This window comes from Lactuca saligna, chromosome 1, assembly GCF_052625555.1.
Source record: "Lactuca saligna cultivar CGN05327 chromosome 1, ASM5262555v1, whole genome shotgun sequence".
NCBI lineage: Eukaryota > Viridiplantae > Streptophyta > Magnoliopsida > Asterales > Asteraceae > Lactuca > Lactuca saligna.
The window spans coordinates 143,367,783-143,511,961 of record NC_136417.1 but is presented as its reverse complement, the minus strand read 5'-3'; positions in this window follow the sequence as shown (position 1 = coordinate 143,511,961).

Here is a 144,179-nt window from a genome sequence, read left to right as displayed (position 1 = left end):
AGTCAAACTTCTTTAACTCGATGAGATGAGAGGAGCAATTCCTCATTTAGTGTCCAGTTTCTTCCACAATAGAAAGAATACTAATCATATGGTCCTTTCTTGATTTATGGGTTTATGTTGTATTTCCCTTAACTGAACTATAAGTCTATATGAGTACACAATCTCTTAGACTTCCTTCATTTAATGCCTGAATAGACTTGAAGCTATTTCTAGTGTTTTGATTGAATATCTGCTTTACCTGATGAGACATTTGATATGTTTCATAATTATCCAAGACTTTCTGTAAGTTATGGTTAATTTCTTCAGTATGATGTGAGACACATCATCACAATAATACTTCTACCAAAGTATCATGATTAGACTAATTGGTTGCAGAGGTTATTTAGGTATGAGATCTTTCAGTATATATAATTTCTATTTATCTTAAAGGTAGAACATCAAGATATTATACCAGTTATAGAAATTATATCCACCAAACGTTATTGTCTCTTGAAACTCAACAAAAGAGAGGTTTTTCAAGGCATAAAATTATTAACAATTATGAATTGAATTTAACAAAGTTTCATTTAGTATTTTCAATATTTATTCTTTAAAAATTAATACCTTTTATTGTTTCTTAAAACATTAATTTATTAAATTCTAGGATCCAGGTAACGAAACAAGTAAATGGTTAGGTGACTTTTATCCCATAAACTTAATCAAACTCGGTAGGTAGCGATTAACAATTGCATACGATATGTAATTCCTATATTATGGGATCCTAAACAACTATTGCTTAGCTTGGCATGTTTATCCCATCTATGCCTCAGACCTTTCATGCTTAGGTGACCTTTATCACATAATATTACAATGAAGTCATCCTATTTGAAACAACTTGTAGCATTGTAACTAACCATTAACAAGGTGACCCTTTAGAAACCAGAAACTATAAAACTACCCTGAATATCAAAATCCAATCCTAGGCCCAAGTGCCCTGTGAAACTAAAACCCTCAAATGATAACGAGTGTTCCTCAAATGGACGACAATGACTTGCATTTTCAGAAAAGGTTTTATGTATGTTTTACAATTATAGTTTATAAAAACATGGTCTCATGAGTATTGTATGCATCCAACAATTCATGTACATTTTTGTAAAATTCATATCACTTGTTATGAGGTTCTTTTGGTGTCAAATAAAACTTCATTTTATGTGTCATTACCCGCGATCAATTATAAACTAAAATCCGATATTTTAAAGTTTAGTCGTAGATTGGCTTTAAGAACCGGTAATAGTCTTAATAAAACTTTATTTTATACTTAAGACTTGGAGTTTTAGATGAGTTATAAAATCACTATTTTAAATCACTTTTTAACAATCAAAAACTTATGAATTCATGAATTTATATATTAAACTCATTTTATTTTATAAACTCAATTTTATGCATCTTATGATAAAAGTCATATTTTGATAAAAAAAAAATTGTATGATGATACTTATGTTTTAAATCTCATTTAGCTTGTATAAAACATAATATCAATATGTTGCATTATCAACATGTTATATTATGTTTAAAACACCAATATCATATATTAAGTTTTGACGCAAAAGTAATCACTAATTTTATTATTTGTCATTATAACGCTATAAACCGATTTTAGTCTTTTTAATAAACAAAATCCTTATTTATTATAAAGAAATGAAGTTTATATAATGTTTAAAATATTTTAAACCATCTCAAATATTTTAAAGGCGGATATTTATAATTTTTATAATAAAACTATTTTCAACAAAAAATTAAGTTTTAATCGGTAACCGTTAAAACGTTTTTATAAATATTCATTTATAAACATATTATGTTATCTTTTAAATATTTTTTACTCAAAATCCAAGTGATATTATCTTATGAAAAATGTTATTTGACATGTAAAAACCATTTTTATACATAAAACACAACATATATTTAACATAAAATAAACATCACAAGCATGCATTATAATGTGTATAAACCAAGTTATGTCTAGTAATAATTTTTGTGAGTCATCACAAGAATTATTAAGTCTTTCCTAAAGGACTTAAGGAACATTTCAAAAAGGTCTTCAAGCACCCACTTGCCAAGTCAACTCTTGCTTGCAAAAAGGACTTCAAATCTTCATGTTGTGAAAGTCGCAACACTTAAACCATTAAAACTATAATTAAGCCCAACACCAAAAGTGGAAGCTTGTGGTTGGGATTATGGTCTTAAATGGTTAAGTCATCTTCAAGGTGGTCATTTCTTCATCATATTACATTTAAAAAAAATACAACTAGTCTAACTAATTTATTAAAAAAATCAACAAATGAAAAAAAATATCTATTTATCTATTACATCTTATGAATAAATAAATATCAACCAAACACAACACAAATGTCCAAATGACTTGTTTATACACAACAACATATCAAATATTACAACAATCAACTCTTTATTTTTTCTAAGGCAACTTTTATATAACCAAAATGCATGAAAAATGGTTATATACAAAAATAAACAATTTTAACCAAGAAGTTGCCAAAGAAGACAGATATGGATTTTTCTTAACCAAAAGAAATACATTATTGTTTTCCAAAAACCAAATATTATCAAACAGAAAAAATCATTCTAACATATAAAACCTAACTCTAATACCATTGTTGGGTTTTGATACGAAATATAAGTTTTTTTCCACAAAAACCGGCAACGGGAGACTTAAAAAATAACAACTTTCTTTTTAGTTCATAGAAAACCAAACCATCATGGATCCGTTTATAGAGGTTAGAATGAAATAAAAACAACCATAGGATGTTTTAGAGATAACCTTTGAAGCCTTTGAACCTGCTTGGTTTTCGGGTGTTGATGAAGATGTAAAGATCAAAGAGCATGATCTTTTCTACAAGTATCCACCATCAAGATTAAGGCACTTGGAATGTTAGTTCCTTTGTGACAACTAACAATTTTGAGTCAAACAAAGTCAACCAAGTCAACTCGACTAGTATTAGGATTTTAAGATAAGAACAATATTTCCTAATGTTCCTAATGTACAACTTACAAATATGAATACAAAGTACCTCTCTAGATTCGCCAATTATCAATGATAAACCCTAATTAGGGTTAGTACCGTAACAAATCGATAATGCAACTATATATTATTTGGGAATAAATAAAACTCAAAACTAGAAAAAAGAGGCCACATTCAGAATTCACTATTCACCTTCTGAGTCACTATTCATATTTGGAGTCTACTATTTCGGATCTACTCATTTCAGAACTTTTTCAGCCATTTCGGATCCGCTAGCCTCAGATCTTCTTGCCTCGGAACCTAGCTATCTCGGAGTCCCCTCATGTATTGGACCCTCCTAAGTCTCGAACCTGCTCATCCTGGATTTAGCCACTTCAGAACATCTTTCTGACTTCGGACGCTTCTAACTTTAGAGCCTTCTGACTCCGGACCACCTTCCAACTTTGGACTTCACTCCGGATTTTGGGCAGTTTCAGACTTTTCTCATGTTTCGGATTTTTGATCTTAGAATTTCCATCAAAATCGGATTTTTTGCATCTCAGACCTTCTAACCTCGTATTTGATACTCATCTCGAAACACTTATTCAATTAAAAACATCATCATTTTTTTTATAAAAATGCCATGTTATAAAGGTTTGACTTTTTTATACATAAAAAGTTACTAGTCACAAAATGTTCCCCCATCATAATACAAGCCTCCTTTATTTCATTTCACTAACTCTACACTAGTACACCATTTGTTTAATCCTTGTCGCCTCATAACTCACCCTAACCTCCCCTTCTGCCTTCTTTCCTCATCTCTTTATAATTACCACCAAAAGGCCTTTTATTCACCATCATCTTCATCATTTTTCATCTTTCTCTCCAAGAAAAGCTCTCATCATCTGTAGAAAAAATCTTCCAAGTTCTTCTTGAGTTTTTTGCTAAGTACTTCCTCCTTAATCTAGTGATTCTACACCCTTATAAATTGGTTTCAATACATTTACACACATTATCATGTGTTGCTATTCATAGGATCTTCAAATCTTCAAAGTGTTCTTCAAGTGTTCTTGACTTGAAACTTTTCATCTACAACCTCTCATTCATCAAGAAAACATACATAACGTGAGTTCATACCCTTTCATTTTTGACTTTTCCAAGTTTTAGAGGGGGGGGGGGGGGGTGGTGGAATACAAGTAAACAAATCCTATTTGGATGATTTAAAGGATTTGAAAACTAAAAATACAAGTTATGTCACTAAAACATATCTAAGCTTGAAAACCAGCTTTTAGAAAAGTTGTGGTATGTTCACGGACTGTTTTACCCTTCTTAAACTCAATAGATTTCAAAAAGGTATAATATGCAAATATTTCAAGTCTATACCTTTTTAAGTACTACTCGCACGCGTTCATATGATTTTTCTATAATTTATGGTGATTTTTACAAAACTGCCTATCATTATAGAACATTTTCGATCCAGTCTGTAAAATTGAACATTTTCAATCTGGTTAGGAAGCACTTAAGGTTAGGAAAAAAATAAAAGACAAAGCAGACTCAGGCCCCGTTTGATAGTTGGTGACTAAGAAAGTGATGATTAGGAAAGGTTTATCTGGATAAGAAATCCTGACTGAGCATGAAACTCTGCTGTTTGATTGTACATCTGACTGAATGTGCTTACTGATGAAAAATGACAATTTTACCCTCCTACTCTATACATTGTTTTTCAGCAATTCAAACAATTCATTCATTGAATAGATTCACATTTATTAATCAATTTAAGCAATTGATGGATGAAATTGAAGAATCAAGAACAGGGGAAACATGAATGGATGAAATCAGGTGCTCCACATTTGAATACAAGGTCAAAAGTTAAAACTAAACAGGAGCATGCATTTTATAAAGAAGGTATGAAGATGAGGAAAAACTAACAATTTTCAATAAGAAATTACAATTAACATGAAAGTTTTTTCATCACATTAAACAATAAAAATGCCAAAACATTGTATAGTGTATGTTCTGTTTAAGTGAGGAAATAAGTAGTACATACAGTTGTGTATGTAGCCTTATCATAAATTTTTTGAAGAGTCCTATGACATATGAATGTAGACCTGCCTGCCACCAGATGCATAAATTAACAATTTTTGTTAAATCTGATTTCATAATCAATTTCTTAACTTATTTCCATTGTATGAACATACATAAATTGGTTTTGAGATCAAATCCCAACAAATTGAACAGATGCCTTGAAATGTAGTATCCATTTTTTTGCAATCAATCAATGAAAACCATGGTTGAAGATCATTCAATAATAATCGGTGGATAAGTAAGCAAATAACAACCTTAACAATTAAATTACCATAAAATCAGAATACACATACATAAATGTGGCAATTCCTCAATAATCAGAATACACAGAAGAAAGGCGATTATACACAATTTTTTTCCTGATTTCATAATGCATTACACACATTTGATAATCTGATTTCATAATGATTTCATAACTGATTTCAATTTTATTAACATACCCCATTAAAAGAAGAAGGGATTTACCTGGAAATTTTATGTACAATCGTTTGGAGAGATGGGGTGGGTGAGATGGTGGCAACCGACGATGACGTGCCTTTGGTGAGATGGCAGCGATCGGGTTACTGATGAGAAAATGTGCAGCTGCATTTTTTTGGTATGCCCTCTCTGTGTTTTTAGTTCACGTTGGAATGGGAGGAAAGAAGAATGAAGAGGGAAGGTAGACGTGTCATATTTCCCTATCAGCGATGTGTATTATGCTGATCGGGTAAGCAATTTAAGATAACTATTTTACTGAGAAAGCCATAAATCAAACAAACAATGTCTGACCGAGTCAGTCCAATTTGGTGACTCGACCCAGTCAGACGGGTTTCAAACACACCATCATTGTCTAAGGTCTGAGTGTTTACGGATCCAAATTTCAACTTACAATGATTTTTCTACAATTTTTCTTAAAACATGGACAAATTTGTACCATTTTTGTAAGATTTGACCTAAAACATATTATTTTAAACATAATAAGGCTGGTTTGACTTAATATCCAAAAAAAGGTAAAATTGAACTTTACAAGGTTTACAACTACATTTTAACCAGACAGTAACGTTAAAAAAACCAAATACCAGAAAATTTGACTTTATCATACTAAATATTTCATACTTGTGTTAGATGTAAAATTTTATGATATGATCTTTTAAAACATCTAAACAGGTTAACTTATATATATATATATATATATATATATATATATATATATATATATATATATATATATATATATATATATATAGACTCAACCAAAACATTTTATAATAAACTATAATTGGTATAGTTTATGGGACAATAATATTATCGTAACCTTTTGAACAAAGATGATAATTATATATATATATATATATATATATATATATATATATATATATATATATATATATATATATATATATATATATTTATATATATATAATTATTTTACACTATTTGTTATCATGGAACTTTTATATTTAAACATACAATGGTTTTCAATATGATAAACTATAATTGGTGTAGTTTATGGGTCATTAACAGTATTTTACCATTTTTGGGGCAAATAAATAATTATTTAAATGTATAATTATTTTACACTATGTAATCATTATGGGAAGGTAATATCTCCACTTACAAAAGGGTTTTCAATACACTATACGTAAACCTATTAATACAAATTTGTGAGACATAGTCTTCACCGTACTTGCACACCCCCAAACCAGAACGGCGGAAACGTACGGAGGTGGTGACATCATTGTGCAGTATCATAACAATTGAATATAAATGAAACATAACAAATCCAAACATCATACAATAAGATAACAAACTTACATTGTTTTTACATCATGTATTTGTTCTCAAATTACACAAAAGAGACATTAGTAAGTAAATTTTCAATTATAGAAAAATATCCAGAATCCGCGAATCAACAAACTTGCTTACTGATTTCCTGAGAATATAAGTCATTTGAAAAGCTTCAACATAAAATATGTTGGTGAGTCCATAAGAATTTCTACATATAAGTTGTGATGGTTTAAAAACCCAGAAATTCCAATATTTTCTTATCAAAGCAGTTGTAAGTCTTGTTTCCAATCAAGTATAGTTGCATGTGTGCTTAGGTTTATTATCTTTCGATTTTGCATAAAATCGTTTTCCCCAGAAAATCCTATATTTTCCGATGTACAAAGTAGTATTCTTAAAACCCTAAGACTTGTGTGGTAAAAATTTCGTTTGAGGTATCCCACAAATAGTTTATTATAACAAAATGTGTAACTTGCGTAAAATTCTAAATAATTTTGTTATATTCTAAGTGTGTCGTTATAACCATACTAATATGAGAGAGTGCCTGTGTAGACGTTCTTTAGGCGTTGGTTTTGTTGAAGACATTTGTCACCCTAGACTGGTCTGTCTAGTTGTAGCGAATAGCGAAGGTGCGGAGTGTTATCCCCATATAGATCTATACACAAATTCTCGCTCTCCCTTCAGGAGACTCTGGTTATAACTCTTACAGGACTTTAAGCGTACACTAGTATATAGGTACGGTGAAGATGTGTCTGACTATAATACTAACCGATATTTACACAAATAGTTGAAACCCGTTATTTATTTAATAAATAACAATAGTTGTACTCGTTGACTAGATATTTCATTTATGTTTTGTAACATTACTTGTGCTTGTTGACTAGGTGTTTAATTTCGTTTTGTTTATTGAAAATAATCCACTCTAAATCATATTTATCAAAAATGACCCAATATTATCGATGTTGGCAAAAATGGTCCTTATCTTTATAAGTTATCAATTAAGACCCACATTTGTCAAAAAGTATCATGAGTGATCCAAAACTATGATAATTGTCGAAAATGTCCCCTTTTCTTCTAAAATGCTCATTTTAGACTTATATTTAAGAAAGTGTTCAAAATGGCCCTTATTTATCAAATAATTCCATTTTTGGTCCATTTTAAATCGAAATGTTCAATAAGCACCCAAATATATCCAATGTTCCAAAATAACCCTTATATATATTTTTGGCCGAAAATGGTCCAAGATATTAATATTTTCATAATTTAGCATCTTCAAAATATTATGTCCAACAACTTGCTTAATTAGTTTCTTTGAACAATTCCTTGTGATTCTTGACATGAGGTTTTATGTATTATAGTTCATATAAACACTAGTTTTTACTTGTAACCCCTAAATAATATGTGAGATATAATCCAAACTCTTGAGACTTAACCCAAAATCTCGAGTTTTTGGACCGCTTATAAGGAGTTTCATAACCTTAAACATATACATCATAACATACAAGTATAGACAAGCAATTATACCAAGATTTCACAAGACTTTTGACTTGTATTCTCCCCTAAAACCGAAAATCAAAATAGGGTATGAAGCTCACCTTGGGTAGGAGAAGTGTGGTTGAAGAAATGAGGTGAGAAATTGGAGCCTAGAACACTTGAAGTGTTGGATAAATCCCTTGGGGATATTTATATCCTAATGTTGTTAACACATGCAGTTATGTGTGATGTAGAAGGATTTTAACAGTTAAATGTATGGAATATCTTGCTAGGCACGAATTACTTACAAAATATTAGAAGGAATTATGAAGAAATGGCTTCTGTACTTGGCTTGAATTCTTAAGAGTGTTTACGGAGTTCTTTAGAAGTCGAAATGAGTTTTTGAAATGTAAAATGGGGTTTACACTCCTTCATATGGGAATGAGAAGTTGATAGGATGTTTGCTTCGATTACTGATGGGTAATATCTATTACTAGAGGTTAATTCATAAGTTACTGGGATTTGCATTGGGAATTAGCCAATTACACTCCAAGGGGGTCTCTAAGGGGTTTACGGCCAAATGGTGGTCCCTTATGGGGTTTTGCGACCTAAAGGTTGCCTAGGATGATGTTCATGGTCATTCTTGTTCCTTAAATGGTGTTCACAACCAATCTTTGAGGGTTTAAGGTGGTTCACGGCCAAAGTGGCTCCTTGGGAGTTGTTTACAGCCAATCATGTCCCATAAGAAGTAGTTCACGGTCTTGGTTAGTTTCTAGTGAATAGTTCATGGTCCTAAAATGTATGAACTCCAATATGTTGGCTTTATTGTTTGTGTGATTTATATTTTATGTAAGTTCAACATCACACTTAATTGCATAGCTCATCAGAGTTTTAGGGTAGTATAATTCCCATAAATTATACATCACACATATCATAATAGTAATATAACTATAACTATTACATATACGAGACTCCTTTGGCTTGGTTTTTAGACTTGAAATTTCTAGTTGTGACAGTACTTACCAAAGTACCTACAACCATCATGTATTATAACCAGAATCTCCCATAAGAGAGCGTGGTACTTGTGTATAGATCTATATGGGACTGACAATCCTGCACCTAAGTTGCTTACAACATCTAGACTGACAGGTCTAGGGTGACAAATGCCATAACATTCTGACGCCTGAAGAACATCGTAACAGGCCATCTATGTCTTTAGCACGGTTATAATAACTCACATGGGGTATAACACATTTGGTTTACATGGCTAACATATATTCATATGGTTTTATATTAGAATAAAACCACATAACAGTGCTTTTGAGTACAACAATTCTTATAAATTTTTAGTCTTAAGGTTTTAAGACTACAACTCATTTTTAAGAAAATAATAGATTTTCAGGAAACATACATTCAAATGGTTTTATATAGATTAAAACTACATATTACTACTTTAAGTATAGAAATACTTATTGTTCTTAAGGTTTCTAAGACTACAACTCATTTTTAAGATCAACAATACATTTAGTTTACAAGGAAACATACATTCAAATGGTTTTATATAAATTAAAATTGCATATTATTATTTTAAGTATGGAAAATACTTGTACATTTTGGTCTTACGATTCTAAGACTACAATTCATTTGAAGAAAAATATTGGATTTTCTGGAAACGAACACTATCATTTCACAAGGTAAGGCTTACGATTCCTCATACAAACTCTTAAGAACTCACTAACTTAATTGTTGACACTTTTTCAAACTACTAGTATTCTTAGGGAATCGTTAAACAAGGTAATTACAAAGTTGTGAGGATAGACGTTACATCATCACACTATAGTATTTCAAAACTACTTAAACAGGTAACAACAAGATTTTAAAGATGAGACGCTAAGACGTCAATCAAGTTTTATATCATCATATTGTAATTGATTTTTGAAACATGTAACACATACAATCCATGTAACTTTATCAATTGTATTTATGATGGTTGTATTTGCTTTGATATATATTATTCAATTGTTATGATACTATACATGACGTTATTCCCCCCGAACATTTTCACCGTCTCCTCGATTCGGGGTGTGACACATCATCCCCACATTAGAGGGAATTTCATCCCGATGTTTGCATCTTAAACAGGTTCTTGCATCTAGAGGAAAACTTGTGGGTATTTCTATTTCGTTTGATCTTCGCGCTCCCACGTGAATTCAGGTCCTCGCTTGGCGTTCCAACGGACCATCACTATTGGTATATGAATTTGTTTTGTCCTTTTGACTTCCCTGTCCATGATTTCCACAGGTTCCTCCATGAAGTGTAGACTCTCCTTTACCTCGATCTCTTCAAGTGGGACTAGAAAAGTCTCGTCGGACAGATAGTTCTTCGGGTTGGACACATGGAAGACGAGATGTATGTTGCTGAGTTCCTGTGGTAGCCAATTCTAGCAAGGATCTCGAATGGCCCGATATACCTTGGATTTAGCTTCCCACATTTTACAAAACGTATCATTCCCTTCTAGGGCAATACTTTCAACAGTATGCGGTCACCGACCTGGAACTCCAAGGGTTTTCGTCGCTTATCAGCATAGCTCTTTTACTGTCACACCCCGAAACCCAGGGCGGAAACGTTCCGGGGCGGAGGTGACTTCATGTGAATATCATAACCAATGTACATAGTAAGAGAAGTAAACACAAAACATTACATTACATAGATTTCATTACATCAGTTTGAAAGTAAAGTGATACAAGTTTCATAGATACATAAGTTTAAACAAAAGAAAGACGTGACTTCCATACGCTCCGTCTTCTGCAAAAGAACGCATGATATCTGTCTAAGGAGAACCTGAGAATACAAGCATTTTAAAAATCAACATAAAGCTGGTGAGTTCATAAGCGGTTTGTTTTATGAAAATGAACAAGATTCCTTTTGTTTTCTGAAAAAGTGGTTATCCAAGAAAATCCCATATTTTCTTAAAAGTAATGTTTAGTTTTCCGTTATGTTACACAATTCTGGTTATGAATAGTTATTACCCTAGGAAAATCCTATATTTTCCTAAAAGTTGGTTACCAATCCGAAATGTAATGTAAAATATGTATACTGAAAACCTAATTATCCTTGTGAAGTGTGTGTTAGTTTACCAACCAAAAATGTAATGTAAAAGATGTATACTGAAAACCTGATTATCCTTGTGAAGTGTGTGTTAGTTACCAACCCAAAATGTAATGTAAAAGATGTATACTGAAAACCTGATTATCCTTGTGAAGTGTGTGTTCGTTTACCAACCCAAAATGTAATGTAAAAGATGTATACTGAAAACCTGATTATCCTTGTGAAGTGTGCGTTAGTTTTAACACGTATATAAAACTATCAACATAGTAAACTAATTCTTAAGGTTATTAATTTACTATATCCATTATTACTAAAAAGTAAATCTCTGTTATCCATATTGCAAGTTCTATAACCATACTATAGACTAGATATGGCAAAGGAAGGCCAGTATCATTTATGAATTTTGTCACCCTTGAACCTTTTGGTTCGGCTGTAGCTAGCAGCCAGGTGCGAGGTAGTCAGCCCCATATAGATCTATACACTCAAGTCACGCTCCCTATCTAATAGATTCTGGTTACAGGGCGGTCTTCCACTTGTGTATCTCTGTGGAGTGTTCTCCGAGGACGTGTCTCCAATTTATAGGAATAACAAATCTACAAGTAATAATGCGGTATATCCTGTTTAAGTTCTATTTACAAACACGATCCTCCACTCGCGTATCTCTGTGGAGTGTTACCGAGGACAAAACAATGTACTAATCTACTGCTTTTAATAATAATGTTAAGGAAAAACCATTTGTGAAAATATAAAATGCAACAATTTATAATGTTTTTCACAAATAATACGATAATGTGATCTGCAAGTTCAAACGGTTATCTGTTATGATTTTCAGTGTTAAAAGCATATGAAATATGAAACACAACACATATAAAACAAGTTTTGAGTACAAGTATTACTTGTACTTTTCTTGTATTCCCCCCTAAAAACAGAGAAAAACATTGGAAAAGGGTAGGGGTATGAACTCACCGGACGAGGAAATGTGTCGACTAGGATGCAAAACATCGGATCGAGGCTTGAAAACATGCGATATTCCTATGTAATATTAAATGATACACAAATGCATCTACATAGATTTTAAATCACTAATTAGTTGAGGATATACACTTCTAGTCGCGAAGACACTTCATTTCAAGTGTTTGGAGTGACCCGGGTGACATTTATGGACACATATGGCTTAGGTATGGAGTTTACTCTTTAAGAGTAAACTCTTAGAAGATTTTTCGGCCCTAAACACCACATCCTCATGAGTTTACAGCCGTAAACTCATGAGTGGTGTTCTTAAGTGCTAATTGGTCTTATATCATATGAGGGGTGATGCTAGGTTTGGTTCTAGGGCATTAGTAAGGGATTAAATCAATCATAAGGACCATTTGATGAGTTTACGGCCGTAAACTCTCACCCACTAAATTATTATGTGCTTTGATGGTCATAGGTTAATCATAACTGATTTTACTCAATTTTACAAGCTAAGGGGTGAATTTAGGGGACCATATAACCCATTTATAGGAGTTTACAGCCCAAGAACCCATTCTTGGAGGGTTTACGGACGTGAACACCTAAGGGAAGGGTTTTCATCAAGTTTAAGGCTTCTAATTCGATTGTGGTTGCTTCTAGTTATTAGTTCAAGGCTTAGGAGGTGTGTAAATGGCATTTTAACACGTAAAAAGGAGTTTACTACCCATGAAAGGGTGTTTACGGCCCAAGCATGTTCTTGGGCAGTAAACTCATTTTTAATCCATAAATGATGAGTTTAAGGTCTTCTAAGTCCAATCCAATAAGTCCTTAAGCCATATCTAAGCTCCAATGGTGGTTTGGAAGGGTTTTAAGGCTCAAAACCCCCTTTTATATGTGTTCATGGACCAAGAGTGTTCCAGGGCTGTAAACACATGTTTATGGTCCTGAATCATGATTCAAACACGAAAAATGAAGGCTAAGGATGTTATACTAGAAGCTAGGATAGTTACCTTGGTGATTTGAAGCTTGAAATGAGTGATTTTTGGACCTAGATCTTGGGTTGAGGAGAGAGGTTAGAGAGAGAGAGAGAGTGTGTGAAATAGGCTTTAAATGAGGCTTAAACAACTTTAAATATGGTTTAGATTTGACACATAGTGGAATTCTACCCGATACTGATGTTAACCGAGGCTTTTGGTTGCACCCGATTAATTTGTCGGAACCCGATATGGTCGAGACTAAAATTTTTCTAATTACTAGTTCGGGGCGTTTTCATGTGTTTCTAACATGTTTGGTTACTTAAAAGGTCAAAATAAAAGTCTTAACTTAATTGAGCTAATACAAAAACAAAATCGGAATAATTCGCTTAAGACGAGTTTTACGGACGGAACGGGTTACAACGATGGAACAACTTCGGGTTGTCACATTATCCCCCCGTTAGAGGGAATTTCGTCCCGAAATTAAAAGATTAAGATACAAGTTATGGAAAGAGGTGCGGATATATCTGCTTCATCGAATCCTTCACATTCCCAAGTGATCTCAGGTTCCCGCATGACACTCCAGCGAACCTTCACTGTCGGAATGTGGCTTGCTTTCGAATGTTTGATCTCTCAGTCTATGACCTTAATTTGTTCGTCTAGGAAGTTTAGGTATTTCGTTGTTCTCGGTCACATCAGGATGGATTTCTATGCTTTTATCAGATAGGTATTCATTAAGGGTAGAAGTGCAAAATACAGGATGAACGTTGCTAAGTTCTGAAGGTACTCAGAGTTTGAAGGCTACAGGATCGATCCTAATCAGGATCTCGAAGGGTCTAATGTACCACAAGTTAGGTTTTCCGTTCTTTCCAAAGTGTATGATGCCTTTCCAGGGAGAGACCATTAACAGGACACGATCTCCAGCCTGGAGTTCCAGAGGTTTCCATTGTATATCAGCGTAATTCTTCTATTGATCTAGTGAAGCTTTCAATCGTTCTCGGATCTGGATGGTCTTCTCGATGATTTCGCGGATGATTTCAGAACCAGTGAGGGTACTACCGAGGAATTGACTCTTGGCTAGCTGCGTGTCTCCTACCTTGGCCTAACACAAGGGAATCTGTTTATGTCTTTCTGATCGAAGATATGTTGTTGTCTCTTATGGTCGGTGAAATTCGTGTACTTGGTTCCATTGAGATCATGTCTCTCATTCTTCAGTGCAGGGGCTGCTGCTCCAAATTCCAAGTCGTGAGTTGTATATTTAACTTCTTGTGCTTCTTGTTTGTCTTAAAGCGTGAACGACAACTTTTCCTTCTTGCTTAAGAACATAATCTAAAATCTGATTGGACATACTGCAAGGGACAATGAAGTCCTCTGTTTCTTCTGGAAGGGGCATGTTAGGTGTAACTGCAAGGGACAATGAAGTTCCCACATTTCAGTCGGTGCTAAGTAGTATGGGGATTTGGCTACGAGTGTGGCTCCCGGAAGCAAGTCGATTCTAAACTCGTCTTTAGCGTATAGTTGGTATTCCCGGAAGGTCTTCTGCGAATACAACGCGAAAGTTACAAATTTCTAGAATATTCCTGGATGTCCTTCACTTTCTTATTCATATTCCTATCGTGGCCTAAGGAAGAGCATGGTACCTCTTTCCTAGGTATTTCTGACACTTTCATAGGTTTGTGTCGGATTTGTCATTATAGATAACAAGGGTTATTTGGTAAGTTTGTAGCATATGATATTGGTATGATAAGGATTTAACCAAACATGTAAATGGTTGCATCGTAGTTTCCTATTGTCACCAGTATTAGGTCGGTTTAGAAGGAATGTTTACTTAGAGTTAGTGTGCATCCTAGGTATGTGTTGTGGGCGGTTTCAGTTCTTCCCCTAGCTATCTCCACCAGAAATATTTTCATGAATGTTTGGGGTTTTTGTTTGAACATGTATTTATACCTTGTGACTCACTAGTCTCCTCCCCACATACTTATTCTTATTGTAAAGTATGCATGCATATGAGTTACTCGAGGAGAAACATACCAGTAATCATAGTGGGGTTCCTTGTCGCTTCCTCAGTTCTCGTGGTTGAAACTCTTAACATGCCTCCAACATTGTTGTTATTAGATTTTGGGCACTTCTTCTTGAAACGCCCTATTCTCCACATCTGTAACAAGTCTGAACCATCCTAGCATTTGAGGCTCGGGAGGTTTATTGTGCTGGCGCCTTATAGCAAGGGGCGATATGCCATTTTCTGTTGCAATTATTGCAGTGCAACTCTCGGCATATCCCAAAGTGATAGAAGTTACACCTACTGCACTTTGGCAGGTTCCCAGCGTATGGTTCTGTCGACACTGAGGCAGTAGGGACAACAGTGGTGGTATGGGTTGCCACAGTTTGTTGTCTCTTGGTAGGTCCTTTAGTTGAACGAACCCTTTTCTTGTTCCATAACTTTCGTTTCTTGGGTAGTACTTGTCACACCCCGAAAATCAAAGGCGGAAACATTTCCGGGGTGGACTCCACGTTGTGTATCAAATCCAATGTACATAGTAATCACAGTAAACAACCATTACATTACATATGTATGAAAGTTTACATTTGTTTCAAAAGTAAATTGTACAAAAGTTATACATATATCATATAGACAAAAATTGAGACGAGTCTTCTGAGCACTCCGACTTCACCAAAAGATATCATTGGGTACCTGTCTAACTTGGACCTGAGAATACAAGCGGTTTGAAAGTCAGCATAAAGCTGGTGAGTTCATAAGCGGTTTTGTTTTGTGAAAAGAACGAGTTCCTTTGATTTCCTGAAAAGCGGTTAACCAAGAAAATCCCATATTTTCTTATGTAAAGTTAGTTTAGTTATCATTTGTTACCAATTCGTTTACGTGTTGTATTTTACCCCAGGAAAATCCCATATTTTCCTAAATGCAAGATTTAACATAGAGTATAGTTTAATACACAAAACTATATATTGAAAATCATGGGATCACTATCCCGAACGAGATATAAGATAGTTCGATGCATATGAAAATACAGATTTAAGACCATGGGACTACCATCCCGGACTAATCACAAGATAATTTGATATATATGAAAATATAGATTGGGAACCATGGGATTACTATCCCGGAAAAGATATAGATTTAAAAACCATGGGGCAAACGTCCCGTACAAGTTATAGATCCAAAACCATGGGATTACTATCCCGTATAAGATATAGTTAAAACCATGGGGCAAACATCCCGTAAAAAGTAGACACGGAATCGAGACAAAGTCAAAACGATACTGTAAATAGACTTATATTAATACATGTTGTGAGTCGGGTAACCATGCTAATACGACAACGAGACCTCCTTGATGCTTGTCAGACGTCGAATGATATCCAGAAATTTGTCACCCCAGGCGTGCCCGCCTATCTGTAGCTAGCAGTTAAGGTGTGGGATTATCAGTCCCGAATAGATCTATTCACAAATTCCTTGCTCTCCCTCCAGGAGACTCTGGTTACACTTCCGGGGAGGATTTACTGATCATCCGTAAAGGGTAGTGACTATCTCACAAACTAGTACTAAACTATTCACAGGGTTCTCATACGATATCGACATACAAAAGATTATGAAACGTAATACCGCGAATATAGATACATACAATGAAACTATCTGGCAATACATTCAAATACTTTATATACATATTAGTAAGTGATAAAACGAACAATAAAGAACCCCAAATTATTCCCATAATAATTTGATTAGTTTGGTTATTTTCTTAACTAAAATCCATTTAGTTGTAATTGATAAATCGTTCGTTATGCTCAGGATAATACATAATGAGTAAAAGTATTTATAAGTTTTCCATATATTATTTGAAACATATCAATGTTATGATTTGAAAACAGTTATAGTTTGCTTGTATTCCCCCTGAAAACATTGAAAAACACGGAAAAGGGGCGTAGGGGTATGAACTCACCGAACGAGAAATGTGACGATTTCGGATGCTAAACGTTGGTCCGGGGCTTGCAAACGTACGAGGTTCCTAAGTATAATGTAAAGATACACATTTGTATCTAATTAGGACTTAGATTGATTATTTGTTAGGGACAATTACTTCTAGTCGCGAAAACACCCCGATACAAGTGTTTGGAGGGACCCGGGTGGCGTTTAAGGATGTGTAATGATGCGAGGGACTTAGGAAATGAGTTTACTCCCCAAGAGTAAACTTCTTAATGGTGTTTACGGCCTAAACACCCATTCCCCATGAGTTTACGGCTGTAAACTCATGGTGGGTGGTTTATGGTGCAAATTGGACTTCAAACACTTAGGGGAAGTTTTCTAGGTTTGGTTCAAAGTCTTGGAATGGGTTTTTAACATCAAAATGACATTTATGGGAGTTTACGGCCTAGCATGGTCTGCTGGCAGTAAAATCCTAAATACCCATGAAAAATTGTGTTTTTGGATTCCAAACAAATCACATGTGATTGCTAAATTTATTTCAAGGCCTTTCATGAATTTTTATGGGACTTTTGAGGGGTTTTTGGAGTTTACGGCCATGGGGCACCTTCTATGGCCGTAAACTCTTAAATGAAGGGTTTTGATGTGTTTAAGGCCCTTAAACTATTTTTGGTTGGTCCTATGATTTATTCCAAGGCTTTTGGTGGTGTTGGATGGCTTTCTAACACCTTGAAATTGATTTTACACCATATTTTATGGAGTTTACGGCCCAAGCACAAGCCTTGGCCGCAAAATCATATAAATCCCTCAAAAATTATGTTTAAAGTGTTCCAAGGCCAAAGCAATTATTCTAGAAGTCATATCCATGTCTTGTTGAGGCTTTGGAAGGGTTTAAGGTCATAAAAACCCCTTATACTTGAGTTTACGGCCCAAGCATGTGCCTTGGCCGTAAACTCCTTCAAATGTCTCAAAATCCATGATTTAAATGTTATAAGTCCATTCCATGAAGCCATCTAGCCATATCTAAGGTCCAATTGTGTTTAGGAAAGGTTTTTGTGCTCCAAAACACATTTTATATGAGTTTACGGCCTAGGATGGCTACATGTCCGTAAACTAATGAATGTTGTCCTAATCCATGCTTTGAACTCGAATTTGAAGGCTAGGGATGTTGTATAACAAGCTAGGGAAAGTACCTTAGAGATTTGAGGCCTTAAATTTGAGTTTTGGACCCTTAAACTTGGATTTAGGAGAGAGGTTAGAGAGAGAGAGTAGATGGAGGAAGAAAAAGCTTCAAATGGGTGTTTAAACACGTTTATATAGGTCCTAAAACATGGACACGGTGGAATTCTACCCGATACTGGCCTTAAACGGGGCTTTTGGTCGCACCCGATTAAGTTACCGTAACCCGGCGGGGACGTTTCTAAACTTTTTGAAATAAACACTTTTGGGTTAATTTCATGAATTCCAAATGGGTTTGGACACTCATTTAATTATAATAAACATATAAGTTTAAATAATTTCACCCAAAGTGAAAATGGAACGAATTTGATAACGGCGAATTTTTCGGGTAGAACGGGTTTTGGCGATGAACAACTTCGGGTTGTTACAGTACTCCTCTATTTCTATGACAACTCGAAATTTCCATTCGTCGTTACAACCATATCCAGTCAATAGAAGTTAGAATAGTTACAGTAAATTTCCAAACTTTTGGGTAAAAGTTTGAGTATTTCAGATTTGCACTTAAGGAGATATTAGGAGAGTGTATGCACTTGGGTTTTGTGCAACTCCATTATTCCAAAGCTCGTTGATATTAGAATTCATTTCGGGAATAAAATATTTTCTGCCAAAAATCTCAGGACTATATATATAGTCATCTGAACCATATTTATTCATTAGCTACATTTCCAACTAGAGAAAAACTGTTTTCTCTCTCGCAGATCTTCGGGTTTTCATCCCAATTCATGAGTACTTCTATCTAGTTGTATTATATAGCTTAGATTGTGTTTAATAACATCAAAATAATATCAAGACAGCAAGATTTGAGAGTTTACCGCCCCAGAACACCTTGGGGAGTAAACTCTTTTATAAGGGCCAAAGTGTGCCCAATGTCCCTCCAAGCCTTGGAACTCAACCTAGAAACTACAATGAGATGTTTAGACCACAAAATCATTAAGAAACAAAGGCTAGAAGTGAGTTCACGGCCAAGGATGTTCTTGGGCCGTGAACTCCATTTTTAGGTGCCAAAACACCCTAAAAGCCTTCCTTAAGCCAAGAGACTAGTTTAGACATGTACCCTAATGTGTTTAGGACTAGAAAACACCCTTAGAACACCAAGAGTAAGGTGTTCATAGCCCAAGAAGTTCCAGGGCCGTGAACTCCAAACAATAGTGCCAAATGGTGCTATAAACTCTTCTAAAGCCTTGTACAATAGCCTAGTTTAGTTGCTAGTTAAATTAGGGACTTGAAAACACCACAAACACCCTTCCAAGGGAGATTACGGCCGTAATCTCCATGGGATTTGGTCCCAGGGATGTGAACTCCTAAAAGGAGTTATATAATGCCCTAAACTCTTCCATAGACCAAGCCATTAAGTAGAAATTCTTCTTAGGGTCTTATAGAGCATCAAACAACAAAATTGTCACTTAAGTATGAGCTTACGGCCGTAAACGCATTTGGTAGTGTCTTTAGGTCCGTGAACTTCATGATGGAGTTTTCCTTGAGCCCTACACACAATAGCTTCCCCTACAAACAATTAGATACAATCCTAGAGGCTAATAACACTTGATAAAGGTGTTTAGCATGTCCGAGGGTGTCTTAAATTGTTTATTAGTTGTTTATAGACTAATTTGTTACAAATATGTGATATTATATGTTAACTAGGATCATAGAGTGTGTTCAAGACTTCACTTGACACCTAGTAGTCCTACCTCTTCAGTTCATCCGAGGACCCACAATAGGTGAGTTGATACCCCCTAATCAACGTTTTAAATGTTTTTAAATAATTTATGGGGGGGGATACAAGTAGAATCGTGCTACTTATTATATCAACCACATGTGATTAATAAGCAGCATTCAAATGATTTACTACTCATTAGCTGTTTTACTAAACAGTTTCCTTCAAATGATTTTCATAAACATTTTATATGATTAAAACTCCTTATTAAGTTGTAAATTTTACTCTGTACGCTTCATTTCAAACTCATTTACAATTGTGTTTCAAACAAATGTTCCTTTATACTTAAATTGTTTTATCAAACCCATTCTTTCAAACCGTTTTATAGATTGACATCCAGTCGATCTTTTCTTAGATAATAATTATGTTCAAAGGTTTACAAAACTTATTTTATTTTTTTATATTATCAATTGCATGCCTATATATGTATAGTTATATAAGAAATGTTTAAAAGACTTAGGAAGTCTATCCACCCTATTTCCTTTTCATGCTTGAGATGTGGTCTGGTGGGATATCGGGTATCCGTATGAAGGTTGTTTAAATATTAGTTATATATTATGTGTACATATATAGTCATAAAAATTCTCCTAGTTCATTCCGTACCCTTGGGTAGCAAGGGTATACTTCCATGTTCATACGTGCCAATTACATTACCAGTAAGCTACCATATGGGTAGTTTAGGAAGATACTAGAACTATTACTTGAACACGATATCATACAATGAGTCAGTTAATTCATGAGTCAATACTTGCTAGATAGAGAGAGATCACACATCACAGCTAGTACACACAATACATTACTATACTATTACATAGATATGTTTACATGATTACATTTACATGAGTACATTTACATGAGTACACTTACATGAGTACATTTACATAGATACATCTACATGAGCACATTTACATGAGTACACTTACATGGGTACACTTACATGAGTACGTTTACATAGATAACATATGATGAATTAATAGTACATTTTATATGTATAGATTTTGTTATATAATCCTCATTCTTATCTTCACTTTGTGATACAATCACATAATCGGCGAGATAGATTGGATTTAATATCCTAGTACCAAAGGATACGTTACGGGATTAACCATTCCTAGAATCACTGTTAGCTACAGAGGTAAAAGCACATCCACGGATGTCAATGGTTGATACCATTACATGTATAATTTAAGGGACTAACTATTCCTACACCCAACTGTTAGCAACAGAGGTAAATGTACATCTACGGATGTCTTCAGTTGACACTGTTAGTTATCTTAGTACAAAGGATAACACTTAGGTTATTTATATTATTACCTCTACCTTGTGACTCATTCACATAACTGATGGGGTGAATTATTTGAGTATCCTAGTACCAAAGGATACAATTTTCTTATAATAATAATAATAGTAGCACAGTTGGGTCTTGGTAGAAGACTACATTTAGAACAGTTGGGTCTTGGTAGAAGACTAAATTTAGAACAGTTAGGTCTTGGTAGAAGACTCCCTTTTAGAATAGTAGGAATCATAGGGATTTCTAGGGTTTTTCAAACATTTATAGTTGTTTTACAAACATTTTTATACTTACACGAACATTCTTTCAAAACATTTTCAAGTCTTTCATTACATATTATGCAAATACTTACATACAAATTAAGACACATTAATACTTATGATCTCACCAGCTTTAAAGCTGATACTCTCTTTCAAAATAACTTGTATCCTCAGGTCATCGTTAGACAGGTACCGATGCAAGGTTTAGAGAAGATGGAGCTCGTTCAAGAGTTATCTTTCATTTTGATTACTTTAGTGTCTATTATAATTTGACAGAACACACTTGTATTAAAATTATATTATTAATGCAGTGGATGATGTTGTTGCTTGTTTACTACTTTTCATTGTTGTGATACTGTACATGACGTCCTCCGCCCCAGAACGTTTCCGCCGTTCTTGGTTTTGGGTTGTGACAGATTGGTATCAGAGCATTGTTTATAGTGAATTAAGTATATCAACCCATAAAAGATATACTAACTATAAATACATAGGGATTAAAAATACTTTGACTGAGAGTTATACTTTATATAGTAAAATACTCTGACAAAAGAATTATGATTGTTGGGCAACACAGGTGGACTTAAAGACATATGGTCAAAACTGGGAAGATATAGCCTAATCACCTATATTATCCGAGGGTTGACTAGCATGTGCCTAAGTGTAGTTGTGTGGTTTCAACAAGTCTAAAATCTTACCAACAATACCACAATGAGAACAGTAGAACATAATATTAAACTTAAAATACTATAGGAGTATCTTTATACATGAGAACTAAAATGGGATCTTCATTACTAAGTTGATAGTTGCTAAGTGGATACACTAAGGCTGTATGTAATTAGGATGTTATAGACTTAGAATCTGTGAAAATTTTACTTTACCCCTATTCTGTGTGAATTTGGAGTTAAGATCACTTATTCGAAGGCCTATCCTGTTCGATAACATATAACTGGTATGCACTTCACAAATAGCGATGTAACTAATGAAGATTTTCTAAATAATTATCTAGATTGTTTGTCTAATAGTTATTTTCTTACCCCAATTCTCGCGTAGATAACATGGCTGGACTCCATCCCCACGACAACCAGTACCTTCCAAACGAAGTCATTGCTGGATGGTTTGGAGAAGAACTAGAGAATGATTATCCGATTCCTTTGAATGATCACCACGATGAAGACCTCACAGATGATGGTAACTCCGAACCTGAGGTTGAGAACCTACCCCAGGCAGCTCCCATTCCAATTCCTAACCCTCGTTCGGCTTTTCATGGCCTAACGCCTCCATGGGTCGAATGTTTGGAAGCATGGAGCGAATATCAAGATCAACCTATGCCGTTTAACGGAGACTGAAGCTTCTACAACATAAATGAAGGGAGCACAACAGATAGAGTTTTACCAATCCTGATCCGTAGAGTTGCCCGAAACGAAATTCAGGGCAGGATAACTCTACATCGTATCGCGGAAGTTGACACCAATGGAGGGATGCATATCCTTCGCACAAACAGCCTTCAACATGCTCGTGAGAGATCTGAGAGAGACCACGAAACCCTGCTACAAGCACTAGTTGAAACCCGAGCCAAAGTCATAGAGCTCCGAGTACGTCAGAGGGTATACGAAAGATACCTGCTTGATATGGAACGTTAACTGGCTGAACTGAGAGTTCAATAGAGGGATGACCGTCGCCAGTAGTAGATGCTTTACTTTAATTTTCCTTGTAAAAAAGGAATCGTTTTTTTTTTCTGTCTATGCCCGATGTGGCATTTCCTATGAAACTATCTTGTACTATAAGTACTTTTGGTTAGGTCTTTATGCTGTCATGAAATATCTTCTCTGGATATGATGTAAGACCTTTTACAAGCTCATTTTCCCGAACTTTTACGTCAGGAATATCAAAGATATTGACAGTCGGCTAACTTCTGTGTTGTTTTCCTTATTCAAATACTCTCATCATACTTTCATGTGAGTATACTTGAAACATGCTTTAGTCAAGTCATTGGACTATAGTAATTTAACTTCGGAGACATTTCCAAGTCTCGTTTAGTAGTTGGATCATGTTATTCACCAACCATCGATACCTCGGCTTGAACGAAAAACGTCTTGAGAGCATTTTACGAACTTACTCTCACTCAGTACTAGGACTGCATCATAGGGATGTAGGTCAAACTCACGAGAACATACTTCTATTATTTTCATAAATAGTCGAACTACGTCTAGGTTCAACCATGCTCTCTCACAAATTCATTTTCTTTCCGTGAAACAAAATCATGTCGCCAAAGAAAAACGATCAACCCATCAACCAAGCACCGACCCTTCAGATTGATGCGGCTACCTTTCAAGCTGCAGTTTCGGCTGCCGTGTAAGCTATTCTGACCCACCTTCATGCTAACAACATGAATGTTAGCGGAGTTGTTAACAATAATTCCAATCCAGGTGTCACACCCCGCTAAAGCGGAAACGCAAGGTATGACAGCGATAACGGTTTCATTGCAAAAGATAAAGATACATCACCATAGCAGTATTTAAAAGTTTACAACCCATAGCTTCAAAAGAACAAAATACAAGTTTTTCAAAATAACATTGTTCAAAATATAGCTTCATAATAGCTTCAACACGATGCAGCATGCTCTATGATGATGAATCTTTACATCCACTTACTAATTATTTCCTGAAAAAGCATGTAAAACGAGCGTCAACTATGAAAATAGTTGGTGAGTATCACAAGTTTATAAAATCGAGCGTACAATAAGGCTTTTCGTAAATACAAGTACATTGCTTCAATGATAAACAAGTTGATTGCTATTAATGAATACAAGTTTATTGCTATAACGAGAAACGCGTTTGTATGTGTATGAGCAAACAATGAGTCTCAACCAAACCTATGACTGAAGCCCTATCGAGATCTATGCTTATCGTTCCATAGATGAATATGGTATCATGCACTCCAGCGATTCGGGCGAGTGAGGAGTTGTCAATTCCTAATAGCGCTATCCATAACGACCATTGGCTCAAAGAGTTAATGGTTAGAGATAAGGGAAGGGCCTTTGTACGATAAGTTCTCATGTTCCGTGTTGCATAGACATACATAAAGAAACATAGCAATACAATAGCAATCATGTTTGATACAATTCAATTTAAGTACAACATGCAAACAATAGTTTTTCTGGACATGCTTTTCCACCCCAAAACATAAAAAACGAAAATAGGGGAGTGCGTGAATACTCACGATGTTTTGTGTAGACACAAGCGGTACTTCGGGATGCACCAACGTTTTACTACCGGGATCCTACGACACCAAACACACGCACTAGTGAGTTTCCATGTCGATATCTAATGCTAATATACTAAACTCTACATATAGGGAAATGCCAATTTACATTTTAGTATTGGATTTATATCATTTTGTTACACTTTTTCTGATGTATTGAAATTTTACAAGTCGTGCGATTAATTACAACCTTGGAAGGTTAATTTTCCAAATTTTAAGTCTCAATAACAACATAAATTCACGAAAAATAGCATTCGAGGGATAAAAATTCTCAAACTTTTTATTTAACTGTTATTACACAATACTAAGCTGGGAAAATTATAAAAATGGATTTCCAAGCTGTTTAATTATATTTTATAATTTTTGAGCATTTATTTCAATAAAAATTGAAATAAATAGAAAACAGTTTCCAAAATTACCCAAACTTTTTATTTAATTGTTATTATACATAAATAGGCTGGGAAAAATATAAAATATATTTTTCAGTGGTTATTTGTATTTTTCCTTGTTTTATTCCTTTAAATAGTCATTAATTAAAGAAATATTATTAAACAGTTAAAATAAATTACCATAAATTTTTGTAACATCATTTACAGCATAAATATCTTGGGAAAAATATCAAAAGTGGTTTTCATAATGTATAAACTGGTTTTGGGTATTTATGTATATTTAAGTGAATTTTAGTGCAATTAACTTTAGAAAATAAGAGAAAAATAGTTTACAGTGGAGAAAAATATTCAAAATTTTTATGTAACCTCCTACTATATAATATGATATCCTGGCAAATTTTCATGAATTTTGGATAATCAGAACTATTTTTCCCATTTTTAGACCATTATAATTACCAAAAACTGGGAAAAATAGCTAGACATGATGAAAAATCTTGAAATTATTTTCTTGAGTCACCCATAACAGGTAAGGTATGCGAAAATTGTTAGATACAATTTTCACATCCTAAAAAGTGGTTTTGTAATTTATCATGTTCTAATTAAAAGAAAATTAGAAATCGTATTAAACAGTAACAAAAATTACTGAAATTTGGTGAGGGGTCATTATTCCCCATAAGTATCATCCATGAATTTATTTAGGATTTATTGACCTCTGGAAGTATTTTATATGATTTATGCCCTTGGTTTTAGCAATAATTCTAATAAATCAAATAAATAACAAAAGCTCTTGAAATTTTCCAGATTATCTCATGCATGCAAGGGCTTTCAAAAGTAAAAATGTTAAGAATATATTCAGACGAGAAATGAGGGTAATGATTCCAAACAATTTAAGAAAAGTTGCATGCAATAATGCATGAAGTGTAGATGTGGCTGAGGTTCATGAATTTTTGTAGCCCATTCAGTGAGGTTTTAAGCCACGAAATTTCAACCATAACTCACTAGATATGTTAAGTTTCTAAGGTATTTTTCCTAAGATTTATGGTTGGGTTTAAGACCATTGTTTAAGCAAGATAAAAATAGTGATCACAGAAAAAGAGCTGTATGCGCAACCTTTTTGTAAAATCTGCTAAAAATCGGATATTTAATATTTTACAGTGAGACCAATTGGGTTAGAAAGCTAACTCGTGGAACTAACCAATACAAAAAGAATATCATGATTTGGTTAAGAAATGACTGAGTTATGACTGTTCAAAGTCGAACAAAGTAATCTGGCAGATTGCATGTTTGCTTGTGTGCATTATTAGGGTATTTCAACAAGAACATCATGCATGTCTTTGGTAAGATCCGATTTCTAACACATGCATGGAATGAATGAGGATTCAATATGTACTAGAAATGGTTTAAATGCTTTTGGTCATGCATGAACATAAAAGAGATGGAGAAGAACATGAAATATTAGATTTTGATGTCACATGATCATATGTGCATCTTTTTCACTCCTTGCATGGGTTTGATCCCGGATTTTCACCATTTCAAACACATGCATTGTGTTATGGTGAGAATCTACAAACCACAAGGGGAGAATAAAGATTTCTAGCCATGGAAAGGCATAGAATCCTAAAAGAAGAGAAAACTAAGAAGGAAAAGAAGTAGAATTATCAAACTATGGAAGAAGATGATGTTGTTTACCTTGGTTATGATCTTGAGAGAAGTAAGAACACTTCAAGGTCTTCAAAGTCTTGAAATTTGGCAGAGAAATGAGAGAAATTTCGTGAGTTTAGAGAGAGAGAGGAAGAGGGTGAAGTGTGTGAAGAGAGTGAAGTGAGAAGAGTGAAGAGAGAAGAGGTGGAGTGTGGGTTTGAGTTTAATCATGAGTTTTGGGAAGAGAGTGCATGGGGAGAGGGGAGATGGCCAGATTTTTGAGGCATTAAAGCCTCCTCTCTCCTAAATTCAAATTTTTATAAAAAATCCCTCCTTAATTTTTATAAAAATCTAATTTTTATAAAAATCTAATTTTTATAAAAGTGATTCTTTAAGCAATTTTTGATTTATTTAAAAATCTTGTTTTTAACTAATAAATTATGATTAATACTTGTAATTTATATTTCTATTTCATTGGTATAATCCATAATTTGATTAATAAAATTTGATATTAGAAAGTTTATAGCCAAATTTTATAAAGTTTTTAAGCTTTAAGATTTATAAATTTGGATTTTTGGCTGTTTAGAGTTTTTGGAACATTGATTGATATTCAACAACATGTTGAAGTATAATTAGAGTGTTTTAATTTATTTTTAGAGTTTTATACCCTATTTCAATTATAACAAAGTTTGAAGCTTATTCTAATTATAGTATTGGCATTTCCTATTGTAGCTAAGCAACTTACTAGAATTGTAAGTATCAAGTATATTAGTCCTAGACCTTAGTTGGATCCTAGTTTATGCAAGATTTTTGACCTAATTTATACTACTAGGTCATGGCATGTTGTGCATGAATGGTTATTATAAATATGCATGAGTCCAAGAATGACCTGAATTGACAGTTGTCACAGTATCCCCCACTTAAAAAGAATTTCGTCCCGAAATTCATTCTATATCATCGCTTGTCATCGTATGGGAATAGTTGCGGATACTTTTCCTTTATGTAATCCTCGCGCTCCCAGGTGTACTCCGGCCCGCGTTTTGAGTTCCATCGAACTTTCACAATCGGGATCTTACTCCGCTTAAGTTGTTTTACCTCCCTGTCAAGGATTTCTATCGGCTCCTCAACGAAGCTCAGCTTATCATTGATCTTAATTTCCTCCAGGGGTACTATCAATGTTTCGTCGGCTAGACATTTCTTAAGGTTGGAGACGTGGAATGTGTCGTGAATGGCGCTTAACTCTTGGGGCAATTGGAGTTTATACGCTACCGGACCAATCCTTTCAAGGATTTCAAAGGGTCCAACATATCTCGGGCTTAGTTTTCCTTTCTTACCAAAACGCACAAGCCCTTTCCAAGGCGACACTTTTAAAAGTACCTTGTCTCCTACTTGGAATTCTAATGGTTTTCGACGATTATCCGCATAACTTTTCTGACGATCTCTAGCAGCTTTAAGCTTATCTTTGATGATAGTAATCTTGTCAGATGTTTCCTGGATAAGTTCGACTCTAGTCAACTGTCTGTCACCGATTTCTGTCCAGCATAAGGGCGAACGACACTTGCGTCCATACAATGCTTCATATGGAGCACATTGGATACTCGTGTGGTAACTGTTATTGTAGGAAAACTCAATTAGGGGCAAATGAGTATCCCAATTTCCTTTGAACTCAATGACACACGCTCGTAGCATGTCTTCCAATGTTTGTATTGTTCTCTCTGTTTGCCCATCTGTCTGAGGGTGGTAAGCTGTGCTCAAATCTATCTTGGTTCCTAGTGCCCTCTGTAACATCCACCAAAATCGAGATGTAAAACGACTATCTCTATCAGAAATGATAGATAGGGGTACACCATGCAGAGAAACAATTTTGTCGATGTAGATTTGGGCCAATTTTTTTTCCATCTTGAAATCTTCTCGAATAGGGAGAAAGTGAGCGGATTTCGTCAGTCGATCCACTATGACCCAAATTGAGTCGTGACCTCTAGCAGTTCTAGGGAGTTTGGTAACGAAATCCATAGATATTTGCTCCCATTTCCATTGGGGAATTTCAGGTTGTTGCAACAACCCGGAAGGTTTCTGATGTTCAGCTTTGACTATTGAGCATGTCAAACACTTCCCGACGTACAAGGCAATATCCTTTTTCATTCCAGGCCACCAATAGTACTCTTTAAGATCCTTGTACATCTTATCTGCTCCAGGGTGGATGGAGTATTTAGATCGATGAGACTCTTCTAATACCATGTCTCTCAGGTTGTTAACCCTTGGAATCCAGACCCTGTCTTTAAAATAACGAACTCCATCAGGTTTGGTTTCAAATCTTTCTTCCAAACCATGTAAAGTTTCGCCTGGAAGATTTTCCTTGCATAACGCTTTCTCCTGGGCATTAATGATTTGAGATTTCAAGCTTGTCTGAATTACCATTCCCAAAGCTCTCACACGGGAAGGTTTCACTCTTACTTTCCTACTAAGAGCGTCGGCTACTACGTTAGCCTTTCCTGGGTGGTATCGTATCTCACAATCATAATCACTAAACAACTCTACCCATCTTCTCTGCCGCATGTTTAACATTTTCTGATCCAGAATATGCTGAAGGCTTTTGTGATCGGCATAAATGGTGCATTTGGTTCCGTACAAATAATGCCTCCATATCTTAAGGGCGAAAACTATTGCTCCTAGTTCTAGATCATGGGTGGTATAATTCTTCTCGTGCGGTTTGAGTTGTCTGGAAGCATATGCAATGACCCTATCTTTTTGCATTAGCACACATCCTAATCCTTGATGAGACGCATCACAATACACCACAAAGTTCTCTGATCCTTCTGGTAAAGCCAGAATTGGTGCATTGCACAGCTTGTTTTTCAGGATTTGAAACGCCTCTTCGTGTTTCTCTTCCCAGAGAAATTTTCTATCCTTTTGGGTCAAAGATGTTAATGGTTGAGCAATCCTAGAGAAATTCTCAATGAAGCGTCTGTAGTACCCAGCTAATCCTAGGAATTGTCGTATTTCTGTCGGGGTTTTGGGGGCCTCCCATTTCTTGATTGCCTCTATCTTAGCTGGATCTACATGGATTCCTCTTTCACCGATCACATGACCAAGAAAATGTACTTCCCGAATCCAAAATTCACACTTATTGAACTTGGCATACAATTTTTGTTCCTTCAACAGCTCCAACACTAGCTTTAGATGTCTATTGTGATCTTCTTTGGTCCGCGAGTAAACAAGTATGTCATCGATAAAGACAATTATAAACCTGTCTAGGTATGGTCTACAGACCCTATTCATCAAATCCATGAATACAGCGGGTGCGTTCGTTAGTCCAAAAGGCATGACTAAGAATTCATAATGTCCATAACGGGTTCTAAACGCTGTCTTGTGAATGTCCTCTTCGTGAATTCTTAGCTGATGATACCCTGACCGAAGGTCGATTTTTGAGAAGTAGGAAGCGCCCTGCAACTGATCGAACAAGTCATCTATTCTAGGGAGGGGATATCGATTCTTGATTGTCAACTTGTTCAATTCTCTGTAATCAATGCACATTCGGAACGAACCATCTTTCTTTTTGACGAATAACACTGGGGCTCCCCAAGGTGAAGAACTTGGTCGAATAAACCCTTTGTCTAGAAGTTCTTGAAGTTGTCCGGATAGTTCTTGCATCTCGGATGGTGCAAGGCGATATGGTGCTTTTACTACCGGTGCCGCTCCGGGAACTAAGTCTATCCGAAATTCGACCTGTCTATAAGGGGGTAGACCGGGCAATTCCTCCGGAAATACTTCGGGATAGTTTTGAACCACCGGAATCTCCTTGAGTTGCTTAGCTTCTAGTTCTCTTTCTAGCACGTGGGCCATGAATGCAATATAATTCTTCTTCAGGTACTTGTGAACCTTCACGCTTGATACTATGTTTAAACTTCTTCCTGGCTTCTCACCGTGTATGATAAGGGTTTCTCCATTAGGGAGAGGCACTCTAATGACTTTCTCATAACAACCAATGTCCGCTCTATTTTTGGATAACCAATCCATCCCTACTATCACATCAAAACTACCTAGCTCTATAGGAATTAGGTCAATGCTAAAGAGTTTATCAGCTAAATTCAAAGTACAACCAGGAATTATATCACTAGCCCTAATTTCATACCCATCAGCAAGTTCAATAGCATAAGCATTCCTCATCTTTACCGATTTCAAGCCAATTAACGGTCTAAATGCTAAAGAAACAAAACTCCTATCTGCTCCCGCATCGAATATTACTGATGCAAAATGGTTGTTCAGGAGGAACGTACCTGTTATCACTTCAGGGTCCTGACAAGCTTCTTCTGCACCAATCACAAAGGCTACACCTCTTGGCTGTCCAACTTGATTTCCTTGAAAGTTTTGCCTGGCTTGGCCTTGTCCATTGTTACCAGGTCCATTGTTCAGTTTAGGACATGCTCTACGGAGATGATCATTACTCCCGCACTCGTAACATGTCCTTTTTCCCTCCTTATTCACCTTACAATACTTCGAGTAATGGCCTGTTTGCTTACAGTTTTGGCACACCGGGCAAGCTCCCTTGTGATGGAAGTTACACTTATTGCACTTCGGAAGCGGCCCTGAGTACTGCTTTTGCTCCTGCACTTCTTGTCCTTGAGTTTTCACTGGTTCTTGCTCCTGGGCTCTTAACATAAATTTTCTTGAGACTTTCTACTTCCTCCCTGACTTGCCTCCATACTTCTTCTCTCCCTGATCTGCTGGCTTCCTCTTGCTACTAGAGCTTTCCTTTGTCAATGCTCCCATCCTTATCACATCACAATCAGGAACAGCCCACCAAACACATAATATGCTGTCATCGCATGACCTGCCTCTCGTCTAGCAGCACTAGCAGTGTCAGCAGTCTCCATCGAATGCTGATACAGGATTTCCATTCCTGCCAAGACTTCATCCAAAACTTCTCGATGCCCAGCTGTCACAGCGAGACTGTGACGTTGGCCCGCTGCTATCGACTGCAATCTCCAGGACTCCTCCGGGGTCATACCTGGCTGTCTGACAGGTATCCCTATAACTTGCTGAGGTGAGGGTGTTCTCGGTCCTGCATCGCTGGGTTCTGCTCCGCTAGGTCCTGCCGTGCCATTACCTGCTGTGCTGGCGGGTATCCTTCCTGGAATGGGAACACTCTTCCTCGCTGTCCTCCGAATGCGAAGTCCATAGAGCGGTGGCTGTGGCAACACCGATGTCGGTGATGCCTCGCGTCGTTGACTCGGGGCGATGTCATTTCTGATCTCCACTGAGTTCCCAGTATCTTCCGTGTCCTCTGATGGGTCTTCTTCTACTGAGGCGGGGGGGATTACGTCTAGGGATAACAGTGACGTAGCCGGATTCATCGGCTGAGGCGGTAGCGCGGGAAGATGACGATCTTGACATAGTGGACTGTGACATAGTTTCAATGAGATATGAAATAAATGACAATGCATGCCTATAATATGCAATGCTTACACACACCAAAATTAACCTTTTGAAATTTTTAAATAAGGTTTTCTCAAATATTTTTGTTGAACATATTCCCATTATAATTAGCTCAAGCTTTGTATAAATCTTTTCTTAATTAAACATAGGTGATCAGGCTATGTTTAATCAAGGTCCAATAATACAACTCCCAACCTAATTATACTTGTAATATGTTTGATGTAAAAGGAATTTCTTTGTAAGTTTTAGTTATAGGTTGTGTTTTCTTAAAGAAAAACCGATGTTCTCTATAACTTTAGCTCTGATACCACTTCTGTCACACCCCGCTAAAGCGGAAACGCAAGGTATGACAGCGATAACGGTTTCATTGCAAAAGATAAAGATACATCACCATAGCAGTATTTAAAAGTTTACAACCCATAGCTTCAAAAGAACAAAATACAAGTTTTTCAAAATAACATTGTTCAAAATATAGCTTCATAATAGCTTCAACACGATGCAGCATGCTCTATGATGATGAATCTTTACATCCACTTACTAATTATTTCCTGAAAAAGCATGTAAAACGAGCGTCAACTATGAAAATAGTTGGTGAGTATCACAAGTTTATAAAATCGAGCGTACAATAAGGCTTTTCGTAAATACAAGTACATTGCTTCAATGATAAACAAGTTGATTGCTATTAATGAATACAAGTTTATTGCTATAACGAGAAACGCGTTTGTATGTGTATGAGCAAACAATGAGTCTCAACCAAACCTATGACTGAAGCCCTATCGAGATCTATGCTTATCGTTCCATAGATGAATATGGTATCATGCACTCCAGCGATTCGGGCGAGTGAGGAGTTGTCAATTCCTAATAGCGCTATCCATAACGACCATTGGCTCAAAGAGTTAATGGTTAGAGATAAGGGAAGGGCCTTTGTACGATAAGTTCTCATGTTCCGTGTTGCATAGACATACATAAAGAAACATAGCAATACAATAGCAATCATGTTTGATACAATTCAATTTAAGTACAACATGCAAACAATAGTTTTTCTGGACATGCTTTTCCACCCCAAAACATAAAAAACGAAAATAGGGGAGTGCGTGAATACTCACGATGTTTTGTGTAGACACAAGCGGTACTTCGGGATGCACCAACGTTTTACTACCGGGATCCTACGACACCAAACACACGCACTAGTGAGTTTCCATGTCGATATCTAATGCTAATATACTAAACTCTACATATAGGGAAATGCCAATTTACGTTTTAGTATTGGATTTATATCATTTTGTTACACTTTTTCTGATGTATTGAAATTTTACAAGTCGTGCGATTAATTACAACCTTGGAAGGTTAATTTTCCAAATTTTAAGTCTCAATAACAACATAAATTCACGAAAAATAGCATTCGAGGGATAAAAATTCTCAAACTTTTTATTTAACTGTTATTACACAATACTAAGCTGGGAAAATTATAAAAATGGATTTCCAAGCTGTTTAATTATATTTTATAATTTTTGAGCATTTATTTCAATAAAAATTGAAATAAATAGAAAACAGTTTCCAAAATTACCCAAACTTTTTATTTAATTGTTATTATACATAAATAGGCTGGGAAAAATATAAAATATATTTTTCAGTGGTTATTTGTATTTTTCCTTGTTTTATTCCTTTAAATAGTCATTAATTAAAGAAATATTATTAAACAGTTAAAATAAATTACCATAAATTTTTGTAACATCATTTACAGCATAAATATCTTGGGAAAAATATCAAAAGTGGTTTTCATAATGTATAAACTGGTTTTGGGTATTTATGTATATTTAAGTGAATTTTAGTGCAATTAACTTTAGAAAATAAGAGAAAAATAGTTTACAGTGGAGAAAAATATTCAAAATTTTTATGTAACCTCCTACTATATAATATGATATCCTGGCAAATTTTCATGAATTTTGGATAATCAGAACTATTTTTCCCATTTTTAGACCATTATAATTACCAAAAACTGGGAAAAATAGCTAGACATGATGAAAAATCTTGAAATTATTTTCTTGAGTCACCCATAACAGGTAAGGTATGCGAAAATTGTTAGATACAATTTTCACATCCTAAAAAGTGGTTTTGTAATTTATCATGTTCTAATTAAAAGAAAATTAGAAATCGTATTAAACAGTAACAAAAATTACTGAAATTTGGTGAGGGGTCATTATTCCCCATAAGTATCATCCATGAATTTATTTAGGATTTATTGACCTCTGGAAGTATTTTATATGATTTATGCCCTTGGTTTTAGCAATAATTCTAATAAATCAAATAAATAACAAAAGCTCTTGAAATTTTCCAGATTATCTCATGCATGCAAGGGCTTTCAAAAGTAAAAATGTTAAGAATATATTCAGACGAGAAATGAGGGTAATGATTCCAAACAATTTAAGAAAAGTTGCATGCAATAATGCATGAAGTGTAGATGTGGCTGAGGTTCATGAATTTTTGTAGTCCATTCAGTGAGGTTTTAAGCCACGAAATTTCAACCATAACTCACTAGATATGTTAAGTTTCTAAGGTATTTTTCCTAAGATTTATGGTTGGGTTTAAGACCATTGTTTAAGCAAGATAAAAATAGTGATCACAGAAAAAGAGCTGTATGCGCAACCTTTTTGTAAAATCTGCTAAAAATCGGATATTTAATATTTTACAGTGAGACCAATTGGGTTAGAAAGTTAACTCGTGGAACTAACCAATACAAAAAGAATATCATGATTTGGTTAAGAAATGACTGAGTTATGACTGTTCAAAGTCGAACAAAGTAATCTGGCAGATTGCATGTTTGCTTGTGTGCATTATTAGGGTATTTCAACAAGAACATCATGCATGTCTTTGGTAAGATCCGATTTCTAACACATGCATGGAATGAATGAGGATTCAATATGTACTAGAAATGGTTTAAATGCTTTTGGTCATGCATGAACATAAAAGAGATGGAGAAGAACATGAAATATTAGATTTTGATGTCACATGATCATATGTGCATCTTTTTCACTCCTTGCATGGGTTTGATCCCGGATTTTCACCATTTCAAACACATGCATTGTGTTATGGTGAGAATCTACAAACCACAAGGGGAGAATAAAGATTTCTAGCCATGGAAAGGCATAGAATCCTAAAAGAAGAGAAAACTAAGAAGGAAAAGAAGTAGAATCATCAAACTATGGAAGAAGATGATGTTGTTTACCTTGGTTATGATCTTGAGAGAAGTAAGAACACTTCAAGGTCTTCAAAGTCTTGAAATTTGGCAGAGAAATGAGAGAAATTTCGTGAGTTTAGAGAGAGAGAGGAAGAGGGTGAAGTGTGTGAAGAGAGTGAAGTGAGAAGAGTGAAGAGAGAAGAGGTGGAGTGTGGGTTTGAGTTTAATCATGAGTTTTGGGAAGAGAGTGCATGGGGAGAGGGGAGATGGCCAGATTTTTGAGGCATTAAAGCCTCCTCTCTCCTAAATTCAAATTTTTATAAAAAATCCCTCCTTAATTTTTATAAAAATCTAATTTTTATAAAAATCTAATTTTTATAAAAATCTAATTTTTATAAAAGTGATTCTTTAAGCAATTTTTGATTTATTTAAAAATCTTGTTTTTAACTAATAAATTATGATTAATACTTGTAATTTATATTTCTATTTCATTGGTATAATCCATAATTTGATTAATAAAATTTGATATTAGAAAGTTTATAGCCAAATTTTATAAAGTTTTTAAGCTTTAAGATTTATAAATTTGGATTTTTGGCTGTTTAGAGTTTTTGGAACATTGATTGATATTCAACAACATGTTGAAGTATAATTAGAGTGTTTTAATTTATTTTTAGAGTTTTATACCCTATTTCAATTATAACAAAGTTTGAAGCTTATTCTAATTATAGTATTGGCATTTCCTATTGTAGCTAAGCAACTTACTAGAATTGTAAGTATCAAGTATATTAGTCCTAGACCTTAGTTGGATCCTAGTTTATGCAAGATTTTTGACCTAATTTATACTACTAGGTCATGGCATGTTGTGCATGAATGGTTATTATAAATATGCATGAGTCCAAGAATGACCTGAATTGACAGTTGTCACACCAGGTGACAATTAAGTAACTCAACGAGCAACAAACTATCACGATACCCCGAGTTCCAAGACCAAGAGTAACAAACGGAAGTTTTTGGCCAAAAAGAAGGACAATCGGTTTGAGGGGCGAACATGAAACAACCACCGGTAATGAGCTTCACAGCTACGACATCTATACCTCCTACTACCATTCCTTCTGGTGTCCCAATTGTCCCTACACCAGCCAGGCAATATGTCAGAAACCTACCAAAATGCTATGAGTGTAGCTTTCATCATCTGGGTAGTTGTCGTCCGTTACACTGTTTTAAGTGCAACAAGAATGGACATACTACCAGCTGCTTAAGGACCTAGATCCAAAACATTACTTCAACCACCAATGTCCAAACCTCTCGGATATGCCATCTATGTGGCATCATGGGACACTTCAAGAGGGACTGTCCAGCAGAGAAGGACAACGGAGAATCCGGAGGAGTTTGACCTCAGAATGGAAAGAGGCAGTTAAGGACCCTACTATAGTATAGGTTCCCTCCCAATCGTCAGTATTTTGTATGTTCTAAAACATGTTTAAAACTAGTGCAACTAGAGTCTTATCATTTGCGAGATCCTGTCGGTATAGGGATGCTCGTGCTGCGTATACTTGTCTTTTTGTAGTATACCTCATTCGCAGCAATGGTCTTGTAGTAAGTCTAAAGTACTGTAACTCTGTGGATGGTTGCACGGTTGTGTTTGTCTGTAACGTCTTATGTTTAAATCTAATGTCTTTAAGTTTCCGTATGATTCCGACATTATCATACTACTCGATTCAATTTGATCCTTACAAAAATAGCTTCATACGTACACCTCTTTATCAGTAAACATCTTTTTAGCGAAACCCTCATTTCAGAACAACGAAGTACTCATGCCGGGAGTACCTCATAGTTCTTCTCGTTTCCGAAGAAATCCCCGAAGTACCACTCGTGCTATACGTCAAATTTAATCCAAAGATCCATACGGTTGATCTGTTGCTGAAGAATGTATACATACGGGTGATATATAATCAAGATTCTACAGTTTTAGAATTGATGATTCCGCTTTAACTTCTTTTCCTCGATAGGATGTGAGCTTAAAGAAGAATCAATTATTCGACTATCTTTTCAATCTTAATTATATACGACTTGTATACCCGAGATCGTGGTCGTTGAACCAAGTATGGATTCTAAAATGAACTTCAGGACGGAGAACTGCACAAGACTATGAGTAATCGCATCCTCATGTGAACAAACTTAGAACCCAGTAAGACTTCTGTAAACAGATTCCCCTTCAGTCTAAACACCTACGGAGATACAAGAACAGTCCGGACAACTTAGCGAACTACGTAGAGATCAAATTGGAAGACTAGGCTTCTCACCCTAGAGATCTTCGGTCTTATTCTTCCAGATATAGACGAATTGCATCATATGTGCCTCGGCTATCGAGGGATCTGTCTAGATTTTTACGTTAGAAATCGTTGTCTCTGCCCCGCATAGATGAATTGGTTGAGCCAACGCAAGGAAAGGATGACTTTCAGAAATGGACCTGAGATCCGAATATCACCAGTTTGACTGTTACGGAAGGATGTCCGGAAGACTACCCTCCGAACTTAATGCGAACACTTCGAGTCCGTAGTGATACTCCTCGGATAGGGCCAATATTCCCATAATATTCATGATCTTAATGAATAGGGTATGCCATTCTTACATAGATTAGTTCGTCATTCCCCTTGTAATGACTTACTTATCTACCCTCGTAGTGAGAAGGAGCTCATGGAAACATTACCCTCGGAAGAACTTTCGCGAAGTTCTCTAAGCACGAGTTTTGAAATTGAAGAGTCAGATTCCTATGACACACTATTAGTGATGTGGGAAATTTTGAGTACTCTTTCAATTTGTCAAAACCGTTGAGAAATTGTTGACACCAAAGACACCGACATAAATTCGCCAAATTCTAGGTCTTATAGACCTACTGTCATAGTTCATCCAGAACTCCTCCCAAATCACAGAAACCTTTACGACTCTCACCCAGCAAGGGGTGGCCCTTGACTGGGAAGTTAAACAAGAAAAAGAAACCTTGGAGGTTCCAAGTGAGCGAACAAGTTCTCTAGGAAAACTCAATCTGGGAATACTTAATGCGCTTCTCAACGCACGGAAAGCTAAATCCAAGATAGTCAGGACCTCCGAGATTCTTGCCAAAATCGATCCTGTATCTCACAGACTAGATCTACTCCGAGAACTCAGTAATGTACATTTTACCCTTCGCGTCTCGATCTTAAAACCGTACCTTTCCGTTAGGACTCTCATAATCACACTCAACGAGATCGAGATTAACGAGATCCTTGCCTTCGTGAAAGAACCGTAGTGACCCTCGACCGAGAGGTCAAGTGGACGAAGCAACGCCATCGTCCTTTAGTGAAGGTTCATTGGGATACCAACCGAGGACTCGATTTCACTTAGGAGCACAAGAACCATTCGATTAGGAAATTTCCCACCTCTCGACTCGATCATTCATACCTACTTACTTACCTAAATTATAATTTCGGGACAAAATTCACTTTAACAGGCGGATGATGTGACAACCCGGAATTTCCATTTGTTACAACCATATCCAGTCAATAGAAGTTAGAACAGTAACAGTAAATTTCCAGACTTTTGGGTAAAAGTTTGAGTATTTCAGATTTACACTTAAGGAGATATCAGGAGAGTGGATGAACTTGGGTTTTGTGAAACTCCATTATTCCAAAGCTTTTTGATATTAGAGTTCATTTCGGGAATAAAATATTTTCTGCCAAAAATCCCAGGACTATATATATAGTCATCTGAGCCATATTTATTCATTAGCTACATTTCCAACGAGAGAAAAGCCATTTTCTCTTTTGCGGATCTTTGGGTTTTCATCCCAATTCATGAGTACTTCTATCTAGTTGTATTATATAGCTTAGATTGTGTTTAATAACATCAAAATCATATCAAGACAGCAAGATTCGAGAGTTTACCGCCCAAGAACACCTTGGGGAGTAAACTCTTTTATAAGGGCCAAAGTGTGCCCAATGTCCCTCCAAGCCTTGGAACTCAACCTAGAAACTACAATGATATTTATAGACCACAAAATCATTAAGAAACAAAGGCTAGAAGTGAGTTCACGGCCAAGGATGTTCTTGGGCCGTGAACTCCATTTTTAGGTGCCAAAACACCCTAAAAGCCTTCCTTAAGCCAAGAGACTAGTTTAAACATGTACCCTAATGAGTTTAGGACTAGCAAACACCCTTAGAACACCAAGAGTAAGGTGTTCACGGCCCAAGAAGTTCTAGGGCCTTGAACTCCAAACAATAGTGCCAAATGGTGCTATAAACTCTTCTAAAGCCTTGTACAAAAGCCTAGTTTAGTTCCTAGTTAAATTAGGGACTTGAAAACACCACAAACACCCTTCCAAGGGAGATTACGGCCATAATCTCCATAGGATTTGGTCCCAGGGCTGTGAACTCCTAAAAGAAGTAATATAATGGCCTAAACTCTTCCATAGACCAAGCCATTAAGTAGAAATGCTTCTTAGGGTCTTATAGAGCATCAAACAACAAAATTGTCATTTAAGTATGAGCTTACGGCCATAAACTCATGAGTTTACGACCGTAAAATCATTTGGTAGTGTCTTTAGGTCTGTGAACTTCATGATGGAGTTTTCCTTGAGCCCTACACACAATAGCTTCCCCTACAAACACTTAGTTGCAATCCTAGAGGCTAATAACACATGGAGGTGTTTAGCATGTCCTAGGGTGTCTTGAATTGTTTATTAGTTGTTTATAGACTAATTTTTTTACATATATGTGATATTATATGTTAACTAGGATCATAGAGTGTGTTCAAGACTTCACTTGACACTTAGTAGTCCTACCTCTTCAGTTCATCCGTAGCACCCTCAACAGGTGGGTTCATACCCCCTAATAAACGTTTTAAATGTTTTTAAATACTTTATGGGGGGGGGATACAAGTAGAATCATGCTACTTATTATATCAACCACATGTGATTAATAAGCAGCATTCAAATGATTTACTACTCATTAGCCGTTTTACTAAACAGTTTCCTTCTAATGATTTTCATAAACATTTTATATGATTAAAACTCCTTATTAAGTTGTAAATTTTACTCTGTACGCTTCATTTCAAACTCATTTACAATTGTGTTTCAAACAAATGTTCCTTTATACTTAAACTTTTTTTTATCAAACCCATGCTTTCAAACCGTTTTATAGATTGACATCAAGTCGATCTTTTCTTAGATAATAATTATGTTCAAAGGTTTTACAAAACTTATTTTATGCTTTTATATTATCAATTGCATGCCTATATATGTATAGTTATATAAGAAATGTTTAAAAGAATTAGGAAGGCTATCCACCCTATTTCCTTTTCACGTTTGAGATGTGGTCTGGTGGGATATTGGGTATCCGTCCGAAGGTTGTTTAAATATTAGTTATATATTATGTGTACATATATAGTCTTAAAAATTCTCCCAAATCATTCCGTACCCTTGGGTAGCAAGGGTATACTTCCGTGTTCATTCCGTACCCTTGGGTAGCAAGGGGCGGTATGCCATTTTCTGTTGCAATTATTGCAGTGCAACTCTCGGCAGATCCCAAAGTGATAGAAGTTACACCTACTGCACTTTGGCAGGTTCCCAACATATGGTTCTGTCGTTACTGAGGCAGTAGGGACAAAAGTGGTGGTATGGGTTGCCACAGTTTGTCGTCTCTTGGTAGGTCCTTTAGTTGAACGACCCGTTTTCTTATTCCATAACTTTCATTTCTTGGGTAGTACTCCTCTATTTCTATGACAACCCAAAATTTCCATTCATCGTTACAACCATATCCAGTCAATAGAAGTTAGAACAGTTACAGTAAATTTCCAGACTTTTGGGTAAAAGTTTGAGTATTTCAGATTTACACTTAAGGAGATATCAGGAGAGTGTATGCACTTGGGTTTTGTGCAACTCCGTTATTCCAAAGCTCGTTGATATTAGAGTTCATTTCGGGAATAAAATATTTTCTGCCAAAAATCTCAGGACTATATATATAGTCATCTGAGCCATATTTATTCATTAGCTACATTTCCAACTAGAGAAAAACCATTTTCTCTCTCGCGGATCTTCGGGTTTTCATCCCAATTCGTGAGTACTTCTATCTAGTTGTATTATATAGCTTAGATTGTGTTTAATAACATCAAAATCATATCAAGACAACAAGATTCGAGAGTTTACCACCTAAGAACACCTTGGGGAGTAAACTCTTTTATAAGGGCCAAAGTGTGCCCAATGTCCCTCCAAGCCTTGGATCTCAACCTAGAAACTACAATGACATGTTTAGACCACAAAATCATTAAGAAGCAAAGGCTAGAAGTGAGTTCACGGAAAAGGATGTTCTTGGGCCGTGAACTCCATTTTTAGGTGCCAAAACACCCTAAAAGCCTTCCTTAAGCCAAGAGACTAGTTTAGACATGTACCCTAACACGTTTAGGACTAGAAAACACCCTTAGAACACCAAGAGTATGATGTTCACAGCCCAAGAAGTTCCTATGGCCGTGAACTCCAAACAATAGTGCCAAATGGTGCTATAAACTCTTCTAAAGCCTTGTACAATAGCCTAGTTTAGTTCCTGGTTAAATTAGGGACTTGAAAACACCACAAACACCCTTCCAAGGGAGATTACGGCCGTAATTTCCATGGGATTTGGTCCCAGGGCTGTGAACTCCTAAAAGGAGTTATATAATGCCCTAAACTCTTCCATAGACCAAGCCATTAAGTAGAAATGCTTCTTAGGGTCTTATAGAGCATCAAACAACAAAATTGTCACTTAAGTATGAGGTTACAGGCGTAAACGCATTTGGTAGTGTCTTTAGGTCCGTGAACTTCATGATGGAGTTTTCCTTGAGCCCTACACACAATAGCTTCCCCTATAAACACTTAGATGCAATCCTAGAGGCTAACACTTGATAAAGGTGTTTAGTATGTCCTAGGGTGTCTTGAATTGTTTATTAGTTGCTTATAGACTAATTTTTTACAAATATGTGATATTATATGTTAACTAGGATCATAGAGTGTGTTCAAGACTTCACTTGACACCTAGCAGTCCTACCTCTTCAGTTTATCCGTAGGACCCACAATAGGTGAGTTGATACCCCCTAATCAACATTTTAAATGTTTTTAAATACTTTATCGGGGGGGGGGGGGGGATACAACTAGAATCGTGCTACTTATTATATCAACGACATGTGATTAATAAGCAACATTCAAATGATTTACTACTCATTAGCCGTTTTACTAAACAATTTCCTTCAAATGATTTTCATAAACATTTTATACGATTAGAACTCCTTATTAAGTTGTAAATTTTACTATGTACGCTTCATTTCAAACTCATTTACAATTGTGTTTCAAACAAATGTTCCATTATACTTAAACTGTTTTATCAAACCCATGCTTTCAAACCGTTTTATAGATTGACATCAAGTCGATCTTTTCTTAGATAATAATTATGTTCAAAGGTTTTACAAAACTTATTTTATGCTTTTATATTATCAATTTCATGCCTATATATGTATAATTATTTAAGAAATGTTTAAAAGACTTAGGAAGGCTATACACGCTATTTCCATTTCGCGCTTGAGATGTGGTCTGGTGGGTTATCGGGTATCCGTACGAAGGTTGTTTAAATATTAGTTATATATTATGTGTACATATATAGTCATAAAAATTCTCCCTGTTTTTCAGTACCCTTGGGTAGCAAGGGTATACTTCCATGTTTATACGTGCCAATTACATTACCAATAAGCTATGGCTAGTTTAGGAAGATACTAGAACTATTACTAGAACACGATATCATACAATGAGTCAGTTAATTCTTGAGTCAATACTTTCTAGATAGAGAGAGATCACACGTCACAGCTAGTACACACAGTACATTACAAATACTATTACATAGATATGTTTACATGATTACATTTACATGAGTACATTTACATGATTACATTTACATGAGTACACTTACATGAGTACATTTACATAGATACATCTACATGACCACATTTACATGAGTACACTTACATGAGTACACTTACATGAGTACGTTTACATAGATAACATATGATGAATTAATAGTACATTTTATATGTATAGATTTTTTTATATAATCCTCATTCTTATCTTCACTTTGTGATATAATCACATAATCGGCAAGATAGATTGGATTTAATATCCTAGTACCAAAGGATACTGTCACACCCTGAAAACCAAGGCGGAATCATTTCCGGGGCGGACTCCACGTTGAGTATCAAATCCAATGCACATAGTAAGCAAAGTAAACAACCATTACATTACATATAGAAATTTACATTTGTTCAAAAGTAAATTTGTACAGTGTTATACATATGTATATATAAAAAAAAGCAAGACGTGTCTTCGATGCACTCTGTCTTCGACAAAAGGATCATCGGGTACCTGTCTAATGTGGACCTGAGAATACAAGCTGTTTGAAAATCAGCATAAAGCTGGTGAGTTCATAAGCGGTTTTGTTTTGTGAAAATGTATGAGTTTCAGTTTGGTTTCTGAAAATGTTACGACCCAAGAAAATCCCATATTTTCTTAAAAGTAATGTTTGGTTAACTGTTAGGTTACACGGTTCTGGTTATGTTTAACTATGATCCCAGGAAAATCCCATATTTTCCTAATGTGAAAGATGTATACTGAAAACCTGGTTATCCTTGTAAAGTGCATGTTAGTTTACCAACCCGAAATGTAATGTAAAAGATGTACACTGAAAATGTATTAATTTTAACACGTTTATAAAACTAATATATATCAAGTAAACTAGTTACTTAACTCATTATTGCTAAAATGTAAATCTCTGTTATCCAAATTGCGAGTTCCATAACCATACTATAGACTAGATATGACTCGAGACGGAACCAATATCTTCTATGACTTTTGTCACCCTTGAACCTTTCGATTCGGCTGTAGCTAGCAGCCAGGTGCGGGATAGTCAGTCCCGTATAGATATATACACTCAACTCACGCTCCCTATCTAAGAGATTCTGTTTACGGGGGCGGTCCTCCACTCGCGTATCTCTGTGGAGTGTTCACCGAGGACGTGTCTCCAATTTATAGGAATAACAAATTTACTAGTAATAATATTGAAAGATCAAATGACTATCCTCCACTCGCGTATCTCTATGGAGTGTTACCGAGGACAAAACCATGTTCAAATGTTATGCTTTTAACTATTATAATGTGGGAAAACATTTGTGAAAATATAAATACAACAATTTATATTGTTTTTCACAAATAATATGATAATGTATTCTGTGGGTTCAAATGGTTGCTTGTTACAACTATCAGTGTTAAAAGCATATGTAATATGAAACACAACATGTATATAAAAACAAGTTTTGAGTACAAGTATTACTTGTACTTTACTTGTATTCCCCCTGAAAACAGTGAAAACATTAAAAAAGGTAGGGGTATGAACTCACCAGACGAGAAAACGCGACGATTTGAATTCTAAGAGTTGGTTTGGGGCTTGATTACACACGAGGTTCGTATGTAATATGAAATAATATCCAAAGGTATCTGATTAGACTTTAAAACACTAATTAGATATGATAATACACTCCAATGAGCGAAAACACTTCAAATCAAGTGTTTGGAGTGACCCGGATGACATCTACGGATGTGTGGGACTTGGGAAATGAGTTTACTCTTCAAGAGTAAACTTCTTATGGAGTTTTCAGCCCTAAACACTTTAACCACATGATTTCACGTCTGTGAACTCATGGTTGAGGGTTTTATGGTGCTAAATGGCAAGATAACACTCGAGGAGGGTTGGTATGAATTTATCTAAGACATGGAAGTGGATTAAATCACCAAGAACACCATTAAAGGGCGTTTATGGCCCTAAACATGGAGTTTATGGCTGTAAGCTCCTATACCCTTCTTATATTGATGATTTAATTGCCTTAGACCAATCACATGTGATTTAAACAATTTTTTACAAGCCTTAGGATGAATTTTGGGCACCATTTGACTTATCTTAATGAGTTTACGGCCCTGGAACCTATCCTTGGGGGGTTACGGCTGTAAAATCTCAAATGAAGAGTTTTTATTATGTTTAAGGTCCCCAAATTGATTTTGGTTGGTTCTAGGATTTATTCCAAGGCTAATGGTGTGTTTACATGGCTTTTAAACACTTGAAAATGAGTTTACTTTCCATGAGGATGAGTTTATGGCCCAAGCATGTTCTTGGGCAGTAAACTCATGTTTACTCCTCAAAAACCATGTTTAAGGTGTTCCAAGTCCGAATTGGTAAGCCATAAAGTCATATCTAAGTCCCAAAGTTGGTTTGGAGGGGTTTTAAGGCTCAAAAACCCAATTTAATATGAGTTTATGGCCCAAGCATGCTCCAGGGCCGTAAACTCATGAAGATGGTCCTAAATCAATGTTTAAACTTGGATTTGAAGGCTAAAGAGGTTGAATAACAAGTTAAGGAAGTTACCTTAAGGATTTGAAGCCATTACAGGTATAACCATTCCTAGAATCTCTGTTAGCTACAGAGGTAAAATCACATCCACGGATGTCAACGGTTGATACCATTACAGGTATACTTTAAGGGACTAACTATTCCTACACCCATATTTTAGCAACAGAGGTAAATGTACATCTACGGATGTCTTTAGTTGTCACACCTTGAAACCTAGGGTGGAAACGTTCCGGGGCGGAGGTGACTTCATGTTGAATATCATAACCAATGTACATAGTAAGCGAAGTAAACACAAAACATTACATTACATAGATTTCATTACATCAGTTTGAAAGTAAAGTAATACAAGTTTCATAGATACATAAGTTTAAAGAAAAGAAAGACGTGACTTCCATACGCTCCGTCTTCTGCAAAAGAACGCGGGATACCTGTCTAAGGAGAACCTGAGAATACAAGCATTTTAAAAATCAGCATAAAGCTGGTGAGTTCATAAGCTGTTTGTTTTATGAAAATGAACAAGATTCCTTTTGTTTTCTGAAAAATTGGTTATCCAAGAAAATCCCATATTTTGTTAAAAGTAATGTTTATTTTTCCGTTATGTTACACAATTCTGGTTATGAATAGTTATTACCCTAGGAAAATCCTATATTTTCCATAAAGTTGGTTACCAATCCAAAATGTAATGTAAAAGATGTATACTGAAAACCTGATTATCCTTGTGAAGTGTGTGTTAGTTTACCAACCCAAAATGTAGTGTAAAAGATGTATACTGAAAACCTGATTATCCTTGTGAAGTGTGCGTTAGTTTTAACACATAGATAAAACTATCAACATAGTAAACTAATTCTTAAGGTTATTAATTTAATATATCCATTATTACTAAAAAGTAAGTCTCTGTTGTCCAAATTGAGAGTTCTATAACCATACTATAGACTAGATATGGAAAAGGAAGGCCAATATCATTTATGAGTTTTGTCACCCTTGAACCTTTTGGTTCGGCTGTAGCTAGCAGCCAGGTGCAGGGTAGTCAGCCCCGTATAGATCTATACGCTCAAGTCACGCTCCCTATCTAATAGATTCTGGTTACAGGGCGGTCCTCCACTCGCGTATCTCTATGGAGTGTTCTCCGAGGATGTGTCTCCAATTTATAGGAATAACAAATCTATAAGTAATAATGCGGTATATCCTGTTTAAGTTCTATTTACAAACACGATCCTCCACTCGTGTATCTCTGTGGAGTGTTACCGAGGATAAAACAATGTACTAATCTACTGCTTTTAATAATAATGTTAAGGAAAAACCATTTTTGAAAATATAAAATGCAACAATTTATAATGTTTTTTCACAAATAATACGATAATGTGATCTGCAAGTTCAAATGGTTATCTGTTATGATTGTCAGTGTTAAAAGCATATGAAATATGAAACACGACACATATAAAATAAGTTTTGAGTACAAGTATTACTTGTACTTTGCTTGTATTCCCCCCTGAAAACAGAGAAAAACATTGGAAAATGATAGGGGTATGAACTCACCGGACGAGGAAATGTGTCGACTAGGATGCTAAACGTATGATCGAGGTGTGAAAACGTGCAAGGTTCCTATGTAATATTAAATGATACACAAATGTATCTACATAGATTTTAAATCACTAATTAGTTGAGGATATACACTTCTAGTCGCGAAAACACTTCATTTCAAGTGTTTGGAGTGACCCGGGTGACATTTATGGACACATATGGCTTAGATATGGAGTTTACTCTTCAAGAGTAAACTCTTAGAAGATTTTTCGGCCCTAAACACCACATCCTCATGAGTTTACATCTGTAAACTCATGAGTGGTGTTCTTAAGTGTTAATTGGTCTTATATCATACGATGGGTGATGCTAGGTTTGGTTCCAGGGCATTAGTAAGGGATTAAATAAATCATAAGGACCATTTGATGAGTTTACGGAAGTAAACTATGATTTTACGGCCGTAAACTCTCACCCACTCAATTCTTATGTGCTTTGATGGTCATAGGTTAATCATAAGTGATTCTACTCATTTTACAAGCCAAGGGGTGAATTTAGGGCACCATATAACCCATTTATAGGAGTTTCCGGACCAAGAACCCATTCTTGTAGGATTTACTGCCGTGAACACCTAAGGGAAGGGTTTTCATCAAGTTTAAGGCTTCTAATTCGATTGTGGTTGCTTCTAGTTATTAGTTCAAGGCTTAGGAGGTGTGTAAATGGCATTTTAACACCTAAAAAGGAGTTTACTACCCATGATATTGAGTTTATGGCCCAAGAATGTTCTTGGGAAGTAAACTCATGTTTACTCCCCAAATGATGAGTTTAAGGAGTTCTAAGTCCAATCCAATAAGTCCTTTAGCCATATCTAAGCTCCAATGGTGGTTTGGAAGGGTTTTAAGGGTCAAAAAACCCCTTTATATGTGTTCACGGCCCAAGAGTTTTCCAGGCCCATAAACACATGTTTATGGTCCTATTCCATGATTTAAACATGAAAATGAAGGCTAAGGATGTTATACTAGAAGCTAGGATAGTTACCTTGGTGATTTAAAGCTTGAAATGAGTGATTTTTAGACCTAAATCTTGGATTGAGGAGAGAGGTTAGAGAGACAAAGTGAAAAGGCTTGAAATGAAGCTTAAACCACTTTATATATTATTTGAATTTGATACACGGTGGAATTCTACCCGATACTGACATTAACCGAGGCTTTTGGTCGCACCCGATTAAATTATCGTAACCCGATATTAGCCAAACTAAAATTTTTCTAATTACTAGTTTGGGGTGTTTTCATGTGTTTCTAACGTGTTTGGATACTTACGAGGTCAAAATAAAAGTCGTAACTTAAATGACCTAATCCAAAAACGAAGTCGGAATAATTCGCTTAAGACGAGTTTTACGGACGGAACGAGTTACGGCGATGGAACAACTTCGGGTTGTCACATTATCCCACTGTTAGAGGGAATTTCATCCCAAAATTCAAAGATTAAGATACAAGTTATGGAAAAGGATGCAAATATTTCTACTGTATCGGGTCTTTGTGCTCCCAAGTGAATTTAGGTTCTCGCTTGGAATTCCAGCGAACCTTCACTATCGGGACATGGTTTTGTTTCATACGTTTGATCTCTGTGTCTATGGTCTCAATTTGTTCAAGAAGGATTACTAGGGTTTCATCGGAGAGGCACTTCTAGAGATTCGGGACGTGGAAGACAGGATGGATGTTTCTATGTTCTGAAGGTACTAGGAGTTTGAAGGCTACGAGATCGATCCTAACGAGGATCTCAAAGGGTGTGATGTACCACGAGTTAAGTTTTCCGTGCTTTCCATAGTGTATCATGTCCTTCCAGGGCAAGACCATTAACAGGACACGATCTCCAACCTAGAATTCCAGAGGTTTCCGTTGTATATCAGTATAATTCTTCTATCGATCTAGTGAAGTTTTCAATCGTTCTCGGATCTGGATGGTCTTCTCGACGGTTTCACGGATGATTTCAGAACCAACGTGGGTATTATCGGGGAATCGACTCTTGGCTAGCTGCGTGTCTCCTACCTTGACCTAACACAAGGGAATCTGTACTTTTGACTGTAGAGGGTTACAAATGGTGCAGTCTGGATACTGGTGCGATAACTGTTATTATATGAGGGATTGATCAAAGGTAAAGGGGTATCCGAAGTCGCTCAACAATTTATGAAACATGCTTCTAACATGTCTTCCATGACCTGAATAACTCTCTCACTCTGTCCAATTGTATGAGGATGATAAGTTGTACTCATGTCTAGCTTGGTTCCGTGAGTTTTCTAAAGGAATCTGCCTAAATCGTTGACTATATCCAATCCCTTTCCATTGGGAAGAGAAGGCTTTTATTGGGTATCCAATGCAACCATTGTCAATGTCCATTGAAGGTTGGGAAAGTTTATATACTAATCAAATTTGCTTTACCAAAGCTCCAAATCATTGTTGATTCAGCAGTACCAAGAAAATAGATAAGATCATTAAAAGGTTGTGTCATAGTCAATTTCATAGTAGTCCCAAAGATAACTCTCTATGTGACTTAGAAGTAATTGAACATCCAACTTTCTTAAGACTTTGACACCTAACTCTCCCGGATTGTCAATATGTGACTTCATCTCCAAGATGTGAGCACACATAGACCTTGCTTGCCATAGGGCTTGATTGACCTTGAACTTGTGGGTTAGGGAGGATAATTGGAGGAGATGGAGGAAGTGAAGTTCTAAGAGATTTGGGTAGAACATAGATGTCTGAACTAGACATCTTTGGGAGATATTCAAGATAGTTGATTTAAAGTCCTTAATATAACACCCAATATGAAATACTAAGGATAGGACCCAACACAATATTTTTATAACTTGGAAGAGGGATGTCGTAATCTAAGCTATAGAATATTTGAAGGTAGGTGAATGATGATTCACCAATTTCCACCATGAAAACGAAATAATTTAATTAGGTTTTACTTAGATTTCAAACTCCTAGATCTTTTGAGATTCATTGAACTGTTCAATGGCATGTTTCAATCTCGAGTGTGCCCTTCATGTTTTGTAACTGGGATGCCGAGGATCACAAAACAAGGTGTGAATAACCATGCAAATATACTTGGTACCCTTAATTTTTACCCATCAATCGATGTGCCGTTTAACCACACACGCTCCACCGATACTATGATACACATTAAGTTACCCTTTGCCTACCTTGTTAAATATGAGTTAGTGTTCCGGTTAACCACACACACTCCACTAACCGATTTAAACAAAGTGCAAAGTGTAATTTCATGGATTAGCACCAAATTCACGTTTTCCTAAGTAACTAAAATTGGGTATTACTAAGAGTTTAGTTACTTAGTATTTATCATTAATACTTTTAATGAAAGGTGAATTGTAGTCCTTGTCCTACCCGTTTGGCTAACGACCCTCCACCAGTCAAGGAAGCGGTGGGTGAGAGTGGACACCCATTAAACTGCCATTTTATAGGCAGTAACCTTATACTCTCCTTATAGACCGGCTTAGTGAATGAGGCCTACTAATGGTAAGACAACTTGCTCTTATACATATATATATATATATATATATATATATATATATTATTAACTTATAATATTATAAAGTATAAGAGTTGAATTTTAACTTTTAAAATTTTAAGGGCTTAAGTTGGAATTAAAGTATTCATGGGAAAACTTTACAAATTCCAAAACTTGAGGGCAAGTTTTGAAATAATTCAAAACTATTTAATTCCATAACTTATGTGTTTAAAGTAGTTTTAATGACGAAAAACTCTTCAAGTTCCATAACTTGAGGACAAGTTATGGAAAACTTTAAACCATTAAAGAATGTAACTTTTCTTCTTTGTACTTATGGAACTAATTAAGGTTACACATTTTTATTATTTAATGAAGAGATGCTTGATCCTCCATAACTTGAGGACAAGTTATGGAGTTATAAAACCATTTAATGAGGACAAGACTCCTCATTTCACTACTAGAAAAACAGCCTTTTACGACGCTCATTGCGGGTCGTAAAAGGCTCAGACGACGCACAAATGCGCGTCAAGGAAGGCCCTGTCATAAAGAGAGACGACGCGCATTTACGACGCTCATTTACAACGCACAATTACGACGTGCGTTTATGACACGCAATGCGTATCAAGGAAGGCCCTGTTATAAAGGAAGACGACACGCATTCGTGTGTTGTAACCTTACGACGCGCGTGTTAATGACACGCAATGCGTATTAAGAAAGCCCCTGTCAAGAAAGGCCATGTCATAAATGAAGATGACACACATTTTTGCGTATCATAATTTTAAATGTTTAAAAAAAATAATCTTTAACTTATTTTCTAACTAAATTTGTATTTAATGTTTCATAATAGAAAATAAAATATCATATACAAAAAATAGAATCCATTGCTTAAATTTAATGTCATACAATTCTATTTCTTACAATATATAAATTTGCATCTAATTTACTATGTACATCAAATTCCAACTAAGTAACTTCACTTGCAGGAGGAATCAACTCCATGCTTCAAATCACCAATAGAATAATAACAAACTGCACCTAGAGTAGACTACCTTCTTTTGGCTCCATTACTTCCCAAAGAGATTGACTCCTTCCATAACACCAGATGGTAGTTCCTCCTTATCATTGGTATTGGAAATATCACAGAACTTGGTTTATTCCAAGATAATCTGATATCCTTAGTGCTAGGAGATGTTGGTGGGCATTAACCAATCAACCAATGAGAACTGATGGTGTAACCAACTAAAGAACATATTAAAAGCATTAATGTAATAAATAATAATTATTAAATTTAATATATTAATGACATAATCAGTTTTAGCTAACTGATAGTGTTATAAAATATGTTATTAACTAATATTATCATATCAACATTACAAACAGCAGATAAAAGATATAGCACCTTGAGTTATAGTTATGATTTAACATAAAAAAAATGATATTTTTAAATATTTGGTGCTAAAATTAAAAATAATCACCTTTGTGTTCCATTCCATGTTCTTTAACTTCCCATTTAGCATTAACAATTCGATCAACATACCTGCCAAGGGGCAATTTAGACCTTTACCAATACATATTTTCAGACTCTGCACTTTTCTTCATAATCCACTTGGACACAGTTTCACAGTCCACAAGGCGATGAGTTTCTTTTGTACACTACAACAATAACAAAAAAAATATTTTATCTTTTATATAGAAAAAACATAAACTAATATTTTAAACTTTTATAAAAATGCATGAATTATGATACTCACATTCCAACAAAAGTTGTATGAGTAATAGCAAGTTACATTATAGCTTCCACTTCCAAGATCAAACTCAATAGCACAATCACATCCAGGAGGAAGTTAGAAAAATCTTTTTTTAAAGTAGCCAACAAGATTCCGAATACAATTACAGAAAATAAAAAAAGTACCATGTATGGTCAAAACAAGATTCAGACTACAATTATAAAAATCTTTTTTTTTTAAAGTAGCCAACAAGAGTTGTCAAGAAAATAAACTTACAGTGACAGATCGCAAATATCTTCTCTGAAACAAATCGAATATTTTGGCCTTTGGGAGCTTTATTAGAGCTTTTGTAGTGTTTCTATATAATTCTATCAACATATTCAAGACCCCATTGATAACACATAAAAAGAATTCTATAATTTTTATTCGTTAACAAAAATAAGAAAAAAGTTGAGAGCTTTGAAATGAACACTTGGATTTCATCCGCCTCCACAGATATATCAGTATCCTTCCCTCTAAGTTTTCTTAGGGCTGCATCAAACTATTTCTTTCTTCCAATCTTTGCCTGCATGCATGATGTCAAACATAATTTCTTAAAGATAAATTAAACAGCTTCATGAATCATGATACTTCACATACCAACCATCTAGGAGATTCTGGTACAAAGAAAAGTCCCACCAATAGAACAGCACAAGGGATTAATCCTGCAAACAGAACACTAGAATTCATCACCTTTTATTTTCTTTATCCATAAGAATGCCACTAGTAGTAAATAAATATAATTTAGACTAATTTAAAACCTGTCAATGCCAAGGTCCTCCATGTTAGCACTGTACCAATTATAAAGGCAACAGACACTCCTGTACATATCTTGAATTCCACTAGTAGTAAATAAATTTAATTTTGGTGCACATCCCTGTAGTGTAGTGTACCAATAAATTATCAAATCAGTTTTTTATTTTTTTATTACTAATATATGGTGAAAATATGTATCTCATAGTCAAGATGCTTCCAGACGTGTCTCGCGTGCAACAAGTAGGAAACGCAGAGATTTTTCATTTTTATTTTTTGTTGTAGGAAGGGTATATCAGGCAACATATAAACTTTAAATGCTCCCCTCCTTTACTTCCAATTTTCAATTTCCTATTTCCTAATAATAATTAGTTATACCTGAAAAGGGTGTGAATATCAGTTGTAGTAAAGAAGCCTCTTCCATTAAGATCTAAACATCAGAAAAGATATGTAATTCCCTCTGGAGTGTCTTTGTTTTCCAGGGCTAGAACAAAGTTAAGGAAACTCTCAAAGCCCATCTCCTGAGCATTTCCTCTTCCCGTTTTACCCCTACGCACATGCTCATCAAAAGTTATTGGACAAATTAATATCACAAGTCATTTTGAATATATATAAATTATCAGGTTGAAAAAATAACAGAAAAAGATAAAATAAGAAAGTAATTCTTAGTTCTTACCCCTCTCGATAAAAAGCAATAGAACAATGTTCGGGTGATGCCTGATATAAAAAGCAACCATGTAAGTAAAGTCTGAAAGCATGAAATTCTTATGCATCAATAAAAGATTTCATGCAGCAAATAAGTTATATAAAGAACATTAAGATAGAAGGGATTTGCTAGTTGCTATTCAAAAAGTGCAGAGAAGACTCTGTAGCTTTTGATTCTTGAAAACTTTCTAAATTCTTTGAAAGACTCCCGACTGATTCTAAAAACTATTAAGTAATCAAATGCCCTATATTATCTATAACATAAATCAAAACTCATAGTTTTTTGTTCAGTTTCTTTTCATTTTGTTTTTTGGGTGATGTGTAACATGGTTTTCTACACACACACACACATACACACACACACACACACACACACACATATATATATATATATATATATATATAAGCCACCATATGAAGCAAAAAGAGGAAGTTTTTGACCAAAGAACTCTAAAGAACAGTAGGGGTTGCTATAGCAGCAGTAAGATACTACCTGGATGGATGCTTGATCATCCTCATCAGGTATGACATTGACTACATCCATGGTATCGATACCTGTAGAAGCAGCCAAATCTCTATTAACTGTAGTTGATGGATGCTCTTGGATAGCTGATGATTGAGCAATAACTGTTTCACTATCACCCATAGTAAATAGGTGATTGATTGTATCTTAAACCTATATAGAAGATAACAACCGTGAACAACCAAGGTAACCATACAAAGGTGATAGCAGTTCCAAATTCTCAACCATGTAACATCTAATCAGTCCAAATAAACACAAAAGTGCTAAAAGTTATATATTTTAACTAGGGAATACAAGTAGAGGTCTAAATGAAGAACTAGATAACCTAATCATAATAATATTTCCAGTTAGCTATATTTGTGATACAGTTGCATGAAGAAAAGAAAGTCGCCACAACTTTTGCAAGAGTAGACTCAGTATGTTAAATAGGAATACAATATTGAAACTCGAAAGCCTACGAAACTATATCAATGTTTGTTTGAGTGTGGAGTACCTACTACATAATTAGAGATAATCCATTCATCAGCCAAGGAAACTCTATACTCTAGTCTTTTTATAAGTTCTTCAGTTAAGCTTTCTCATTAAAATTTCCATATCTCTGTAACAATCAACCTTAACGCAAACCCTAAAGGTTGTCATCTCTGTGGCAATTAACATGCATAAGTTATATATTAAGTAGTAACAAAACCTAAAAAAAGAATACCAATTGTATCTTTTGATTTTGATCAACTGTTAACACTTATATTCCTTTTGTTATCCTATATCACTTTTCCGTCCATATGAAGCCCTTCGGACCCACACATATTCAAAGTTCACAAGTACGATGAAGTGAATAGGTGAATCTCCGGTTGCCTCTGTATACATTATCAAAAAAAATGTTAAAAACCTGATGCAAGTAGGGTCTTCTGATAGCAGTCTCAAAATCAATAATCTTGGAATCAAATTCTTTAGCCTTCTTGTACAGCTCTTCCCTAATGGCGATATAAGACTTCACCTCTTCAGCTTCTGTTACGCCTTCACTTACAGGTTTAGAAGGTTTCTCCACTGCATCCGGATGAAATTCGCATTCACTTTCTTCAATATTCGCTTTGTCTTTAGAATTTGTTGTAGTTGCAACTTCCTCAGGGGTTTTCAGTTCAGATAAAGGGCGACTTGCTATTAATCCCTAAAGTTGTAAACTGTAGGAAAGAGTATGACCATGTTTAGTTTATTTTGGACCTAAAAAAAGCTAGAGGCTCTTCTACGTAAAAAAATGTATATCACCTGTTATAATAGCGGTCCAATTGCTGATTAAGATGCTTCGATATCCGTGTGTATATCAATGCAAAATTGGACCACTATTGTTGTTGGTACTCGTATTCGATGTATTTATCCCATAAAGGAAAAGATATATAGGTAATCAGTTCCAGCATAAGCTTGTATTTGATGTATTTCGAGATCAAAATCAAAATGTCGCCATCGTTAGATTAACTGCCTGGCACAAGATCTTGTTCGATTAAATTTATGAAAGAAGAACGCAAGCAACTGGGAGGATATAAGAACCAAGGTCGCCGGCAGGTGGGGCGAGCGGAGGTAGCGAATGTTCCAGAGATCACTCCCGTTTGGTTTCTTCTTGAAAAAAAAGCCCTAAATTTGGACGCCTTTTGTAATTGAGGATAATGGATGTGCATTTGGTAAAAGAATTATAAAACGATGCCTTTACAATCCAGAAGGTGGAGGATAGATTTGGAGAAAACCTGGTGGAGAAGGAGAGACGAGAAGGTGGTGGTGTGGATTAGGGGTTGTTCAAGTGGTAGCTTCGATTAGGGGGTGGAGACGAGGGAGAAGAAGGCAGGGGTTTAAAAAATTTGGAGATTTCATTTTCCCTCTAACGAGAAGCGCGTTTCTTAAAAAAAATATAAAACGACATTCATAGACGGCGCACCTTTTAGATAAAGTGACCTCTGTGTTTTTAATTTTTTTTACATGAGACACTAATTTAAGGGCACGCAATAATGCGCGACCTAAATTCTTAAATTTTTTGAAGAGATAACACTTTTTTAACGTCACTCTCTTTTGCGTAACATAAATCTCCGAGTGTCGTTGTTTGCGTGTCGTAAAAGGGTCTTTTTCTTGTAGTGTTTTGTAACCTTTGCCAACTTTTATGCGTTTTAAGAAACTTAAATGTGACCTTTCATGTAACTTGAGGACAAGTTACACAAGCACATTTTAGAAAAAATTCTTAGATTAAAATGGATTAAAGACACATAATCAATCAACTTTTCTATTAATCTAAGCAACTCATATGAACAAAGATAATTAACATAAAACTTTTTAATGTAATTAGCATAACTCTTAAACTAATACAAAACATGAATCTATTGACAATTATGTTTAAAATTGGATTAGTATGAAGATTAACACATCAAAAATAAGTTTATTAGTCCAAAAACAGCTTAGGGTAATGTTCCTAGTCCAATTCCAGCCAAAACAATCAAATATATGTTGTCAGGGGGTCGAACTCGTCGAGTGCATGAACCAACTCGACAAGTTGGATGCTTTTTGCCTTGGACTCGTTGAGTCACTTCATGGAATCGGTGAGTCTGCTGTGCAAACAGCAACAAGATATGATTTTCTGCCAATTTTTGCAAGTATAACAAGAAAACAATCCTAGGCTCTGAACCACTATTGGGTTTTTGAGCATTCTAACAGTCCTAAGTGTACATGCAACCGTAAATACCTTGGATCTATGGTTTCTCTATTATACATGCAAATATGAAATTTCCAAGGTATTCATCCTAACTAGCATAATAACATTGATTCATATGAATATCTCAAGTTAGAATTACATACCTCTTTGATGTGGAATGTATTCATGAAGCTTGAGTTCCTAGTGCCCCAAGTGTGACACCTCAAATGGTTCGCACAACACCAAATACACTTGGAATAACTTGAGAGAATATACACACTTCATGAAAATCGGCTAGCCCTTTCACATAAACTCTAGTGCCCGATTTTGTTAACAATAAGATGCTTATATAGTTAGTGACAATTAGGGTAAACCCTAATTGCCATGGCTTTCCATTTCCTTGGATCCATGGGTTCAAATATACCACAGAGCATCCATGGAGCATCTTATGGGTTTTAGCCCAACTTGAGAATCCATGGAGCATTAGCCCACTATACAAGTATGGATGATTTACACAATCAACCCATATACTTAATTAGTCTTCTTTTGATCACTTAATTGATTCTAAATTAATTCTTGATCAATACTAATTAAATAATCTTATTAATATATTAGAACTTATAATATATTAACAAAACTTAAGTGTTATTTCTCTCATTATAGTCTATCCAAATGCATGATGCCATGCAACCCAAATGGACCATGTCGGGTCGGGTTATGGACTTAGAGATTAATCCAACACCTTATACACACAGATGTGTGTGGACCCTTCAGAACCGCCACTAGGGATGCTAACCGCTTCTATGTGACTTTTACTGATCATTACAGTACATATGGTTATTTCTAGTTAATCAAGCATAAGCCGGAAACCTTTGAAAAGTTCAAAGAGTTTAAACAGGAAGTGGAGAATCATTTGGGCAGGAACATTAAGATGCTCTGATCTGATAGAGCAGGAGAGTATCTTAGTACATAGTTCCTTGATTATGTTAAGGAATGTGGAATGGTTTCACAATCTACACCTCCCAGAACACCACAGATTATGGTGTGGCTGGGAGGCGCAAACGAACCTTGTTAGACATGGTTCGTTCCATGATGAGTCGAGCTTTGTTACGAATCTCATTCTGGGGGTATTCCTTTGAGATTTCCGCTCATATCCTAAATCTAGTCTCTACCTATAAGGTTGCCAAAACACTTCACGAGATGTGGACTGGGAAAGTTCCCAATTTAGACCACATCAAGATTTGGGGTTGCGAGGCTTTCATGACACGTGAGACTCAGGACAAGATCGAACCTCGAAGTGAGCGGTGTATTTTCATCGGCTACCCATAGAAATCCTTTGGTTACCACTTCTACAGACCCAGTGAGAATGTGGTCTTTATGGCAAGGAGAGGGGTCTTTCGAGAGAGGGAGAGTTTATAAGCCAAGGAAACAGTGGGAGGCAAATTGACCTTGAAGAACTTCAAAAGTCAAGTAGTGAAGGAACCTCAAACCCTAACAATCAACCTGAGGAGGAACCCCCTGTTAATGAGTCTATACCTCTGACGTGTTCCACAAGAGTTAGGAATCCTCCTGAGCATTACTATGGTTTTCATATTACTGCGCAAGGTGATGCAATTATTAGTGATAGTACACTGGTAAATTTGGATGAGCCTAACAACTTTAAGGAAGCCATGGCAGGCCCTGAGTCCACCAAATGGAAAGAGGCCATGGACAACATGATTTAGTCCATTTATGACAATCAAGTTTGGAACTTTGTTGACAATGTATCGGGTCGTAAGATGGTCGGTTGCAAATGGATCTTCAAGAAGAAGACCGACATGTATGGGAATGTACACACTTATAAAGCGACTGGTTTCAAAGGGATTTACTCAAACTCTGGGAGTTTATTATGATGAGAACTTCTCACCAGTAGCGAAGATTAAGTCTATTAGGGTTATCCTAGCCATAGTTGCATTTCATGATTATGAAATATGGAAAATGGATGTCAAAACCACTTTCCTTAATGGAAAATTGGCTGATGATGCTTACATAAGCCAGCTGGAGGATTTTGTCGATGCAAAGCACCCTAAAATAGTGTGTAAGCTTGAGAAATCCATCTATGGATTGAAATAAGCATCTCGTAGATGGAATCTTTGTTTCGATGAGAAAGTCAAAGAGTTTGGTTTTTCAAGGAGCGAAGATGAGTCCTGTGTATATGTTAAGGATACTAGGAGTATAGTTAGCTTTTTGGTATTATATGTGGATGGCATATTACTCATGGGAAATGACATCCCAACTTTGTAGGAGGCTAAGTCCTGGCTTGGGATGTGTTTCTCTATGAAGGACCATTGAGAAACTGCCTATATCCTAGGGATAAGGTTATTGAGAGACAAGAGTAAGAGACTAATTGGACTTAGTCAAAGTACCTACTTGGATAAGGTGCTGAAAAGGTTCAACATGCAGGATTCTAAGAAAGGTGACTTACCAATCCAGAGTAATGCCAAACTAAGTAAGATTCAGAGCCCAAGTATAGAGGTTGAGATAGCTGAGATGAGTCGAGTACCGTATGCTTCCGCTGTAGGCTCGATCATGTATGATATGACTTGTACTCACCCTGATGTGGCTTTTTCTTTGAGCACAGTCAACAGATATCAAGGGAATCCGGACAAGTCTCACTGGACTATGGTGAAGAATATTCTCAAGTACCTACGGAGGACTATGGATTGGGTACTTACCCTTGGTGGGAGTGATGACTTGAGAGTGGTGTGGCATAGTGATCCTAGCTTCCAGACTCATAAGGAAAATTTCTGCTCTCAGTCGGACTGGGTCTTTACCTTAAATGGAGGAGCAATTACTTGGAAAAGTTCTAAGCAGGAAACAGTGGTTCATTCAACTTGTGAATCAGAGTAGATAGCAACAAGTGAGGCAAAAAAGGAGGCAATATGGCTAAAGAACTTCATTGGAGACCTTGGAGTTTTACCAGCCATTAAGGAGCCTATGGAGATTTTCTGTGACAATGAGGGTGCAGTTGCCTTAGCTACGGAGCCAAGGGATCAAGGCAGATCTAGGCACATCGACAGAAAATACCACTTCATTAGACATAGGATAGAAGAAGGACTCCTCGTGGTAAAGAGGGTATCATCGGATAAGAACCTAGCAGATCCCCTCACGAAGGGACTGTGTAGGGTTAAGCATTTGCAGCACATGGGGCGCATCAGGCTGAAGGATGATATTAGTTTTACAAATTAGATAGCTATTTCTGAAACTTGTAAAATGTAATAGACATTTGATGATTAAATAAAAGTTGCTGTTTATTTATAAGTAAAGTGTTGCTATCTTGTGTCAATTGTTTACTATTGTTCAATTTTGCATGTTTTGACTTTTAGAATAATTACTTTATTCAAACTCTCCACGGTTAGTCATATGTTGGAAGTAGGTATGAATTAATACTATCATGAATTGGGCTTGTAGGTGTCTAAGATGTTAGATATAGAAAAAGTTGCTACAACATTCATGAGTGCTCATAAGTTTTGAGTATTGGATTCAACTCACGCTCACTTGTATCACTTCATGGAATTTATCTCAAGTGACGGTAATATCATATAATTCTTCAAACCTGGAGATATGAGTTTTTGATTATGAGTTGGTTGTGCATTGATTGTACGAAAATGCATCGATAACTCGATGCTATAGAATGTGATTTTGTGTATGATTCAACAAGTAGTTAGTACAAGCATATGAGTCGAAGTTTATCTGTTCCTTGTAATCCTTGGAGGATTAAAAGCAATATTTGGGCCCCTCGATGATTTTGTTTTGACATATGTGTCCGGCCCGGTCAGAACCAAATTGATGTGTTCAGTTTAGTTCTATGTAAAACAAATCGGAAATCGGGAAACAAACTACTGGACAATAAGTATGACATTGTTCCATGTATTTTTCCATCTTATATCTAAAATAGAGGATTATATAATCTCTTATCTTAAATGGCAGGTCATCTTAGTTCCGCGAGAATTTGAAAGAGCTACGATTACTGGTCGGTTCCTGAAGTCATACTTGTAACTATAGTTATTAGACTTATACAAGTGGAAGACTATTGGATAAGGTGTCTAAGTCCATAACTATATTTAGTATGTACTTGACCCGGTTTGGCATTGTCCATTTGGGTTTCATGGCATATCTATAATTGGATAGACAAAATGCTAAAAGGAAACTTACGATTTGTTAATATATTATAAGTCCTAATATATTGATATGAAATCATATTATTTAATTAGTATTGATCAAGAATTAATTTGGAATTAATTTTGTGATAAAAAAGAGATTAATTAAATATATGGGGATCGATTTGTAAATCATTCATTCTTATATAGTGGGCTTATGGTCCATTGGGTGCTCCATGTATGCTCCATGGAGGTTAAAACCCATGGATCATGGAGGAAATCAAAAGTCATGCACATTAGGGTTAGCAAGGTGTAAACCTACATGTGACAGACTATATAAGGAACCTCATATGGAGCAAAATCAATTGCTAAGACACGAACAAGAGGGCTAGCTGATTTTGAGTGAGAGTGTTCTTCTCTCAAGTTATTCCAAGAGTTGTGGTGTTGTGTGAAACATTTTAGGCATCACATTTGGGGTGCTAGGCTCACAAGGTCTTAAGGAATCCAAGCTACAAGAAAGGTATACCATTCTACTAGTTTTTATATTACAAGTACCCCAAGCCATGCTAGTTAGGATGAGAACCTTGGAAAAATAAAATTCGCATGTATATTAGTGAAAACATAGATCTAAGGTTTCTAGGGTTGCATGTACACCACATGAGTGTTAGAATGCTTAAAACCCATCAGATTTACCAATTTCCACCATGAAAAACAAAATTTAACGTTAGGTTTTAAATGAATTAAAACTCCTAGATCTTTTGAGAGTCATTGAACTATTCAATGGAATGTTTAAATCTCGATTGTGCCCTTCAAGTTTGTGACTGGGATGCCGAGGATCACAAAGAAGGAGTAAATAACCATGCAAATTAACTTGGTACACTTAATGTTACAACCACCTAATCAATGTGTCGGTTAACCATACACGCTATATTCATCTATCATTAACATCAAGGTACCCTTTGCCACACATTGTTAGTCCAAATTAGTGTGCCGGTTAACCAAACACGCTCCACTAACGACTTAACAAGGTGCAAAGTGCAATTTCATGGGTTAGCACCAAATTCACATTTTCCTAAAGTAACTAAGATTGGGAATTTAATAAAATTTAGTTACTTTATATTTATCATTATACTTTTAGTGAAGGGAGAATTAATGTTCTGTCCTACCCATTCAGCTAACGACCCTCCACCAGTCAAGGAAGCGGTAGGTGAGAGTGGACACCCATTAAACTGTCATTTTATAGGCAGTAACCTTATACCCGACTTATAGACCTACTTCGTGAATGAGGCCTACTAACAGTAAGACTGACTTACTCTTATACATATATAAAAATATTAAACCTATAATATTATAATAGTATAAGGGGTGAATTTTAATCTTTTAAAATTCTAAGGGTTGGAATTAAAGTATACATGGGGGGTAACTTTACACATTCCAAAACTTGACGGCAAGTTTTGAACAATTTAAAAACTCTTGGTTTCCATAACTTATGAGTTTAAAGTAGTTTAATTAAGAAACTCTTCAAGTTTCATAACTTGAGGACAAATTATGGAAGACTTCAAAAACATTTAAAAATGAGACTCTTCATTTTCATAACTTATGGAAATTTTATGAGTTTTAAAATTCATAAATGAGACTTTTCATATAACTTGAGGACAAGTTACAAAAACTCATATTAAGAACAACTTTTTGATCAATTTGAATTGGAAACCAATTATCACATAATTTTTCTATTAATCTAAACTAACTCATAAGAACAAGATAATTCATATCATCAATCTTCAAGAAATTAGCATAAACATATAAACTAATACAAATCTTGAAATTATGACAATTATCTTTTGATTGGATTTGAATCATCATTACCATAACAACAAAATCAAAATTTATGAACAAAAACATTTTATGGTAATGATTCTAATCTAAAACAGGCCAAAAAACTCGAAATTTTGCCATCTGGACTGCCAACTCGTCGATCCCCATACTGGACTCGACGAGTCCAAGGCAAAAAGCATGCTACTCGGTGAGTCACCCAGTGGATTCAGCGAGTTCACTGTGCAAGAAGGAAAAATTTTCGATTTTTTCACTTTGAATACTTATAAAATATCAAGTATAATAGAAAACAACCCATGGCTCTAATACCACTATTGGATTTTGTATACTTCAACATCCTATGGTGCACATACAACCCAAAATGCCTTGGATCTATGTTTTCTCTAATTATACATGTAATGGTGTTTCCAAAGCATTAAGCCTATAATTATAATGCAATTGACATAAACAATATGAAATACTAGTTAGCATGACATACCTTTTATATAGCTTGAAACCTTGTTGTATTTGGACTTAAGAGCTTAACACCAAAATTATGAATGCCTCAAATGGCTCACAACTCACTTAGGACAAAGGTGGCTCTTGAGAGAGAATCTCCATGCATCAAAAACACCTCATAAACTCAAGGAATATGTGTGTAGGCGTTTTTTTGGCTAAGGAGTACATATTTATATGTTGGATTCCAAGGGTCATGGGTATAACCCAAATCCATACCCATGGGTTTTATGATCCATGGTTCATGTGGCCCAACTCTTTATGTGTCCATACATAAAATTGGTCCAACATGGATCATAAGCCCAAAACATATATATATATATATATATATATATATATATATATATATATATATATATATATATATATAACTTATTACCATAATTAGCCCCCATAGATTTAATTAGTCTCTTTTGATCACTAAATTAATTCCAAATTAATTCTTGATCAATACTAATCAATACATATGATTTCATATTAATATATTAGAACTTATAATATATTAATAAATCATATATAACCTTCTCTCAAGAGTCCATCCTAACAAATTGTCCTGGTGTTATGCAACCCAAATGGACCATGCTACTCTCGGGTCAAGTACATACCAATAATAGTATGGGCTTAGACATCTAATCCACCAACTATGTCCTAAAATAGTTTCATAACGTTTTAGTTATCATGTTCTTGTTATAGTACGTATGTTCCTTCTTTTTCTTGTTATAGTATGTATCTTCCTTCTTTTCCTTGTTATAGTATGTATGTTCCTTCTTGTTCTTGTTATAGTATGTATGTACTAACTCATGTATGTTTTCTCTGATTTAGAAATAGTATGTAGAAATCCTCTAAAATATACCTATTACAGTTTACTAGTATGTTTATTTGAACTGTTACTGATTTGTAGAAAAGACTCAATTGTTCAACATAAGCAATCGAGTTATTATGTTCCTTGAAGTGTGTTTAATATTCATGTATGTATTCAATGAGTATAACTATGATTTAGCCGATAGTCGGACTAGTGATCCTACCCTAAGCCCACAACCAAACAAGGAACATGAGTCAAGGTATTTAGCAATAGTCCTAAGTCCATCAAAGCATAATTATACGTAAATAGATACATAAATATAAATTTGATAAAAACAGAAGTCCAAGAATAGTTTTAAAATGATTTTAACAAGTATTTGAGTATAAGAAATCATTTCGTTTGATGTTTTCACACATAAGTGTTTTAACACAATTATATCATTTTCACTTGTATTCTCCCCTAAAAAGCAATTAAAAGCATATAACACTGAAATTTGTAGGGGCATGAACTCACCTTGTGGGAGTGGTTCGAATGAAAGTTCGATATAGGATGTTTGATTTCACAAGCTAGTTCCTGAGTTAAAACAAGTCCTAAATAGCAATTTACATAGCATATGTGTACACAATTAGTGAATATAACCTCTAAGATATTAGGAAAACAACCTAGGATGCAAGAAACACTTACAAAAGAAGTGTTATAAGCAAAGGTGGGAGGCTGCATGGAGTTCACGACCCAATGAAGGGTTCATGGCCCAAGAACACTTAATGTTCTTGAGTTCACAGCCCAAGGATCTTGGATATTTGATAAATAAGGAAAAGTCCTAAGAAAGTTCCCTTGAAGAAGAAGATGATATTTGAGAGGGAAAAAGTATCACGGGGGATAATCTTGAGAGAGAAGGCTCGAGTTCACGGTCATAACTGAAGAAGTGAAGTAAAAATCAACTAACTCTTGTATATATAGGAAGGGAAGGTTTACGGCCCGAATGAGGTTCAAGATTCGACGGCTGATCACGGCCTGAAGGATGTTCACGGCCCGAAGGCTTGTTCACGGCCCAAGGCTTCGGTCCAAATGGTTTTCTCACTTGTCATACAACACTTTAGAATACTTGGCTTGAACACACTCATTTCATTAATCTAATCTAACCATAAGATAATGTTAGAAATAAGTTTGACCTTTATTGGATAAGTTTGAATTTCGTTGACAAGGTTTAACTTTTACAAGATATGAATTTCGGGTTGTCATATCATCCCCCTGTTAAATGGGATTTCATCCCGAAACTATAATTAAGAAAATACACATAGACTAAGGGAAAAGATGAGGATATTTATGTTTCATTTGATCCTCCCACTCCCAAGTGAATTCGGGTCCCCGTTTTGCATTCCAATGAACCTTCACTATCGGGATACAACTTTGTTTCGTTTGCTTGACTTCCATATCCATGATTTCTACCAGTTCTTCAATGAAGTTGAGGCTCTCATTGATCTTGATTTCATCGAATGGGATAACAAGAGTCTCTTCAGAAAGGCAATTCTATAGGTTCGATACGCGGAAGGTAGGGTGTACGTTACTAAGTTCTTGAGGTAGTCGGAGTTTGTAAGCTACAAGGCCGCTTCTAGCGAGAATCTCAAAAGGCCCAATGCACCTTGGATTTAGAACCACGCTTTCCGAAGTGTATCAAGCCCTTCCAGGGTGAGACCTTTAATAGGACAAGGTCACCAACCTGAAATTCCAACGGTTTCCGTCTTAGCCCAACACACATGGGATCTACGACTCCGGCCATAAAGGGCTTCAAATGGTGCAACCTTGATACTAGAATGATAGTTTTTGTTGTATGAAAACTCGACCAGTGGAAAATGGATATCCCATGCTTTACCAAAGTTGATTACACAAGCTCTCAACATGTCTTCCAACGTCTGTATAATCCTCTCACTCTGTCTATCTGTTTGTGGGTGGTAGGCTGTACTCATGTCCAACCTAGTTCCCAGGGACTTTTGTATCGAATGCCAGAACCTTGAAGTGAATCTACTATCTCTATCAGAGATAATAGATATGCGAACACTATGCAATCATAAAATCTCCCTAATGTAAGTTCTTGTCAGTTTCTCTATCTTGTCGGTTTCTTTGATCGGCAGGAAGTGTGCGAATTTAGTTAACCTGTCTACGATCACCCAAATGGTATCGAGACCACGCATTATCTAGGGCAATTTGATTATGAAGTCCATTGTAATCTGCTCCCACTTCCACTCAGGTATTTTTGGTTGTTATAGTAAACCTGAGGGCTTTTGGTATTCGACCTTAACCTTAGCGCAAGTAAGACACTTGCCCATGAAGGTAGCAATCTCTGCTTTCATGTTAGGTCACCAATATAGCTTTTTGAGATCCAGATACATCTTATCTGAACCTAGGTGAATAGAATATCGAGTATTATGCGTTACGTTCATGACCACATCTCTGAAACCATCGAGCTTCAGTGTCCAAATCCGATCCATGAGGGAAAAAGCTCCGTTACCCTTGACTTCTAAGTTCTTATTCATTCCTCTTAGGGATTTACCTGCCACACTTTCAGGTCTTAAGGCTTCCTGCTGAGCCTCTTTAATTGTGTAGACAGATGAGAATGGATCATCATAGTCAATGCCTTGACTCTATGACCTGAGTATTCTTTCAGACTTAGGGCGTCAGCTACTACGTTGGCCTTACCAGGATGATAATGATTTCACATTCGTTGTCATTTAGTAGCTCAACCCACCGTCGCTATCTCATGTTGAGCTCCTTCTGGTTGAATATATGTTGAAGGCTTTTATGATCTGTAAAGATAGTGCTTTTCGTACCATACAGGTAGTGTCGCCAGATCTTCAGAGTAAATACTACCGCTCCTAACTCAAGATCATGTGTAGTGTAGTTGACTTCGTGTGTATTGAGTTGTCTTGATGCATAGGTGATGAACTTTCCTCGTTGCATAAGAATACAGCCAAGCCCTTGGTTAGATGCATCACAATAAGCCATGAAATCTTCTATCTCTTCTGGAAGGGATAATATCGATGCGGTGCATAAGGCTTGCTTCAGCATTTGGAACGCCTTCTTTTGTTTCTCTTCCCATTCAAATGTCACACCTTTCTGGGTGAATGTGGTAAGTGGTTTTGCAATTCTTGAAAATTTCTGAATAAACTTACTATAGTAGCCAGTGAGGCCTAGAAATTGATTAATTTCTGTAGGTGTCTTTGGGGTTGACAAGTTCTTAATGGCCTTTATTATGGAAGGGTCCATGTGTATTTCCTCTTTGCTAACCACATGATCCAAATATTCAACTCTTTGAATCCAAAATTTGCATTTAGACAACTTAGCATAAATCTTCTCTGCTCGTAGTATTTCTAAGATATGTCGTAGGTGTTGACTATGTTCCTCCTTACTGCGAGAATAGATGAGTATGTCGTCAATGAACATAATTACAAACTTATCTAAATTAGGGCGGCACATACGGAACGATCTGTCCTTCTTCTTCACCAACAAGGCTAGTGCTTCCTAAGATGAGAAGCTTAGTCTAATGAATCCCTTGCTTAACCGTTCATTTAGTTGATTGGATAGTTCCTGCATCTCAGCTGGTGCTACTCGATAAGGCGATTTGGCTGTAGGAGTAGCTCCTGGAATTAAGTTGATTCTGAACTCGACTTGACACTGTGGAGGTAATCCTGGAAGTTCTTTGGGAAAGATGTCAGGAAAGTCGCGTAATTCTGGTATGTTCTTTATATCTTTCACTTCCTGGCTCATATCAACCACGTGGGCAAGGAATGCATGATATTCCTTCCGTACTTTTGGGCTTGTATACTTGAGATGATTCGATGATTTGTGCCTGGTTTGTCACCATAGATAACAAGGGTTTCGTTAGATGGTAGGTTAAGACGAACAACTTTCTCAAAACACAAGATGTCAGCACGATGAAGACTCAACCGATCCATGTCGATAATGATGTCGAAACTTTTAATTGAGATAGGCATGAGGTCGATTGGGAATAAATGGTTATCTAGAGAGATGGTACATCCTTTGTATATATTGTTAGTGCTCTCAGTTTTCCCGTTAGCCATTTATACGGTGAACGTGTAACATCCCGAAATATCAAGAGTAGAGTTGAAGGGCTAAAAGAGTAAATTGGGAAAGAGTGACTCGGTGAGTCCATGTGCGGACTCGGCGAGTAGAGTCGCGACTTGGTCGTGTGTTAAGTGGCCGACTCGGCGAGTCAGGGTAATGGACTCGGCGAGTAGGCGCTGAGTGGAGAAAACCCTAATTCTCGGGGTTGAGCCTTATATAAAGATCATTATGTTTCCCTCCCAGCCTCTTTATCACCCCTTGAGCCCCAGAAACCCCTAAATCACGAAGAAGCACCATTGTTGGATGGAGTGGAGCTTGGAGAATGTATTTGTGAAGGAATTTTGGGAGATTGAAGGCTTGGAGCAAGGGGCTTTGTTTGAATTCGAGTCTCATTTCAATTAGGGCATTCCTTTGAGGTAATATCTCGTTTTTTTGAGCTACTATTTCTTAGATGCATCATTTTGGGGATGTTGGAGATCATATCTTTGGATGTATTGGAGTTTAGAGGTTAGATCTGAGGTTGCTACCTCAGATCTGGAAGGGAGAAGGTCTAGAGTGCATGAAAGTCCCTGTTTGTGAGTGGTTGATGGAGTCATCTTGTCCCAAATCCTAGCCCAATGTGCAAACGGCTTAGATCTCTTTGGATTCACGTAAAGTTTGCCACTTTACGTGATGGATGGGTTGTAGGAGGCTAGATCTATGTTTTGGATCAATTGCATGGCCTGGAGTGCTTCTGAATGGATTCAGAACGGTGGTACTCGGCGAGTCACATGGGTAGACTTGACGAGTTGCTTGCAGATGGCCTGGAACTCGACGAGTTGGAAGAACAACTCGGCGAGTAGGTTGAAGATAGCCTTGGACTCGACGAGTCCATTTGGACTCGGCGAGTCTTGTCAAAGAGTCCCAAATATTCTCTGGTAGAGTCGAGAATCGGTGAGTTGAGGGATGACTCGGTGAGTCGAGTGCGAGTGGACTCAGAGTTGTTGGACTCGGGGAGTCTTGGGGTAACTCGGCGAGTTAGGTCGCAGATTGAATGAAGTTCTGATTATGGGAACTCGACGAGTCACAGAGTTGACTCGACGAGTAGGGTCAGTCAGGGGTTGACTTAGACTGAGGACTTTGATTTCGACCAAGGGTTGGTCGTTGACTTTTAGGGTTTGGAAGCGATGTGGCCTTTGGGCCAAGAGAGAGGTAAACTAGTCTTTTACCCATGAGAGGGTGTTATGAGAGGATTTATTCTAGTCTCGAGAGTTATATTCATGAGAATATTTGCTTTACGTGTTAGGCGGTGGCGAGTTTGAGATTCCAGTGTGGGGATATCTGCTTTCTGCTTGCCAGGTGAGTCTTCTCACTATACTTTACCTTGAGTAGGTAACCAGAGTTATGTGATTAGATTATTTGTATGCTATATGTACGTGATGTGTTGTACTGCATTATTTCTATGTGATTTATGTTGTGCATGTTTATAGAGTTGGAACCGGAAGGTTCCCAGAGTTAGAACCTGAGGGTTCACAGAGTTTGGGTGCACGAACCCACAGAGTTATAGCCTCGAGTGGCTAATATGTGTTATGTGTGGTATTTTGGGGAACTCACTAAGCTTCGTGCTTACAGTGTTTTGTTTGATGTTTTACAGGTTTCTTTCAGTATCACGGGACGGCACCGGCTTGATTGTACACACCAGAGAAAGAGTCATATTTTGGAGGATCTTGGTTTTCTATGCAAGTGAAAATGGAGTTATGTTTTGTAAATCGACTATGAATAAGATTTTAAACAAGTGTTTCTAAGAGTAAAATGATTATTTTAAATGAAAAATTTGTCTTGAAATTTACGGTGTTACAAGTTGGTATCAGAGCCTTGGTTTGAGGGATTCGGATGCGCCTTCGGGTAAATCTGGACTCAAACTGAGGAAGTACGAAAAGTTTTTAAAGAAATAATTTTCTAAAAGTGAATAAGAGTTCAAAGAGGAAGCGAGAAAGAGCAGTGTGTACAATCAGCCAGAGCCCGAACGGTGATTTCCCAAAATACTCTTACTTTTGTGTTATGAGATATTTATGATACATTTTATAAGATATTATGCATGCTAGAGACAGGCTAGGTATTTCATATCTTAGGACTAGAGTGGCCTAATTTGTGATGCCTTAGTCTAGGAGTTGTTGTTATTGTTGGGTTTTTGAGCATTCTAACACTCCTAAGTGTACATGCAACCCTAAATACCTTGGATCTATGTTTTCTCTATTATACATGCAAATATGAACATCCAAGGTATTATCCTAATCTAGCATACAAAACTATCAATATAACAAGATAGAATACATACCTCTTTGATGTAGAATGTCTTCATGAAGCTTGAGTGCCTAGTGCCCCAAGTGTGACACCTCAAATGGTTCACACAACACCAAATACACTTGGAATAACTTGAGAGAATTCTACACTTCACGAAAAACGGCTAGCCCTTTCTTGCTCTCTCTAGTGGCAGATTTTCCTCAAGAATAAGATGCTTATATAGTTATACAATTAGGGTACACTCTAATTGTCATGACTTTACATTTCCTTGGATCCATGGGTTCAAATATACCATGGAGCATCCATGGAGCATCATATGGGTTTTGGCCCAACTAGATAATCCACGGAGCATTAGCCCACTATACAAGTATGGATGATTTACACAATCAACCCATATATTTAACTAGTCTTCTTTTGATCTCTTAATTAATCCTAGATTAATTCTTGATCAATACTAATTAAATAATCTTATTATTCTTATTATTAATATACTAGAACTTATAATATATTAATAACCATAAGTGTCTTATTTCTCTCATTATAGTCTATCCAAGTGCATGATGCCATGCAACCCAAATGGACCATGCCGGGTCGGGTCAAGTCTTACCAATTATAGTTATGGACTTAGACATTAATCCAACAGTCTCCCACTTGGATAAGTCTAAAACTATTATTGCGTATGACTTCAGGATCCAACTGGCAATCGTAGCTCTCAAAAGCTTCTGTCGAACTCTGACCTTGTCGATAAACGCTGACCTTTGTCAATGACTTGTCCATTAGATAAGGGATCATATATTCCTCCATTCTAGATATCATATGGACTGAGACATGGATTATAATCATTCTCTCTGTCCATTTGTTGTTTCCCGATTTCCGATTTATGACGACTGACTAATTGAACAAATCAAATCAGTCCTGGCCCGGCCAAGCACTTCCATTTGTCATCATCAAATCATCGAGGGGCCCACAGATATCGCTTTCATCCCGAAGGTAAAAGGAATGGATAAACGTCGACTCATATGGCTTGTTCTACTACTTGTTGAATCATACACAAAGGCACGTTTTATAGCACCGAGTTACCAAATGCGGTTTCGTGCAATCAATGTACAACCAACTCATAGTAACAACTCATATCTCTAGGTTTGAAGAATATAAGATATTATCGTCTCATGATCACTCGTGATAAAATCCATGAAGTGATTCCAATGAGCCCGGGTTGAATCCAATACTCATAACTTATGAGCACTCATGAGTGTTGTAGCCCTTTGTCCGACATATTAGACCTCTACAAGCCAACCCATGACAGTCTTGATTCATATCTACTTCCAACATATGACCGACTGTGGATGGTTTGAATAACTTAGTCATTCCGGAAGAATAACCTAGTTTATTCTGGAAGTCAAAACATGCAAAATGAAACACAAGAACAATTTAATCCAATATGGTATCAAAACCTATGAACATAAATAAAACACCTTTTATTTATCACTATATGATTACACATTATTCATTGTATACTGTTTCAACTATCAACTATATTCTTGAATTTAAAACAATAGTTGTCCCATGCTCCAAGCATGTACACTATGTTTTCTAAACACTAGTCATGTCATACACCAAGTATGCATACTATGTTTGTTTATGATCTTTACTTTGTGAAATAGATCAATTGAACATAACTTCAATGATTCTCTTTTCACACTCCCAAATCCTTACTGCAAATACAAGAATTCCAAATTCATGTCATTTACTAAAATCTGTTAGATTCTAAACTTATATGCATTGATCATCTCGTAACGATTATGCTCAAATTCACAAAGACTTGGCAACAATCATTACAGAGTATTCCAAATGAGATCAATTCCTTGGAAACATCCTTCTTGCATTAAGTTTCCTTAATCTTACACAGATTGAAATTTCTGACTTTGAAACATTTCCAGATTCATTTTGACTATCACTTCTGAACAAGAGTTGCCTCCTTACAGATTATGTCAATATGGTCCTTCCAGAATTATCACTATACTTCCAATTATCCTTGAGCAACCAATCTTTGGTAAACCTTAGATTGTCCTCGATAATTGTTTAATCCTTTTAGTCATATCCAGTTCTAAACCTTTTCCCTTCTTAATGCCCCAGGCATTTGGAAACTTTTAGAACGGATAACTATAGCACATGTAATCGATCCTATATCCGAAGCATATGGGACCCGATTCATGATGTCTCACATAAAGACTAAATCAGTCTTTTGCTATAACGTTTCCATTTCTATTTGCCAAGTTCTCATAATTCAGATTATGAAAAGGGATGCCGTAATCATAATCGAATTTTAGAACGCAAATAATGGACCCATATACAGAATTTCCTTATGTTGAGCCATTCCAACATGAAATTCATATATATCCTTGACTAAATGATTAAAACCTCATGATCTAAGCTTATAGATTTGAGATGAAGTATAATTTCCTCTCCCTTAATTATAGAAAAACAACTTTTCCCAATTGAAACCTTTTGTTTTCTATAATTAACATTGCTAACTTGCAATCTTTATCATAATTATCATGCTCCCACTAACATGATGATTATTAGCATAACACTTATGCTCCCACTAGCTTTGACATGTACTCAGAAATTAGCTGACTTTCTTACCAAAGTTCAGATTTCTAATACTAGATTGTTTTGATAAAACTTTATCAAAAAACATACACCTTCCCTTAGATAGCACACTTGTATGTCTAAACAATTATGAAGAGGGATGCCGTAATCATAATGGTTAGACCTTTTTGCCACTTCTCACAAGTCCAGGTTTGTGTGCCGGTAAACCACACACGCTCCACTAACGACTTTGAGAATGCAAATATCACAATTGCTATCTAGCTAAAATCTACTTAGTGAAAGTGTTTCCTCACCATCATTTTCATGAATCTGAGAGAAACCTTATGACACTTAGATTTAATGGTGTATGTGTTCTTATCCATGTGAATTGTCAAAACCATTGTCACAAGACAAGGATAATGACAAATCCAAACTCATATGGACTGAACTCAATCTTAATTTCTTGCCACCTGGCAGCTCAAGGGCCTACCATTGCTTCCAAGTTGTTGTGCAACCACTTGAGAACTCTAAGAACTCATGTCCAAAGCCACCTTAACTGGAATGGGCACATAATATGTCAACATGATAGGTTATAAACCTCAAGTCGCGTGCTAGTGAATAACTTTAGGTTTTATTCTTGATTAGTTCTTGAGACTTTCAAGACCTTTAAGACTCCCACTGTCCTCTTGACCTATAAGACTCCCTTGTCAAACATCCAAGAGATAGTGCGGATTCTAATCAAGACAAACACTTCACACAATTGGCCTTAGTTGGTCTTTGCTTTATCCAAAACATCACAACTTACCAATTTCAAATGTACGAGAGTAAAAAACTTTTACTCTTACATTTGACACGTGTTTTAAACCTTCTTAAAGACATGTCACTCAAATTACAATCTTAGAGTATGACTCTAAGACTTGTATTGGAACGAAGTATGAGTCATCTTCTTGATTTAACCATTTCAACAATTCAAGATCCCTTCTTGTTAGTCATAAGAAGACACTAAGACTTCCTTAGAGAACTAATTTTGATATGGTTTCTTAATCATTAAGATGATCACAAAACTGATACTAAAGTACTCTCCCATCTTTTCAGATTTGAGAAACTTTTATCCTTCTGCCTAATTTGATTCTTCTTATTTGCTCTGCCTTACATTGGAACCTTTTCCAATGTCTCAGAATTACACTTAAGCTTGTAAGTATAACCATATTTACTGAACTTTAGTAAACTATGACGAATAGCCTTATCAATCTTTTGTGGTGGACTTAATCAGTGTACATGACTGTGTACTCGATCCCTTAGTCCATTACTTGACTCACACATCCAAGTGAATAAGTAGTTAGTCTTAATTTTCCAATACTTGAAAGTTCTCATTCATCATGCTATACAACTTGCATGATTCCAAGTTTCGGTCCAATTGAGACTTGGTGGTGAGAATCTTTCCTTATTTGGTAAATTTAGACATTACCACAAATGAAGGAATCAATTTCATATTTCCACTCTTGCTATCAATGGAATCATATAAGCAACAATTTTTCCTCAAATGCCATTGTAAGGATATTTTAAAACAACTAAAATGAAAAATTTTCTTTTATTTTAAAACCATGCGGAAAAACTTATCCTTACAATCCATATGAAAACTTGTTGTTATCTATTCCTAAGCAATATCTCATAACTCCTAAGAAGTAGCTCAAGAATCCGATTTTTCAAACTACGTGATAGAAATCCATCTATGCGATCAGATTCAGCATATTCTTTCTTTAAGTTTCTTCACTTTTCTTTGATTCTTACAACATCACCATGTGACCCAGTCACATCATGTATTAAGAATCTCAGAATAGAAACTTAGCAGAGTTAGATTAGTGGACTTTACCTGAAGTAGAGTCAACCTTATTGACTTTAACATCCTTAGGTAAATTTGGCAGCTTCGCAACTAATGACCCTTCCTTTGGGAATATAAACATATGGACCCTTTGATAATGGTACACGGGACTATCACGAACTTAGTTTTTCTCTTTACCATTTGGTCAACCTAGTTGACTATGGTCAACCCCTTTCCTTGGGAAGAGAATGCTTTTTCTGTATTTCCAGTGTCACCATTGTCAATGTCCATAAAGTTTCAGGAAGTTGATCTCAACAAATAGATAAGATCATTAAGGGTCTTGTCATAGTCTATTTCATAGGTGTCCCAAAGGAACTCACTATGTGACTTAGAAAGTGATTGAACCACCAACTTTCTCAAGACTTTGACACCCAAATCTCCCGGCTTGTCAATATGTGACTACATCTCCAAGATGTGACCACACCAAGACCTTTACTTGCCAATAGGGCTCAAGTGACTTTAAACTTTTAAAGAACTTGTGGGGTAGGGATAATAATTGGAGGAGGTGACAGAAGTATGATTTCCATGGGACATCATCTTCATTTAGGAAAGCTTGTTTCAAGAGATTTGGGAAGATCATAAATGTCTAACCATACATCTTTTGGGAGATATTCAAGAGTTGATATTAAAGTCCTTAATATAACACCCAATATGAAATATTAAGGCTAGGACCCATCAAACTATTTTATAACTTAGAAGAGGTATGCCGTAATCCAAGCTATAAAACAATTTGAAGGTAGGTGAATGACGATTCACCAATTTCCACCAAGATAAACGAAATGTATTATTAGGTTTTAATTGGTTTTGAAACTCCTAGATCTTTTGAGATTCATTGAACTGTTCAATGGCATGTTTCAATCTCGAGTGTGCCCTTCAGGTTTTGTGACTGGGAAGCCGAGGATCACAAACAAGGTGTGAATAACCATACAAATTGACTTGGTACCCTTAACAATATTACCTAATCGATGTGCCGGTTAACCACACACGCTCCACCGATCTATAATAAAGTCAAGTTACCCTTTGCCACTCTTACTAGTCCATGTTAGTGTGCCGGTTAACCACACACGCTCCACTAACGACTTGGTAAGGTACAAAGTGTAATTTTATGGGCTAGCACCAATTTCACATTTTCCTAAAGTAACTAAGATTGGGAATTTATAATGTATAGTTACTTTATAATTCATTATACTTTTAATGAGTATTTAAAGTCGTATCCTACCCGTTCGGCTAACGACCCTCCACCGATCAAGGAAGCGGTGGGTGAGAGTGGACACCCATTAAGTCACCATTTTATAGGCAACAACCTTATACCCCCCTTATAGACCGGCTTCGTGAATGAGGCCTACTAACGGTAAGAACGACATATTCTTATACATATCTATATAATAAAATTATAATAATAGTATAAGGGTGTATTTTAAACATTTAAAATACATGGTGGTTTAATCTATTAGTTAAATTATACTCTTAATTTAATTAAACTTAAACCATGTCTATATGGAATTATTAACTCTTTTAATTAAACACTTTAACTAATTTAATGAAGTCCATAAAGTTTGAATTTTTTTTTTTAACCTTTAAAAAAAAAAGTTTGGAATTAAAGTGTAAGACTTTACAAATTCCAAAACTTGAGGGCAAGTATTGAAACTATTCCAAGTCTCTTCAATTTGTAACTTATGAGTTTTAATGGTTCATAAAAATGAAGACTCTTCATTTTATGAAACCTTTTTAGTTCTTTAAACACAAATTAAATAAGTGACCTTTGGTAATCCATAACTTGAGGACAAGTTATGGACACCATTATTGCCATTAAGATCATGAATTAAACACACATAGAGGTTACACATAATTCCTATGATCTTCTAAAAACTCATAAGAACATAAATTCATGCCAAACAATTTTCAAGAAATCATATAAACATATACAATACTTGAAAATTAATAAAAGTCATGTAAAATGGGTTAACATAATCATTATCATTTTGAAAAAACAGATTTTACAAGTCCAAAACAGATTGGGATAATGATTTTAATCCATTTCCAGCAACAAAACACAAAAAGACTGCCCAACACGCACCTACTCGTCAAGTGCATTATCCTACTCGACGAGTAGGATGAATTTCTTCATGGACTCGGCGAGTCCTCCCCATGAACTCGGCGAGTCCAGTCGTCAATGAGCAGATTTTTCGTTTTTTAAGCAGTTTTGCATCAAGTATACAGAAAACAACCCTAGGCTCTAATACCACTGTTGGGTTTTTTAGCATTCTAACACTCCTAAGTGTACATGCAACCCTAAATACCTTGGATCTATGTTTTCTCTATTATACATGCAAATATGAACATCCAAGGTATTATCCTAATCTAGCATACAAAACTATCAATATAACAAGATAGAATACATACCTCTTTGATGTAGAATGTCTTCATGAAGCTTGAGTGCCTAGTGCCCCAAGTGTGACACCTCAAATGGTTCACACAACACCAAATACACTTGGAATAACTTGAGAGAATTCTACACTTCACGAAAAACGGCTAGCCCTTTCTTGCTCTCTCTAGTGGCAGATTTTCCTCAAGAATAAGATGCTTATATAGTTATACAATTAGGGTACACTCTAATTGTCATGACTTTCCATTTCCTTGGATCCATGGGTTCAAATATACCATGGAGCATCCATGGAGCATCATATGGGTTTTGGCCCAACTAGATAATCCACGGAGCATTAGCCCACTATACAAGTATGGATGATTTACACAATCAACCCATATATTTAACTAGTCTTCTTTTGATCACTTAATTAATCCTAGATTAATTCTTGATCAATACTAATTAAATAATCTTATTATTCTTATTATTAATATACTTGAACTTATAATATATTAATAACCATAAGTGTCTTATTTCTCTCATTATAGTCTATCCAAGTGCATGATGCCATGCAAACCAAATGGACCATGCCGGGTCGGGTCAAGTCTTACCAATTATAGTTATGGACTTAGACATTAATCCAACAGTTATATGTGATGTGCTTTTGAGTATGAGTGAGAGTATTCAGTTGGAATCCTTTTAGGGGATTTGGGTAGAGGAGTGATCTAGGAGAGACACCTAGATGATTATTGTGGTGTTTATCGAAGAATAGTTAGAACCCGCGAGGGGAAGAGTTGCAGAGTTTGGTGGTACCTTGAGAATGAACAGAGCAAGCGAAGTTATCATCCAGAGTGAGATCTATGTATTCTTCGATGTCCGAATGTTGCTTGCTTCATGCTTTGTGGAACTCTCGATGATGGGAGTTAGCTACCAAGTGAATATGACGATATTCAGGAGGTAGATGACTGGCATCATTAGGAGCTCTTCAGCAGCTGATGGCGGAGAAGTAGGAGTGACCTTAGCCAGATGAGTACGCTGGTGGAGTGGAGCATTTCGCTGAGGAGCAAGCACACGTGACGGAATTAGTGAACGAGAAGGTTGAGCTGCTACTTAGGAGCTCTGGGATAGTCCATGTGGAAAGTATGGGTAGATGTGGTAGGTAGTATGGGCCCACACTACTGAAAGCAAAGGACCTATACTTGATACATGGAGTATTCTGAAGGTTCTAAGGAGCAGATTGAGGAGTGATGTTATGGTTCGAGTACCATACATCGGAGCGGATTAAGGAGTTATGTTATGGTTCGAGTACCATACATCATAGCAGATTGAGGAGTGATGTTATGGTTCGAGTACCATACATCAGAGTAGATTGAGGAGTGATGTTATGGTTCGAGTACCATACATCAGAGCGGATTGAGAAGTTATGGTTCGAGTACCATACATCAGAGTAGATTGAGAAGTGATGTTATGGTTCGAGTACCATACATCAGAGTAGATTGAGGAGTGATGTTAGGGTTTGAGTACCATACATCGGAGCAGATTGAGGAGTGATGTTATGGTTCGAGTACCATACATCAGAGCAGAATGAGGAGTTATGTTATGGTTCGAGTACCGTACATCAAAGCAGATTGAGGAGTGATGTTATGGTTCGAGTACCATACATCAGAGTAGATTGAGGAGTGATGTTATGGTTCGAGTACCATACATCGGAGCGGACTGAGGAGTTATGGTTCGAGTACCATACATTGGAGCAGATTGAGGAGTGATGTTATGGTTCGAGTACCATACATCGGAGCAGATTGAGGAGTGATGTTATGGTTCGGGTACCATACATCAGAGCAGATGGAGGAGTGATGTATTGGTTTGAGTACCATACATCAGAACAGATGGAGGAGTGATGCTATGGTTCGAGTACCATACACCGGAGCATATTGAGAAGGGATGTCATGGGATGAGTACCATGGTTCGTAGTGTATGATGCTTTTGGTTCTCCGGATTATCCGGTCATGATCGAGTTCGAAGAGGCGTTCCTTGAGAGGGAGGTCGAGAGCCTTTCAGAGTATTTTGGTAGGGAGTCAGAGGGAGGGGAGAATTTCGGTCTGAGGTGAGCAATCAACCGATAGAGGAGATGTCGCCTTCTATGACCTGGGTGGTGGTATTTATGTTCGTGTGTGAAACATGGGGAGCATGATGTTTAAGTTTTGGGTTTGGGGGTAAACCCTGCAGGTTGTCATTGATGATGATTTCCCACCAGAGTATCAGGTAGCATGTATGCCGCGAGGCAGTGATTTATCATTAGCAGATAGTCAGTTGGGACTGAGATAGTCGAGGACCACGTTACACCTATTTGATTATAGTAAGGCATATTGTAGTGGTATCAGTGCGGAGTCCAATCGAGTTTATCAGTGCAATGGTTTTCTATCTATGTTGGGTATTGAATATGGGAGTGGGTCCCTGTTCTTGGGATGATCAATGTGTTGGAACATTGGTTGATGAGTCGAGGTAGGGGAGCATGTTGATTTCGTGGTTCAGTCTATGAGCCAGTGATGTTATTAGTCAGTTGAGTTGTTTGGTATTGGATTGGTACGAGACTTGGAACGACTAGAGGAAATCGTGACGAGAAGTTATTGAGGATTTCATCTGAGGTTCTGAGTATATGAGGACGATTGATTTCCTTATAGGGGATTATCGGGCGTTACGTAACACTTTCCAGGGGAAGGTGCGATTTTGCTGGTGAAAATAGTTTGTGGGATGGTTGTGTGCCAATTGGCGATGGTTCGAACCCTGGGTGGGGGAGAACCAGGTATCGTATGGAAGAAAGCAGAGATTTGTCAAGAACGGTTATAAGTGGTGTATAGAGATCTGCAGTAAGAATTCACGAGACCAAAGTTATTGGTGATCTAGGAAAGGTTCAGAGTGAGCTAATGTAGGAAGTACTTGTTTGAGAAGGATGAATGTCTCCACGGCAGGTGGTCAATGGTCAGGAACCTGGTAGTGGTTAGTGTCGTTGCAAGTAGGTAGAGAATGATTGAGCAGCCAACTCCCGGGTCGATATGCGTATTTCTTGCTTGGATTTTGAGTGGTAGGAAAGGGTTTCGGAGAATTATCAGCGTATTCCATAGCGTTAGCGTTCTCTCGTGTTCCAATTGAGTAATTGGATACACTGAAGTTGCACATTGGAAAAAATGAGGAATTATTTATGGAATTCAGAGGAAATGTATTGTTGTATCTATATGGTATTGGGAGTAGGAGATCAGTGGTTAAGGCAGGACATCGCGATGTTCTGTAACGGTGTTCCGTGGGGACCGGGTTTAATGTTCCGATTTCGGAGTTATTTAGAATCTTGAGTTGGGACGACTAGTGGTGTATCATGTGTTTTCAGTTCCAGTAAGAGCCCTTCGGGCATTAGCATCAAGAGGGATTATTTAAGAAAGTGGATCTTCATGGCGGTAGGTATTTTGGTATGGTGGTTTCCGTCGGAGTTTGTGATGCATATGTGGGGCAAGTGTTTATAGCTATCTATGATAGTCTACGTAGCATGAGTTAGTGGGCATAGTGTGTCGTTGGGATGAGAACGATAGTTGGGGGTGAAGCTACGGGGAGCCATAGTATTCACTAGGGAGAGGGTGTTGTGATGCTACGGGGAGCCGTAGTACTTACAAGTCAGAGAGAGGGAGTCGTGGTACTATGGGAAGCCATAGTACTCACTAGTCAGAGGTTGTCGTGTTATTACGGGGAGCAGTAATACTCACTAGACGGCAAGAGAGTGTGATGTTGGAATGTTCACCGATCAGGGTAAGATGCAGAAGAGTTTTAGGCTTGAGTAGCCTTAGTATAGAGTTTCTCTGTGGAGCCTAGTGGTTGAACCAAGGGTGGAACTAGAGGTCAGAGTTGAGTCGATCCTTGGTTGGATTGTGTTTTTCGTATGAGTAAAAGAGAATTTCGTGACTTGTGAGTTACTGAGCCGAGATAGTGGTCACGGGGAGGAAGCTCGTAAGGTATTTTGGATCATGTTATAGGTGATCTTTGGAGGTTCAGCTGTGGAGTCAAAAGTTAACTTGGTGCTCAATATCGAATTGGGATATGAGAAATGAGCTAGAGTTTATCATGATGATGTCTGAGGACACTTCAAGGCGAGCGGATGATTCAGACGCTCGAGGACATGCTTCGAGCATGTGTATTAGATTTCGGAGGGAGTTGGGACACACATTTTACTATTGGATGAGTTTTCCTATACAACATCCATCATTCGAGCATTGGTATGCCACCCTTTGAGCTGTTGTATGGGAGGAGGTGTCGGACTCCCATTTGTTGGGGAGAGGTAGGGCAACGAGTGATGGGTAGCATGGAGATCGTGCTTCAGACGAAAGAGCATATACAGCAGGTCAGGCAGAGGTTGTTGACCGCTCATAGTCACCAGAAGGGTTATGCGGGTAGGCGACGATCCGAGTTTGAGTTCAGGTCGGTGATTATGTTCTCCTGAAGGTATCTCCTTGGAAAGGAGTAATTCGATTCAGGAAGAGGGGAAAGCTAGAGCCCCTGTATAGTGGGACATTCAGAGTGATCGCAAGAGTGGGTAGGGTAGCGTATCGCTTGGAGCTACCTGCGGAGTTGGAGCGGATTCATAATACCTTCCACGTGTCTCAATTGAGGAAGTGTATAGCCGACGAGTCGACGGTAGTGTCGTTAGAGGACAGCCAGGAGGATACAAGCTTGAACTACGTGGAGAGACCAGTGGCGAGTGTGGATCTGAAGATCAAGGTTCTGAGGAACAAGGAGGTGCCGCTGGTGCAGGTCCAATGTCAATATCAGAAAGGATCCGAGTTGACTTGGGAACCAAAGCAGGAGATGCATGAGCAGCATCCAGAACTATTTCAGGGATGAGACTTCGAGGGAGAAGTCTGATTCAAGTGGACTCGGTGAGTTGATGCGTAGACTCGCCGAGTAGAGACGTGAATCATTATCCGGGGGGACGGCTGGACTCGGCGAGTCCATGCTGTTTAATGAAACCCTAATCCCTCGGGTTTGGGGCCTATTTAAAGGGCCTTATCCGTTATTTGCGGCTACCAGACCCCAGAGAGAAACCCTAAGTGATCTTGAGTGTTTGTGAGAAGAAAAAAGCTATTTCTTGATCTTTGTTGGTGTTTTTGCAAATAGAAGAGGACCAAGACAAGAGCAGGCTGAAGAGGATGCTAATCTAGTGATTCCAGGGCTAAGAGACTTCATTTTGAGGTATTCATTCGAACCCTCCTTCTGTTTATGAGGTGATTCTTAGAGTTAGGGCTTTTTAGCCCCATTATAGGATGGTTATATGGAGTAATTGGTCCCTTCTCGTGTTGGTGTTGTAGATCTGGACCCAAAGAGGTCCAAAGACCCTTTTCCCTTGAGCTTTATGGGTATCAATGGAGGTTATGAACTTAGGATGTCATTTTAGAGGCCATATCTTCAAGTAAGGCCTTTGAGCCTTTGCAAGTGCACCAAGATGTTAGATTTACGTGATTATAATGATTTGGGAAGCTAGATCTATGGTTTAGAGGAGCGGATCTGGCCTCAAGAGGTCAGTTCAGCTTGAGCATGGCATGAACTCGCCGAGTCCCTTAGCCGACTCGACGAGTAGGTCGAGGGTTTTCCCGATAATCACACAGTTGGTGACTCACTGAGTTGGGGAAGCGACTCGGTGAGTCAAAGGGAATCTAGAGGGCAGAGTGCACGATGGTACTCACCGAGTCAGGATTCGGAATCGGCGAGTTAGGTCGATACATTTGACAGATTGTGATCAGGGATGATTTGCAGGGTTGAGGTTGACTCAGTGAGTCAAATGAGGACTAGGAGAGTAAAGAGCACGTGTGGACTCGCCGAGTCATAGTTGCACTCGGCGAGTTTGGTCAAGGTTGACTGTTGATTTCGTTGACTTTTAGGGGTTAGTCAATGTTTGGACTTTAGAGTCATCGGAAGGGTAGGATAGCCTTTTACCCTTCCTAAAGGATGTATTGAGAGGAAGAGATTAGCCTATCCTGAGAGTTGTATTAATTAGAGTATTTATTTCATGTGATTAGGCAAGGGCTAGACCAGAGTTACTGAGTCAGAGATTTACTGAGATATCCAAGGTGAGTCTTCTCACTATACTTTACCTTGAGTAGGTAACCAGATTTATGTGACAGAGTATTTGTATGCTATGTATGTTATGTGTTGTACTGCATTATTTCTATGTGATTTATGCTGTGCATATTTACAGAGTTAGAACTGGAAGGTTCCAGAGTTAGAACCGGAAGGTTCACAGAGTTAGAACCAGAAGGTTCACAGAGTAGGGTCCACGGATCCACAAAGTTATAGCCTCGAGTGGCTAATATGTGTTATGTGTGGTATTTTGGGGAACTCACTAAGCTTTGTGCTTACAGTGTTCTGTGTTATGTGTTTCAGGTTTCTCTCAGGATCACGGGACGACACCAGCTCGATTGTACACACCAGAGAAAAAGTCATGTTTTGAGGATCCTGGTTTATTATGCAAGTGAAAATGGAGTTATGTTTTGTAATTCGATTACGATTGGGATTTTAAGAAAAGTGTTTTTAAGAATTAACGATTTTTTTTATGAAAAATTGTTTTGAAATTTCGGTGTTACACATGATGGTTTGTTTTGTTATGAACTTAAAATAAAATTGTTATTTTTAAAGTATTCCGTTGCCGATTTTTGAGAAAAACAAACTTATATTTCATATCAAAACCCAACACATATATCTGGTCTGGATTGTGGCTTGAACCTAATGAGACACATGGGTTAAGGAGAAGGTAAGTGGGATGTGGGTTTGACAGGGATAAAAAAAATGATACTGATACTTTATTGAAAATGCATTGAATGTACATGGAAAATATGTTACGGTCTAACAAGAATCAGCATAAAACAACAATTGAAGAGGAAGGAGAAGCATTTGCAAAGTTGGACGAATTGCATAAAAGCAAACTGGTTGAAGAGAGTACGCAATGTAGGAGAAAGCGTACAAGGGGTAGAGGTGGACGACGAATGTGACGTGGTGGTGTGATATAATGCTTTCATTTGTGGGTTTTATGCACTTTAGTAGTTTTTTTGGATTCAGATTGATATCATGTTTAAGTGGTTATGTTTTGGATGTTTAGTTACTTTGAAACTAATGTTTTGGATGTTTTGTTACTTTGAAACTAATGTCACCCTTTTACTTTGAAATGCGTGGATGTTATTCTTATAGCATGTACTTTTGACGTGTATTCTTAAAGAATTGTGGTATACATCACAATTATGGTATCATGACAATAATCATTCCACTTATTTTGTTAAGAATATACCATCGAGATTAACTTAAAAATATGACACGCTCCTTTTATTTTGAACTTTGTTGATTGTTATGTTTATACAATGTACTTTTGATGTACATTCTTAAATAACTGTGGAATAAATGATGATTCTTGTAGCATAACAATAAACATTGGTATGTTGGTATCCATGATCTAATTCTTTAAATAAAGGTTGGTATCCGTAACCTAATTATGTTAAAAATGTAATAATATTCACAAGAATGTACTTAATCGATACACACTGAGTATAAAAATTGGTTCCAAAGAATGTACGAAGTCATATTGAATGAATATAATTACATTGTATTATGACATAGTTGTAGACAATTTCATTCGAGAAATTAAAAAAAAAATCCATTATCCAATATGTTTAAAGAATATGGCAATAGCATTGTTTGAAAGTTTAAGTTTAGTATGATTACTCATTTTGGCATAGATGGTTGTTTTTTTTAAACCACAATATGTTTAACAATAAACGAGCATGCAACATGATATAGTTGAATATCATCTCTACACCAACGCTTCAACACATATCTGTCAGTTATCTTATCGTATGAGTGGAAATGAAATATATAGAATATGTGACATGCTAGAAATTCATACAGCTACAACAAAATAAAATTTCTTGTCTATCACGAGTAACCTAAAATAAAAAATAAATCTTTGTCAAATAAAATGCTCTCATATTTATATAAGGATATTTGATATATTACCAAGTACTTATAAAACTTAAGAATTAATAATAATATAGTATATTGTGAATCCTTGAAGCTCTTGTCATAATGATACTCTTCAACATTGCCTTTATCAACATTCACCTATTCAGTTGTAGTAATAGGTTTGTGCTTCACCAATATAAGGAGCGTATTGACACTTTATATGGACATAACATTCATTTGAAAACATGATTTTTGAGATTGTACAATTTCCAATTGAGCTTGATTAAATACTTTGCGTGTGTACACTTTGGCAGCGTATGCTTCATATGGGAAACATGTCACCATCTTGGGATACTTTGAGGAATTATTAAAATCATTAACACATTCGGCATGATGTTGCCGATCCATTACAGATTCAAATATGACCATGAAGTTTATGAGTGTCAATCTAGTTAAAGTTTGTTTTAAAAGACTAATTTTGACTTTCAGATAGGGATGTAGTTTTCATCAAACCAAAGAAGGGAACATTTTTAAAGAATGATGGTATCCATAACCTCTGCGTTGAATGCATTGTTTGCAACCACTTATTGCCTGATAAAGAGAATTCATTCAATATGGATGACCTACCAATTTCAAAATTTTGTTCATCAAGTTTAGAAATCCATATTAACCCATTGAATTTTTTCTTGAAGTCCAGGTTATTTGCAATATCCCAAGTAAGCTATAAACAAAATACAAACAATATTAGGGTTATACATAAAACTATTTTGTGGAGAATATTATTATACTACATACATCAATATTTATTATGTAAACATACATTTCGTTGTTACCATATTTGTGACAACCCTAAATTTCTTTCTTGTGCAAACCATTCAAATTGATCAAGTTCAGACTCGTTTCGCTATCCTCCAGCATTGTTTAGAGTCAATTAGAGTGTTATAAGCCTTGTATTTTCAAAGTTAGGGTTTAGAAAGGAGTCCCACAAGTTCAACACTTCAAAAATCGGCCAACCACTCCCACTTAAGGAGTGTACGACCGTACACCCCCTTCTGGCCGTGCACTCTCAGGTATAAATGAGAGTGTTAGCTTCATTTCACCTCTTTTCACACCTTTAAAGCCGAAAATCAACTTCTCTCTCAAGTATCATCCATTTTTTCTTCTAAATATTTAAGTTGTAAGTGTTTCTTCCTTCAATTTGATGATTTATTACACTATCTAGAAAGGATCTACCATTTCATCCATGAAATTACTCATTTTGTTTAGATCTTCAAGTGTTCTCCAAGAAAACCAAGAACACCAAGCACACCTACTAAGTTTTGGACCTCAAGCACCCCTAAAGGCTTCTCTATTGTAAGTACCACTCCAAATGCTTGTAACTTACTAACTTTAATACTTAGAAAAGCCCAAAATATTATCAATAAGGATTATACGACTGTACACACCCCATGTGGCCGTACACCCCTTTATTTAGTGCAAAATGGCCGTAAAACTCATGTACTATGCTCACTTGATCAAGAACACCTAGTGGAGGCAAGATAGAGACTTGTAATACACTTTTGACCACATTAACATGATTATGAAGGGTGTATGGCCGTACACTGCTTGTATGGCCGTACACACCCTTTTTATGATCCAAAATGGCATTTAACTTACAATAAGGTTAAGTATTGGTCAAGACGCACTACCTAGATGCTTAAGAGGACTTTAAATCACTAAATGGAATGTTTCACCATGAGTCTATGGCCGTACACTCACTTGGGCCGCACACTCTAGCCGTACACACACATAAAACACAACCTCTTGGCCGTAAACACTAATGTGTGGCCATACAACCATTATATGCAAGCCTTAGTACTTCTAGCAGTTGAATCTAAGTGTTTTATATGACCTTTGGTGTCTTTCCTTGCATAATTAGTTGTTTAAACACTAATTGTATACATATATGTATCATTATATGATAAATAGGACACGTGTGTGTACTCAAGTCTTCACTTGGCACTTAGAATCCTATACCACTCGTTCATCCAAACCACTCACTACAGGTGAGTTCATACCCTTTAATCTACCTTTTAAATGATTTTAAATGCTTTTATGGAGGGGAGGAATACAAGTTGAAACATTCTAGTTATTATATCAATCACATGTGATTAATAACTAGAACAAACTGATAGATTTTCTATTACTTTTAAACTGTTATCAATCATATGGATTTCAAATGCTTCAAAATGTTTATCAAACTCTTTATCAAACTTGTTTTTACATGTCAAACCTTTCTCTTAACTCTCTTTTAAACTTATATATTGCTAAAACCATGTCTATTGCATATATAGTTATATAAGTAAGGTTGGAAGGACTTAGGACTGATAACTCACTTTATTTCCTGTTCCTTGTTTGGTTGTGGACTTAGAGTACCCTGTTGTTTGTCCGAGTGTCATTTGATCCTTAGTTATATATTATGTATATATGTATAGACATAAAATATTTTATCTTAGTTCAATACCCTTAGGTAGCAAAGGTGTACAAACATGTTCAGTTATACAAACTAATCTACTAGTAAACTGTAATAGGTATAGTTTAGGAAGTCACTACTCACTATTTCTAGTACAATGAAAGATACAAGACTCAGTTCATTCAGGAGTTAATACAAACTTACTATGATGAGAAACTAAGAGAATATACTATTATGAGAAACAAAACAAATATAGTATGATGAGAAACTAAGAGAATATATTATTATGAGAAACATAATGAATATACTATAATGAGAAACTAAAAGAGCATACAATACACTACACAATACAAGACAATATACTATGATGAGAAACAAAGATAATATACTACATACTAGATAGAGAGAACATACATTACACTAGTACATACAATATATATACAAGAATACTATAACATAAATGTGAGTCACTACTTCGGGGCATGACATCACTGCTATGGCTCATTTTGTAACCAGAGTCTCCTGGAGGGAGAGCGTGAATTTGTGTATAGATCTATACGGGACTGACCGCCCTACACCTTTCTGCTAGCTATAGTGGGACCTGCACGTCTACGGGTGATGAATGTTATACCATTTTGATGACTTCGAGCGTCGTGTTTTACTAAGTCGATCAACTATGGTTACAATCATATCACATTATACATTAATTAACAATTGGTTTCAGGTAGTTAGTACATCAGTAGTCACTATAATACAACACTACAATACTTTATTATTTTCCCATTGCAATCACATTTTGATCTTCTCACATAAACGGTAATGTAAAAACTATATTTTCATAATGATAGTCACACTTTGGAAAAATACACACTTTTACAAGAAACAAACATACAAAACATTTGATGCCTTGTTGGAAGGCTACTTTTTAGTAGAAAATATAGGATTTTCTAGGAGATACAAACATTTACTACAAACTTTTACAAGCTTATACATCAAACACTTACAAACATTTTCATACAAATATTGACACTAAAATACTTATGAACTCACCATCTTTAAAACTGATAAACTCTTTCAAAATAACTTGTATTCTCAGGTCATTAGTAGACAGGTACTGATGCCAGGTTTTTGAGAAGATGGAGCACGTTCAAGACTCATCTCTTATTTTGATTCATATTTTTGTCGTCTTATAAACTATACAGAACACACTTGTATTAAAATTATATTATTAATGCAATGGATGATGTTGTTACTTGTTTACTATTATTCTTTGTTGTGATACTGTAAATGACGTCCTCCGCCCCCATAACGTTTCCTTTGTTCCAGTTTTGGGGTGTGACAGATTGGTATCAGAGCATTGTTTATAGTGAATCGAGTATATCAACCCTAAAAGATATACACACTATAAACACAATGGGATTAAAATACTCTGACCAAGAGTTTATAGTTTTAAATAATAAAATATTTAACTAAGTATACATACCTGCGTTCATAGTAAAATCAATGTCACTAGGATAGAACAAAAGTATTACGATTGTTGAACAATACAAATAGGCTTAGTGACATATAGTCAAATCTGGTAGTGATATAGCCTAATCAACTATATCTTCCAAGGAGTGACTTGTGCCTAAGAATGGTTGTGAGGTTGCAACAAGTGTAAAAACTTACCAACACTACTACACTGAGAACATTAGAACAGAACATAAACCTAAAATACTATAGGAGTATTTTGTGTTACTATAATTACTTATTTGAGAACTAAAAAGGTCTTTACTAGTAGTTCAATAGTTGTTAAGTGTGTTCTCTAAGGTTATATGTGATTAAGGTGTCATAGACTTAGAATCTGTGATATTTGCTTTACTTCATGTTCCTTGTTTGGTTGTCGATTTGGAGTTAGGGACACTTATTCAAAGGTCTATCCTGTTTTGATTTCATATAACTGGTATGCACTATGAAAGTATTGAAGTAACTGGTAAGGATCATCTTATAATTATCTTAGGTAGTACGCCTATTTATATAAAATTCTTATACCTCTTTTCTTGCGTAGATATCATAGCTGGATTCCATCCACATGGCGACCCGTACTTCCCAAATCAAGGAAATGCTTGGTGGCTTGAAGCAGAGCCAGAAGAGGATCATCAAATCCCTTTGGATGATCACCTTGCGGAAGGATTTTCGGATGGTTTTGACTCTGAACTAGAAGTCAACAACCTACTTCAAGAGGCTCCAATCCCAAACCTCAACCCCCGACTAGCATTTCAATGCCCCACACCCTTGTGGGCAACAAACTTGAATCATTGGAGTCATGAATAGGATCAACCTTTACCCTTCAATGGAGATCGAAGCTTTTACAATGTAAGAGAGGGAGTCTTAGCATACTAAGTCTTGCCCATCATGGTCCGCGAGATTTCTCGGAATGTTGAGCAAGGTCGGGAAACTATCAACCAAGTCATGGAGATTGACGCCAATTCGGGCATCAACACGATCCACATTATCCATCTCGAAGAAGCTACAGAATGGTGTAGGAGATTCAATGAGACTTTGCAGCAGGAACTAGCTGCATCCTGAGCTGAAGTGTTAGAACTTCGAGTGCGTCAGAGAGCTCATGAGCGACATCTTCAAGACATATTTCATCAACTGGCAGATTTGAGGGTTCGCCCGAGGAGTACCCGTCGCCGGTAGAAGATGTCTGACCCATCTTTTCTTTTGGTTTAAGGAATAGCGTTTCTATCTATGCTCTAAGAAGCACTTTCTGTAAAATATTCTTGTCTTTCAAATACTATAACTACACTTCTAAGCTGTCAACATTTTCCCTTATGGATTGATATAAGACCTACTGTTAGCTCATTTTTCCAGAACCTGTTACATCAATACTACCAGTAATATTGACAGTTATCTACTCCGTTGGAAAATCTTTGCTCTTGTGTTTTCCTACTCTACTATTGTGTGTCTATTTCAAACATACACTTATTCAACTGTTGGATTATGGCGATTTAGCCCATGGATCACTCTCACTATACGTACATTTGATTCTTACTATCATCATCAATCTTGGTAAACTTTCAGTTAAACAATTCCTCCTCGAAGAGTGACAAGGTGTAATCCTTTGATAACTCCTACGCAACCTCCACCTCCTCCACAATACAACCTAGCAGCTATTCAAGTTGCTGTGAATGCAGCTGTTACTGCAGCTTTAGCATAATTCACCTCGACCAGTACTAGTGGGAGTGGAACTTATGTGCCTCCCATTATTGTCGAAGCTCTAGTGCGCTCTAGAGAGTGCTCGTACAAGGACTATACCAGCTGCAACCCAGGTCCTTCAATGTGACTGGCGGAATCATTGCGAGAAAACGAAGTCGATCTTCGAGATTTGCTCATATCCGAAAGGGAGCGGACCAAGCTCTGACATTGTGGAATAGCCATGTCAAGTCACTATCTCTTATAGTGGTAAATGCTATCGGCTGGGAAGCTCTTAAAGAGCTCATAATCGAAGAATACGGCCCAAGGGGTGAAGTTCAGAAGCTGGAGGAGGAGCTCTGGAGCCTAACCATGAAGGGCTCCGACATAGTATCCTACACTACCAGATTCAGCGATCTGGTAGTGCTATGTCCGGGAATGGTACCTTCTGAAGCAAAGAAGGTGGAAATGTATATCTGGGGGCTGGTGCCTCCATTTCAGGTGAATGTACTAGCTTCAAACCCCGCTACCTTCAATAGTGCCAAGCGATTGGCAAAACGACTCATTGACCATGGGTTCCATACCCTATCAACAACAAAAAACCTAGCCATCTCAGAACCCTCCAAAGTTGTTGATAACAAGCGGAATTTATGGGATGATAAGAAGAAGCAAAAAGCTACCAAAAAGTAGCAGGTCGTGGCAGTTCATGTTGCGATAGTACCTACCGCTGCTACTCCGGTAAAGCAGTACACCAGAAACTTGCCGATGTGTAACAAATGCTACTTCCACCACACTGGACCCTGTCGGGAAATGTAGTGCTCTAACTGCAATAGGAAAGGACACACTGCCCATTTATGCAAACCTCTAGCAAGGCCAATCACCCAGGTGCCCAGCGCTGGTGTGGGCCAGTCTTGCTACGGATGTGGCGAGGTGGGCCACTACAAAAGGAACTTCCCTAAGGCGAGGAATGTTGGTGGAGTAGGAAGAGTTTTCGCCATAGGCCATATGGAAGCAGTTTTCAACCCTACAGTGGTCACTGGTATGTTTATCCTTGAAAACTCTTATGCATGCATACTATTTGACAGTGGAGTGGAGAGGAGTTTTGTGAATCAGAAATTTTCTCACTTAATTAAACAAAAACCACGCGCACTTAAGGAACCGTTCACTGTAGAAATGGCTAACGGAAAAACTGAGAGCACTAGCATTATATACATAGGATGTACTCTAACTCTAGATAACCATTCTTTTCCAATCGACCTCATGCCGATCTGAATTAAAAGTATCGACGTCATTATCAGCATGGATTGGTTGACTCTTCATCGCACCGACATCATGTGTTACGAGAAATTTGTTTGTCTTAACCTTCCATCTAGAGAAACTCATATTATCTATGATGATAAACCCGACACGAGCCTTCGTATCGTCTCAAGTATTCAAGCCCAGAAGTACTTGCGTAAGGAAGATCGTGCATTCCTTACTCACATTTTCGATACGAGCCAAGAAAAGAAAGACCTGAAGAACATTCCAGTAGTACTTTCCCGACATCTTTCCAGAAGAACTACCAGGATTACCTCCGCAACGACAAGTCGAGTTCAGAAGCGACTTAGTGCTAGGGGCTACCCCCGTAGCCAAATCGCCCTATCATCTAGCACCGGTTGAGATGCAGGAACTATCTGGTCAATTTAATGAACTGCTCAGTAAGGGATTTATTAGACCAAGCTTCTCACCTTGGGGAGCGCCGGTCTTATTCGTGAAGAAGAAAGACGTATCGTTCTGTATGTGCATCGACTACAGAGAACTTAACAAGCTTACGGTTAAGAATCGTTAACCTCTACCTCACATAGACGATTTGTTCAACTAAATGAAAGGGGCAAATTACTTTTCGAATATTGATCTGAGATCCGGGTATCACCAGTTACAAGTGCTAGAGGAGGATGTCCCGAAGACAGTCTTCCGAACTTGTTACACACACTACGAGTTCATTGTGATCTCATTCGGATTGACCAATGCGCCTACAATATTCATGGATTTAATGAATAGGGTATGTCGTCCTTACTTGGATCAATTCGCCATCGTCCTCATCAATGACATACTTATCTACTCTCGAAGTAAGGAGGAGCATAGTGATCATCTATGACAAATCCTAGGAACCCTACGAACAGGGAAGCTCTACACGAAGTTCTCTAAATGAGAATTTTGGATCCGAAGAGTTGAATTCTTAGGTCACGTGGTTAGGGAAGAAGGAATCCACGTGGACCCTTCCAAAGTTAAAGCCATTGAGAACTGGATAGCATCGAAGACGCCGACCGAAATTCATCAATTTCTAGGCCTCGCTGGCTACTATCACAGATTCATACAGAATTTCTCGTGAATTGCGAAATCTCTTACAACATTGACCCAGAAGGGTGTGGCCTTTGACTAGGAAGAGAAACAAGAAAAAGCGTTTCAAACGCTTAAGCACGCCTTATGCACCGCACCGATACTATCCCTCCCTGAAGGGATAGAAGATTGCATAGTATATTGCGATGCATCCAACTAGCGTCTCGGCTGTGTTCTGATGCAACGAGGTAAGGTCATCGCCTATTCCTCGAGATAGCTGAAGACGCACAAGGTAAAATACACCACACACAATCTTGAGCTAGGAGCAATTGTGTTTGCTCTGAAGATCTGGAGACACTATCTGTATGGTACGAAGAGCACTATCTTTACAGAACACAAAAGCTTACAACATATGTTCGACCAGAAGGAGCTCAACATGAGACAACCACAGTGGGTCGAGCTACTCAATGACTATGAATGTGAAATTCATTATCATCCAGGTAAAGCCAACGTAGTAGCTAACACCCTAAGTTGGAAAGAATATTCTGGTCAAAGAGTCAAATCATTGACCATGACTATCCATTCGCACCTGTCCACGCAAATCAGAGAGACTCAACTCGAAGCCTTGAAACCCGAAAATGTGGCGGGTGAATCCCTAAGAAGAATGGATAAGAACTTGGAAGTCAAGGGTGGCAAAGCCTTATATCTCATGGACTGGATCTGGACACCGAAACACAGTGGCTTCAGAGGCTTGGTCATGACCGAAGCACACAACACTCAATATTCCATCCACCCAGGTTCAGATAAGATGTATCTGGATCTTAAAAAGCTATAGTGGTGGCCTAACATGAAAGCAGAGATTTCTACCTTCGTAAGTAAATGTCTTACTTGCGCCAAGGTCAAGGTCGAATACCAGAAACCCTCAGGTTTACTACAGCAACCAGAGATACCAAAATGGAAGTGCGAGTGGATCACCATGGACTTCATAACCAAGTTGGCCAAGACAACGGGTGGTCTCAATACAATTTGGGTGATCGTAGACAGGTTAACAAAGTCCACACACTTCCTTCCCATCAAAGAAACTGACAAGATGGAGAATCTCACAAGAACATACATTCAGTAGATCGTACGACTGCATGGTGTTCCTATATCTATTATCTCCGATAGACATAGTAGATTCACTTTGAGGTTCTGGCAGTCGCTACAAAGTTCCCTAGGAACAAAGTTTGACATGAGCACAACCTACCATCTACAGACTGACGAACAAAGTGAGAGAACTATCCAACCTTGGAAGATATGTTGCGAGCCTAAGTGATCGAATTTGGGAAGGCATGAGATAATCATTTACCCCTTTTCGAGTTTTCCTAAAACAATAGTTATCACACGAGCATCATGGTTGCTCCATTCGAAGCCCTCTATGGCCGGAAGAGTAGATCCCCTCTATGCTGGGATGAATTGGGTGACACACAGTTAGCTAAAGGACGAGTTTCTGACAGCACTCTCACAGGTCTGGAGATCATTCGGGAAACGACAAAGAAGATCTTTCAGATTCGTGAACGATTGAACGCCTCAAGAGACCGACAGAAAAGCTACACAGACAAACGAAGGAAACCTTTGGAATTCCAGGTGGAGGACCATGTTCTTTTGAAAGTCTCTCCCTAGAAGGGCTTGATATGCTTCGAAAAGCGTGGAAAGCTAAATCCAAGATACATAGGGCCTTTCGAGATTCTCGCAAGAATCGGCCCTGTAGCTTACAAACTCAACCTACCCCGCGAACTTAGTAACGTACATTCTACTTTCCACATCTCAAACTTGAAAAAGTGCCTATCCAACGAGGCTCTTGTAATCCCACTCGACGAGATCGAGATTAATGAGAGCCTTAACTTCGTGGAAGAACCTGTAGAGATCATGGACCGAGATGTCAATCAAACGAAGCAAAGTCGTATCCTGATAGTGATGGTTTGCTGGAACGCCAAGCGAGGATCTGAATTCACTTGGGAGCACGAGGATAAAAGGAAATTGAAATATCCTCATCTTTTCGCTTAATTATTTGTAACTACTTACTTTCTTAAACTCTAATTTCGGGACGAAATTCTCTCTAATGGGGGGATGATGTGACAACCCGAAATTTCTTTCTTGTGCAAACAATTCAAATCAATCAAGTTCAGACTCATTTTGCTATCTTCCAACATTGTTTAGAGTCAACTAGAGTGTTCTTAGCCTTGTATCTTCAAAGTTAGGATTTAGAAAGGAGTCCTACAAGTTCAACACTTCAAAAATCAGCCAAACACTCCAACATAAGGAGTGTACGGCCGTACACATGGAGTGTACGGCCGTACACCCACTTTTGGCCGTACACTCTCAGGTATAAATGAGAGTGTTAGCCTCCTTTCACCTTTTTTCACACCCTTAAAGCCGAAAACCAACTTCTCTCTCAAGTATCATCCATTTTTTCTTCTAAATCTTCAAGTTGTAAGTGTTTCTTCCTTCAATTTGATGACCCATTACACTATCTAGTAAGGATCTACCATTTCATCCATGAAATTACTCATTTTGTTTAGATCTTCAAGTGTTCTCCAAGAACACCAAGAACACTTACTAACTTTTGGACCTCAAACACCCCTAAAGGCTTATCTATTATAAGTACCACTCTTTATTCTTGTAACTTACTCACTTTTCTCCTTAGAAAACTTCTAAAATATGATCAATAAGGAGTGTATGGTCGTACACACCCGATGTGGCCGTACACCCCTTTATTTAGTGCAAAATGGCCTTAAAACACATGTTATATGCTAGCACTTGATCAAGAACACTTAGGGGATGAATGACAGAGACTTGTAATACAGTTTTTACCACATTTACATGATTATCAAGGGTGTACGGCTGTACACTCCTATATGTCCGTACACACCTTTTTAGGGTCCAAAATGGCATTTAACTTTCAATAAGGTTATGTATTTTTCAAGACGCACTACCTAGATACTTAAGAGGAATTTAAATCACTAAATGGCATGTTTCACCATGAGTGTATGGCCGTACACTCACTTGGGCCGTACACTCTGTCCATACAGACACATAAAACACAACCTCTTGACCGTAAACACTAATGTGTGGCCATACAACCATTATATGCAACCCTTAGTACTTCTAGAACTTGAATCTAAGTGTTTTCTATGACCTAGGGTGTCTTTCCTTGCATAACTAGTTGTTTAAACACTCATTGTATACATATATGTATCATTATATGATAAATAGGACCCGTGTGTGTGCTCAAGGCTTCACTTGGCACTTAGCATCCTATACCACTCGTTTATCCAAACCACTCACTATAGGTGAGTTCATACCCCTTAATATACCTTTTAAATGATTTTAAATAATTTTAGGGGGGGGGGGGGGGAATACAAGTTGAAACATTCTAGTTATTATATCAATCACATGTGATTAATAAGTAGAACAAACTAATAGATTTTCGATTAGTTTCAAACTGTTATCAATCGTATGGATTTCAAATGCTTCAAAATGTTTATCATACTCTTTATCAAACTTGTTTTTATATGCCAAACCTTTCTCTTAACTCTCTTTTAAACTTATATATTGTTAAAACCATGTCTATTGCATATATATTTATATAAGTAAGTTTGGAAGGACTTAGGACTGATAACTCAATTTATTTCTTGTTGCTTATTTGGTTGTGGACTTAGAGTACCCTGTTGTTTGTCTGAGTGTTGTTTGATCCCTAGTTATATATTATGTATATATGAATAAACATAAAAGCGTTTATCTCAGTTCAATACCCTTGGGTAGCAAAGGTATACAAACATGTTCAGTTATACAAACAACTGTACTAGTAAACTATAATAGGTATAGTTTAGGAAGTCACTACTCACTATTTATAGTACAATGAAAGATATAAGAGTTAGTTCATTCAGGAGTCAATACAAACTTACTATTATGAGAAACAGAACAAATATACTATGATGAGAAACTAAGAGAGTATACTATTATGAGAAACATAACGAATATACTATAATGAGAAACTAAGAGAACATACAATACACTACACTATAGAAGAGAATATACTATGATGAGAAACAAAGATAATATACTACATACTAGACAGAGAGAACATACATTACACTAGTACATAAAATATATATACAAGAATACTATAACATAAATGTGAGTCACTACTTCGGGGCATGGCATCACTACTATGGCTCATTTTGTAACCAAGGTCTCCTAGAGGGAGAGCGTGAATTTGTGTATAGATCTATACGGGACTGACTGTCCTACACCTTGCTGCTAGCTATAGTGGGACTTGTAGGTCTACGGGTGACGAATGTTATACCATTTCGACGTCTTCGAGCGTCATCTTTTACTAATTCGATCAAGTATGGTTACAATCATATCACATTATACCTTAATTAACTATCGGTTTAAGGTAGTTAGTATAGCAGTAATACAACACTATAGTACTTTATTATTTTCCCATTGCATCACATTATGATCTTCTCACATAAACGGTAATGTAAAAACTATATTTTGTTAATGATAGTCAGACTTGGGGAAAATACACACTTTTACAAGAAACAAACATATAGAACATTTGATGCCTTGGTACAAGGCTAATTTTTAGTAGAAAATATAGGATTTTCTAGGAGATACAAACATTTACTACAACTTTTTACAAACTTATACATCAAACACTTACAAACATTTTCATACAAACAATGACACTAAAATACTTATAAACTCAACAACTTTAAAGCTGATAAACTCTTTCACAATAACTTGTATTCTCAGGTCATCAGTAAACAGGTACTGATGCAAGGTTTTTAAGAAGATGGAGCATGTTCAAGACTCATCTCTTATTTTGATTCATGTTTTTGGTGTCTTATAAACTATACAGAACACACTTGTATTAAAATTACATTATTAACGCAATGGATGATATTGTTGCTTGTTTGCTATTATGCTTTGTTGTGATATTGTATATGATATCCTCCGCCCCAAAACGTTTCCGTCGTTCTGGTCTTGGGGTGTGACAATATTCTTGAAATAATTTTGAAAAAGAATAGAATGTTAAAAGAAAATATTATGTCTGGAATAATAATTTATATATCCTTTAAATGTAAAAAAAAAAAAAAAAAAAAAAAAAAAAAAAAAAAAAAAAAAAAAAACCACACATAGGTGTTATCTTAAAAATAAAAAAAAATTATAACAATAAAGATGAACCACGATTACTTTTTTCGGAAGCATAGATGTTATATGCCACATGCATAACCTGTATGTTGGGTCAAAAATATGGTTTATACTTTGCTTTTCTAGAAAAATGTATTTTTGTGTCTTGGACCGTAAACAACTTGGTGTTTACGGCTGTGTTTACGGCCGTAAACAGGTTTACGGACGTAAACCCATTTATGGCCCATGTTCACGAAGCCCATATTCCCTTGTATATATATAGGTGTTAGGGTGAGGAGTAGAGATTGATGAACAGTAAGGAGTGTACGGCCAAGAGAGAAACTAGAGAGAAGTTTTGTGTGTGTGAACCTTTTGTATTCGGATCTTCATTCCAATCAATTCATATATAGATTCTTATTATTCTTCTTCTCCTTCTCTTCTATTTGATCTGACATCATCCGTTTGATTGGGATTCCACACCATCAAACGAATCTGATTGATACACAGGAAAATTAGGTACTTACAATTGGTATCAGAGCAAGACCAGCATCAAAGGCACTCTACAATTGATCTTGGAGCGAGTTTTCATTGATTTGAGACTAAAGTTTGTAATTGCGGCAAAAAGGGTTTTTAGTCTAGTCGAAAATCTGCAATATTCAAGTTTTCGGCCTAAGCTTAAGGCCGTAATCACTGTTTATGACCACAAACTGTTTAAGATTCTTGGACCGTAAAATCGCATCCTTGATCCGTGAATAAGGAATATTCATCAACCGAAAACTGTTTATTCTTGGACTGTAAGCTTCATACCGTGAACTTCTTTCGACCATAAACTCGGAGTTTACGGTTATAATCTACAGCTTAACCGTAAACACCTTACGGCCGTAAACTCTTTTCGGTCGTAGTTCCCTATATATAGAGGGTTAGCCAGTCGTGTTTTTTTGTTGATGCCTAATTGTTCACGGTCGTATATCGAGTTGTACCAGACGTTTCAACAATAGAACGTATGCAAACTTGAGTTGTTTTCTTTTCTTCTTTTATTTTCGTTTCTGTGATTATGTTTTGTGACAACCCGAAGTTTCCATTCAGTCAAACCGTAAAAGTCAACCACTTCGTATCATAAGACAATGTCATTATTTCTTATTTTTAAGAAATATAAAGTTCGTTTGATTATTTTAATATTATTTTTAAACAAACGGGTGAAAGAAAGTGCCGTCTGGGATTTTGAATTTTAAAAACCGCAAACACTTTGCGTATTAGAAACACCCGACCAAACTTTTATGTTAGTTAGTAAAACACTTAATCTAGTGTTTGTGCATCTATTCATCCATCCATTTCTGTTTTTTGTTTAGATTTTTCCAAAACACCAAGAACACACACTAAGTGTTCTTGGTCTTTTAGCTCCAATCAAGCCTTCTAATAGTAAGTACTTCCATCCTTGAGTGTTACTGAGCTAGTATTAGATTTAAACATCATGAAAATATGTCAAGAACACAAGATTAGAGGTGCTCACGGTCCAAGAATGTTCTTAGGCCGTAAACACCATAAATGGCACCAAAGTGTGCCTAAGTCCCTAATCTAAGTCCAAGTTGATGTATAAACCATCCTTGACATGTTTAAACCCTTCCTTATTTTGCATAAGCCTTGAAAAGTCCCAAGAACACCAAGAACAATGTGTTCACGGTTTTGGGAGGCTCCCAAAACCGTAAACACCAAATATAGTGCCTTAGGGTGCTTTAGGGTGTCTAAATGCTTCACAATGCCTTAGGGACTTGTCTAGATCCATCCTTGATGGGTGTATCACACAAAAAGCACCAAAATCATATATTTTTATGTGTTTACAGTTTGGGGAGCTCCCAAAACTGTAAACACCTCAAATGAGGTGTAAAAGTCCCATAAATATCCCACGGTTGTTCCTTATGTCTAAATCTAACTTAGACTATTGCCATGTTTGAGCTAAGGACTTGAAAACCGCCAAATACCCAACTTATGAGTTTAAGGTAGTAAACTCATGGAGAAATGGTCCTTAGACCGTAAACTCCATTTAGGAGTGTTTTGATGCCACACAACACATCCTAAGGCTAAATCATGAAGTAGGAATGCTTGGAATAGCTTAGAAGACTTCAAACCAAAAAATGGTCAAAAGGTTAGGAGTTTACGACCATAAACTCAAGAGTTTACAACCGTAAACTCAAGGGGTGTTGGTCCTTAGGGAGTAAACTCATTTTAAGGGTGTTCCTTGAACCCCAATCATACTAGCCTTTCCCTACAACACTTAGATGCACTCCTTTGCACTTATAACACTTATACAAAGTGTTTGTCATGCCTTAGAGTGTCTTGACTTTGTTTATTAGTTGTCTAAAGACTAATTATTTATATACATATATCCTTATATGTTATTAGGATCTTTGTACGTGTCTAAGTCTTCACTTGACACCAAGCACTTACCTGACACTTCCTTTCGATCCACTTGCTACAGGTGAGTTCATACCCCTTAATCAATGTTTTAAATTTTTTTAAATACTTTATGGGGGGATACAAGTAGAATCATGCTACTTATTATATCAATCACATGTGATTAATAAGCAGCATTCAAATGATTTACTACTCATTAGCCGTTTTACCAAACAGTTTCCTTCAATTGTTGTTCATAAACACTTTATATGTTTAAAACTCCTTATTAAAACATACATTTTACTCTGTATGTTTTATTTCAAACTCCTTTAAAATTGTGTTTAAAACAAATGTTTCTTTATGCTTAAACTGTTTTTATCAAACCCGTGCTTTCAAACCGTTTTATAGATTGACAACAAGTCAATCTTTTCTTAGATAATAATTATGTTCAAAGGTTTTACAAAACTTACTTTATGATTTTATATTATAAATTGCATGCCTACATATGTATATTTATATGAGGAATGTTTAAAAGACTTAGGAAGGCTATCCACCCTATTTCCTTTTCGCGCTTGAGATGTGGTCTGGTGGGATATCGGGTATCCGTCTGAAGGTCGTTTAAATATTAGTTATATATCATATGTACATATATAGTCATAAAAAGGTCCTTCGAGTTCATCCAATGCCCTTGGGTAGCAAGGGTATACATCCATGTCCATACGTACCAGTTAGATTACTAGTAAACTACTATATGGGTAGTTTAGGAAGATACTAGAACTATGACTAGAACACGATATCATACAATGAGTCAGTTCATTCATGATTCAATACTTGCTAGATAGAGAGAACATACATTACAACTAGAACATTTCAGTACATTACATATACAGCTATACTAGAAGAAGAACGTATACAACTATACTAGAAGAAGAACATATACAACTATACTAGAAAGAGAACATATACAATGATACTAGAACGAGTAACAATACATTACATATATATGAATACGTTAACAAATTGTGATCCACTGTATCGGAGCATGCCTTCAATGTCATGGCCCGAGTTGTAGCCAGAGTCTCTTGGAGGGAGAGCGTGAGTTTGCATATAGATCTATACTGGATTGACTATCCTACACCTTGCTGCTAGCTACAGCCGGACCTGTAGGTCTACGGGTGCCAAACATCATACCTTTTTACGACCTACATTTGTCGTTGTTACCCAGTCGATAGTATGGTACAATTAATCACATGATGCCTTAATATAAATCCGGGTTAAGGTAGTTAGTACAGCAGTAGTTCCTATAGCACTACACCATAGTACTACATTAGTTTTCCCTTTACATATATCTAGTGATCTTTTCGCCTAAACATTTAATGTAAAAACTATATTTTTTTAATGATAGATACACTTGGGAAAATTACACACTTTTACAAGAAACGAACATTTAGAACAGTTAAGTCTTGGTAGAAGGCTACATTCAGAGCAATTAGGTCTTGGTAGAAGACACCCTTGTATACTAGTAGGAATCATAGGGATTTCTAGGGTTTTTCAAACATTTACATTTGTTTTACGAACATTTTCATACTTACAATTCATATACATTTTCAATACTTACAATTCGAATAAATACAAATACTTACAGTTCATTCGTACAAATACTTACATTTCAAATACATACAAGTAGTTACACACAAAATAAGACACTAAAATACTTATGATCTCACCAGCTTTAAAGCTGATACTCTCTTTCAAAATTACTTGTATCCTCAGGTCAACCATAGACAGGTACCGATGCAAGGTTTAGAGAAGATGGAGCTCGTTCAAGACTCATCTTTCATTTTGTTTATACTTTAGTGTCTATTATAATTTGACAGAACACACTTGTATTAAAATTATATTATTAATGCAATGGATGGTGTTGTTGCTTGTTTACTACTTTTCATTGTTGTGATACTGTACATGACGTCCTCCGCCCCAAAACGTTTCCGTTGTTCTTGGTTTTGGGGTGTGACATGTTTGCTATTGATCACTGGTAAGATCCATTCTCAGGACCTTACAATTTGTATCAAAGCTTGGTTGTATCAGTCAATTTTGTCAGATTTGGAGCATTATTTGATCTTATTTTCGAAAGATTTTTTGCGTTTTTGGATAGATCTCTGAAAAATAAGGGGGGTTTGTTCTTCGTGTTTTTCATAAAAAAAAAAAAGGGTTTTGATCGAGTTTTGGGGCTTCAAAGTCGAAAAATCAGTGTTTTTGGTTGAAACCTGCGAGGGTGTGGCGGAGTTTGCGGCCGGCAGGTAGGGTTTCGGAGTTTACAGTCCAGAGTTTGCGGCCCGAGGCTCACGGTCCGAGCTTGCGACCTTAGAGTTTACGGCGGGTCCTCGGAGTTTGCGATCCAGCACTCTCGGTCTTCACGTCACACCTCGGTCCTCGTCCTCACTTCACAACAGCAGCCAACCTTCGCGTATAACAAAATAGCAAGCAGAAGCGGGGGTGCCGGGGTTCGATCTCACAACATTGGTTCAACAAGCGGCGCTACTTCCAACTCCTCTAGGCCACGAGTTGATACATTCCTTCCCCATTTAATTCATAAAGCGTCTTTTTCGCTTCAAGTTTCGCATTTTTGACACTTTTAACCCCAAAACTCAATTTCTTTTAATTTTAAATTCATTTTTCATCCAAAATAAAAAAATTTAAATAAAATAATAAATAAATAAATCATAATAATAATAATAATAATAATAATAATAATAAAATAATTGTAAAAAAAACAATTATTTTTAACTTTTATTTTTTATTTTTTATTTAAAATTTTGATTTGACTTTCAGGTTTGACCTTTGATTTTAAACATTGACTTTCTCGTTTGACTTTTAAATTTTCAAATTTAGCTTTTCGGTTTGACTTTTCAAGTTTGACTTTGGAGTTTAACTTTTTAAATTTGACTTTTAAGGTTGACTTTTGAGGTTTATAATCAAAGGGTTTGACTTTTAAGTTTGATTTTGGCTTCTAGTTGTGCTTTTTAATGGCTTTTAAGGTCTACGAGGGAGTTGAAAACATGAAAGGGAGTCGTCAGGATATGTTAAGAGAAAATTTCAACATTTTCGATTATATCCCTGGAGAAACCCTCGAAACTCAGTTGCAGCGATTTACCACACTCACTACTGAGATGAATATAGTTGGGATCTTCTTGACTAAGTCCGAGATAAACAAAAAGCTGCTAAATTTACTTCCAAAATCGTGGGATATGAACGTACCTGTCATCAAGAAGACAAAAGATCTCAATCGTCTTAATATTGTTGATGTAATTGAAGAGCTTGATGCTTTGAAATGTGGAGAAACAATGAGTTCCGCAAACCTGCCGGTCAATGAAGTTTCATGTTCTCAATCATGTGAAGTTTCATGCTCTCCATCTTGTGAAGATACGATTAAAATTCTTCATGAACATAATGATTTGCTAAAAAGAGAAGTCGAGGACGTAAAATACAAAGGATATCAACTTAGGAAAGGACAGAAACCCCTAAAGGCTGAATTAGAAGCAAAAACCAAAGACTTTAGGTAGCTTCAGGAAGAGTATAGCAACAAGTGTGAAAATTATGACTATATTAAGAGACAACTTGCTACTGTAACTAAAGAACTTGATACTTTGAAAATTAAGTGTGGAAAAACAAATGTTAGTTTCAAAAATTATACCGCGTCAAGTCAGACAGTCGAGTCCTTATTTGAAACCCAATTAAAATTTAAAGATAATCAAAACAATGGTCTAGGGTATGATAGTGTTCCTCGACCTTTCAATCACAACTACACATCCATCCCTATGACACAGGAAGAAATTGTTAGGGAGGCACATCTTCAATATGGAAAAAGAGTTGGATTTGTGTTTGGAGGAGTTATTAACGTTGAAAATACTAATGTTTCTACTTCATGTGCATGTAAATTAGCTGAAGATGAGAACAAGGAGAGCACTACTGAACAAACCAATGACTCTTTGAACTCGGAATCTGTTGCTTCGAATTATGTTACTCCTAACAAACCTACCGTTGAGAAATATATGCCTCCAATTCCAGCGCAACAGAGTGCCTATTGCAAGTGTGCATCTGGGATCAATAAGAGACAAGGCAAGGATACGCCACCAGGGGCAGGAAGAAATAACTTCACAGTGAAGAAAAAGACTTGTTTTCACCGTGGAACACCTGGACACGTTGCAAGAAATTGTCCTAATCGTGCATACATTGCCTACTATGCTCAAGGACGACAGAATGCGCCAAGAGGGAGATACTTCAAAAGAAATCCCTCAAGGTCACGTTCAGACAATGCCGTCTGGAATGCCATGAAGGCCAAAAATTCAACTCCCAAGGCCAAGCATCCAACTCCCAAGAACAAGATGGGAATGTTGGCCCAGAAGTTTAGTTCAAGAGATGCTCCTGTGAAGCCAAGACCGGTTAGGTCAAAGTCATCTAGGCAGACTGCTTCAAGTTCCAAATCAAGTGCCAAGGAACCCATCGGATCGAACAAGAAATGGGTTAAACCCGAATATAGATGGGTACCAAAGGTGAAAACTCCCAAATCTTCTAATAACTCTAACATTTCATCGTCTTCTATTTTTGATAACCAGGATATGTCATGGGAGAGAGTATTGTGCGTTGATGACCAAGGTTAACCTAGTTTCAAAATGGACTGGGTTCCAACGACCAACTGATCCCGCTCTGTGTCGGAGCAGCTATGGAGGCGTATCATCAAACTTCGGTTTGTTGGTAGTGGCTGTTCCAGCCACTTGATAGGGGACATCTCTCAATTGTACAACATTCAAACCTTTGTTTGAGAGGATGTGTCTTTTTGCGGGAAGGGAAGAAAGGAAGAGATCACTCATGGGGTTAGTGCTTAACGATGTGAAGAATTTTTAGATCTGTTATGAGATTACGCATGCTGTTCTCAGACCTTCTGGATGCAAATTCAATCGGTGACTTACGGTTTGAATTTTCTTATCTATATTCCTAAGTTTTTCTTAAGCTGATTCGCTTTAAAGACTAATTTTTGTTTTAGGATAGTTTAAATTTGCGCATTTACTTACGTTTCTCTCCTATGCACAAATTTAGGGGGAGAAATAAAAAAACACAAAACAAAAATTAGAAAATTTTAAAAAATCCAAAAAGATTAGAAAATCAGAAAATCAAAATATGGTGTTAATGGAATGTGCTTGTAGGAGATGTTTTGGGAAGTGAAATTAGCAAGTGAGAACGGGCAATCTGAATCTACGTAACGTACCTAAGTTGAATCGTCTACGCTCTGTGCTCGATGTGCCAGTAGGCATGAAAATTTTTAAATGGACTTGACTAGGGAGAGTTGAACTTAATGAATTTAAAGACTTGACAAACTTTGACCTAGTTAGGTCCGTTCAGCTTGACATCACAACACTCGGATAGGTTGAGCAGGGAGATATACATGGGAATCTACTGGTCACACAAAAGAACTTGTATCTAGAACTGTGGATTCACTTTCCTCGATGTGTGGATTCTATCCTTAATTCCGGTTGGATGGGGTGATTGGGGAATTCCGATAAATTAGGTATGTAGAAGGTTATTTTCTTTCTTTCCGTCTGTTAGTCATATGTTGCCTCCTCTGCGTGATCGAGAGATCCGACCTGGACTGTAACATATGCAATTTTATCTCTCTGCATCTTCTATCTATGCAATTCTTTCTATCTATTAGCCATATATTGTCTCCTCTACATGACTCATAATCCGACCTGGTACACATTATATGCACCATTCTCTTCTCAATCCCTCTAAAAACTTCAGTTAGTCATATGTTTCATCCTTTGAGTGATTGGAAGAGATCCGACCTAGATGTTCAACATATGCATTCTAAATCTATCTTCTCTCTTAATAATTGTCTGCTCACCCAGTGTAACGAGTATTATGGAAGTCCTTGATGGCTGGGGCATGCCAAGAAGCGGGAAACACGTTCTGGTACAATTAAAATTAAACACATACAAGTTGTCTGTAGATCTCGCTCCTCAATTTAAGTAGACAACAATATCCCTGGTCGTAGTCAGTTAAATGGTCATAAGAAAATTCTATTTAAGAATTAGGGCCAATCATGATAATAAAATTATAATCATCTATATGTATGTGTATCGTGTCATTAGTAAATTGTCCAAAATATTGTCACAAATTTTTTGTATTTAAGTGGACCACAATACTGGCGATCGATCAGACGAAGATGTGAAGATAAGGGTACCGAAAAGTGGAATAAGGCTGTTCAACAACTTTGATCCCAAATCACTCTTAAAGTTAGCTATTGTTTTTGTTTTTGTTAAGTTTGTTCATAGTGTTCTTATAATTTAAATATAAAGGGGAGAAATAAAAATTAAAAAAAAAAAACAAACAAAAATCAGAAAATTCAAAATCAAAAATTGTGTTATTTCTGTTATATTTCTTGTTTAGAAAAATCAAAAATCCAAAAATATTTTTGTTTCTGTTTTATTTTTTGTTCAGAAAATATGAAAAACCCAACAATATTGTGTGCTAAATTTTCTTTTAGTTTTTTTTTTTGTCTTGAAAAGTGAATTCAGGTGAAGATGAAACTCATGGAGTTTGTGTCGAAGATTTCTGAGCCAAGGCTTCATCTGTGAGCATCGAAGAATTCTCATTCGAAGGAGCAAGAAATTAAGATTATTCTTTCAACATTCAATCCTTCAACCCCAGAAGCAAGGTTAAGCAGAAATTGAAGATTATGTGACGGATTGCATTGAAGCCTCCTCAATCAGTATGTTGCTATCATTGTACCTGCTAAACTGATCTAGAAGATTTGTTCTCTCTAATATTCTCCCTGAAGATTCTCAAGCTGAAATCGCCATCTTTCAAGAATCAGTACAAGAAGCCTCCTCACCCAATGTGCGTTCAGAGTCAAATCTTGAAGAAAAGCTCAAGTGCTCAAGATGAAGTCGTTCATTGAAGATTCATCAAGTACATCTTGAAGTTGTGAAGAATTTGAAGATAAATGTTGAAGCCAATCTCCAAGTGAAGATTAACAAGAAAAGCCAGCTACTTTTTAGGGGGGGGGGGGCTTGTTGGGTCATTTAAGAAAAGAAAACTATAAACCAAGGGGGAGATTATTGGGTCAAAAATATGGTTTATACTTTGCTTTTCTAGAAAAAATGTATTTTTGTGTCTTGGACCGTAAACAACTTGGTGTTTACGGCCGTATACATGTTTACAACTTTGTTTATGGCCATAAACCTGTTTATGGCCATAAAACCATTTACGACCTATGTTCACCAAGCTCATATTCCCTTGTATATATATAGGTGTTAGGGTGAGGAGTAGAGATTGATGAACAGTAAGGAGTGTACGACCAAGAGAGAAACTAGAGAGAAGTTTTGAGTGTGTGAATCTTTTGTATCCAGATCTTCATTCTAATCAATTCATACATAGATTCATATTATTCTTCTTCTCCTTCTCTTCTATTTGATCTGACATTATCCGTTTGATTGGGATTCCGCACCATCAAACGGATCTTATTGATACACAAGCAAATTAGGGACTTACATTGTGATGTGACCTTGGTAAAACTTCTTTGACTACAATTTTTATTGCATGATCTTGATCTAAAAGAATAATTGTGGGTGGTTTGCCATATGTTTTCAAATAAAATTTCAATAACCAAGTATAGGATTTTTTTCTTTTCTTAACAAACCAGCACCAAATGTGGCACATTTTTTATGATTATCGCATGCAGTAAATGGAACGAAAACCATGTCATACCTACATATATAAATTTAAATATTAAGATAATGCATAAATAATTTTATAAACACGTTGAAAAAATGACAAAATGGATAAAAAAAAATACATAGTAGTGTTAAAGGTAGCATCAAAAGAAACAACATCCCCAAACATTGTAGTGGTACTTGGCGGTCTCATCAGCCTAAAACATTGCATTAAGCACTCTAGCATTATCTCTATATTCAAAAGTAAATTTTGGAACATTAACAATCCTTTCTTCCATCTTATTGATTACAAACTAAGCATCTCTATGACCAACAAAACAATAAATATTCCTCTAAAATTCTTGTAATCAACAACCAATCCACCCTAGTTGAATATCCACCTTGAATATAACTCATTATCCGATGTGCCATTGCTGCTCCTATATTTTGCTTCGACAGATTGTATATGGAACTTTCTTGAGAAGGATCAAGTTTCCTACGTGTTCTTGACAAATACATATTTTCCTCTTTGATTAACTTGTAGTTATGAATCTCTCTAAACTCATGCACCATGTATTTTTTTTGTACTAGGTTTAATCTTGAATACAACGTGAGCATTACAGTTCAGTCCTATGTAAATCATACCACTTCTTTCTTTTCTGCTTTGTATATCCAAAGTATCAACTTGAGAAGTGTTAGGCTTTCCTTGTCTATTACAAAGCATGTAGTCTTGTACAACAATTGATGGGTTATGGCCATAAGAACATCCTATGTGCTCATACAAACCCTAATGCTTGGATCTAGGTTTCTCTATTGTACATGCAATTCATCCAAGACTATAAACCCTAATTCTAGCATATGTTAATCAATATTAACATAATACTGGGTTTAAGATATTACCTTGATTGTTATGTAGTATTAAAAATCACAATTCCTCCTTGTAATGACTTTAGAAAGCTTAGAGTCACAAATGTCACTCCTCTAATGGTTCACAAACACCAAGAGCAAGAGGATGAAGAGGAGAAGAGAAGGAGGCTGCTCAAAACGTGAGAAAACCCTAACCAATTAGTTCACCACGTTTTTGGGGCTTAAGGGCACTATATATACATGTAGGCTATTAGGGTTTTCAACTATGAAACCTTAATTTGGATGCTTAGGCCCTAAGTAACCCATGGACACTTCCTTAATAACCCTTGGACGATTTCTAATGGGTTTCCCCATAGAATTCGTCCACCCTTATAATATAAGGTAATCCATAGCCCAATTGCAATTATCTTATAATTATAATTCCAGTCCCTTAAGTTTAATTAATCTCTTTTAGCCACAAACTTAATTCTTATTAATTCTTGACTAATATTAATTAAACAATATGATTCCTCTTTTAATATATTATTCTCATAATATATTAATAAATCATATTTAATCCTTTGTCTCCATAATTCATCCTATCAAGTTGCTTTGGTGAAGGCAAACCAAGAGGACCATGCACCATCGGGTCAAGTTCATACCAAAAGAGTTATGGACTTAGACACTAATCCAACAGTCTCCCACTTGGATAAGTCTAACAACTATTCTGCGTATGACTTCAGATCCTGATTTGCAATCGTAGCTTTCTAAAGCCGCTGTCAACTCTGATCTTATCAGATACGCGTGTCCTTTAGATAAGGGATCATATATTCCTCCATTATAGACATTATCATATAAACTGAGACATGGATCTTAAATCATTCTCTCTGTCTATGTCCTGTTTCCCGAATTCAGATTTAGTCCCGGCTTGGCCAAGCGCTTAGGTGCCATCACTAAATCATCGAGGGGCCCCACAGATTTCGCTTTTATCCTCTTTGGATACAAGGAACGGATAAACTTTGACTCAATGCTCGCTTGCACTCACTCACCAAATCACACACAACAATATTTTTTATAACACCAAGTTAATGGTGTGTTTACATATTATCAATGTGCAACCAACTCACAAGATACAACTCACACATCTCGGTTTCAAGAATAAAAGATGTTATCGTCTCACCAATCACTCGTGATAAAATCCATGAAGTGATCCAATTGAGCGTAGGTTTAATCCAATGCTCAAATCATATTCATAAGCACTCATGAACGTTGCAGTAAACATTTGCTTATGTCTAATACTCTTTAGAAAATCCACACACCAATTCACGACAATCTTCATTCATTCCAACTTCCAACATATAAACGATTGTGGCCCGTTTGAATAATTTGACTGTTCTTAACCAATTAAATTATTTAGGAAGTCAAAACATGCAAGGTGAAACACAAGAATAATACTAATCCCATATGGCCTCAAACCTTTGAGTATAAATAAAACACCTTTTTATTTATCACCATATCGATTACTCATTATTTTTTGTTTTGGGTAATCAACTTCTTACTTGAATTACAACACTTGTCCCATGCTCTCAGCATGCACACAATGTTTACCTATGGTTCTTACTTTGTGAAATATATCAAATGAACACATTTCCAATCATACTCATTTCACAACTCCTAATCCTTTCCAAAAGTGATAGAATATCAAATTCTTGCCACTTATAGAATATGTTAGATTCTAACATTTTATGCAATGATCCTTTCGTAATGTCACTGCACTAAAGTCACAATGACTATTGCCAATGAAATTACAAAGTCCTCTATCGGAGATTGTTACAAGACAATCCCATAGATGTGATGTCTCTCACTCAAAGTACATTTCTTTGGGCATCCTTTTTGCATAAAGTTTCTAATCTAGACATAGATTCTCAATATCTAACTCTCAATATGGAAACCTTTCCATACTTACCATATCACAACTCATTCTTAATAGAATCTTATCTATTCATAATAATGTCGATATGCTCCATCCAATATCATACTTCCAACTACTCACAAGCGACCAATCCTCATCGAGCTTTGGATCGTCCTTTGATAGTTGTTTAATTATCTTGGTCAAAACCAATTCTAGTCCTTTTTCCCTCTAAATGCGTTAGATATTTGTAAAATTTTAGAATGGTCAAATATTATAGCACTAGCAATCAATCATGTACCCGAAGCGTATGGGACACGATGCACAATGTCTTACATGAAGATTTAATACTTTAACAATCTTCTGCCATAATATTTTATGTGCTATGTTCTCACATTTCGAACTATGAAGAGGAATGCCGTAATCATAATCGAAATTTAAGAACACATCTATGTATCTTTGACCAAGAAAATATTAACATTCCACAACCTAAGCCTTTAGATTTGAAATGAAGCATAATATTCTCTCCCTTAATTATAGCAAAGTATGACTCTTGTTTTCTATAATTAATATTACTAACTTACAATACTTGTCTTAATAATCATAAAATCATAACATTTATGCTCCCACTATCATGATCATTATTATAAACACAAAACTTATGCTCCCACTAGCTTTGACATGTATTCAGAAACAGCTTAACTTTCAGAAAGACAATACCTATTGAATTTCTTAAGTTCATGTTTCTAATACCTAATGCTTTGATAATCCTTTATCAAGCTTGTACACCTTTCCTTTAGATAGCTCATATGTGTTTCTAAACAATTAAGACTAATTGCCAAATCTCATAATTCGAATCATGGAAAGGGATACCGTAACCATAATCGAATTCGAGAATACAATTTCACAATCACTACCTTCTTAAAATGTTTCTTAGTGAAAGCATTTCCTCACAGTCATTTTCATGAAGGAGAAAATCTTATGACACTTAGATTTCAATGGTGTATGTGTTCTTATCCATGCAAATTGTCAAAACCAAAGTTTGCGACAAGTCCAAACTCTTATGGACCGAGCTTTCTTAATCTTTATTTCTTGCCTTATGGTAACACAGCTACCCACCATGTCTTCCAAGTAGCTAAGCAACTCACCCTTTCCTATCAATGTACTTTTCATTGATCAAGGTCCTTGACTTTTATGCATTCAAATGAGAACTCATAGAACTCACATGCATAATTAACTCGATTGGAACGGCACAGAAACAAGATAATGTTAACATGATAGGTTGTAAACCTCATGTCGTGTGTTAGTGATGTTCGATAAGGTTTATTTTGATTTGTTCTTGAAACCTTTCAAGACCATTAAGACTCCCACTGACTGCTTGACATATAAGATTCTCTTGTCAATAAAACATTTCTTGACAAACAAATATTCAAGAGTTAGTGTAGTTTTTATCAAGCCAAAACACTTCACAAAATTTGGTCCTAGTTAATCTTTGTCTTATCCAAGACATCACAACTTTCCAATTTCAAATGTGCAAGAATAAGAAAAACCTTTTCCATATTCTACAATTGATGAGTGTTATAAACCTTCTTAAGACTTGTCACTTAATGCCATAATCATAACTTTAAGACTTGTTTTGGAACGAAGTATGATTGACTTCTTGATTTAACCATTTGTTCAATTCTCGATTCCTCTTCTTAGACATACAATTGCACAAAGACTCACTTAGAGGATCAATTGAGATATGGTTCTTAATCATTGAGACCTATCATAAAATATAGTAAAAGGTACTCTCCCTTCTTCTTAGAATAGAGAAACTTGTATCTTTCTGCCCACTTGATTCTTCTTATTCGTTCTGCTATTGATTTAAACTTTTTCAATCAATTCAGAATTACACTTAATCTTATAAGTATAATCATATTTACTAAACCTTTAATAAATCATGACGAATATCTTTGTTATTCTTGTGGTGGACTTGATCAACACACAACTTTGTGTACTCGATCTCCTAGTCCTTCACTTGACACTTTGTCAACGAATTAGTCTAATTTCCAAATATGAAATTTTTCATTCATGATGCAACCAAGTTGCGTGATTCCAAATTTCTGTCCAACTGAAACTTGGGTGATGAGAAACTCTCCCTATTTGGTAAATTCTCGACATTTCCATAAACAACATAATTAAGAATCACACCCATTTGTTGTAGAAATATGCAAACACCATTTTTTTCATAACGATTTCATTGCAAGGAAATAAATAAATAAATAAATGAGTCAAACCAAAATTTATTTTATTCATAAAATCAGCGGAAATCATTTGTCCTTACAATGCAAAATCAACTGAAAAACTATGTAATCAAATATTTCTAACAACTCTATCATAACTTTCTAAGCTCAAAATCTAATCTTCGAATCCATGTGATCGAGATCCATTTCTTCGTCATCAGACTCATCTTACTTTTCCATCAGCCTTCCTCTCTTTTCACTGATCCTGCAAAACATTCAAATGCAATCTTATCACATTATGTATTAAGAATCAATGAATAGGAACTTAATGGAGTTAGATAGTGGATTTTACCTGAAGCACATCCATACTCTTTGACTCTCCCATATTCTGGATTCTTCAGGCTCTTAGGGTAGACTTGTATCTAACGCCCTCTCACTTGGAAGCAAACGCATGTCGATTCTCCTAGAACATCCTTGGAAGCATGGTTGGTTGACTTTCCCAACAAATATACTCCATTGCTTTGCCAAATCATTTCTGATTCAGCAGCAATGAGCATGTAAGTTAGGTCAATGAGGTTTGCATCATGATCCATCATATAATACCTTCTTTTGAACTCATTATATGATTCAGGGAGTGACTACAGAACCCAGTCTACAGCCAACTTATCAAGGAATGATGCACCCAACATAATCAACCTATCGATGTGTGATTTCATTTCTAGAACATGGGCACACACGGGCTTACCATCTTCATGTTTCATTGCCAATAGGGATTTAGTGACATTGAACCTTTCAATTCTTCGATCTTGTGGGTTAGGGAGAACTTATTTTCAGTAGGAACACATTTTCCTTGAAATTTGGAAAGACCATGATTGTCATACTTTCACATCTACAAAACGGGAGAAAATAAATTCAAGTTAGTTGATTTATTGAGTCCTTAGTAAATTACCCAAATGATATAGTAAGGCTAGGACCCAACACAATATTCCACAACTTGGGAGAGGGATGCCATAATCCAAATTGCAGAACATTAGAAGGTAAGTGAATGACAATTCACTAATTTTCCACCATGAAAAACAAAAAACATATTAAGTTTTAAATGTATTGAAAACTCCTAGATCCTTTGAGATTCATTGAACTTTTCAATGGCATGTTTAAATCTCGATATACCCCTCTAGTTTGTGACTGGGATGCCAAGGATCACAAATCGGGTGTGAATAACCATGAAAATCTACATGGTGCACCCACATGTTACAGTCACCTATTCGATGTGCTGGTTAACCACACACGTTCCACCGAACTATGACAAACATTGAGTCACCCTTTGCTACCTTTTCTTAGAACTATTTAGTGTGCCGGTTAACCACACACGCTCCACTAACGTCTTCGCAAGGGCACAAAGTGTAATTTCATGGAATTGCATCAATTCACTTTTGCCTAAAGTAACTAAGATTGGGAATTTTGTAAAAAACTTTTAGTTACTTTATACTTCATTATACTTTTAATGGAAGGTTTGTGTCCTATCCTACCCGTTCGGCTAACGACCCTCCACTAGTCAAGAGTGCGGTGGGTAAGAGTGGATACCCATTCAATCGTCATTTTATAGGCAATTTCCTTAAACACCCCTTATAGACCAGCTTTGTGAATGAGTCCTACTAACAGTAAGACTAACTTTTACTCATATATATATATATATATATATATATATATATATATATATATATATATATATATATATAGTATTAGACTTTCAATGTTATATATATAGTATAGGGTATATTTTACACTTTTAAAATACTAGTTGGTCTAATTTAAAAATTATACCTTTAATATAACTAAATGTAAACCAAAAACTCTACGGATTTATTAAATCTCTTTTAATTATACACCTTAATTAATTAATAAAACCATAAGGGTGAGATTCGAACTTTTCAAAACAATACCAGGGTTTTAGAATTTAACATCTCTAAATTAACTTTTAATCAACTTTTAAATTCCAAAACTTGAGGGCAAGTTTTGAAACATTTCAAAACATTAGGATTTAGAATTTAAATATTTCAAAATCAAACCTTTTAATCAAAAATTTAAATTCCAAGACTTGAGGGTAAGTTTGAAACTTCTCAAAACACAAAGGATCAAATCGAAAATAATTTAAATTAAACAATTAATTTAATGATTATCTAAATTTGACTTAAAATCAATTTCTTGCAAGATAAGTTACCCAATTAATACAAATAATCAAACTTTAATCATATAAGGAAGTTATTATCTAATCAATTGGTAATTATCTTTTGTTTAATCAAGGATATACTCAAAAATATGTTTAAAATCGGATTTTAATGACCCGAAACAGTTAAGGCAAGTATCCATGAGTAAAACAGCAAGAAATCCCGAAACTGCCTCCTTCTGACGCTCGAACTCGTCGAGTTCCTCTATGGACTCGCCGAGTTGGAGCCAACTCGCCGAGTCTACATTGGAACTCTCCGAGTTCAGCAGTCAGGGAGCGAAAAAACATCCTATGTGCTCATACAAACCCCAGTGCTTGGATCTAGGTTTCTCTATTATACATACAATTTATCCAAGACTTTAAACCCTAGATCTAGCATATGATAATCAATATTAACATAACAATGGGTTTAAGATATTACCTTGATTGTTATGTAGCAATAACAATCTCAAATCCTCCTTGTAATGGCTTTAGAAAGCTTAGAGTCACAAATGTCACTCCTCTAATGGTTCACAAACACCAAGAGCAAGAGAATGAAGAATGAGAAGAGAAGAGACACCCAAAAACGTGTAGAAACCCTAAGGATTCAGTTGCCCACGTTTTTGGTGCCCAAGGGCTCCTTAAATAGTGAGGCTATTAGGGTTATCTAACAAGGAAACCCTAATTTGGATGCTTAGGCCCTAAGGAACCCATGGACTCCCTCCTTAAAGGTCTTGGACGATTTCTAATGGGTTTCCCCCATAGAATTCGTCCACTCCATAGTCTATGGAGTCCATTAGCCTAATATTCATCTATCATACAATTGACAGTTCTAGTCCCCTTTATTTAATTAATGTCTTTTAGCCACATAATTAATTCTTATTAATTTTTGACTAATATTAATTAAACAATATGATTTCTCCTTTAATATATTATTCTAATAATATATTAATAAATCATAATTAATCCTTTCTCTCCATAATTCATCCTATCAAGTTGCTTTGGTGAAGGCAACCCAAAAGGAGCATGGACCATCGGGTCAAGTACATACCAAAATAGTTATGGACTTAGACACTAATCCAACAGACGCTGGTACTCATCCTTAACCCTGCGACACGTGAAGCACCTCTCAACTAACCATGCAACATCCCTCTTCATACAGACCCACAAATAATCTCTTTTTAGGTCCAAATACATCTTAGTAGCCTCGGGATGGATCGAGAACCTCGATTTGTGCGCCTCCTCCATCAGGATGGTACGTGCCCTGCCCATAAACAGCACCCAAATCCAACCCTGAAAGGTCATAAGTCCTCGACTATTGGTAACAAACTCTGATACCTACCCAATCACCCGTTCACTCTTGTAGTTCTTTGGTCTCACAGCCTCTGCCTAGGCCTCTCGGATGGTGTCCAACACCGGAGTCATCACCGTCATCCTCATAAAAATATCTCTTATTGGGGAACTCTCTGTCCTATTACTCAGGGCATCAGCTACAACCATCTCCTCTAGCACATGTTCAGGTTGGGCTGATCCATCAAGTACTTCAAACTCTTGTGGTTCGTGTATATGATACAGTGAACCCTATGCCAATAATGATGCCATATCTTGAGGGCAATCACCACGGCCCCCAACTCCAAATAGTGGGTGGAATACCTCACATCGTGAGGCTTCAGCTGCCTCGATGCGTATGCTATCACGCGCCCTCTCTGCATAAGCACCGCACCCAACCCTAATATCGATGCGTTACAATACACCACGAAATCCTCCATTCCCTCTGGAAGGGCTAACACTGGGGCTTCGCACAGTCTCTAGCGAAGTGTCTCAAACGAGGTCTGCTGCTCTAGAGCCCATGTAGAAGCAATGCCCTTCCGGGTCAACCTGGTGAGAGACACGACAATCTTGCAGAAATCCTTGATAAATCTCCGATAGTAGCCGGCCAACCCCAGAAAACTTTTGATCTCGGTAGGGGATCTCGGCACCTCCCAACTCATCACCACCTCAATCTTGGCCGGATCGACCAATATCTCATTGTGATTAATGAGATGCCCCAAGAACTAGACCTCTTGTAACCAGAAATCACACTTGGAGAATTTGGTGTAAAGCCTCTCCGATCTCAAAAATCCGAGGATCTCCCTGAAATGCTCCTCATGCTGCTCTTGGGATCTCGAATACACTAAAATATCATCGATGAACGCGATCACCGATCGATCAAACATCAGCCTGCACACCCTATTCATGAGATCCATGAACGTTGTCGGTGCATTGGTGAGCCGAAAAGGCATCACCACGAACTCGTAATGCCCATAACGAATCCTTAACGTCGTCTTCTGTATATCCTCATCCCACACTCTCATATGATGATATATAGACCTCAAATATATCTTAGAGAACCAAGATGCTCCCTTCAACTGATCGAACAGATCATCGATCCTCGGTAAGGGGTAATGGGTTCTTGACCGTCAACTTGTTCAACTCCCGTTAATCAATGCACATCCGGTGTGAACCATCCTTTTTCTTGACAAAAAGGATCGATGCTCCCCATGGTGAGCTACTCAGTCGAATAAACCCCTTCCCCAACAGCTCCTAAAGGTTCAAGGATAACTCCTGCATCTCTGGCGGCGCAAGGGGATAAGGCGCCTTGGTGATAGGTGCTGCCCTCGGAACCAAATCGATGCGAAACTCCACCTGCCTCTCGGGAGGCACACCCGGTAACTCCTGGGGAAAAACTTCCAGTAACTCACGCACTATCAGAACATCATCAACCGAACTCAGCCTCTCTACAGCCACTTGTGTATCCATCACATAAGCTAAAAACCCGCTGCAGCCCTGCTGTAAACTCTGTCTCGCTCTGGCAGCCAAACAAAATGCTGACCCACATCGGGAACCCTCGCCATATACCATCACCACTCCCCAAATAGGGTCTCGTATCATCACCATCTGCTGCTCGAAGTCTATAACTACCCCAAATCGGCTCAACCAATCCATGCCCACAATAACGCAAACATCCCACATCGCAATCGGGACCAGATCTATCAAAAACTCAACACCGAAGATCTCGAGTACACATTATCAAATCACTTCAGTAGCATACACTGCTCTCTCGTCAGCTATGGAAACTCATAGAGGTCAACTCAACGCCTCTCGTCGAATACTGATGTGCTGACTAAACGCTAACGACACAAATGGTCGACTCGCACCCAAGTAAAATAACACCAAAGCAGGTACAGATTCACAAGAAAAGTACCTACGCATATCATAATATAAGCACAATATCTCAACTCAGCATAAATAAATGAAAGAATACATACCAGCCACGATATCGGGCACTGTGCGGACCTCCTTCCTTGTCAACTGGAAGGCTCTCCCTCAAGCCTTCGTTGCCTCGGTCTTCACTGGCTGACCCTCAGTAGCTCGTGCAGTAGCAGGGGTAGATGTTGCATTGATCCCTGTAGCAGTTGTGGGCACTCGGCCCTCCGGTGACCCGTTTGGTTGCAATGAAAGCAAACCATAAATCCCTTGGGGCAGTCCTTGGCTATATGCCCCTCCTTGCCACATTTGTGGAAAGCACCCAATCGACACACTCCATCATGTCCCTTGCCGCACTTCCTAGAAGTGTGGCCCTTCTGGCCTCCATATCTCGTATCAGCGGACTTAGTCCACTTGGCTATCGGTTGTACCTGTACCGGTCGCCTGTCCCTCCTCTGAGACTCGGCCTCCTCCATAGCATGAGTCTCTAGCTCAATCTCCCTCTTCTGGGAATTGCCATGGAGCTCAACAAATGTACAGTAAGTCGAGTTCGCCACGAACTCCCGAATGTCCCTCCTCAGAATACTCAAATCTCGACTCATGCGTGCCTGCTCAGATGACACGTGCTCAGGGTAAAACAATGCCCTCTCATGGAAGATCTGTGTAATCTTAGTCACGGACTCCGTCCCCTACTTGAGGGTCAAGAACTCCTGTGCCAACCGTTACCTCTCCACCAGGGGAACATACTCGTCTTTGAACATGGTGGTGAACCTCTCCCAGGGAACCTCTGAGATCTATGTAAGAGTGAAGTTTGCCGTCACAAACATCGACCAATCCTTCACTCCCAAGCGGAGATGGTTCAACGTGAACCATACCCTCAGATACTCCAGACACGAACAGGTGTAGAAGCATCCCTCGATATCATAAATCCATCTCGTCGCAGCAATCGAGTCTTGCGTCCCATAAAACTCTGGTGGCTTCATGTTGCTGAATTCCCATAACAGTAACGAGTCACCCCCCTGAGGTCTAGTAGCAGCTACAGATGTCGTAGCTGCAGCGGCTGCAACCTCAGTAACCGTGGTGTACCACTCATCGATTGTCTCAATCAATCGTGGTCTTAATAGACCCAAACATCTCTGTTATCTCTCCTCGGATAGCCACAGCCACCTCATAGTGGATCATCTGACGAAGCTTCTCTTCACTCACACCGCCGGTCTCTGGTCTGTGGTTTGTCCCAACCATGATGTCTCTGAAATACAACATAAAATTATCAGAGACTTGCTTGAGTATACTCGCACTCGAAAACTCAAACCTACTTGTTCCCTAGTATCCTAAGGATTCTTACTTGGATTGTGCACTGATCTGGTGTTTTCGGTAGTATGGTCCCTATACTACCTTCCACACCACATCTGCATTCATTCCAAGTCCTCCTCCTAGGATCACAGATCACAAGTACTCTACATCTCGCTAAACATAGGCTACCCTTCGGTAGACTTCTCATAAGATCCTCACTATTACCTACTTACTCTTGAAGCATCTCATAGCAGCAGTAATCTCCTAAGCTAACTCATAACAAATCAGGCCACTCTAGTCCTAATATGAATACCTATCCTACTCTAGCATGCATAACATATCATATCATATCTCATAACACATAATGTAAGGGTATTTTGGGAAATCACCATTCGGGTGCTGGCTGATCGTACACACTGCTTCTTTATGCTTTCCTCAAATTCCTTTACTTTTTAGAAAAATTGTTCCTTTTATGAAAACCTTTCTCAAATCCTCAGTTTGAGTTCAAATACACCCGAAGGTGCATCCGAATCCCTCAAATCGAGGCTCTGATACCAATTTGTAACAATGTGAATTTCCAAAACAATTTTTTATTTTTAAAACATGATTTCATTCATAAGAAATATCAAAACCCAATGTAACACATGTCATCCAAATAAAACAATCCCAAGATCTCAAATACATAAAACCCCATCAATGTGTACAGATCATGCCGGCGCCTTCCCGCGATCCTCGTTGGTACCTGAAACACATATCACATAAACGGTAAGCATAAATGCTTAGTGAGTTCCCCAAAATACCACATACGGACAAACGCCACTCAAGGCTATAACTTTACAAGACCTTCCGATCCATGTGTCTCAGGGGACTTCCATCTCACAATCCGGATAGACCTTCTGGTCCTCCTTTGTTGACCTTCCGATCCCTAATATCTTGATCTCCCGGTCCATATCATAATGACCTTCCGGTCCATACCATACAACTCATAACAAAACATAACACATACGTATCATATAACATCATACATCACATACTCCTCATAGCACATAAGACCTTCCGGTCACACATAATTACCACTATAGGTACAGTATAGTGAGAATACTCACCTCGTACGATGTCGGATAACCTCTCGTGCTCGATAACCCGACCTACCCTCCTCCTATCAACATAATAACATCTCTAATCAAAACTTTCTCTTGTCATCATTTCCAAAGAATGGGTAGAAGACCATTCTACCCCTTCCTGACCTCTCTTGAACCAGCTTCACCAAAACCCTAAGGTCAACTGAAGTCAACTCTAGTCAACGGTCAAACTTTGACCAGACTCGTCGAGTTCACTCGTGTGACTCGTCGAGTCCATGTGTGGCCACTTAATCCTCATAAATCCTCACTCGACTCATCGAGTTAACCTTTCACTCAACGAGTTACCACTGGTCATGAATCATGGGGCAACCCGACTCGACTCGTCGAGTCCCCTTATGGACTAGGCGAGTTCCGTCCATGGCAACACTCAAAACACCTTCTGAGGTCAGATCTGTTTTTCTATCCTATAGATCTGACCTTCCAATACACAATAATCATGTAAAGGTCCAATCTTTACACTCATGCAACACTCATAGGGCTTCATTTGGTGAAATAGCTTCTAAAATGGCAACCTAGGTTCATATCTCCAAAGGAATGGCATAAAGGAGGATAGTTGGGAATCTATGGACCTCTTAATGTCCAGATCTAAGAAGAATTCCACCTTAGGACCTCATATGCTTTGAATCCAAGCTAAAGAAGGTATAAGAAAACCTTAGATTCAAGTAGATCACCATATACTTGAGGATGAGCATAGATTTATACCTCTAGCAGCCTCTTCTGATCAAATGGTAGAAGATATGAGATCCACAATCTACCTAGCTTTCCCTCATTCCTTCTTTCTTGCAAAATTACACTAGAAATGAATAAAATGGCTTCTTTTCTCACTCACAATGCTCTCAGGTTCTCTGGTGCTCTCAAGGGTGAAGGTGGCCGCAAATGAGGGCCATAAGATCTTTAAATAGGGCATAGGCTTGAGGATTTAGGGTTCTGTCCACAACGCGGACTCGTCGAAAGAGGTGGATGTAAACACAGCTACTCCCGAGGAGATCGATGCCTTTGAGGTCCATGAGCGTGATGCCATGAAAGTCCATTGTATCATGCTAGCAACCATGACTCCTGAACTCCAAAAGTCCTTCGAGGACTTCTATCCCTACAAAAATATATCAGGATCTACTAGACATGTACCACCAGAGTGCTAGGAAGGAGAGGTACAAGATCATCACTTCGATGATCACGACCAAGATGAGGGACAAAGAGTCGGTCACTGCTCATCTGCAGAGGATGAAAAGGTATGGCTTGCAGAAGTTAAATGTTAACTTCGATGAAGAACTGGCTATTGATATCATTCTTCACTCATTGCCTCCTAGCTACAACCAGTTCTGCATGACCTACCAGGAGAACAACGAGGAGGTCACTTTGAGCAAGCCTCAAGGCATATTGAGGACTGTTGAGAGAAAGCCTCAACTGAAAAACTATGTAATAAATATTCCTAACAACTCTATTTAAGCTCAAAATCTAATCTTCGAATCCATGTCTTCGTGATTAGATTCATCTTGCTATTTCATCAATCTTCCTCTCTTTTCATCGATTCTGCAAAACATTCAAATGCAATCTTATCACATTATGTATTAAGAATCAACGAATAGGAACTTGATCGAGTTAGATAGTGGATTTTACTTGAAGTACAACTATACTCTTTGACTCTCCCATCTTCTGGACTTTTCAGGCTATTAGGGCAGGCTTGTATCCAACGCCATTTCTCTTGGCAGCAAACGCAGGTCGGTTCTCCTAGAACATCCTCGGAAGAATGGTTGGTTGACTCTCCCAACAAATATGCTCCATTGCTTTGCCAAACCATTTCTGATTCAGCAGCAATGAGCATGTAAGTTTGGTCAATGAGGTTTGCGTCATGATCCATCATATAATACTTTCTTTTGAACTCATTATATGATTCAGGTAGTGACTGTAGAACCCATCCTGTAGCCAACTCATCAGGGAATGATGCACCCAACATTTGCAACCTATCAATGTGTGATTTCATTCCTAGAACGTGGGCACATACAGGCTTACCATCTTCATGTTTCATTTCCAATAGGGCTTTAGTGACATTGAACCTTTCAATTCTTCGATCTTGTGGGTTAGGGAGAACAACGGGAGGAGGAGGAGAAATTGAAGCATGATTTCTTGTTCCCCGATCGAATCATGGAATATCATCTTCATGTGGAATGCTTGTTCCATGGTACTTGGGAAGACCATAGTTGTCGAACTTTGACATCTACAAAACGGGAGAAAACAAATTCAAGTTAGTTGATTGATTGAGTCCTTAATAAATCACCCAAATGAGATACTAAGGCTAGGACCCAACACAATACGCTGCAACCTAGAAAAGGGATGCCGTAATCTAGTTGCAGAATATTTGAAGGTAAGTGAATGACGATTCACTAATTTTCCACCATGAAAAAAGAAAAAGAAGTTTAAGTTTTAAATCTATGAAAACTCCTAGATCCTTTGAGATTCATTGAACATTTCAATGGCATGTTTAAATCTCGATATGCCCCTCTAGTTTGTAACTGGGATGTCGAGGATCACAAAGTGGGTGTGAATAACCATGCAAACTTACATGGTGCCCTCACATGTTACAGTCACCTATTCGATGTGCCGGTAAACCACACACGCTCCACCGAACTATTACAAACATTGAGTCACCCTTTGCTACCTTTGCTTAGAACCATTTAGTGTGTCGGTAAACCACACACGCTCCACTAATGTCTTCGTAAGGGCACAAAGTGTAATTTCATAGATATGCATCAATTCACTTTTGCCTAAAGTAACTAAGAATTGGAATTTGTAAAAATATTTAGTTACTTTTGTACTTCATTATACTTATAATGGAAGGTTTTGTCCTATCGTACCCGTTCGGCTAACAACCCTCCACTAATCAAGAGTGCGGTGGGTAAGAGTGGATACCCATTCAATCGCCATTTTATAGGCAAATTTCCTTAAACACCCCTTATAGACCAGCTTCGTGAATGAGGCCTACTAACAGTAAGACTGACTTTTACTCATACATATATATATATATATATATATATATATATATATATATATATATATATATATATATATATATATATAATGTTAGACTTTTAATGTATATATAGTATAGGGTGTATTTTACACTTTTAAAATACTATGTAGTCAAATTTAACATTTATACTTTTAATTCATTTAAATTGTAAACCAAAACTTTATGGATTTATTAAATCTCCTTTAATTATACACCTTAATTAATTAATAAAACCATAAGGGTGTGATTTGTACTTTTCAAAACAATACTAGGGTTTTAGAATTTAACATTTCTAAATTAAACTTTTAATCAACTTTTAAATTCCAAAAATTTGAGGGCAAGTTTTGAAACATTTCACAACATTAGGGTTTTTAACTATTTAAATTTCAAAACCAGAACTTTTATGTTCAAATTTAAACTATAAAACCTAAAGGGGAAAATTTGAAACTTTTCATAATACAAGGATCAAATAACAAATAATATAAATTAAACAATTAATTTCATCATTATCTATATTTGACCTAATTTCAATTTCTTGCAAAATAAGTTATCCCAATTAATACAAATAATCAAACTTTATCATATAAGGAAGTTATTATCTAATCAATTGGTAATTATCTTCTATTTAGGTAAGGATAATCACCAAATATTGACAAAATTCGGATTTTATAACAAAAACATGTTTATGGTAATTATCCAAAGCCAAAACAGGAAGAAAATCACGAATATGAGTTGTCAAACGCTTTGACTCATCAAGTCTGGACCTGGACTCGTCGAGTACAGCTGACTCGGCGAGTGCACCAAGTGACTCGGCGAGTCAAACATTCAGAAGCAAAAATTTCGATTTTGAGTACTAATTTCGATCAAATATGCATCAATACAATAGAAACCAATCAAGGCTTTAATACCACTGATGGGTTATGGCCATAAGAACATCCTATGTGCTCATACAAACCCTAATGCTTGGATCTAGGTTTCTCTATTGTACATGCAATTCATCCAAGACTATAAACCCTAATTCTAGCATATGATAATCGATATTAACATAATAATGGGTTTAAGATATTACCTTGATTGTTATGTAGTAATAACGTACACAATTCCTCCTTGTAATGACTTTAGAAAGCTTAGAGTCATAAATGTCACTCCTCTAATGGTTCACAAACACCAAGAGCAAGAGGATGAAGAGGAGAAGAGAAGGAGACTGCCTAAAACGTGTGAAAACCCTAACCAATTAATTCACCACGTTTTTGGGGCTTAAGGGCACTATATATACATGTAGGCTATTAGGGTTTTCAACTAGGAAACCTTAATTTGGATGCTTAGGCCCTAAGCAACCCATGGACACTTCCTTAATAACCCTTGGACGATTTCTAATGGGTTTCCCCATAGAATTCGTCCAACCTTATAATATAAGGTAATCCATAGCCCAATTGCAATTATCTTATAATTATAATTCCAATTAATCTCTTTTAGCCACAAACTTAATTCTTATTAATTCTTGACTAATACTAATTAAACAATATGATTCCTCCTTTAATATATTATTCTCATAATATATTAATAAATCATATTTAATCATTTCTCTCCATAATTCATCCTATCAAGTTGCTTTGGTGAAGGCAACCCAAAAGGACCATGCACCATCGGGTCAAGTTCATACCAAAATAGTTATGGACTTGGAAACTAATCCAACAACAATCCCATAAAAATACGTCTTTATTATGCTTTGTCTAACATCAAATCCTACTTCATATGCATATCTTATGTACATTTTAACAGCCTCACTATGGGATTCAAATTCAGCACCTTTTTTTGGCTTAATCTCTCTAGGCATCTTAGGTATGCATTCTTTAGGTTTAAACAAATAATCTGCTTCTTCTATATGAAATTAAGCATAGGAAAATATGTTTATTAAGTTTTGAAAAAAAAACAAAAATAATAGTACATAATATAATTTTTTTTTCTATAAATGTAATACATTCTTTCGTGAATCAAAAAGAGAATCTGAATTAATAATTTCATCATAATTCTTTACATAAATTGGTCATACTGATTATTCTTACATAACTACAAAACAATATTCAATTATTGGAACTGTATTCTTATAATAATTCTTGACAAAATTGTAAAATCTTCTTATTCAATTAATTTCAGCATAATTACCTTCAATGCATTTACTAGTTTAACCAAGATGAAATGTGTTATGATCTTCATTAATACCCTCCGAAATAATCACATAATCTTCCCATCCTTCATAATCACTTAGTTTGGATTGTTTCCATTACTTATAAGTTCTTCGTCATTTGATGCATGATCTTCATTCTCATTTACTACATTATGATAGTGAACAAATTAAAATACAATAACACACAAACTAATATTCATAATGAAATTATCAAAATCATGAAAATAAACAAAAACATTTGTAAAACAAACTTTATTAATCATACCATTTTATTAATCATATGAATCTTATTTTAAAAGTTCAACATAATGCAACTACTAACTTCAATAACTTATCAGTGCTTTTTATATGGACAATTTCTAGAATCATGATCCATATAACAATTACAAATCTTACACTCTTTTTTTTCTAGTTTAATTAAAGTAAATCTCATTGCCTCTAAAGGGACTACTTATGGAATCATGGAATGAATAACTTTTACAATTCTTACACATTCTCTTTTCCTTGTACGATCTGTGTAAATCCCTTTGCTTTTATCGTTGCCAAAAACAAATTTTTCATTTTCATTAACGTCACTGTTGATCATCACATCTTTCAAAAAATCATCAATTATGGTAGTACTCAAATCCTGTTTTTGTTGCTGTCAAAACAAACAAAAAAATCATTATAAAACCTATATTCATATATAAAGAGTTTTAAACTGTTACATAGAAATTCTTAATTTTTAAAGAATATTAATCACAAATATTGAAATTCTTAATATGTTATATATAGTTTATTACCTTCTTTTTATTTTACTCGTGTGACAACATATCAACATCTCATTGAAAGAAGCATTCAGAATTCTTAAAATGATCAGTTGAAGTATTACCCTTATTCTCATTCTATTTTTGCACTTTGAAATCCATTGAAAATGACAGCCTACTGCTTCGAAGACAATTCTGAAATTTATAGTTGATTTTCGAATCTTGTTACGATGAAGATTCGACTGATTATCCTAAGAATCTGCATATTCAACGATCGATGTATCTTGTACGTTAGAAGAAGTCAATAGTCAAAAAACGATTAATTCTGTTTCCATGAATACAAATTTTTATTTTGAGAATTATATTGAACATTATATGGAAAAGACTAAACAATACTTTTATCCTTATATTTAAATAAAAAAATATTGTAATTTGAGTAGTTAGGAATTAGTTTTTACAGTTACACAATATATGCATATTGACATATGATCCTAGCTATGTATGTATGTATGTATGTATGTATGTATGTATATATATATATAGAGAGAGAGAGAGAAAGGGGTGAGATCGGTTGAGAACTCATAGTTTCCCGAGAACTAAAGGTGGAGCATTAGATCAACATTAACTCATTAAGGGTATGATCGTCATCTTACCTACCGATCCCATTTAATGTTTAATTTTTTTTTGTTATTGGAAATATTAATAAAATGTTCTAAAAATTAACATAATAAATCAAATTTTGGATTTTTTTGATAAATAATTTTTGATTTTTTTAAATAAAGAGTTTTTACTTTTTTCAGAAGACATGAATTTTTTTTTAAAAATTGAAAAAATACTTTCAAAAAAAACTGCAACTTTTTTTCAAAAAAAACCGCATTTTTTAAAAGGAAAATATTTAAAAATCAGTAAATTAAAAAAAAACTATAATATTTAAAAAAATAAACTCTAATTTTTTTAATTAAAAAAAAATCAACGTTTTAGTTCCTTATATGCATATTTTTTCAAATACAAATAGGCATACTTCTTATACTATAATATCCGTAAGTAAATCATAAAAAATATCATTTTTATTAATCAATCTATAAGCATAATAATACTATAATTTTATTTGACACAAAATAAAATGTAAAATATAAAAAATGCTAAAAAGATTCACAGTGTTGTCATTTCTTTATATCAAATTTTTCATATTTTCTTCAATTTATCACCTTTCACCCCTTCAATATTTTTAAATTCTTAAAAATCTACAATAAAATTAAAAGAAAAATATTAATGCAAGAACACTCACAAAAATGCACATGTATATATATCATGTAAGATTCGTATGTGATTATATCATGTAAGATTCACATGTGATTATATAATGTGATATTCACATGTGATTGTATATTTTAATCACATGTAATTCATATTCACATGTGTGCATATAGACATAATTCATATGTGATTCTCTTGTGATTTACATGTGAATCACATGTAATTCATATGTTATTAACTTGTGATTTACATGTGAATCACATGTAATTGATATGTGATTAATATGTGAATTACATGTGACTCACATGTAATTTATATTTGATTCATTCGTGATTTACATGTGAATTACATGTGATTCATATGTGAATTACATGTGATTTAGTTATAAATAACATGTAATTCATATGTGATTCACTTGTGATTTACATGTGAATTACATGATTCATATGTGATTTACATATGATTTACATGTGAATCACATGTAATTCATATGTGATTCACTTGTGATTTACATGTGATTCATATGTGAATTACATGTGAATCACAACAATTCATATGTGATTCACTTGTGATTTACATATGAGGTACATGTTATTCATATGTGAATTACATGTGAAACACATGTAATTAACTTTTGAATTACATGTGATTCATATGTGAATTACATGTGATTTACATGTGAATTACATGCAATTAATATGTGATTCACTTGTGATCTACATATGATTTATATATGAATTATATAATTCACATGTGATTCAATTGTGATTTACATGTGATTAATATGTGAATTATACATGATTTACATGTGAATTATATATAATTCTTATTTATTTCATCAAATTCCCATGATAATTTTGTAACACGTTTTTCTAGAGCCCACATCAACTAATTTAGAGGAATAATGTAATGAGAACTTATACACAAAGCAATAACAATTGTACATTTCATGAACATAAAATTACAAGCTATTTAATAGAAAGTTATTTATTTAAACTATGGGATTTCACTTGAGGATGTTTCTTTAGGAAAGATGCAAGTCAGAACCTTCAATAAAGCCGCCATTTTCATGTAACATTCCGGATTTCAGGTATTTTTCGAATCCTTCCTCGGTATTTTAATAAGTCAACTTTGGACCATGATATTGGTTTAGACCTAGCCCTAAGGGCAGCTTGATAATTTTTGGAAGTTGAGTAGTACGTTGGGCGTACATTTGAGAACGTCATGCGTATTAGGGCATGCCCTAGTACGTTGGGCACACACTCATGTACGTCGAACGTACATGTGTCTGGATAAGACCCTAATTTTTAGGGTTTGTGGGGTATTTAAGCATCATTATGGGACATTGTACCTCACTCCTTTAGCCTCCAAACCTCCCTTATCCATCTTGAGAGTACCCTAGCCTCATAGTGAGAATTTTGAGCTTTTAAGTGTGTTTTTTGTGAGCCTTAAAGAGAAGCTTGTGCATCAAGAAGTCAGGGAGGGAAGATTGGCTTGTAGATATTGGTTCATCATCTGTTTGGGAGCTCCAGAAGGTACAAAGTTATCTCTCCTTGGTAGCTTATTTGCATTCTTTTATCCCATAAAGTCCCATTATAATGCATGATTCGTTTTAGACGTTTTGAGTTGTCCTTTCAAACCCTAGGAAGGGTTCTAGGTTGTAAAAATGAGGTCCCTTTGGCTAGTTTGACTTCATATTGATTATAAGAGGTCTTAATGGATTAAGACCATGCATAAACCCTTTTTGGACGTCCAGAGTCTTAAAGTTTGAGACTTTATGGTTCTAAGATGCATTTGGTTTATGCATCTAGGATTTGGGCTTAAGTGCTTAAGTCATTAAGCACTTATCGGAGTTTTGAATACAATGAGGGTACGCCCCACGTACGCTATCAACGCCCCGTTTCTAGTCAAGGCTCGTGTTGTTGGATTGGATGTTTAAGCCCATAACTATATTTGGTATGTACTTGATTTGATTATGAGCATGGTTCTTTTGGGTTGACTTCACTCATGCAACTTGATAGGATGACAAGTGGAGAGAGAGAGAGATAGTAGGATTTATTATTTGAATAATAAATTGGTACTCATAATGATTTTATTAATATATTATAAGATTGATATATTATTTGGAAATCATATTATTAATTAGTAATTAATCAGAATTTAATCTAGTATTAATTTTGGGGTTAAAGAAACTGATTAATAATGGAGGCACTGTTTTGCAAATCATTGATAGTTGCAAAATTAGGCTAATGGACTTTATAGAGTGGAGTGGATGAAATTTATGCGGAAGCCCATAAAATTTCGTCCAAGGGATTTTAGGAAGGAGTCCACGGGTTGCTTAGGCCTTAAGCAGGAATTAGGGTTTCCTCCAGAAACCCTAGCAATCCACACAACTATATAAGGAACCCTCCAGGCATTAGAGTTTGGATCCTATGCTTCTTGGTGAAATCCTGGCCGATTTATTACCTCTCTCCTTCTCACCCTTTGCATTGAGTGTTTGTGACTCCATTTGAGGTGCAAAATTTAGGGCACTGAGCTTTCAAGAGTCAAGATCAAGCAGGGATTGTTCTTGTTATTACAATATAACAAGTGGGGTAATGATCAAACCCTAATTTACATGTCAATTTCGAAATTGAGTATGTTAGTCTTAGAGTTATTTCTTTGGTGTTTGTATTTGTATATTCAATAGAGAAAAACTTAGATCCAAAGCATTAGGGTTGCATGTACACCATAGGAATGTTGTAGTGCTCAAAACTCATCAGTGGCATTACGATATATTTAAATTGAATTGGTGCAAGAGTGGACTGCCAAAGAACAAGAAATCGAAAATTGTTGCTGTGTGACACTAGAACTCGACGAGTTCAACATGAACTCGACAAGTTAGGGTAAACTCGACGAGTTGACTCGTCTGGTGCCGGAAGTTTTGATTTTTTGATCAGTTTTTTTATTTGGATAATTATCATAACTCGTTTTTAATACCTTAATTCGATTTTTCAGAATTGTGTATGATATCCTTATCAAAATTAAAGATTTGGTTAAATATTGAATTTTGATTCAAATATTTAAGCTAGTAATTTTGAAAAAAATTTAAATTACATCCTTTTGGTTTTATTGTTTAAATTTGAAATTAAAGGTTTTAGTTTTTGGAAATTTAAATAGTTAAACCCACGTATTTTGAAAATGGTTCAAAAGTGGACCTCATGGTTTTATAATTTAAAATTTGATTAAATAGTTTTTATTTTTGAAATCTTAAATTTAGTACCTTGGTATTTTGAATTGTTTAATTTACCCATTATGGATTTTATTAAATTAATCAAGTGTTTAATTAAAAGAGAAAATTAATAAATCCATAATAATATGGTTTAAATTTAATTAAATTAAAAGTCTACTTTATTAATAGATTAAACCACTTAGTATTTTAAAAGTTAAAATACACCCTTATACTATATAAAATTAAAAGTCTAATATATTATATATGTATAAGTAAAATGTTAGTCTTACCGTTAGTAGGCCTCATTTACAAAACTGATCTACTAGGGGTATTTAAGGAAGTGGCCTGTAAAAATGATCGACATTAGGTATCTACTCTTACCTACCACACTCTTGACTAGTGGAGGGTCGTTAGCTGAATGGGTAGGATAGGACACAAACTCCCACTAAAAGTATAATGAATTATAAAGTAACTAAACGCTTTTATAAATTCCCAAATCTTATTTACTTAAGGAAAATGTGAATTTGATGCTAACCCATGAAATTGCACATTTCACTTTATTGGTCGTTAGTGGAGTGTGTGTGGTTAACTGACACACTAATATGGAACTAATGATGGGTGGCAATGGGTGGCTCGTAGATTGTCATAAATCGATGGAGCGTATGTGGTTAACTAGCACATTGATTAGGTGATAAATGACTTCAAGAGTACCAAACTAATTGGCATGGTTATTCACACCTTGTTTGTGATCCACGGTATCCCGGTCACAAACTTGAAGGGCATAATTAAGATTAAACATGCCATTGAAAAGTTCAATGAATCTCAAAGGATCTAGGAATTTCATTTAAAAACCTAATTCTTTTAAAATTTTGTTTTCATGGTGGAATTGGTAAATCGTCATTTACCTACCGACAAATAATTTACAATTGGATTATGGCATCCCTCTTCCGAATTGTGAATTATTATGTTGGGTGCTAGCCTTAGTATTTCATTTGGCTGTTATATTAAGGATAAAATAAACTAACTTGAATTTCTCCCCTTATAGATGTCTGGTTTTGACAACTATGGTCTTCCTTATCCTGTTAGAAAAAGTTTTTCTCATGAAGATGATATTCCACGTGACGATCGAGGTGAAAGATCAATCCTTTTTTTTTGTGCTTTAATAGAACTTGTCTTCCTCCACCTCCTCCAATAATTCTGCCTGACCCACATGTTCATTAACATGAAAATCTCAAGGTCACTTAAGCCCTATTGGCAAGAAAACTATTGGATTAGGTTTCTAACCCCATAACTATAATTGGTATGTACTTGACCCGATAAGAGCATGGTCCATTTCGGGTTGCCTTCACCAGAACAATTTGATAGATGGATATTTGAGAAAGAGGGTATTTGTGATTTATAAATATATTATAAGTATAAGATATTAATTAAGAAATCATATTATTTAATTAGTGTTAATCAATAATTAATTTGGAATAAATTTAGTGATCAAAAGAGAGACTAATTAAATCAACGGGGACTGGTTATGTAAATCAGTGATACATATGGTTTGAGCTAATGATCCATAATTGATTTGTAATGGGCTAAGCTTATGATTTTGTCCAAGAAGTGTTAGTCCATATCAATTCTTGGATCATAAGCTTACGAGTAAGAATTAGGGTTGAACATATGACTCTTCGAATTCCACCTAATAAATGTATACCCTAAGCCCTAAAATCGGACACCCTTGTATTCTAAGAAGAGCTAGCTGATTTTAGTGTCTCATAAACCTCTCTCATATTCATCTAATTGTTTATTGTTGTTTGTGACTTGTTTGAAGCATCACACTTGAGGTGCTAAGCTTTCTTAAGGCCAAGATTCTACAAGCTACTTCACAAGGTAATCTTGTACCTAGTTTTTATGATTCAAATATCACCTTTGCATTCTAGTTAGGCTTCATGCTTTGGAAAATGAATATTGCATGTATAATTAGAGAAAAGGTAGATCCAAAGAATTAGGTTTGTATGTCCACCATAGGAATGTTAGAGTACATAAAACCCAACAATGGCATCAGAGCCATGGGCGTTTATATTATATTGATGCAATTGTATTGTTTTCAAAGTTGAAAATTTATTGTTTTTGCTGCCTGACTGCTGGACTCATCAACTCCCATCATGGAACTCGACAAGTCGAATGATCTGGCCATGAACTCGACAAGTCCATAACCTGGCTCGACGAGTTGTATCACTAGTTGGCATAATTTTTGAGTTTTTGGCCTGTTTTGGATTAGGATCATTACCACCAATTAATTTGGTTCATAATATTTGATTTTACTAATGTGGTAATAATTGTCCCCATCCAGTAACATGATGATTGTCAAATTTTAAGATAATTACTTGATTTTGTGAAAAACTAAATATTTGTAAAATTTAACACTGTATGAATAGTATTAGGTCAATTGGTAAATGATAAATTATATGATAATGTTATTTGTTAACTTGATCTAAATGTTTCTTGAAGAGTTTCATAACTTGTCCTTAAGTTATGAAATGTGAAAAGTCTCATTCATGAAACATTAACTTTTTAAGTTATAGCATTCCAAAAGTCTTGAAGAGGTTCATAAGTTGTCCTCAAGTTATGGAACTTGGAAAGTCTCATTTATGTAACATAAATTTTAAAACTCAAGAGGTTTTGAAGAGTTTCAAAACTTGCCCTCAAGCTTTCGAATTTGGAACATCTCATTTATGAAACTTTAATTCAAAACCCTAGAATTTTAAAAGTTTAAAATTCAACCTTATACTATTATAATATTAAAGTTTAGTACTTATAAATATGTATAAGACAAGTTAGTCTTGCCGTTAGTAGGCCTTATTCACGAAGCCGATCTATAAGGGGGTATAAGGAAATTGCCTATAAAATGGCGATTGAAGGGGTGTCCACTCTCACCCACCGCTTCCTTAACTGGTGGAGGGTCGTTAGCCGAATGGGTAGGATAAGACATTAATCCAAATTAATAAGTATAATGATATTATAAAGTAACTAAACTTTTATAAATTCCCAATCTTAGTTACTTTAGGAAAAATATGAAATGGTAGTATTTCATGGAAATTGCACTTTGCACCTTGCTAAGTCGTTAGTGGAGCGTGTGTGGTTAACTGACACACTAATTTTGGACTAGCAAGGGTGGAAAAGGGTAGCTTGATGTTAATCATGGATCAATGGAGCGTATGTGGTTAACCGGGACATTGATCAAGTGATATGTAACATCAAGAGTACCAAGCACATTTGCATGGTTATTCACACCTTGTTTGTGATCCTCGGTATCCCAGTCACAAACTTGAAGGGCATAATTGAGATTTAAACATGCCATTGAAAACTTAAATGAATCTCAAAAGAATCTAGTAATTTCAATTCATTTAAAACCTAAATCTTCGTTTTTGTTTTTCATGCTGGAAATTGGTAAATCGTCATTTACCTGCCTTCAAATATTTTACAATTGGATTACGACATCCCTCTTCCGAATTGTAGAATATGGTGTTGGGTCGTAGCCTTAATATTTCATTTTGGGTGTTATATTAAGTATCCTTATCTAATCTAAACTTTGTCCTTCTTTTCAAATGTCTACTTCAAACACTGCTTCTCGATCTTTCTCCCTCATGAACCTATGCGGGAGGGTCATTTTTGATGGACCGAACTTCAATGATAGGATTCGAATCATCCACATGGCCATTCACTACAAGAACAAAGAATATGTTCTCGATAAGGAGTTAAAGGAGACTGATGAAAACACTACTACTCCCTAATAGATTTCTAAGTATAAGACTCATGAGAGGGATGCGACAAAATTATTGTGTATAATGATTGCTACCATGAATGTTCAGCTTCAGAAGTCCTATGAGGAGTTTTTGCCTTATGAAATGCACCAAGATTGGATGGAAAGGTACCATTAAAGTGCTCAGTAGGAAAGGTATGAAATCATTTCCTCCATGATCACAACCAAAATGAAGGATGGAGAGTCCATCACGACCCACTTGCAAAAGATGCACAGGTTTGTGGAGCGCTTGATGAAGTTTAATGTCAACTTCGATGAAGATTTGGTCATTGACATTATCATACACTCTTTGTCTCCTTGTTATGATCAGTTTCATATGACTTATCATATGAACAATGAGGAGGTCACTCTAAGAAAGCTTCAAGGTCTTTTGAGAACTGCTGAAAGCAATTTTAAAGGCAAATCGGTTGTACCTACTCCTACTGATAGTGTCCCTGTCTTGAAAATTGAACATTGGAAGGGAAAGAAGAGGAAGGCTCATTCTAAGAGCCACAAGGGAAAGTCCCATGATTGATCCTCTTACAGTGGGACCAAAGTTGGTTCTGCTAAACCCTCTTCCAATCCAAAGGAAGCAGAATGCTTCCATTGACATGAAAAAGGGCACTAGAAACGAAGCTACCCCAAATACTTGTAGGACATAGAGGATGGGAATATCAAACCCACCTTCGCAGGTATTTACACTATTTTGTCTAATAACTCATCACATACTAATTCTTGGGTCCTTGATACACGTTGTGTTTTTCACATTTTTTCTGATTTGCAAGGTCTAAAAGTAGATATGTGGAGCATGGGAAGATGAACTTGATCGTGGGGAATAGGAAAAAGTCGTATGTCACCAAGATTTGAGTTTATTCTTTATTTCTTAGTAGTGCGTTAAATTTAGAATTGAATAATTGTTGTTACTCATCTGATATGGCGAGAAATATTATTTATTTTCATGGTTTGTATGAACAAGGTTTTATTTTTCATTTAATAATGAGATTGGTAGTATTAATGCTTATTATAATGATAGATTTTATTTTAAAGCATTGCCTTGTAATGGTATATATGAAATTGTAATGGTTGTAGATAACTTAGGAAATAATGTTTTGCATATTAATTCATCCAACAGTTTGGATAAATCATGATTATGGCATTGTCGTCTTGGACATGTCAGCAAGAAGCGAATAGCCCAACTTCAAAAGGATGGAGTGTTGGAGTCATTTCACTTAAATTCAGATGAAACATGTGAATCTTCTTTGCTTGGAAAGATAACCAAGTCACCCTTCACTAGTTCTTTTGCAAGGGGTGAGGGTTGTTGGGTTTTAAGCACTATACCACTCCTATGGTGCACATGCAACCCAAGATGCTTTGTGTTTTCTATAATTATATATGCAATTTCAATTTTCCAAAGCATACATCCTAACTAGCATACCATAGAGGATATATAACATAAAACTAGTTAGAATAATACCTCTTGATGTAGTTTATAGTTTTGGCCTTTCAAGAGCTTAGCACCTCAAGTGTGATGCTTCAAATGGTTCACAAACACCATGAACAAAGAAGGAATTGAGATAGAGGTTAAGAACCACCAAAATCGGATAGGGTTCTCTTAGAACTCTTAGGGTCAAATGATTTTAGCTAAGGGGTGACATTTATATAGTGTAGGATTCCAAGAGTCATGGGTAAACCATAATCCATACACTTAGATTATGATCCATATCTCATGTAGGCTAACTCTTCATGGATACTTACATAAACTTAGCCCAACATGGATCAATAGCCCCAACACTATATATACCACTGATTTACATAATCAGTCCCCGTTGATTTAATTAGTCTCTTTTGATCACTAAATTAATTCCAAATTAATTCTTTATCAATACTAATTAAATAATTTGATTTCTTAATTAGTATATTATATTTATAATATATTAATAAATCATAAATAACCTCTTTCTCAAATATCCATCCTATCAAATTATTCTATTGAAGGCAACCCAAATGGACCATGCTACTCTTGGGTCAAATACATACCAATTATAGTTATGGGATTAGACACCTAATCCAACAGTATCCCACTTGGATAAGTCTAATAACTATTATTGCAAGTATGTCACACCCCGAAAACCAAAGGCGGAAACATTTCTGGGGCAGACTCCGCGTAGAGTATCAAATCCAATGTACATAGTAACATAGTAAACAAAAAACATTACATTACATAAAATTGTTTACATATGTTTGAAAGAAAATTTATACAAGTTTTATATACATATATCATATGAACAAAAATAAAGATGAGTCTTCTAACGCTCCGTCTTCTCCAAAAGGTGGCGGTGTACCTGTCTAATGCTGACCTGAGAATACAAGCAGTTTGAAAATCAGCATAAAGCTGGTGAGTTCATAAGCGATTTTCTTTTGTGAAAATGTGTGAGTTTCCTTTTGGTTTCTGAAAATGTTACGACCCAAGAAAATCCCATATTTTCTTATGTAAAAACAATTTAGTTATCATTTTGTTACTTAATTCCTTTACGAGTTGTTACGTTATTCCAGGAAAATCCCATATTTTCCTAAGTGTTTAGCTGTCCTTTTGATACTTAATTCATAGTTTAGATTTCGATGTACTAGTAAATTCCTTACTTATAGTATTAGTTAAGTATTCTGATATCTTAGTTATCCTACATTCAATTGTTGATTATCTGCTATACCTAGAGGTATTTTTGAATATTTGGTTTCACTCAGAGCGTACATTACTAGTATTTTCAAAGTTCTGGTGATTTCCAAAAGGGTACCATAGACATATTTTCGAAGCTTTGTCGACAGTCGATGTCCAGAGACGTACTGTCAAATTAATTTCGAAACTTCGGTGACACCCAAGGGGTACACAATCTGTATATTCGAAGTCTTGGCATCATCCAAAGGCGTTATTTCATATTCGTATTCGTATTTGTATTCGCATTCGTATTCGTATTCGTATATCTTTTCTATTCGTATTCGTATTCGTTATATCCTATTAGTTATAATTGTATTTGTTATATCCTATTAGTTATATCCGTATTCGTATTCGTATTCGTATTCGTATTCGTATTCGTATTCGTATTCGTTCTATCCTATTAGTTATATCCGTATTCGTATTCGTATTCATATTTGTATTCGTATTCGTATTTGTTCTATCCTATTAGTTATATTCGTATTCGTATTCGTATTCATATTCGTATTCATATTTGTATTAATCTTAGTTTATGATTAGTATGATTCCTTATACAAAACATAATATGAAACTTAGTTTATAACATCTATTAAAGGAATCTTCAATTAGTTTGACAATTCACTCTGCAATTCGAACAAATGGTTAGTATGATTTTCGGTATTAAAAGTATTCAAAATATGAAACATTTGAATAGAAAATAATAAGATTAAGTACAAGATTTACTTGTACTTTTGCTTGTATTCCCCCCTAAAAACATTTGAAAAAGGGTAGGGGTATGAACTCACCGGTTGAGGAACGCAACGTTTGGATCCTAAACGTCAGTTCTGGGTTTGCAGACGCACAAGATTCCTATGTATTATGAAAAGATACACATTTTTATCTAATTAGGACTTGAATTATTTATTAGTTAGGGACAAACACTTCTAATCGCGAAAACACTCCATTACAAGCGTTTGGAGGGACCCGGGTGGCATTTAAAGACACATATGGCTTGGATATGGAGTTTACTCTTCAAGAGTAAACTTACACAAGATTTTTCGGCCCTATAGTCCCATTCCCCATGAGTTTACAGCCGTAAACTCATGGTGGGGTGTTCTATGGTGCAAAATGGCTTCATATCACTTGAGGGAAAATTCTAGGGTTGGTTTCAAGGCAAGGAAAAGTGATTTGGATAAATTAGGGACCATTTGAGGAGTTTACGGCAGTAAACTCTATGTTCACGGCCGTAAACTCTTATACCCATATCCAAAATGTTTCTTGATGGTCCTTAATTAATCATATGTGATTTCAAGCTATTTTACAAGTCTAGGGGTAAAATTTGGGCACCATTTGACATAGTTTTAGGAGTTCACGGCCCAGGAACCCCTTTTAGGAGGGATTATGGCGGTGAAATCCTAAGGGAGGTGTTTTCATTGAGTTTTAGGCTTCCAATACGTTTGTGGTTGATTCTAGAATTTATTCCAATGCTATTGGTGTGTTTAAATGGGAATTTAACACCTTAGAAGGAGTTTACTATTCATGTTAATGAGTTTACGGCCCAAGCATGTTCTTGGGCAGTAAACTCATGTTTACTCCTCTAAATTGATGTTCAAGGTGTTCTAAGTCCAGTTCCATAATTCTATAAGTCATATCTAAGCCTCAATGGTGTTTTAGAAGGGTTTTAAGGCATAAAAACCCCTTTTATATGTGTTCACGGCCCAAGGGTGTTTCAGGATCGTAAACACATGATTTTGGTCCTATTCCATGATTTGAACTTGAGTTTGAAAGTCTAAGATGCTATACTAGTAGTTAGGGTGGTTACCTTGAAGATTTGGGGCTTGAATTTGATGTTTTTGGACCTTAATCTTGAGTTAGAGGAGAGAGGTTAGAGAGAGAGTAGTGAGAGAGAGGAAAGGCTTCAAATGAAGTCTTTTGAAATTTAAATAGGTCCTAAGTTCGGGACAAGGTGGAATTCTACCCGATACCAACGTTAAACGGGGCTTTTGGTCGCACTCGATTAAGCTATCGTAATCCGGCGGGATAGAATTTAGAAATTTTCAATTTAATGATTTTGGGCCATTTTCATGATTTTCTAAGGGATTGAACACTCATGAGATTATAATAAACATATAAGTTTAAATAACTTAGCACAAAAATGGAATCAGAACGAACCGCTATAGCCGGGTTTTACGGACGAAATGGGTTTCGGCGATGAACAACTTTGGGTTGTTACATTATCCCCCCATTATAGGGAATTTCGTCCGAAAATTCAAAGATTAAGATACTAATCACGAAATGAAAAGAGATGTGGATGAATCTACTACTTCGGGTCTTCACGCTCCTAAACGGAATCGGGTCTCCGCTTGATATTCTAGCGAACCCTCACTATCGGGTTGTGGTTTTGTTTCGTACATTTGATCTCTCCATCCAGGATCTCAACTTGTTCTTCCATGGTGGCTCAAACTTTCGTTGATTTCGGTCTCATCGAAGGGATTACTAAGGTATCATTGGGTAGGTGTTTCTAAGGATTCGAGACGTGGACGACAGAATGGATACTATTATGGCCTTGAGACAGTCGAAGTCTGTAGTTTACGGTTCCGATTCTGGCGGGGATTTCAAAATGCATGGTGTATTACGGCAGAAGTATTTTGTGCTTCCCAAGGCATATCATGCTCTTCTGGGATAAGGCCTTCAACAGGACACAAGGTCTAACACGAAGGTACATCTTCATGTAGTGGAGTAGCTAAGGGTTTGGTGGTTCTATAAGAAATTTATGGGTGGGCTTGCGATAATAGTCGACGGAACCCAATAATTGACGGGCTTCTATGGGTATCTCCGGTGCCGAATAATTCTCTATCGCCTTAGTTTTTGGAAAGGTCCACGGGTATGACTGCTTTGCTCATCTACATGACTATGGAAAATGGTTTGACCGAAAGGCACCACTACTAACTTGTAGTGATCACATCAAGCCTTGGTCGCTGTCTTGGACACATCATCCTCATGGAGGTCTAGCTACGAGGTGTTTCTAGGGATTAGGTTGATGCGAGACTTGACTAGACGTTCGAAAGGAATTCTCGGGAAAGACATTAAGGAAAAAGTTGCAGACCTCCCGTTTCCCGATGACCACACGTACGAGGAAGGCATGGAAAACTTTTTAAGACTTGATGTACGAAATGATGCGAAGGTTGGATTCAGGTTTAATTCCTAAGATCATGAGAGTCGGGTCAGAGGAAAGATTCAGATGGATGGTCCAAGAATAACAGCATGAATAAGACTCAGTCCTTCCATGCGAAAGATCCGCATCAAGGCCTTTCATGAAAAGTTTGACATTTAATCGAATGGAATAGAATAATCGTCTGGATTGAGGATACAATCTATGGGTATGACGTTAGCGTTCTCTTCTCACTTGCTAACCAACTCGAAGGTACACGTTTTCGATTATTAACGAAGGACTAAGTTTCAAAAGGTGTTTGAATGAATAGTTAGCAAGTTTCTTACAGCATTAGAATTGAAAAGGATCACAGGCATAAAATTCACCGAGAGGGAATATACCTGTGGCAACGTTGGGGTCGATGGTTGTCCTTTCTTGTCCCATAGTTAAGGCTCTCCCAATGTTGCCAAATGTTACTGCCTTAGGGAAGTTTTGTTTGTAATGTCCAACTTCTCCACAACTGTAACAGGTCTGACCGATACCAGCTCCAAAATCTTGACTAGCTGATTGGGTTAGTGTTTTGCAGCTTCGCGCGAGGTGACCTTCCTGGCCATAGTTTTTACAAAACTTTGCACGACAAGGTCCAGGGATACGATGGTGGTAACTGTATTGGTTACACCATGGGAGGATACCGGCATACCCGGTGATAGGTCCTTGGGCTGAGGAACCGATAACAGAAACAACAGCAGGGGTAATGGCAGCATGGACTGCCACTATCTGTTGTTTCTTCGAGGGCTCTGGGGAAGACTGGCTCTTCTTCTTCTTCTTCCAAAACTTTCTTTTCTCGCCACTCTTCTCTGTTGGCTCAGGAGTGGTGGCTGCTTCTTCTTGTTCATCATTGTGGTCGATCAGGGTTCGCGCTAGGCATTTGGCACTGTCATAGGTATCCGGCTTCGCAGCTATAACGTTCCCTTTGGTTGGCTGGGTCAACCCCCAGATAAACCTTTCAATCTTTTTACTCTCGGGGATAACCAATCCCGGACGGAGAAGCGCTAAATCGTCAAACCTTGAGGAGTAAGCAGTGATATCGGAACCTTTCATCTTCAGGTTCCAGAGTTCATGCTCCAGCTTCTGAATTTCACCCCGAGGGCAATACTCTGCGTGTAGAAGTTCCTTTATAACTTCCCAACCCATAGCATTGGCTACAGGTAGAGTCAGGTATTTGACTCGGCCGTTCCACCAAGTCAGAGCTTTATTGGTGAGAGAGCAGGCGGCAAACTTCACCTTTTCGGATTCTGAACAAGCACAGATCTCGAAGATAGATTCGATCTTCTCTAACAACCTAGTTAGAGCAATGACACCTCCTGTGCCATCGAAGAACGTGGGTCTTGTGTTCATAAAGTATTTATAGGAACACTCCTTTCGGTGTCCCTGGCTACCTTCCTGGTTTTGAGCCTGGGGACCACCTCCTGAACTAACGGGGTTCGTTTGCGACATGGCTGTTGTAAATGTTGTAGTTAAAATTGTCTAAAGTGTTACCAAATCGATGTGAGGAGAAGGTGGTGGTGGAGGAGGGTCGTTGTTGGTCTTTGAGTTGGGTCTCTTTCTTGGAGGCATCTTGATCTAATAAGATCAGGAAAGAGAGTACGGTAAGTCCTCCGAATTGAATCAAGAGATATGAAACAAATGGATATCTCTTTATGACAGACATAGAATTCTATTAAGCGATAAAGCAGGAATGAATTATCAAAACAGATAAACTATCACTAAAGGAATGATTGAGGAACAACGATGGGATGAGGATTTTTATAACGGATTTGGCTCGAGAAATACTCCCATAGTATTTCTTTTCTCGTTGCAACAACAGCTCATTGTTTGGGTATTGGGTAAGTTTTAGGCATGCAGCACATCACAGTCACTCCCAAGCACATGTTGGTCGTATCTCGAATGAATATAGTTGTCTAGGCTAT